This window comes from Anastrepha obliqua, chromosome 5, assembly GCF_027943255.1.
Source record: "Anastrepha obliqua isolate idAnaObli1 chromosome 5, idAnaObli1_1.0, whole genome shotgun sequence".
Taxonomy (NCBI): domain Eukaryota; kingdom Metazoa; phylum Arthropoda; class Insecta; order Diptera; family Tephritidae; genus Anastrepha; species Anastrepha obliqua.
In genome coordinates this window covers 13,554,735-13,698,913 of record NC_072896.1, presented here as the reverse complement: position 1 = coordinate 13,698,913, position 144,179 = coordinate 13,554,735, and the positions used below count along the sequence as shown (strand labels likewise).

Sequence of the window (144,179 nt, the reverse complement as noted above, 5' to 3'; positions counted from 1 at the left end):
TCCCCGCTTGCCTTCTTTGTACTGGTTATTGAAATAAACTTTTAGCATCAGTAAATATTTTTAATTTAGCTCTTAAGGCCCTCGCCCCATTTGAAATGTTGTTTTTTGGTGTTTCTTTTAAAGCGTGTAAAACGGAAACGAAAAAAGGTTTTTTATTTTGATTTTCAGTATTTTATTTCTCGATCCATTGTTAAAAAGTAAAATTTGGCCATACGAGTTTGGTTCAAATAGTTGAGAGCCTTCAAAAAATATAATTATATAAAAATATCCCCAAATATTGGTTAAATAAAATTTGAATGAAGTAGAATTGATGTCGTTATCGGGTAAACTACAACCATTCGGGGGGAAAAATTTAGTATTTTTTTCGGACCATTAAAGTCAAAAAAGGGTAAAAACCTCGTATGGCAAAAAAAAGTTTTAGTTTTTAACAATGGATCAAAAAATAAAATACTGAAAACAAAAATAAAAAATCTTTTTTGTTTCTATTTAAGGGGACAGATACCTGTAAAATTTCGAAAAAAAAATTTTCCTACAATGTTAATATAATCCTTCAAGAATATGTCGAACATTTTTTAGAACGTAAATTCAAGTATTTCTTATATTATAGATTGTCAACAGTGACGACTCTATTCTTTGCGTTTGAGCGCTGGGAGAGGTATACAGGGTTTGATTGAAAAGTAATGAGCCTTATTTTTTTAAAGCAGTTTTATTAAACCTTTTGGCTTATACAACTAATATTCTTCAAAATAGGACCCTTGAGCGTCAATACACCGCTGGTAACGGTCCTTCCACTGCAGGAAACATTTTTTAAACTTTATCCGCCAGAATCGTGTTCAATTCGGCTGTCACAGTTTTTTGGATCGCCTCGATGGAGTCGAAACGTCTGCCCTATAGCTTTCTTTTCAGGCGCGGGAACAAGAAGAAGTCCGGAGGGTACAGGTCCAATTGTTGACGTGGTCGGGCCGAACCCGGGCGAAGCGGTTTTTCAGCTGAAGGAGCACTTCTTTGTAAAATGTCGCGTTTACAGTGCTTCCTGGAGGTACAAAATCCTTGTGGATGATGCCTCGAGAGTCGAAAAAGAGAGTCGCTGTTCGTCCTCGACGTCCTCCCGGCCTTCTTCTTTGAACGACTTGTGCCACCGTTTTACCTGGGCACTCGACAGAGATTGGTCCCCGTAAGCCTCCTTGAGTAGCCCAATGGTTTTGGTACTCGTTTTGTGTAGCTTTACGCAAAATTTGATCGAGTAACGTTGCTCCAACGATCGCTGCATTTTCGCCACTGCAAAATCCTAACACACTTTTAAAACAGCTTTCACGCGCGGAGCGATATTGACTGAACCGCTGTTGCCAGCGAACTGGGACCGGTTACTAGTGGAAGGGGAAGGTCCAACGATCATTTCCCCAACCAGCCGATTGGGTTGATCGCTTGGCAGACGCTCCGCGCGGGAAGGCTTATTACTTTTCAGTCAAACCCTGTAGTTACGTTGCATTCAAACTTGAGACGCGTTTTTCTCAAAACTATATTTTTCGTATTAACGTACAGGATAACTCGAAAAGTTAATGACCGATCTCCCTAAAAAAAAAAAAATTTATATTATTTTAATGTATAAATAAAATGTATGCCAATTTTGAAAAAAATATATTGACTCCTTCATTTTAACCAATTTTAATGCAAATCAGGGAAATATGGCCGTTTACAGGTATCTGTCCCCTTAACACGCTTTTAAAATTAACACCCAAAAAACACCATTTCAAATGAGGTGAGACTCTCAATTCTTTTTGCTGCCACCTGACCCCCTGACAGTGATAGGATTTCCAGAACTCCATTTAATGTTTTTGATTTCGGCTACTTATCATGTAGCGCACCTTAATAGTCGACGCAACGTCCGTGGCGCAGGAACGGGCGTTTGTTCAAACTTCGTTACACACAAATTTTGCTTTAATATCACACACACACAAGCACCAGCTTCCCAAAAACTTAACGCCTTCCTTTCAAAACTGGAAATTAATTGTGGTTGTGTGTGTGTGTGCCTGTGCATGTCGTTGCTAAATTTAAATCCTTGCAGACAGGATATTGTGTGCTCTAGTGTACAATGGCACACACACACACACACACACACGTTAACAGCAAACAACGCCTATTACAAGTTTCAAATGAAAATAAACTGCGAGGCAAAGCAAAAAAAAAAACAACAAACATTACAAAATACGCCAACCATTTTATTTGCCTGCGACGCTACAACGAAAAATTTACAATTACAGCGAATGACATGAAAATGGAATTGTTGTGCGAGTATGAGAGTGGAATGGCATGGAAATTGCATTCAATTGCATAAGCGAACGGACAAGAAGCGCTTAGTGAAAGAAGCGCGCAAAGTGGAGTTGGCCGCATGTTCGTTTGTTCACGCTGGCGCTATTGCTATTGTTGTTATTGTTGCTATTGTTGTGACTGTTAGTAGCGCCATTATCCCTTTGCGGCAAATGTCAGCGCGGCATTGTTGTCTGTGTTTTTCGCGCTTGTGCTTTGTTTTTCGAAATTTTCATTTAATTTTGTTGTTTTTATGCCTAAGTTGGCATTGTTGTTATTTGTTGTTTTCACAGTTGAAGTGGTTACTTAAAATCTCATCAGTAAAAGCCAACAACTAAGCAAAAGAGCAAAAAAAGGACATTAAACAGAAATAAAATGAATAAAAAAACAAACAAAAAATGTTAGCGGGAAGAGCAATAAAAACATTCATTTCAAGTGCAAAAATAAATGTTAACAGCAAAGTTGCAAAGTGTACAACCGCGTTGCTGGTAGCACCACAAATACAACAAAAACAAGAATAAAAACGGAATATGAGGCGCTGTAATAGGTCCAGCAGCCATGTGTGTGCGTTCACTTCTAGGATTTAGCATACCCGCAGGCGCAATGGCTTAGAACGTAACGGCGCTAGGCATTAAATATGCCGCATTGAGCAGCAGCAGGAGAAAAGGACACAAATTGCCAGCCGCAGAGCAGAGATAAATAAAAAGCCTGCAAAACAATGAAATTGCAAACCAAAAATAAAAAACAAAAAAAAAAAAATAACAAAAAAACGTTAAACAATGAAGTTGAAATTGTTGTAGAAAATAGTTTCGGAAAAGGAGTTACTATTGCTTTGCTATTGTTGTAGTAGTATATATAAGCTTAGGCAGCGGGAATTATGCATGAAAACCTAACAGGAAGTTGAAAAGGTAATAGGGATGTGCGGTTAGTTGATTTTTGGAAAAGGATTACCTCCAGTCGCTCTTAATGGCGGACTGAAGTGAATATAGTTGTGAATAGTTGCATGCGGCAGCTTACCAAAGCTGCATGTGCTGAGCATGAAAAAATAATGGAGATCAGTGATTTAGAAGGAATGAGTTCGCTGGATAAAAGATAAACTGACAGCTATTCAAAAAGCTATTAAAAAATATATATATATACACACACAAATATATTTATGCCTTATGTATGTGTAAGTAAAGGAAGTTTAATCGGCCTAAATTCCTTTCAATTAATTGGTCAAATTGTTTCATGCAACTTATGTTGCATGGATGCAAGCTTCAGTGAGCTTAGGCTTTATTGATAAGCTCGGCTAGGTTAGGTTAGGTTAGATTAAGTCATGGCGGTTAACTACTGGACGCACTCAGCTTCGAAGTCTATTACAATGCCGCATGGGATACTTGCCCCGAACTCTTCTAAAATCGCTACGAACTTTTCAGAAATTTTAGAAGATCCGTGGCTTTCACAGTTGGTCACAATTGCCGGGTGATTCCGCAGATGGGCTCGCTACACCAGCTTTCGTTGGCTATTATTTAAAATTACGAATAATCAAAAATAATTAGCTTGCATGGTTACACCCATGACATTGTCTATGTATCATTATGAACTTTGGTGCTGGTTTTCGGTAGGGGCGTGCCAACGATGTGACTGCCCACGTCCAGTTAAGACTCTGGCAGGCATCGTAGTAAGTTTCATTACCCGTCGTCATTGCTTTGACGCTATTTGCGTAATTGAGATGACTACCGTCTTTGCATCCGGTCAGGCTCTGAAGGCATGTCTTATAAGGATATACGTCAACCATGCCTCATGCCCTCCCTGTCCCGGCCCAAATCATCTTGAAACTGTTAAGGGACGATTATACTCCACAGCCATTGGATTGCGTCTTTGAGTGGGGACCCAAAAATGATGTACTCAATAAATGAAACCAACCGGAAGTTCCTAAAATTTTCGGGTGAAAGCGGCAATTCGGAATCGAACACCACTATGACTTCTCTCAACACGGAAGTGGCGAAATCGCTTCTCACATAATTTCGGCCATGGGGAAAGCTTCGACAGTCGAAGTTTTCATTGGCGGTAAGGCATCGAGCTTGAGAAATTTTTGATTGAGAAATATTTTTGAGTAGGGTTGCTTCCCATTTAAAGAGTTAAAATTGAATGCAGTGAAGTATTGCAATGTGGCAGAAAAATAAATATTCCAGTCTGGAATGCCGGAATTTTTATTTAGAAATATTTTTGCGTAGGGTTGCCAACCATTTAAAAAGTTAAGATTAAAAAAATTTCATCAATTAAACTTTTACCATAAGGGTTAAAAATAAAGATTCTGATCTCAGATTCCGGAATTTTGACATGGAATCATTTTTGGATAGGGTTGCCACCCATATAAAAAGTTAAAATTTAAAAATACTTTAATCCAATGAAGCATTACAATATGGATAAAAAAAAAAGATTCCAGTCCTGGATGGCCGAATTTCGATTTAGAAATATTTTTGGAAAGGGTTGCCAACCACTTAAAAAGTTAACATTAAAAAAATTTTGTCAATTGAACTTTTACAATAAGGGTTAAAAATAAAGAGTCCGATCTCAGATTCCGCAATTTTGTTATAGAACTATTTTTGGATAGGGTTTCCACCCATTTAAAAGGTTAAAATGTAAAAATACTTTAATCCAATGAAGTATTAAAATATGGATAAAAAGTAAAGATTCCAGTCCTGGATGGCGGAATTTCGATTTCGAAATATTTTTGGATAGGGTTGCCAACTACTTAAAAGTTAACATTAAAAAAATTTAATCAATTGAACTTTTACCATAAGGGTTAAAAATAAAGATTCCGATCTCAGATTCCGGAATTTTGATATGGAATCATTTTTGGATAGGGTTGCCACCCATTTAAAAAGTTAAGATTGAAAAATACTTTAATCCAATGAAATATTACAATATGGGTAAACAATAAAGAATCCAGTCCGGGATCCCGAAATTATGATTTAGAAACAATTTTGGGTAGGGTTGCCATGCATTGAATATGTTAAGATTACAAGAAATGTAAATCAAATGAAATATTACAATATGGGCATAAAGAAAAATTTAATCCGGGAGTCCGGAATTTTGATTCAGTAATATTTTTGGATAGGGTTGCCACCCATTGAATAAGTTAAGATTGCAAGAAATGTAAATCGAATGAAATATTACAATATGGGCGCAAAAAAATTAATCCAGGTGCCCGGAATTTTGATTTAGTAATATTTAGGGTGGCCATCCATTGAAAAATTTAAGATTCAAAAAATGTAAATCAATTTAAATATTATAATATAATATGGGCACAAAACAAGACTCCATCCCGGGATCTCGAAATTCGTGAATCCCGAAATTCCGAAGTGTCGGGATCTAGTTATTTTTCAGGTCTCGGAAATCTTGGGTATGTTGTTTATGCACAACTTCCCTGTCCAATGAGTCATAGTTGACTCACGAGAGCGTTTTGAAATAAGTTCATGAGTCATATGTGACTAATTCCTCCATACATTAACCAAAATAATATAAATCTATATAAAATAATTTATGAAAATTAAATATTATGACATAAATGGATCTTATTTAGCACATGAGAAAAAAAAAATCAGTGGGCGTGGAGCATTCGCTAAATGCATTGTATGTGGACAGGGAAGTTTTTAGTATCGGGATCCCGAGATTACTTTAAGAATATCCCAAAAGGCAGCGATCTCGGTTTTTTCAGGTCTCAGAAATCGTGGGACTAGCTTGTAATAATCCTGGAATCCGGGATTTACTTTAAGAATATCCCGGAATAAAAATTTTCCATTAGTCTTGATATCCCCAGTACCAAGCAAAGTATTTGGGCAAGCTTTATCAGTGAAAATGTTTGAAAGGTTGCCATCCATTTTTAGAAGCACAAAAATAAAAAAGGATGCAGATGTAGAAAGAATTTTCAACATAGTCCTAAAACACTTTTATCCAGAAATTTTTCAGAATTTTTTTGTACTATAAAAGTTAGAAACACTTTTGGTTTTTAATCGAGTTTATGAAACAATTAAAAATTATGTGTTTGTTAATTGCAGTAAATTAATGAATTGTTATCTGATGAATTGTTAACTGTTAATTGGCCTTAGAAAGAATTTGCTTAACCCTGGTAGTTAGGTATTGTAGGACGGAATTGTTAGGACAGAAATCGTTGTGGACGTATGAGGAAGTTATGCTTTGATTCCGATTAATTTTTGCCACCATAATTTTTGTGCACGGAGCCTCACGCTATTTTCAGGAGCCTCATGCACTTTCATATCATGAAAATATTCATCATAATTTAAGAAATAACAAAAGTAAAAAATATGAAGTGAAAATTGTATCAAAAAGAAGAAGAAAAAAAAACTGCAAAAATGGCGGCATAAAGTTAACAAACTGCGTGCAAGGGAACTGCTAATAAATTAAACTCCTAAGCGTGCACGCACGTGTGCATATTTATTTAGTTTTCTAAAGTGATCCCCAGCGCCACTAACCAACAGGTCGTATGAGTAACACGCGCGCAGTCAGGGACCATAAAATAGTGCGCATGTGTTGAGTGCTGCGCATAGAGCGCACTGCTGCGTAAATAAATTCCGGCTTACACAATGGAAAGCTGTTTTAAGAAAATGCACCGCTTGGGGTATTCCGGAAAATATTTGCCTAACTAATGTACACCCGGTGCATCTAAACGCACAGAAGGACCAAATACAAAAGAGAAAAAAGTCATTTTGTAGATAATGGCAAATATTTACGTTGACTGACCCCGCACATGCACACACACACACACACGTACCCAAGCACACTCTTAGAATCACCCACGCACAGTGACATTCGTCACTAAGCCACTCCGCTCACTCCGCAACTTTCAGGCTTAGTGTGTAGAGCCCAGGGTAGTTCAGAGTAGCATTGCATTGACTTTGATTTCAGTTTAAATGTGAAATGTTGTGGCGCAACTGGGGAATAAATGTTTAATGGCAAAGTTAGTTGCTGAGCGAGTGTTGTACGAGAGGGGGTTGATGACTACGTTGCTGGCTTTGTTTGCCTACCAGTGAGCCAATATGCAAATCGTCAGCTCGTTGTTTCAGCATTTAAATCTCGATTTGCATGTGTGTGTGTGTAGAGTATTACAAGCACTTCACTTCTAAACGATAAGTCAATGCTTCTGCTCGCTTGCATGCCCAGTTAGTCACTCCATTTTACATCCTTCAGTTGCAGTGGCGCTGATGAATCCACTTTCTAAAACATTCGCTCGACCGCGCATTTCATTTAAAGTTAAAATTGCGGTGCCGGCTGTGTTGGAGTTGGTCGGCGCGCATTATTTTGTGCATTTAAGTGTAAAATGCGCCGCAACTTGCCGGCGATTGCCTTTTACCCATTCACCATTTGCAGTTAGTCGTTGCATAATGCAGCCCGCTTTTAGACGCACCACCACAGCGCAGGCACGAATCACAGTGGAAATTACTTAAAAATTCTCAATTTTGAGCTGAATTATCAGCGCGTACAGTTGGCTAAAAGTTAGACAGATGGATGTTTGGTGGCCTGTCATAGAAATGCGCTGCCAGAAGATAGCTTCAGCCGCTCGACATTGGGCGTCGTGCATATAGGAAAGGGCGAAGTCGTTTGTGGGTGCTGCGTTATTTGCAAACGTCAAACAGCTAAGTAGCAAGGCAAGCTGGAAGTAGTAAGTGGCAAGTGGCAAATGGTAAGTGGCAAGTGGTTATTAGTGACAGCTGTTTATCGAACTAAAGCGCAAGAGATTATGCCAACTTTGAGCTTAAGATTGAAAAGGTCGCTGCTTATGTTGCACGAAAAAGTGCTGGAACTTGCGTTGGCGATATTGAAAGTTTTAGCTGAATGATAGCCATTTGTATTAGTTAATAATAAATGAGATAATTTGAAGTGCTGGTATATTTTAAAGTATTTTTTCTTGACTTTGAGGATTAATTAAAAAAAAATATAGTGGAATTTCATTCATACTAAACATTTTTCCTGAAAACTACAGCTCTTTTTCATCTAGGAGGATGCGCATGAATTCCACCCCAATAGGTCATTAAACTTTTGAGGCCAAGAATCTTTCGATGCAATTTTCAATAACTTGAACTGACGTGAAACGTATTTCAGGTAAGACATTCTGCAGTGATCGAAACTACTGAGAGGCAGAAGGAGTAATGTCTGGGTTATGACAGGAGTGGTAAGACTTCTCTTCATAATTTTTTCAAATAGGTAAAAAGGGGCGGCCGTCCTAGCCGAATAGGTTGGTGTATGACTATCATTCGGAATCAAGAGAGAACGTACGTTCGAATTTCGGTGAAACACCAAAATGGAGACAAAGTTTTTTCTAATAGCGACCGCTCCTCGGCAGGCAATGGCAAATCTTCAAGTGTATTTCTGCCATGAAAAAGCTCCTCATAAAAATATCTGCCGTTCGGAGTCGGCTTGAAACTGTAGGTCCACCCATTTGTGGAACAACATCAAGACGCACACCACAAAAAAGACGGGGTGCTCAGCAAAACACTTAATAAAGGGGGTAAGTGCCAATTATATATAAATATATGGCACTTTTACTCCCAAAAAGCAAATTTTACATGGCCCACCCTATATATATAACAACGGCTCACCCAAAATGTGGACGAACATTGTCTTGATGGAAAGTTAATGCTTCGTGTTGTTTGATGAGCTGAGGCAGTCTCATGTGGCCGGTGGTATTCCTCATTAATGGCTTCGCTCAGCTTTGTCAGCTCATATTAGACCAAGCCCTGCTGACCATATCAAATGCACGGCATCTCCTCGAACCATTAATATGCAGCTTTAGAGTCGAAGCGCCGGGTTGGCTGGACTTCATATACAGGGGGCTCTATATAGAAAATTCTTTTTAAAAATGAAAAACAATTACAAAAATAAATTTATTTCGATATATTATAGTGACGATTTTGGACTGTATCTCACAAATGGCTTGCTTAACATTCGCTTTGAGGACCTGAATTGTTAACAGACTGTTCGTATAACAATAGGGTTGCCATTTATGTTCATTCTCGACGATCACGTGCGGGTTTTCGGATCTCCAGATATGGCTATTTAACTTCTTACTCTGGTCTACAATTTTCAAAAAATCGATTTCATTTTCCTTCGATAGTTCAAAAGTATAGTATCTTAAGAATATACTGTCAAATTTTTGCAAGGATATTCGGCGTACTTTCGATTCTACAGCCGTTTTGACAGGTAGAGTCAGATTCGTCACGTGGCGGCGTCAGTGGAAAATTTCCACTCTCAAAACTTTAAACTCAATTATTTCAAATCTACTTTTTTCGCCCTGGTGTTGTCAAAGACAAAAAAAAAATACTATTCAACCGAATCGTCTGGAATTTTAATTTGTTTTTCACAACACCAATGGCTATCACCCGTACTGGAATCATATTATTATTTTAATTACCTATTTCGTATTTTTTTGATTAAAAAACTAAAAAAAAAAAACATTTTTAGAGCGTCAAATTCGAAGCCGAGCCATTTTGTTTTTTTTTTGCTTTTTATTCTAGTACGGGACTTAGCTACAGTCATTTTTTGTTCTTGTTTACTCCTCTCGGGAGCATAGGGCCTCGACAAGTCTCAGTTTTGCGTTGGTTTCGTTAACCTATTTGGATTTCTGACAGGGTAGGTGGTTAGCTATGTCCTACCAGTCCTAAATAGTGGGAAAGCCCACCTGCCGTTGCTTAGGAACAACGCCTTCTTATTGCTTGGAGCGCTATCTGTGTTTCACATTTTTCTGCCAGAAGGATCGCACAGATGGTTGAGGACTTCGTTAAATTTTGTATGACTGCGCTATTACCGCGGCTGCCCGCTTCCTCTTTGCTGGCGAAACTTGATACAATGTGTAACTGTGTGCCTTTCTTTGTTTTTGGATTGAAAGGGTAAGCCTTTTCCTGCCTAGTGCAGGATATTTACAAAGAACGTGTTTGGCAGTGTGCGCTTTATAGAATCGGCAGGTGATGGTCTCAGAAAAACTAGTCTGGTTTAACTGATACCTCAGGCTACAGCGACCTGTAAAGTAACCAGCTTATCAACAACTGTTCTGCCCGGCGTGATGAATTGTTTCGCTTGTCGCTGACCGACAGAATTTCGTCAGTTTTCAATTAATTTCTTTTCCTAACACTTTTTGATATATTCGTTAATGTCACCTTTTATAAGTCCATGGAAAGGCAAAGAACCAATTAGAGGCATATTTGCCCCTTTTTTAGCTAGATGATCAGCCAGGAATCTTTCCTTCGTGTCCAGGAATCCAATTTAATAATATTTTGCTGAACTTTCCTAACTAGAACAGTTCACTTTTAATCCGCAAGCCAAGCATTAAGCATAGCCTTGGTGTCGTCCTAGTGATAAAGTGAATGTCTTGCTAAATGGCTCTAAGTTCTACGCAACAGTATTTGTAGAAGCTGCCGCAACGAGAAGTGGTCAGCAACTTTGAGTCATCAAATCTATACCATCCGGTAGGAGTAGAAATTCCTACGGCACGGACGTATCCGCTACAACAAGAAATTGAAAACCTTTTGGGGGATGTAATACGTTTTATTAAAGCACAGCGAATTAGATAAATTGACCACATCATAAGAATGCCCAACGAAAGAATCCAAAAAAGGGTGTTTAATTTGCGTCCAATTGGAGGAAGAAAGGCTGATCAAGAAAGAGATGGCATGATGATGTCGAAGCAGACTTAAAAGCGAGGAAAGTTCGTATTTGGAGAATTGAGGCAAGAGAGAGACTGAATTGGAGGAGGATTGTTAATGAAGCTATAGTCCACCACAGACTGTGAAGCTAAGAGGAAGAGAGAGAGAGAGAAAACGGGGTAGAAATTCAAATAGGGTAAGGTGATAAGGCAACTTACGGGTTTTTCGCTTAACGACATGTTTTAAAAGCGGCGAAAAAACTTGATAGCCTATGGTTGTGGGAATAACACATGGGCTAAAAAGTCCCAGGCCTAGCAAAGAAAACATGTTTTTTATTTTGGTTCAAAATTATATTTATTCATCAACGTAACGTGGATGTGGGAGCAATTCGAAGTTTAGTTTATGCAGTTTTGCCAGTTTTGATTGTCTTGTGAAACGGTGCGTTGTCTTGAGAGTGAGCAAACGCGGCTCCCTCTTTGAACAGAGCTTCCTCATAGTCAAATGCTCATGCAATATAAAGCCAACTCGTTCTTTGATACCATTACGATGTCAGCTAACTCATGCAACTTCACTTTTCGATCATTCAAAACGATTTTGTGGATTTTTGATGTTTTCTGGGGTTACCGCCTCATTTTGACGTCCACTGCGTGGTGCATCATAGGGGCCTCTATGACCACGTCACTACGTTGAAGTCAGCAAACCATCGTTTTATTATTGTTTCTGATGGAGCGGAGTCCCATAACACTTTTCAAGCCATTCCCTCGCTTGAACGGTATTTTTCCCATCAAGTAATGTAAAATAAAAATACAAACATTTTTTGATTCATTGTTTTGAAAATAACAAAAGTAGTGCCACTCTTAGTACAATAACTCACGATGTAATGAATAGAATATCAAGAAATTTCAACAGCTGACTTTTTAAGGTTAGAACTAACTGGGAAAGAGATGAATGCAATAAAATTAGTGTCATCTATGTGCTAGCCCATGTATTAATAAAAGCCCCTTTAATGTAACTTAACTTAAACCCCTTATTTTAAATCAGCACCAGCTCCTACAAGTATGCTAGAAAATTATCACTGCATTTCATACAAAACATAGATTTCCAACACAGCGATAGCGGTTACTACTACAAACCCGTTAACACAAAATGTTGTTGTATGACCCAAGTGATTCGTATCGCGGTTTGACCCTTTTTGTGTGTTGTTTACCAGCGATACCACACCATAGATTGCATGCATTGCGCATTTTTCGATGCGTCCATTCGTTGATTATAGAGCAGAGTATAAATGCATACATAAGCACACATACACACACGAGCACATACATATACATGAGAATGTACATATGTTAGTCACCACGCGCACACACAGTTAGCATAATTCACGTGTATGTGTTAGGGCTATTGTGAGTCCCTGATGCATTACCATCACACAATTCGTCCACGAAAAGTACGCTTACACATACATACATAAAACTTTTCGTTTTTTTTATTGGTTATGAGCGTAGCGATAGCAAAAATTATGTAAAATAAGCAGTGCAACTGCATTGCCGCAATCTGGGCGCTCACACGTGATGACAACCCAATTTACAGGAGATTTTCGCGCAACAAGCAACCGCACCGCGCCCTACACACATACGAGTAGAGTACATACATATAGATGAACAAATAAGTCACTCGTCGCCTGCCTACTTGTAATAAATGTGCACATAAACAAACAAAGTGCATATGTGTGCGTGTGTGCATATAAAAGCGCGTAGAAATCAATACAGCAACACACGCAGCACTCCATTGCCACTACTTATCGACGCATATACTCCACCGTATAGTACTTGTAAAGTGCTGTAAGTATTTCGACAGTGTGGTGTGCATTGTGGGCATTGCATGCTTTTAGGCTTATACCCTTGTTTCAATACAGAGACGCTTGTGACGGGATTATGACATAAATCGTTGCATATTTTATGGTAATCAATTTTATGGGTGAGAAAATTTCAATACACCAACAAGCACTCACACGCTGGCATGCATTTACACATACTCACACACATATCAGTATTCATGCCGCTACTAAAAAGTGGATTGCATTCATCACTACTACGATTTCATTACTGCTGGAAAATTGGTTACTCAGTTGTGGCGGGTGAAAAAATGATTTCACCAAAAAACGGGGGAAAAAGCTGCGCTCAGCACCAAAGTGTGGAAAAAGTAGCAGCAGCAGTACTACAAATTAAAGTGGTGTACTTTTTGCGCCATATTTTAAGCGGGTTAAGTGAAATTGTATAAGACCCATCACACGCTGGAGATGCATAAAATGTGTGATTTTTTTTTTTTTTGAATATGTGCTCACATATCATATTTGCATTTGTATTTTAAGCCATTTGACGTGGTTATTGGGCCACTCTTTAAGCGTTATGAGATGAGCTCAAGAGTTAATAAGGAATGTGGTGTAGCTGCACTTGCTGGAGCTTATAGAGAAATTTTGGCATATTTGCTGGATAAATGTAAGCAAAGGGTCTTTCAAGTTTGCGTTTCAATTTTAGCAGCGCTTTATTTTATGGGGTTACATACGTCCGAGTTTTCAAAAAATCGATTTTTTTACAGATTATTAATCTTTATAGTTTTAGGCATATTTCTGTGGAAGTCGATTGTCAAAATTTCCCAAGAAACAAAGTTATGGTAGAAAATGTAAATGCCCGATGAGAGTTTGATGCGCACAGGTAGCTGTTCTTCGTTTGATGCACTTGAAAGTGTAAATTCGTTTTTCTCGAAACTACATTTTTTAGAATTATTTGATGCGGTTTTTTTTTAAGTATCCGAAAGTGTTTTCTCTATAGGTAGTATGTCGAGCCGGATTTTTGATATATATAAAAATTTATAAACATAATTAAAGTGTGTCAATATTTTTTTAAAATGCCGTAAATTGCAAAATTTTTCGAAATTCAAAAATTGGGCTCGCAGACTATAACTATAACTTTATTTTAAAAGAATTTTTATACTTTTTACAATTCCATCAACATTTCAAGGAGAAATGATGCAGACCGTTGAGCAACCTTTTTTTCATCGTACTTTGGGCCACGTGATTTTTTATATACTAATTTTTGTGAAGAAAAATTTAAATACATTTTTTTATAAAGTTTAAGTACTAATAAACAATACATACATTTTTATCATATTTATTTCTATTGTTATCCCTTATAAAAATAGTTTTTCTTTTAGCGCATTCTTGGCGCTGCTCGACGTATGTAACCCCTTAACAGCAGCCACATTTCGATGGTGTTCCTTTTGAAGTTGATTAAAACAGCAAAATGATAGAACCAGGTTTTTCTAATAGCGGTTGCCCCTCGGCAGGTAATGGCAAGCCTCCGAGTATATTTCCGTCATGAAAAAGCTCCGCATAGAAAACAATTTGCCGTCAAGAGTTGGCTCAAAACTATAGGTCCCTACGCTTGTGGAAAAGCATCAGGACACATGCCACAAATAGGAGGAGCAGCTCATCCAATTTCCTGACAGAAGTATACACGTCAATTATTTATTTAATTTTTTTCATTTATTGAGGTATGTTTAGTAGAAAATTTACAATTTATTAAAGGAATTGAGACAATGATGCCACTTATACCAGGAAATGGGTCCGTTGTGAGCTCGTCATGTGGTTAGGATATCCGGCTCTCACCCGGAAGGCCCGGGTTCGATTCCCGGTATGGGAACCAGAAGCGAGTAAAAATGATAAAACTTTATTACAAAAATAGGGAATCTGTGAAAAATTGTAATTTCGAAAAATTTTGGATGTTTTCGGTCAGTCAAAGGAAAAGTTGAGCCGACTGCTTTTTCTTTAAGACGTACAAAGATGAGAGTGTGGGCTCGTCCCGTCCCTTTAATTGAAGAAAGGTTTGATGGTACATTTCTATTATGTTCTTTCGGAAGTTTAAATGGAAATGCTCTTACTGTCAACAGATTGCGATACCGAGCTATGTAAGTAAGATTTTTGGTTTCAAAAAGACGGTGCGACATGACACACAGCCAATGGAAAACGTAATTATTGCAAACAAAATTCCCAGCAAGAATAATTTGTATATACTCTGCGGCAATTCAGCCACTAAGAAGCCTGATTCAGCAGCTTTAGACAAATTTCTCTCAAAAGAGAGGAATTGGCGAGATAGAATCCCGATCGTACCTAAATTTCATCCAAAATAGGGAGGTAGAATAATTTCATATGCCGATGATATTGTAATAGCAATCTCGTGCAAACACCTTCCAACACTGGGTGATCTTCAACAAATAGTTTTGAGCAGACTATCACTTCAGTGCAAAAGTCGAGGACAAGAAGTAAATCCAGTAAACGGAACTGATACTGTTCAGCAGAAAACATAAATCAACTGATCTTCAACCAATATTTTTAGGGGAAAAACCCCTTAAAGTAACAGGAAGCGCTAAATATGTAGGACGCGTATTGAATAGGAAGCTAAATTGGGCGCTCACAGTCGCAGATAGAGGACGCAAAGCTACGACGACGTTATACTCCTGCGGAAGGCTCATTGGGAAAAATGGGGTTTGAAACCCAGAATGATGCACTGGTTGTACACACCAGTAATTAGACCAATTCTCTACTATGGTATCGCAATGTGGTGGAATGCCCTTGAGAAGGGCGTGAACAGTCAAAGATTTGACAAGGTCCGAAGCCTTGCATCTGTTCTTATAACCGATGCAATGTCAACCACACCATCGAAAGCACTGTATGCGATATTAAACTTCCTTCCGGTAGACCTGCAGGCAAAGTACATTGCGCGCAGTGCGGCAATAAGGTTGATCACTTTAAATAAGTGGTTAAACACAGACTATGGCCACGATAAAATCATGGATGGCATGTTGGGGTTTCTCGGATAGGTGGACTATACAGTCTCGCCTATAGATGTCATTACAACGTTCCCGACCCTCCTACCATTGAGAGAAGAGTGGGAACGGGACGATGTAAGACAGGGCGAGTCCATCCATGTATACACAGATGGCTCAAAGCTCGAGGGCAGGGCATCAGTTTTCGGCTTCCCAACTACTGTGGTATCTTTCAGGCTAAACTCATGGCAATAATGAAAGCTAGGGATCAGGGCTAGTTCCCCACGTGGCATCACAATGGACCATGAGCCTGAGTGTGTCCCACAGTGGACAATAGCATTAACCTAACCTAACCTACTTATAGGTACATTTATGTTTAAGAGTATTTCTCATATATGTATATACAGGGTTTGATTGAAGAGTAATGAGCCTTCCCGCGCGGAGCGTCTGCCAAGCGATCAACCGAATCGGCTGGTGGGGGAAAATTATCGTTGGACCTTCCCCTTCTACTAGAAACCGGTCCCAGTTCGCTGGCAACAGCGGTGCAATCAACATCGCTCCGCGCGTGAAATCTGTTTTAAAAGTGTGTTAGGATTTTGCAGTGGCGAAAATGCATTCATCGTTGGAGCAACGTTACTAGATCAAATTTTGCGTAAAGCTAAACAAAACGGGTTTGTACCTCCAGGAAGCACTGTAAACGAGGCATTTTACAAAGAAGTGCTCTTTCTGCTGAAAAATCGCGTCGTCCGGGTTCGGCCCGACCTCGTCAACAATTTGACCCTTCATCACGACAATGCGCCGGCGCACACCGCCTTCCTCTGCACCTCTGCATTGGCCAAGATCTGGGTTCCGGTGCTTCCCCACCCTCCCTACAGCCCAGACCTGCCCCTTCCTGAAGGGGAGGCGTTTTGACTCCATCGAGGCGATCCAAAAAACTGTGACAGCCGAATTGAACACGATTCCGGCGGATGAGTTTAAAAATGTTTCCTGCAGTGGAAAGACCGCTACCAGCGGTATATTGATGCTCAAGGGTCCTATTTTTAAGAATATTAGTTGTACATATAAGACAAAAGGTTTAATAAAACTGCTTAAAAAACCTTTGCAATCAAACCCTGTATACACGAAATGTTAAGAATTATAAAACCCTGTAAGTTTGAAATTTGACTTTGTTGAATTAATGTGGTCCAATGTTTCCGAAGGGGATTTTTGTGCTGCACACGAACACAGAGCGTTAAGGGGGGATTCTACTGTAAAAATCAAATTTTCATGGATTTTGTTTTCATACTTGAATAAATTTAATTAGTAAAAAAAAGTTCAGGGTTACATAAACACAGGTCTTGAGTGTACAAAAAAATTTTTTAAATTTATTTTCATTTCAAAATGGCAGCTGTACAGCCGCTCCCCCGAAACGCCTTTTGAAATCTGCCCACACTGTCGCGCATTTAAAAAAAATCTGAAATGAAAAAAAAACAAATTTTTTTTATTATATATCATTATTTTTAGTTGTTAAGCCTATTACTTGCAAAAAAAAAATTTTTTTGTAAAATTTTTGAAGTTTTTTAAAAAATCGACATTTTTTTGTTGTCATTTTGTTATTAAAAAAGGGGTTATAAATAATAAATTTTTTCCCACCATAGCTTTAAAAACTAGTAAATATTGTTAAAAATATACTATCAAAGTTTGAGCTTGATATGTTAATTTTTCACGGAGCTGTGATGTGGGCAATTTTGAAAACGTGGTTTCGAGAAAAACACGCTTAAACAATTTTTCATACTTACAGCTTAATCAGCTATTCCTGCTGTTCTAGCTGTTCTAGCTCCCCTCTCTTAATGCTTTATTCTTTTATCCGAAATAATATCCAATGAGCATTTTCAAGGTCAAAAGAATCTATAGATATTCTGACATGGGTAACCAAGTAGAAGGTTGGAGTAGGGAACGTCTTATCTCTTGATCAAGCGCATATGACCGTAAACCGCTCGAGCGCTCAGTTTATACCTGCTTTGCTAAAACTTTTATAACTTGAAAACTATTCAAGATTTCTTTTTAAGATTTTCATGGAACATTCTGGAGTTGTTTCTGAGTATGTTTCAACAAAAAGTAAAAAATCGATTTTTTTTTTTACAGTAGGGCCCCCCTTAATGAGAGTTTTACAAAATCATTGCGCTCAAAAAGAATACATAAGGTATTAACAGAATTAAAATTTCAATTTTTATCAATAAAGTATCTGCAATTGTAGCGCCGTATTATATTATATTATTTGAAAAGCAAAACAAGAAAACCCAACGGTTCAATCGACTTAATTGTGTTGATTTTGGCAATCTCTCCTGTTGTATGGTAACTGTTAGCTCGCTCTATACTTGCAAAGTTGTGAAAATAGTTATAGGACCAACGGTTCAAACTGCCTCTCTACTCATGCTAATATATGGTTGTCAAAAAAGTCTTGCGGTATTTTTATTGAATTTTCAATTGTTCATAAAATTGGTTATAATAATGCGATTTAAGTCAAATATGCGCCGTTTTGTTCGATGACGAGTTCCCAACGAGATGCCAACTTCATAATGCCCCTCTTATAGAAGCTCGGTTCCCTATTGTCAAAAAACTCGGAGAGCCAATTTTCACAGGACTCTCTTGTGGACAACTTCCGACTACCAAGCTCGTTCGCCATGGACAGAAATAGGAGGTAATCACTTGGTGCGAGATCCGGACTATACGGTGGATGCCAAAGAACCTCCCATCCGAGCTCCCGGAGCTTCTGGCGCGTCACCAAAGATGTGTGTGGCCTGGCTTTGTCCTGATGGAAGACAATTCGGCCTCTGTTGATCAAAGATGGCCTCTTCTGCATGAGTACTGCATTCAAGCGGTCCAGTTGTTGGCAGTACAGGTCCGAATTGAACGTTTGGCCATAGGGGAGCAGCTCATAGTGGATGATTCCCTGCCAATCCCAGCAAACACACAGAAGAACCTTCCTGGCCGTCAATCCAGTCTTGGCCACCGTCTGGGCAGCTTCACCGCTTTTCGACCACGACTGTTTGCGCTTCACGTTGTCGTAAGTGACCCACTTTTCATCGCCAGTCACCATCCGCTTCAAAAACGGGTCGATTTTGTTGCGATTCAGAAGCGATTCGCATGCATCCATACGGGCAAAAATGTTTTTTTGCGTCAAGTCGTGTGGCACCCATACACCGAGCTTCTTTTTGAATCCAAGCTTCTTCAAATGGTTTATAACGGTTTGATGACTCATGCCCAGCTCTTGGCCGACGCCACGGCTTCTACTATGCCGGTCTCTTTCGATCAATTCAGCGATTTTATCGCAATTTTCGACGACAGGCCTTCCGGACCGTGACGCGTCTTCGATCACCTCTGCACCAGAACGAAAACGTTGAAACCATCGTTGTGCGGTGGAAATGGAAACTGTATCGGGTCCATAAACTGCACAAATTTTATTGGCAGCATGAGATGTATTTTTGCCTTTATCGTAGTAGTACTGTAAAATATGCCGTATTTTCTCTTTATTTTGCTCCATGTTTGCGACGCTATAACTCACGAACGACTAAAAGCAAACAACAATTAATCAAACACGTGTTAGCACGTGAAAAGAGCTTTCCAAAAAGCTCTAGCGTGAACCGATGCGACGAATACAACTAGAACTACGCGCTTGCAAAGACAAGCTTGCGGAAATACCGCAAGACTTTTTTGACAACCTTATATTTGTTGCTGAGTGAATAATCAAAATTTGTCTGCAAATTCAAATCAAAGCTAACATCGGCAAACGCACTGAATCACATTGCAGTGTAGCGAGATGCGCTCTCGCTCTTTGTTTACAAGCTCATTCGCTCAGTTAATGTTTTGCTGAGTTTGATGTGAGTGAGTAAGGCGCCAAATGTATGAAGTATTGCAGAAATCTAATTTTGGTTGATAACTTGAATGATTAACTTTCCCTCATCAAGAAAAAAAATATTCTATCATACTTGAGGTAAGGTTATTTTGAAAAAACACCTTTCGAGTGAGATGTGCCCAAAATTGAATAAAAAGGAAATGGAAGATCCAATTTGGAACAAAATTAGAAAAAAGAAGAAAATTATCGATATTGCTTGAAATGGGGATTTGGGGTCGAATTGAAGTCAATTTAACAAAATTCAAAATGGCAGCCGTAATGCATTTTTTAAAGTTCATCGGATGAAGTGAAACTCGTTACTAAGGATTTATTTGGGAACGTCTCTCATATACAAGTAATATATAATTGGCACGTGCATTCTTTACTAGATATTTTGGCCGAAATTCTACTCAGCTTTCAGGTGCACATCTTGATGTAAATTCTACAAATGAAGGGATCTACCGTTTCATGCCACCTCCGAATGGTAGATGGTTTCTATGAGAATTTCTTCCATGGCAGAAATAAACTCAGAGATCCACCAACTTTTTTATATTTTAATCATCCATAATAGTCTCGCATAAACTTGCCGGTTACGGCGGCCGGAAATATCATCTATCATTCACATTCATTCTACCATTTACTCGTACATACAGATGTATTTTGTTTTAAAATTAAAGTGTATGCCTTTAGCTGCCCCTCATATGCAAGTGAGTTAACAGGTAATAATTTTCCCCTCGAAGTACGTGCGTAGTTTGAATATAAAACAGAAATTTGACCTTGCAAGACCCTACGTAATTCCATATTCATAACATAAGCGTAAAAGAGCGTTTAATGTTATTGTTATTTTTTTTTAAGTAGCGGTCTGCTTTTGCCAATTAAAATGATTTTACGCATAAAGTTGATTGGCAAGGCAAATGATGAAAATATTGCAAACGAAAATAAATGAGAAAGTAATGCACTTTTGCGTGTATCTCTCCAATTGCCAGGTCAAACTGAGTGAAAAAGGTTTTTGTTTTTATCACAATTTCTTGTTGATTTGCATTTGGTGACAAAAAGTAAATAATGGAGGCTTCGAAAAAATGTTTAAACATAGTTTTTTTCAACAAATATTGGTTACAAAAAAGCTTTCATTGCGTAAAAGTTTTACTCACGTACAGAGGCAAGTTTTTTGAATTTACTACGCAATCACCATCAGATATTATAATCACCATAATTACGCTGGAATTATTGTTTTAAAGGAACTAAATCAACAATTTTTTGGTTCGAAATTTAATAGGTAAGATAAATGGATATTTTTCCCTTAATCAAATAGGTGCTATAGAAATAAACATGCAAGTTGAATGTACAGGCTACATCTTTGCTACCCCAGAATCACTTTGGACTATAAAATAGTTTTGTTTAAACTCTCGCCACTTGCGCGCCATCCTGGGAACTGAAGGGTTATTTACTTACTATTGAATTCGCGCTGTAGAGATTATCATGCTTCTGCGTCTGATGATGTTACAGCGTAAATTTAAAAACTCAGTCATTAAATTACAACTCGGATTTTTCAAATCTTAATCAAATTTAACTGATTGTTAGTCTTTAAAATGGTGTTTTCTGCAGCCACATACAATTTTTCGTTACAAAACAAGACCTATGATATCTTCCTTGGAGACATGTTATGCTACTTGTATACACAAGGGGTATTGCAATAGGTATTCTTGGCTACTTTTTTCTGCTATATTTGATTTCTTTGCTAACTTTTGCATTTCAAGGTCTGAATGCTCATGAGCGGTTCCCGTGTCAAGTGATTCAAATATTTTGGACATTGCCGTGAATTTTTTCGGAAAATTGGTTTACAAGGGTGGTTCAATAAGTTCCCGTGTTTGATGACAGAAGGCGTTCCTGAGGGAAGTTGGTATTAGCATTGGAGGCTGACATCTATCAAACGAAGGCAAAACAAATTTCAAACTGATTGTAGGTTAGTTTGAATTTGGCAGTTATTCGAGTAAGACTGTAAGAGCAGTAACGTTCGGTAATTCGCTTTTTGTTTTTGGATGGGGAAAAATGTGAGGAGATAAAAGTAAAGTTCTATGCTGTCTCGTCCCCATAGACGACCACGGTGAGATCTGAGGAAATCATTCAAAAAGTCCACGACCTGATTCTCGCTGATCGGCGAACGAAAGTATGCGAAGTAACAGAGGCCATAGGTTTGTCGACCGGTATGGCAATGCTAGCTAGCGTTGAACGTAAACGGACGTGTTTTTCCGACCACCCGCGTTAACTAAGTTTATTGGTAATATACCTAATCGTTCGTGCGACAGTGACTCGATTTAACCTATCGTTTTACTTGGACACTTTTTTATCCACAATGCCATGCATATGCGGTCAAAAGGTTGACCGTGGGCAGCCAAACAAAAAAATTCAGTGTGTTAAGTGCAGTGAATTTTACCATCTTACTTGTGAAAATTTATTGCCTGCTGACATTGAGTACCTGCTGAAAATAAATAAGCAGTATTGTTGTAAACAATGCACAAAAGCGCGCCGTAATTCGATCCTACTGTCGCCTCGCTCAGTTTCTCCGCCAATAGATGCAGACAACAACAATCAACATCAAAATATTTCTGAGACCACCAATATTTCATCGCTTCCAGCTACTTCGGTACCCGTAAGACCGAATCCATCAGAGGAGTGCAGTAAGCAAGAAATCAACCTGCAAGCTGTTTTCGACGAAATTAAATCTCTTAGATATGCTCAGGAGAAAATGATAGCTGTAATTAGCTCTTTGCAAACCGACAAGAGAAATCTAGTTAAAAAGGTAGAAGAACTACAGTTTGAGGTAAAAGCCGTTCGTCACAAACTTTGCGATCTCGATGTCGCTGCTACTATTCCCGCTTTGGCTAATGATATAAAAGCCCTTCACAACAATTTACATGTACTACACAACAATAATTCTGCAACAACAAAAAACAAGGATCGAGTAGTTGTTTCTAACTCAACACCACCATCTTTCTCTTCTGCTCCATCTACCTCTTATGCTGCCGCTGCCGCAGCCGCTGCCAACTCTCCATGCAATACCGTACGAAATGCTAAGGTTTGCAATAAGCTCTTTCTCGCTGCTCCGCCTAATGCCAAACAATCTAAAGCAGTAGAATCACAACAACATGCTACGCACTCTCCTGCGCTGCTTACGTCGTTGCTATCACAAAGCAATCAAGCAGTGCCGTCGGATAACCCTTCTCTTGCTGATTCGCAGCAGCAGTCGGTTAATGATGAAATGTTTACAACTGTTTAGTGGAGTGCCCGGGGGTTTTGACCTCGGATCTCTGAGGGACTGAATGAATTGCCATGTAACCATCAGGATTTTCTTTTGTATGATCTAAATTGTAACTTCTACCAATATTATATTGTGCAATTAATTTTTTCATTGTTTAAACAAAAAAATATGAAAAATTAATATATTGGAGCATAATATAATATTTAGTTGGAAATAATTTTTTTTAGTTCTACGTTAAATTTAACTTAAATAGATAAAGAAAAACATCTTCCCAACGTTATATATTATTGGTTATATTATGGCCGGAAGTGGGATAAAAGAAGTTCTTTCTACCATTTATGCAGAAAATACGATTGATCACATAACGTCAGGACGTGCCTATGCTAGAGCAATACGTGCTCATACCTTATTGCAGCAGGCTTTATCACAATTAATTTTTGAAGATCTTAAGGAAAATAATGCGGATTTTTAAAATGTATTGAATGACGAATAAATATCGATGATTTTTGAAATGTTCAATTACAATGAAATTACAGAAAATCAAGGATTTCAAATGCTGAGTAGAATTTTTGAAAATAAGTTAGTTGAGCTTGAAAATAAAGATAAAACATCAAAACTATGGATTACGTATTTTCGAATGGTAACAATATTGAAAGACTTCATTGCTGCCGACCTTATGGGGGATTGAAATTTACATCTACATAGTACTGAGCTGATGATTCCACTATTCGACGCATCAGGACATTTTCCCTATGCGAAGGCTGCACAAATTTATCTGCAAGATATGAAGGAATTACAGTGTAAAATGGATCCAGCAGAGTTCGAAAAATATACAACAGGATATTTCACATCTAGGCGATCAGATATTTTTTTTCTGGTATTGCAAGTGATCAGACTTTAATGAAAGGAATAAGCGTCGAAGGGGGTCCTTTTGAACGAGGTGCCACTGAAAGTGTAGTTTATAAATGGATCAGAGGAGTTATTTATAGAAAAGATATTATTGAAAGCATAGAAAATTTTTGTGACATATCTTTCAATAAAAGTCATCAACGCAGTGATTCTACAGATGCTAGAATTGAAAGGGATGGTATCGATGTAAAAAGATTGGTAGACTTTTTCAAAGAACACAGTCCTTTTTCTGATACAGATGCAATTATGTCAATTGCCACTGGAATTACCGGTGATAAAAGTATAAATTGTTACAATGCTTTTGAAGAAGGCTTAAAAGTTATGAAGAAAATCGAAGGGAAAAATGTACGCGAATTGAAGTGATTAAGGAAAGATAAAATAAATAATCTATTGGCTAAAAATAATAAAATAAAAATTCATGACAATGTTATTCCCGTTGATCCATTGTTGCTGTTTCAACGTATTTGTGTGTTGAAAAAAACAGATTATGAACTAAAAACTTATATGAATTATGAACTGGCACCATATCCACTTGCTCTGTTTGAAGATGGCCAACTGCGAAAAACAAAAAAATCAACTTTCTACGAATTATTCCCAGAAATTCAGATTAATTTGAAAAGCTTAGAAAATGTTCATTATGTTATTGATGGAGGCATGTTGTTATATCGTTGCAAATGGCAATTACATGAAACATTCAAAATGATATGCGAACATTACGTAAGATATTTGAGGAATAATTATAATAACGTATACGTGGTATTTGATGGATATAAGAAGCACGGTATTAAATCTGCTGAAAGGAATCGTCGCGCACTAAAAAATATAAGTACAGATATTGAATTTGATGAAAATATGCCGTTAAAAATCGCTCAAGATAAATTTCTAACGAATAAAAAACATAAATCTCGCCTAATCGAAACGTTAAGTATAAAATTAGCTGATAACAATATTTTTACATGCCAAGCGGAAAGCGATGCAGATAAAATAAATGTTTATGCAGCAATTAGTTTAGAATCTCAAAATATTGTTGTAATTTCTGAAGACATTGACGTCTTGGTTGTGTTAACGTCATTGGCGCCTACTGATCGTGAAATATATTTTTTAAAACCATCCCGAGGCAAAGTTAACCAACAAATATTTTCATTGAAAAGTTTAGAAAAATCTCTACCAGCATCTAAAGAACATGTTCTATTTTTACATGCTTTCACGGGCTGTGATACTACTTCTGCGTTTTACAATAAAGTAAAAATTAAGTTTATCAAAAATTTTGAGAAGCGGAATGATCTACATGACTCAGCAGCAGTATTTAAAAATGTACATGAAGATGCAAATAATATATTTCAAGCTGGTATTACTACGGCCGCCGTAGCCGAATGGGTTGGTGCGTGATTACCATTCGGAATTCACAGAGAGGTCGTTGGTTCGAATCTCGGTGAAAGCAAAATTAATAAAAACATTTTTCTAATAGCGGTCGCCCCTCGGCAGGCAATGGCAAACCTCCGAGTGTATTTCTGCCTTGAAAAAGCTCCTCATAAAAATATCTGCCGTTCGGAGTCGGCTTGAAACTGTAGGTCCCTCCATTTGTGGAACAACATCAAGACGCACACCATAAATAGGAGGAGGAGCTCGGTCAAACACCTAACAGAAGTGTATGCGCCAATTATTTATTTTATTTTTTATTACATGTATTTTGGGACTGTATGGTGGTTCGGCAAAAATTACAGATTTGAATACATTCAGGTTCAATTCTTTCATCAAAGCAACTGCCAAAGACACAAGTGTTCTTTTATCTTCGTTACCTCCCACATCTGATGCAGCATTTGAACACTTTAAACGGGTGTACCTACAAATTCAGATGTGGTTAGGGAATGATTTAATCATCGAAAATTGGGGATGGAACTATTCCAATAATACCTATCATCCAATATTTACGAATCAATTACCTGCTCCGGAAAATTTATTAAAAATGTTATTTTGCAATTGCAAAAAAGGATGTGGAGCTGCATGCGGATGCCGAAAAAGTGGATTATACTGCAGTGTAGCATGCCTACAGTGCAACGACGACAGCTGTCTAAATGTAGCGCCTATGATTAACATCAGTGAAATTGAAGATGATATTTGAAAAAATGTAAATTTTTCAATAGACAAATTTTTTTGTTAATTCATTTTTTTCTTTTAAATAGTCATAATTTTTTTGTTTTTAATAATTAATTCGATTTTACTTTTATGCTAATATATAATAACAGAAAACAATTTTTTATTTTTTTTTTGTATGCTAATTATTTAAATAAACGAATAGTTTACATAATATTTTTTTTTTAACATTTATTTATCCATAATCTATTTATTTTTTCATTTGCTTCCACTTCTGTTACAAAAACAATAAATTCTACAACGTTATTTGCATTATAGCACATAAGTTATTGCAATCATAAATTTTTGCTATTTAAAAATCAAATGCACAACTTTTAAATAGGTAGAGATTATTATTTATGTTATTCACAACACATTTTCGCAAAGATAATTTAATTTCATCTAGTCCCTGAGACATCCTAGGTTTTAACGTTTTTAACGCTCCAGACACTCCACTATTGGTAAGAACAAAAATCCAAAACGTAAACCGAAAAATACTGTTGTTGGCTGCAATGCAAACCGTGAACTGGATGTAATTGTAGCTATGAAGTGGGTACATTTGTCATATTTCAACCCCACAGTGACCGCTGAAAGCATAATCGAATATGTACACAACCATGCAGCGATCGATAAGAGCGACCTTTCTTGTTATATGCTAGTAAAGAAAGACGTCGAACTTAAAGGACTAAAGAGAGTATCATTTAAGCTTGGTGTGTCTGAAAAAAATTATAAAAAGATTTTCGACGCTTCTCTTTGGCAAGAGAATATAAAAGTGCGTCCGTTTAAAAATTTTCAAAGAGAAGAGACGAAACCACCGCACACCTAACGTGTACCGACGTTAATAAGTTATCAAATACGGCAGACTTTCTACTGTATTATCAGAATGCTGGCGGCATAAGAACTAAAATGCTACCATTGTTGTTTTTCTCCTCTTCATCTGTCTATGATATCATAGTTTTAACAGAGACTTGGCTTTCTGAATGCCATTATACAGCAGAAATATTTGACTGTCAACTGTATAATGTATTTCGTAAAGACAGATGCTCCCGCACTACTGGTCTCTCTAAAGGTGGTGGCGTACTTGTTGCTGTAAGTTCGAGGCTACCCAGTACACAAATCACTTTGTCACCAAGTATGAGTTCCGACAACGGATATTTTGATGTTGATCAAATAATAATTAAAATTAATTTAGGAAAATCGAATGAATTATACATTAGTGTAAGTTATATACCGCCTTCAAGCCCAATTGAATTATATAAAAAGCATGTAATTAATTGTTGTACGATACTGGATAGTCTAACTGGCGGTCAACACATAATTATTTTGGGTGACTTCAACTTACCCAATGTTAATTGGTGTTTCGACGATGATGCTAAGAAATTAGTACCATATGGGGTATCAAGCGAGAGTGAATGTGAGGTGCTCGACACTTTTGCGGAATATAACCTCTGCCAGATTAACAGAGTACACAATGATATGAATCGCTTACTTGATTTAGTATTCATAAGCAATGATCTAAAGTCCGATGTCGAGTCCCTCTCTTCACCCCCTCTTCCTAACTCCATACACCATAAAGCGTTATGTGTACGTTTTAAACATATAAACTATATCAAATCAGTTATTAATAATTGCATAAATTATAACTTCTATAAAGCCAATTTCAACCAGATATCGCGGTCATTGGATTTGGTAGATTGGGAAACTGTCTTAAACAAACCCGTACTATCACAGATGTATGATGATTTCGTAGGAAGACTAGAAAGTGCAATTCATATGTTTGTTCCAATAGTGTCTGCAAAAAATCAGTCCAAACCGGCCTGGTACAATTCCAGGCTCATTAATCTTAACAATAAAAAAACCAAAGCATACAAATTATACCGCAAATCTAAAAATAACGCAAAACTTTATGAAGCGTACAACCGTTTGCAAAAAGAATTCGATGTTATGAACAAATTTTTATATCAGAACTACATTTCTAAAGTAGAGAGTGGTATCAAAAAAAATTGTAAATCTTTTTGGCAGTTCATTAATGGTAAAAAGAAAACCACTGGAATTCCAGAAAAAATGCATTATTTGGAGGAAACGTCGTCGGACATTCAAAAAATTAGTAATCTTTTTGCAGATTTTTTTCGATCTGTTTATGTTCGTCAATCCGACACCGGAATAGAAGATACCTCCTTTAACAGCTCACGAACAAATAAAGGTTTCCAGCTCTCATCTAATGATGTACTCAGGAGCCTATCGGCCTTGGCAAATGACCCAACTCCTGGAGAAGATGGCTTCCCTCCTATATTACTAAAAAACTGTGCTACATCGCTAGCAAAACCATTAACAATTATCTTTAATAAATCACTAGCTTCTGGTGAGTTTTTACATAATTGGAAAAAATCGTTTATCATACCGATACATAAGTCTGGAAGTAAGTCGGAAGTCCAAAATTATCGCCCTATCTGCAAAATCTCTTGCATACCTAAACTCTTTGAAAAGCTAGTTTATGATTTGATTTTTTTCCAAATTTCAAATATCATATCGCCTAATCAGCACGGCTTTGTTAAGAGTAGATCTACTGTTACGAATTTAGGGTTATTTACAAATTATGTCTTAAACCAATTTGAAACAGGCCAACAATGCGATGTCATATTCACTGATTTTTCGAAAGCGTTTGATCGAGTCAGCCATAGTATCCTACTTAAAAAGCTGGGTTCATTTGGTCTTCATCCTAGCTTACTCAAGTGGCTTGCATCTTATCTAACAGATAGAACTCAATTCGTTCGTATAAACAACATAAAATCTGATGCCATCAAAGTTACCTCAGGCGTACCTCAAGGTAGCCATCTTGGGCCACTATTGTTCTTAATGTTTGTTAATGACATTCCAGACGTGTTCGAGACATCACGTTGTCTGATGTATGCAGATGACCTGAAAGTTTACAGTCGGGTAGAGAACGTAACTGACTGCATAAGACTTCAGGAAGACTTAGCCAGATTGGAAGCTTGGTGTGACAATAACTCCTTACCTCTTAATGCTGGTAAATGCCAGCACATGCCATTCAGTAGACGAAAAGTTACGATTGATTTCGATTACAAGTTGGGCACTACCACCCTCACAAAAATTTACGAAAAGAAAGACTTGGGGGTCATATTTACATCGAAAATGTCATTTTCCAAACATATAGACCTTATGATTGCCAAGTCTAGATCTATGCTTGGATTTGTAATAAGGAATTCAAGGGAGTTCCAGGATATCTCTACGCTGAAAAATTTGTATTTTTCTCTTGTGAGATCAAACCTCGAATATTGCAGCATCATTTGGGATCCATTCTATATGGGTTCATCTTTAAGAATTGAGAAGGTTCAAAAACGTTTCACTCGATTTGCTATTCATTCTCTTCGTTGGCCTTGCAGTTTGCCTGCTTATAAAAGTAGATGTCTTTTGTTAGCATTGCCAACTTTAGAAATGCGGAGAAAAACTTCATCGGTAATGTTTATAAGAGACATAGTTACGAATCATATCAAATGTCACTTCTTGCTGGAGCTAATACTCTTTAATTGTCCCACTCGTAACCTAAGACTCAGCAATATGTTCCATTTACCTTATCACAAGACCAATTTTAGTCGAAATGAACCGCTCACTCGTTGTATAAGACAGTCTAACCAATTATGCAAACATTTGGATATATTCTCTAACTCACGAGAGACTTTCAAATCAAGACTTAATCTGAAGATACACTTTTTGAATTGTACCTAATGTATCTCACAGTATTGTTTACCATAAATTATATTTAAGCTTTAATATTAGTAATCTATTTAAGTTATACTTTAATTGATGAATAAATAAATAAATAAATAAATAAAAATATTTTACATGATAAGCTGGCGATGAAAAAATTGTCTGCCCGATGGATGCCGCGATTGCTCACAAGCAACAACAAGCGGATGCGGGGCAATTTAAGCGAGATTAGAAGGAAATTGTGCGTTGAGTCACCATTGATGAAATCTGGTTTCATCATTACACACTAGAAACTAAACAACAATCAAAACAATGGATTTCCCCCGTTGAATTAGCTCCAAAGAAGGCGAAGACAATCTCATCAGCCAGAAAGGTCATGGTTGCGTTTTTTTGGGATGCGAACGGGGTCACGATAACGCAACAGCACTTTAATCCGGAGTTGTCGCCAACAAACTGCATAAATTGCGTTATGAATATCTGTCGCACTCCTGTATTCACCCAATTTGACTCCTTGCGACCTTTTCTTGTTCCCTAAATGAAGAAATGGCTCGCGGGAAAAAAGAATGGCCGGAGCGTTGGGAGAAGTGGATCTTTCTAAAAGGATAGACCCTTTTAGTTGTAAAATATTTTTTTTGTTTTGAAAAAAAAAGTGTCTTCATTTCTAATACGGTTACTTATTATGCCCCCTCGTATTTGTAGTCTTGAGCACAGCAAGAATTGAAATCTAAAATTTTTGAAAAAAAAAAAATTTAAGTTTTTAATTTAATATTTATAGAACATTTTGGTACAGAGCTTTTTAAAATATCTTTGGTTTTAAACCGTTTTAGAATAGAATATAATTTTTAAACAAAAAATTGTGTATTGTTTTTATTTTATTATTTTATGTTTCTTTATTTTTTTTTATTCAAAAATGTTATATTTTTTCTCACGTTTTTTCTTGTTGTTCTTTCATTGATAACCTGACAATTCTGACTGACTCTTAATGTTAAATGTACAAAATCTCTGCTAAGCCTACATAAGCGTAGTGCTAGCACACTGATTTCCGTTATAACAGGGCACTGCCTAATACGCAAAAATCCTCAGAGGATAGGCATGCAGACATATAACTGCTGCAGAAGTTGTATAAATGGGGAAGAAAGAGAGATGATTTTTCACTTTCTGTTCCACTGTCTTGCTCTATCCAGCGTAGATTCATCATTTTAGGTAGACAATTTTTCAATGAGTTTAAAGACCTTAGCACAGTAGAAATCAGGAATCTTCTGAAATTTCTGAGCGCTTCACATAGATTTCAGGAGAGATAAGAATAAGGTCGAAACTTCGGGCAATATACACCAAATGATATTGTAGAAAATTTTGTTTCTAATAGTGAGCGCTCCTCTACTGACAATGGCAAAGCTCTTTGAATATTTCTGCCATGAAAAAGTTCTTCATAAAAACACCGTGTGCCGTTCGGATTCACGCACCACAAATAGTAGGAGGAGCTCAGCCCAATACCCAATAAAGGGTGTGAGCACCACTTATTTCACACTCATATAATTTTCCAAGCTTTATAATCCCCAAACTCCTCGCTCAGTTGATTAAAAAAGAGCTTAACACCTTTACGTTATTATCTGTACTTATGTTGACACTCAACGCACCGCGTGCATGTACTTGTATTTGTTCTATTAATAGAACGAAAGGAGGTGGAATCCCCTTATCAATTTATACTAACAAAATATGCTTCCAAAATTTAAGGTAACATTTTTCAGCACTTGATTCTAAACTTTCTTAGCATTGTACAATAGCATTTCACGTTTTTCCTCTTAGTCTAGTCATATAAAATTTACCTGCAGTTTATGTGCTATTTCGGTTAAACATTTATTCAGCTTTTCTGAAGTTTGCGACTTCTCAAATCCTCTCAACTCTCAACTGTCAGCTTTAAAACAAATTCACTGTCGAGTTGATACTCGCCGTAATCGGGTAAGGCAAGTAACGAGAGACACAAATACTTGTCTAGATGCAGCTATCAAGTGTTGATGTGTGTGAGCTGACGAGATATTTTAGATTTTCGAAGCAAGTCATGAGTACGGCTACTGCTGTGTGATAGAATCGCTTTGTACGAGTACTTTTGCATGTAACTGAACCAGAGCAAGCCTGAAATTTAGTGGATACTTCCCAGCAGCAAAGACTTGGCTCATAAAACCAGGAGATCTTTGATGCCGACATTTTCATGAGGTTTTAGCACATATTAAAGTTAAATATTCCATAAGTCTTTTGTTTTTCTCGTTCAAAATTTCGGGATTTATTCCGAAACATAAATTTCTAAATTTCCAAATTAAAATAATTATTTTTTGCTAGCCAGTTACTTTATTTTACAAAACTCAAAATATAGCGTTAATTCATCGTGTTTGTACTTGACTTTAGCAAAATTTCAACGAAAAAATTAATAATTGTAAAAGTTATCGCTGTTTGTGCGGAGTCCGTTTTCCAGAAGCCCCTTGCGGTGATCATCACAAGTCCTTGGAGATTCATCTCAAATCAATCGGACAGGAGAAATTAGTTTTATTAATACTGGGTTGCCCATATTCGACGGTCCCATTTGCTTTTTTTTAATCAAAGAAAAACACAATTTTTTTGATGTTGACGATAATAATCATTTTACTTGGTTCAAGTAGATTTGTTGACATCACTTTTTGAATATGATATCTCTCAAATTGAGCCTGTACGACGTATTGTGCCCGTTTTGCAGCATTTTTCATAGTTTTAGCTAACATGTCTTCTGGAATAGCGGCTATTTCTTCACGGATGTTGTTCTTGAGCTCTTCTATGGTCTTTGGCTTATTAATTTAAACCTTTGATTTTAAATATCCCCACAAGAAGAAGTCAGGTGGCGTTAAATCGGGCGAACGCGGTGGCCAGTCAAAATCGCCATTTTTCGACATCAAACGACGAGTAAGCAATTTCTTAAAAAAATCGATTGTGGTGCGAGCTGTGTGTGGTGGAGCGCCGTCTTGTTGAAACCAGAACTGCCTCATACGCTTTCGATGAATAATTGGCAACAGAAAAGTAGTTATCATATCGCGATGACGCTCCTGATTGACGGTAACAGCTTGACCATCTTCATTTTCGAAAAAAACGGCCCAATAATCGTTTGCGCACTAACGCCGCACCAAAAAGTGACTTTTTCGTCGTAAAGAGATACCTCTTGAATTTCGTGAGGATTTTCAGTGGCGTAAATACGGCAATTTTGCTTGTCATTCAATAAGAAATGAGCCTCATCGGACATGATGATTTTGTTCCAAAATTGCTCGTCATCTTCAGCCATTTCGCTGACTCTTTCGGCCCATTCCAATCGACGAGGCTTGTCCGCAGGCAACAATCTTTGCGTCAATTGAATCTTATACGGGAATAAATGCAAATCAATGCGGATAATTCGTTGTAAAGTGGTCCGAGCAATGCCCAACTGCTGAGAACGGCGATTTTGAGATGCCCTTGGCGACGTGTCAACACTGGCCTGTACAAGAGCAATATTCTCATCCGATCGCCTTGGCCGGTTTTGATTTGGCCTCTTTGGATTAGAAAGAGCATCACCAGTCGAAAATCTTTCGTAAAAGCGTTTAATGGTGTTCTTAGAAGGTGCACTTTTCACATTATTTAATTTTTTATACGCACGTTGAGTTTTCACAATTGACTTCTTTTATTGAATGTAAATTTCAACAATTTGGGAGCGCTCGCGTGGCGTGCACTGTTTCATGGTAAAAATCTGCTTGGACTGACGCTTCCAACGCGGTATGTCATTAAGCGATCTGACGTCTTTGTAGTATTTATTTTGCCCGATCGAACCTTTTTTTTCAAAATTAACAGTATGGCGACCTCAGGAAATATTTTTCAGATTTTCGAAAAAAAACCGACAATTAACTAGTTAAAAAAATCGAAATTTTTGCAAAAATATCCTTCGATTAGGCACGAGTTTTTTATGTTTTTCAAAAGCAGTATACATTTTATTGAAATCTACCAGGTGGTTTTTAAGTTACAGTGATCACCAGTTCAAAAAACTTAGTTTTGAGAAAAACGCATTTAAAGTTTTGCGAACGCTCCGGAGCGTCCGACCGCACTTTGTTAATTGTTAAATAACTCGAAAGGTATTTGTCGGATTCACTTCAAATTTTTACACAAAATTTTTGAGATATTATACTTTTTTTTTAAAATTCTGCCTACCCTTAACTTTTTAAATACAGTGAAATTTTCAAAAACCTTCTGTTTTTTTTGAAACTTTCAAAAATTAGAATTAATTTAACATGCAGCATTATGATAATAAATGAACTTTGCTGAAAACTTTAAATTTGAGTTTAAAATAAAAAGTTGATGAATGTTAATTATTAGTTATTATTATTTGTATTATTTTTTTCAATGTAATTTTATTCGCAATCTTTCCCACACTTTAACTTGCAAAAAAGTAATAAAGTACCCAGGTATCTATATCAACTAATCCCGAGCTTTCGAGATCCCGACGTTGCGGGATTGAGATTTCTAATTTAAATATACTTGTCACCGGGAACATTTTGTCATAATTCCAGGAAGTCATTTTGTGACCGAAAATTCGAATCACCGACTAAGCAAGCCAAATCAGAACGAAATTCCAGAAGCCTTACAGTTTGTGCAAAAGTATGTTGCTAGAATACTAAAAATTCCTGCACCATTAAAGTGACTAAAATGCGTGCTGTGCTTTAGGGAGTAACTAAAAGTGCAAGTGAGCCGAGCTGAGAAAGCATTGCATATTTCCAAACACACTGCAGAAATGCCATTCAAATTGTTTCCGTCTGTTCGACTCGCCCCGTTTGCTGCTTTTGTTGTTTTGTGTCTTATTTCCCTTCCCAATGTTTTCCATGATAAATGAACCACTGCTTTCGTAAGTTCCTGCTGTCATATCTGGTTACTATCGTTGTGATTTTTGTTGTTGCCATCATTTCTGACATTCGCTTTTGCCATTTCTTCAACACATTCTCACAAGCTCGGATGGCTACAAGCCAGAATATAACCTCTTCTGCCCATTTTTAGTTCAATTTTACTTCTATACCCCAAAGTTCTCGCACAGCTAAAAACCCTTTCTAATTTATTCAAAATGAATTTGTTTCACGCTCATTTTAGCGCAATCAAATGCAAATTTATGCACGTTTCCAATACTTTGGCCAACAGCAATGACAGCGGCAGCAGCATCACCACCGCCACTTCCAAGCGGCAAAGTCAAACGCAGTGCATCCTTGCCGAGTTGAGCAACGCTGAGCAGACCATCGAGATACATATGCCACCTTACAGTTACACTTGCTGCTGGTCCATCTATTTCCCTTGCTGCGTGGCTTCGTTCACTTGCGCACTTGTTCCGCTTGCATTTCAACCAGAATATTCAAATTAGCTGCTTCGGGTGATTTTCGTAAAAACCAAAAGTCACTAAAAATATGGCGCGTGAATAGGAAAATTACTTGTCACGTTGATGTTTTGTTCACTCCTTCGCTTGACGGGGCGTATGCGTGACATTTGTGTTGTGCCATTGTGGTCGTAAAACATTGTACGCCACAGGCAGTGTCTTGCTTATCATTTGTCATGCTCAAAGGCATGCAGACACATATACTCGCATACTATTGTTGTACATGGGTTAATAATTGCAAAGGTGAATTTGCTGGCAATTATGAGCAAGAAAAGTATGAAAAGTGTAAAGGCTAGAGCAGTTGAGTTTTTGTGTAGCAGGGCGTGAAATGTAAATTACTTTGTTTTATGGATTTGCAGACCTTGACAGCGGAGGAAAGTGAAATGCGATTGCTTGTAGTAGTGACAAATATGCTATTAAAAGGGTGTATAGGTACAGGTCGACTGCTGCGGTAATTTACCCGGTGATGCCGGTTGGCAATAAAGTATTTGCTTAGACATTTTGCAATCGGCTATTTGATGCTGTCACTTATACTCGTACCTCCATGAGTATGTTTGTACATATGCAAATAAAATAGAAGTGGTTTTGATTTTCGATTTAATATTAAATTTTAAGTAAAATTTTTGGTGCAAATAGGAGGTGATACCAACTGAGATTTTGTTATGAAAATAAATCTAAAAAAAAAAATAAATCTAAAAATTAATCAGAAAATAAATCTAAGAATATATCTCGGATCACAAAAAATCAAAAAATAGTTGCTTACGTTGCAAACCATTTAAAAAATAAATGAATAACTGCCGAGCACAGTTTGTTAGGTATTTGGCTATGCTTCTCCTCCAATTTGTGGCGTGCGTTTTGTTATTAGGTGTGCAGCTAAGTTCCCGTTGTTTGTCAATAGATGCCGCCAGCAGTGTGTCGATTCTAACATAACCCAAACATCATGAACCAAGCTTAGACATATGGTAAACAAACTGCTTGGACTCATTAGTGATTTTGTTTTGGTATCATATATAATACTTTTGGTTTTGTGAAAATGTCTGATTTTGGGCCGAATAATCGTCATTTGCGGGAAGTGTTGATTTTCTTCTTACATTCGAAAAAAAAAACGACGGATGAAGCGCATCGAGAGCTACAAAAAGTTTATGGAGATACTGCTTTAAGTGAAACAACGTACCGAGATTGGTTCCGTCGCTTCAAAGACGGTGATTTTAATGTTGACGACCGTCCGCGTGAAGGAAGGCCAAAAACCCTCGAAGACGCTGAATTGGAGGCATTGTTCAATGAGGATCCGTGTCTAACGCAAGAAAAGCTTGCTTCAGTATTAGGAGTTAACCGCCAATCCATTTCCAAGCGATTGCATGGGAATGATTCAGAAACAGGGGACTTGGGTTCCTTATAAGTTAAAACCAAGGGATGTTGAACGTCATGTCGTTTTTTCGCCTGTGAACAACTGCTCCAGCGGCTAAAAGGAAGAGTTTTCTTCATCGCATCGTGACGGGTGATGCGAAATGGATTCATTACAGCAATCCAAAGAAAAGAAAGTCATGGGGACTGCCCAGGTAATGCTTCTACGTCGTTGCCTCAGCCTTATATTCACGCTGCGAAGGTTATGCTATGTATTTGATGAGACCAAGTTCGAGTTATTTATTATGAACTGTTAGAATCAAGCGAAACCATCACTGGGGATCGGTATCGACTTAAATTGATGCGATTGGACCGAGCACTGTGCTAGAAGCGACCGCAATACGCGGAGAGGCTTGAAAAAGTGATTCTATAGCATGACAACGCTCGGCCTCACGTTGCCTAATCCGTTTAAACCTGTTTATCACCTGTTTATCACCTGATTATCACCTGTTCCGATCGATGGCACATAGTCTAGCTGACCAGCAGTTCCATTCATATGAAGGAACCAAATAATGGCAACCATTTTTTTCAGAATTAAGTACCAAAACAGCGAAAACTTAGTTGCCCATCTAATATTATTCCACAAATGGGGGTAACTACGGTTTTAAGCCGACTCCAAATGGATAATGGTTTCTTATGACGAGCTTTTTCGTGGTAGAAATACACTCGGAGGTTTGCCATTGACTGTCGTGGGGCGACATTTGGTGTTTCATGCACGGAGATTCGGACCTACGTGCTCTCTGAATTCCGAATTGTAGTCATGCACCAATGCATCCGGCTATGACGCCCTCTTTCAATATTCGTGAAAATTCTGTATATCTTTATACATATAACGGATGATCATTAAGAACTGTAGAAAAATAAATTTAAATAAAGCAACAGCAGTAATAAATTTCTCATGGCTTTAATATTCACCTGTGCTGAAAGTGTTTCAATTTGCCAGTTCAATTTTTGATAACGTGGTCCAATATGTGAAATGTTATTCTGGCAGTATCTTCAGGAATGTTGGCGTGGAGCTCGTCCAAAGTGTTTGGCTTTTTAGCCTAGACTAAAATCTTGACGTAGCTCCAGCAAAAATAATCGAGAGGTGTTAAGCTGTATGATCGATTCGTTAAAGTTTTCTTTCAAGCGTTGCGTCACTTGTATGTAATGCAGCGTCATATACCGATGTTGTCGAGCTCTGTGACAAGACAAAGTTGCTTAATATTCATCTTTGGAGGTATCGGAATCCAGTTTCTCGTTTCGAAAGAAATAAGGTCGAATGATGTCGCCATGCACTGTATTAAACAACCAATTTTGTGGGCGCTTTGATGCTTGGCAAACACTGGTGAATTGTGTTCGCTCCAATAATGGCGTTTTGTTTTGTTGACATGGTCGTAGAGCGAAAATTGGTGCTCGTCCAAAGAGGTAATTTTTTGGATACATGTCGGATCTTCGTACGAGAGTTGCTATCTATATGTATTTCCGGCCTTGCGCACTTTTAGTGAGGTCAGTTGTCTTCTAACGTTTCAATGGAAAAGTTCGACAAATCTTACCATAAGCTTTTTGATGTGTGAATCATATTAGTGTTGTTTACAGTCGCTTTAAAACGCGATGACCGTTTATTATTCATAATTTTCGACGTAGATTAACAAAAAAAAATTCATCCATGAACTAAAATCGTAAAAATACGGCAAGCAATTTCCATCTTTTAGTACCACAAAAACACTGGTACAATAGATTTTCTGGTGGTCGCTGTTCACTCTTCGATGAATTCAAGGAAAGTTATCCAAAATCAATTGTTGTGCTAGAAGATAACGATGCGCGCAAAAGGACTAAACCAGCTCGTGAAATTCAAATTGAAATATAAATTGAAGCATCCTTAGGCAATAGTATCACAAGCATCATGAAAAATGGTAAAATGCTTTGTGGTAAAATTTATTCTTTAAGACTGCATTCAAATTGGCGGTAGACACAAATTAATGGTTAAATCTTTGTTGCAGAGAAGCAGCCCCAAACATGAACCTTAACAGGATGCTTGACAGTGCGTTGAAATTGTCGATTATCAGCATTACACCAGGCCTGACGCATGCAACTATTCGCCCAAAATTAAGACTCATCCGCGATTATCCGTTCTGAATATGCCTGAGCCAATGCAAGTCTTTTTTCAAGGCGTGTTAATGGGATCAGAGGTTTTTTTCAATGTGTCCCGGAATTTGTGGTCTTCTGCATGTAAACATCTTGAGACGGGCTTTTGGGTCTCGTCCGTGGAGTCATCAGCGTTTTTAACTTCGGTATATCGTTGCACCCACTTAATTATGAATTTCTTCGAGTTCTTCAAATATTTTGCTGCAGGTGCTCGTGATATTTTTGGAAATTTAGGGTGCAGAAGCTGCTATAGTACAGAAAAGGAGTAAACTATAAGATACCTCCTTTGTGAGTGTGAAGGATGAACTAGAAGAAGACTTTACACGCTTGGCAGTGCATTTTAAAAAGTTATAGCGGATATAGCGCATCTTAATCTAACGAAGCTAACCTTATTTATAAAAGCCACAGGATGGTTTAAAAGGGATTCTATAGTGTAAAGAAGAAGTTTTAGTTATTCAAAACGGACCTACGACGTGTCTAAGTGTGTCCTATTGGCAGCCACCAGATCTACCTATCTACCTATTTAAATACAGTGAACCAGTGAAAAATACTCGTACAAGGTGGCGCAAAATTAATCACCCTATCAGAAGATTTATATTTTTTTGCGAATGGCTTGGTTTGTCGATCATATTTCACGTTTGTCAACTGTACAGCTACTGTATACAAGGAGACAAACAAAAGAGCGCGTAAAGGTCAAAATACAGGCACTCAAAATCTTTTTTTATTTAGTAAAAAAGTTATTCAAAATCAAAATGGCTGATTGGAAGACTGATTGTATTCAACTCACCTCACTTTACAATTTTTTTTTTTCATTTCATTCACCTCTCTCTCTTTCAAACCCGCTATGATGTTAACGATAAGTAAAGAAATTGTGAAAGTAACGAAAGTTGCTCTCACAAGTATGCTTCGGATGGTTAAACCCTGTAAGCTATTATCCTTGTCAAACACTAACCCCGTATTCAATTACTTTGCATCATGAAATTTGTTTCTTTTTTTCGGAAAAATACATTTACCCATGAGAGGAAAGCATTTTGTGGAATACTCGTAGAAGACAACCAAAGGGTTTTTAGCTGCAATTTAAAGATATTTCGGATGAAATCTACGCTATTGTTGTTGCTGTTGTAGCAGCATAAACATTCCCCGTGCATATACGAGGAATGCTGCTGGAGTGACAGTCCTTGGCCGGATATAAATCCGGGTCGTTCCGGTTACGTAGAAAGGTTACGGTTACGTAAGGTCTATTTTGAAACAAAAAAATTAAATGGATTTTGCTGAAAAAATTGATGTTGTTCTTACTGATTATATTTTATTTACTTCTATTAAATTTTTTTAAAAACACAGTACTAGGATTTTTCTTTCATATAAAAAATTCTAGTGTGCACTTTGTATGGAAGAAAAGGCGTGACACCTCAGCGAAAAAAATCGTCAAAAATCAACGAAATTTTGTAGTCACTTTAAACTTACACTTTGTTATACTAAAATTGAATATGCTATAAAACTGCATACCCAGAAAAATTGTAAAAATTATGGTTATAAAGTTGGAGGTGTAATGAAATTTTTACAAATATTAAAATTTTTGTACCAATATTGAGACTTTGGTTTTTGTGGTAGTATGAATTATATTAAAAAAAAAAAAAAATAGTGGTGCGTTTATAATTTGTAACGGGGTGTATATGAGAATAAATAGTATTGTACCAAATAGTGGCAACGATCTTTACGGGAAAAGTTTCAGGACCGTGTAATCTCTCGAAGAGGTGATCACAATTGGCCACCGAGATCTTGTGATTTAACAACTTGTGACTTTTTTCTTTCAGACCACGTGAAAGAGAAGGTCTAAGCCAACAGCCCAGGCTCGTTTCAAGACCTCAAAGAAGGAATTCGTGAGGCTATCGAGAACATAGGACAGCCACTTTGGAATTCGGTTATGGTAAATTTCATGAAAAGGATATTGTTCTGTGAGCGTGGTGGGGGTGGTCATTTGCTTGATGTTATTTTCTACTATTAACGGTATACCTTTCTTTTTATAAGGAAATAAACATCTGATCTTTCATATTAAAAAATAGCATTTTTTTTGAATATCAAAATTACACCTCTTATTGGAAAACTCTTTATTAAATAATTTTTTTTTAATTATTAAAACTTTAAAAAGAACTCAACCCGCTCGCTACGGTCTGAAGATCCTATTCCGTCTTATGGCTCGAGGCTAATGCCGATCAACTTAAGTGCCTTAGAAAAATTAAGAACAGTCATTTTATTATCAATTGCTTAAAATATAATTATCGGCGTCTTTGATAATTTTATTTAAGAGGATGAACTTTAATGTGTCACAAAGGAGTCTTTTCGAAACGTCTACATTTTTTTGGGGGAAGTTTCAAAACTAAATTTGCAAGCAACGCATCGATTTTTCGAGTACTTCGTTAATTTGTGGTATCGAACTTTGAAGGACACAACTTTGACAATATTTTTTACTACTATTATTATGAAGGGAAAGCCGAAAGATCTGTGCCTCTTTCTCAGATTCAGGGTACCATTTCTCCGACCCAACTTCCACAATAATTTTTAGTATTTGTCCTATTTTATTGAGTTTTATTTCTTCTTCTGGCAAAATAACACAAAACTGTTTATGATTTACGTTTTGATTTTCTTCCACGAATGCAGGGACCTACAGTTTCAAGCCGACTCCGAACGGCTTTTTCATGGCTAAAATACACTCGGAGGTTTGCCATTGCCTCGCGAAGGGCGACCGCTATTAGAAAACATTTTTCTTTTATTTGATATTCATGCATGGAGATTCGGGCCTACGAACTCCTCCCTTTACACATAAAACAAAAAATTGTATTAAACAAAAGATTATACAAATTTTTCAACTTCCATTTGAACCGATTAGCGCAAATTACACCGCCTCTTCTCTAAGCTACGAATTCATTTAAACGTCTTAATTAATACCAACCAACAGCTGCATGCCAGTAGCTGGCTGCTTCCGAATTGACCATATTTTTGATTGCATTGTTCAAGTTTTACCATACATATGCATTTCCAATTATTTCCCTCTTTATACCAGTCATTCGCTATCGGCAGCCATAAAACCAGCTGCTTCGTAGATCTTTTTTATTGCATATTTATACTTCTTGTTTCTATTTATTTTGTTATTGTTATTGTTTTTACTTTTTTCATTACTCTTTGGCATGGATTTTAATTCAGGTTTCTTGGTTTATTTATAAATGCTTAAAGCCGGTTTATCTGCGCACAAGCAACAGTTTTACAGACAAAGCCGAAGAAGAAGTAGAAAAGATGGTAAAAAATCATACATCGACCGTAATGAGAAGAAACAAAACCCGTTCAGACAAGTTGCTGACTACCGTTGAAGGCGAAGCAGTCTAAGTTTTCACAAACATATGTACAAGAATGTATCAGAGTATGGGTGTGTATATTAACCTGCACTTACACGAGTTTGCTTGTTTTGATAGCGGCGATTATAAGTTGTGGGCGCCTCTTGTTCGGCATTTGCGAGTATTTAGTGCGAGTACGCATAAGCAGCTTAAAAGAGTATGACCCAAAGAGGCTTTGCAGCAACTAATTTTTGCTTATATGTAAGTGTGCGAGTTGTGCTTGTTCAATTGGGCGAGTTAGCGGAGTTAAAGTGTAGGTGATTACTAGATGATGTTTAATGCTTGAGAGGATGTGAGTCTAAAAGAGAGAGGAAGGCGAAAGAATTTAAAGAAAATCGTACATTTAATAATTTCTAGAGAACTTGAGGGGAGCAAATTGTTTTAAAATAAGAAGAATGTGCAAGGGAAGCTGACCGGAAACGCCGACAGGTTTTAAGGAGTTAAATGCCTTTATAAAACTTGGGAAATGTTGAAGTTGAGCACTTCTCATTTGCCTACTGGAAAAGTCGCGCAACAAGGACAGTCATATTCCTATGTAGGATTGTTTATATGATTGCGAGTATTTTATTAATTTTATTTAACAGGCAAGAAATAACGACTTCGAACTTAGCTCGAAACTGAACACTGGAGAATTGGTAAGGAAAGTAGAAATTGCTCTATGTGCCTGCAAACGTATGACTGGAAGAAGATGTGGCCTTCAACCTTACTATACTTTATGGCTGTATAAGGCGGTTGTAGCGTAAGTGGCCTCGGTAGTGTAGCGTAAGTGCACTAGCCTGCCTTCCCAGAGGTTGTGGGTTCGAATGCCAGGTAAGGCACGGCCCTCACACTTTTCCAAATTTACCAATTTTCACTGTTTCTAAAAAAAAGAAACAAAAAAATTCCTCCAATTCCATTCCTTAACCCCAAAAAAGAAACTAGTTCTTTTGCATCCTTGCTCCCGCACAACAGTCTGCACATTATTTGCATTGCGGTTGCTAAAACAAGCAAAAACAGAGAATAATCACACATTTACACATTGCATCAGTGGCGCCAGCAAGAGGAAGCAGGCAGCCGCGGTAATAGCGCAGACTCACCAAATTTAGCGAAGTCTTCAACCATCTGTGCGATCCTTCTGCCAGAAAAATGTGAGACACAGATGGCGCTCCAAGCAGTAAGAAGACGCTGTTCTTAAGCAATGACAGGTGGGGGCATTCCCACAACTTAGGACTGGTAGCGGCAGGCTAACCTCCTACCCTGTCAGAAATCAAAAACAGATTAACGAAACCAACGCAAGACAAGAGTCTTGTGGAGACCCTATGCTCCCGAGAGGAGTAAACAAGGAAAAAGAGGCGGTTGTACGACCAATTTTACCGTACAGATCTTCAGCTTGGTGGAAAGCAGTTGGAAGAGATTACAATATCAAACTACTTAGCAGCATACAAAGATCAGCCTGTGCAATAAGGGTTGGTGCATTTAGAACATGTCCTAGGGAGGCTCTTAATGCACTGACACACGTTATTCCGATAGATCTCCATATCAAGAATATGGCTACCATGAGTTCATTTTGGTTAAATGAAGCTGGTTGCTGGAGGGAAAAAACTTACGGTAATGCTAGCCTATTATTGCGACAAGCTCAGTTCACTTCGGGGAGGTGACATTCAGTGACGGGAGACATTCAGTGGGAATTTTGCCACTCTCTCTTTCTCAGCTCGAGAGGAATAGAGTAAGGGACTTCTACTAAACAACTTCGACACTACAGTCTAAGCAGATGGTTCAATGGAAGGAGATGTTGGAACTGGACTTCTCATAGGCTTAAAATTGAAAAATCTGGGCGTCTTTCCAATACTTGCAGCGTTTTCCAGGTGGAAGTACTGTCAAAAGGGAAAGCTTATAGGCTACTAATCGCAGACTTTTCTTTTAAAGGCAATATCGCTATTCTTTCGGATTGAATTACAACAACTTCTAATTTGGTGGAACAAAGCAGAAATAGTCTGATCACTTTGAGTATAAGCCATAAAGTTAACTTAACTGGGCCTCCGGGACATCAGATCATTGAAGGAGGTGAAAAAGCGAACGAACTTGGAAAATGGGGACCTGCTATGAATAATATTCTTGCAAATTCGGTATTCATACCCCTGGGTGCAATAAAGAATGCAATTTCCTTAAAGTATCTACAAGTTGAATAATGCAGATGGAGAGACCAACACAAACAAACGCCAATACTGAAATGAAGGGATGCCTGCACACTCACAGCAGTGATAAATGGCTTCCTCATGGCATACATCACAACACATACTGTCCCAGTTGTAAACAACGAGAGAAAAAGGAAACAATAGAACGTCCTCTGTGAATTCTCTGCGCTCTGGAAGGAGAGAAAGTCAACCCTTGGCAAATCAAAGTTCGAGAGTCTCGGGCAACTGTCTGGATTTGACGTCAATAATCTAATAAGATTCTTAAACCGCACAAACTGGATATAGCCAGCCTACAAATACCATTAAATAAGTTGATAGCGAGGATGTGGCAGCAAAATGGCGCGAAGCGCTAGTTGAATTATGGATGAATCACCACCAGCCGAAGTAATAACTACCTATATTTCAGACTTGTTTGCTAAAAAGAGGCAGAAGGGCTATTTATTGAACCAACTCCATTTTTCGGCTTTAACAAAAATAATATAAAACAGGAAATCAAAAAATGAATCCAAACTAAAATCAGGGAACACTGGAACGGCACAAGCGGTCTTAATCACTACAAAAAGCTTTTGAACTTCAATGCCAACAGAGCAAAATCTGCTCTAACCCTAGATGAAAAGGGCCTCAGATTACACTGTGGAGCACTTAGAGGTAAGGCAAAGTGGCCTGTAATAAACACTTCTGCTGTGATAAAGAGGAGTCTATGGAACACTTAATCACCAAGGCCACAGGAGACACGGAAAATACTGGGCTCGTACCTACTAGAGGAGGAAGACCCACAATTGACTAAGGAGCTGGTACGATTCCTCGATACACTAAATAATTGTAATTAAGTAATTAGGGGCGCACAATAGATTAATCTGGTCTCAGTGCACAAAGGCCTTAGCTTAACTCGTACAAGCATTACCTTTACAATATTTCATCTAGATTTGTGATTTTGCTAAAGGTGCAGAAGATTTTTTTCTGTACAAGAAAATGATAACATGAGAACTGATTTCACACACACTTACCTCACATCACCTGAACCACTCCTAGATAGCCAAGTGCATGCATTAAAATATACTTTCGCTGGCGGATAAGTGTTATGAAATTTAATTTTTTTCCTTTCTCTAAATTCTTGTACTTTCTATATGCTTTCTAGCTCCATTTAATATTCAAATATTATTACGTTTTTATAATTGCTGCTTTTATTTTGTTTTTATCATTGCTGTTCTTTGGTGTTCTTTTTAAAATTTCTCTTTAAAATTCGTCTCGCAAATATTTACATACATCTATGACATATTTGCACTCTTAAGTTGCTCTTTAATTTACAAACTTTGATTTTATATTTCTCTTTTTCCTTAAATGTATTTACTCAAAAAAATTTAAAATCCATTGTATTCATTACAGGTTTTACAAGTCAGTTGCGCTGGTGGCAAATTGACTCACCTTTGCGCATGCGCAGTGGCAATTATTGCACTACACGAACTATCGGCTTGTATTAAAAATAAAAGAAAACAAAAAGTTAAATAAAATAATGCGCTACACTTGTGCAAATCGGTATGTTAACTTTCCTCAGTTAATATTTGGTGACAAAATTTTCTTGCCCTTCAGAGCCAAGAACCGGAATGCACTTTTTTGAAAGATATTTACTTCGATGTTCTTTACATTTTGTATTATATACGAATCGGATCTCAGAATGGCTCCTTACATTTTGATATACTTCTATGTAAAAGTGGCCAAATTTAAAATAAATTTTTTTGAAAGGACATGAAATAAATTTTTTTCTGAAAAATGCTTAACAAAAAAAATTTTTGGAAACATTTTTTTCTTTTTCCCATTTTAGCACTTTTAACGTAAATGTTGTTGAAAAACACGAAATTTTTTTTGTGAAAAATTCGTGGAAAAAAAATTATTAAAAACACAATTTTGTTTTGTTAAAAAAAATATTGTTTTTTCCATTACGAAAAAAAAAATCTTTTTCATTCTTTCCATTTCAGCTATAAACTTGCTAACAAAAAAACTACTAAGTGCAATTTTTGAAAACATTTCTTTTGTTTTTACCCATTTTAGCACATTTAAAATAAATTTTTTTGAAAGAACATGAAATTTTTTCGTTAAAAATTTTTGGCGAAACAAATTTTTGGTCAATTGTAAATTAGAAAAATTTAGGAATACATCTGCAATTTCTCTAAATTGACAAAATAAAAAATTATTTTCTCAAAAATTTTTAACAGAAAACTAATTTTGTTCTAAATAATTGTTTTTTCAAGAAATTCTTTTTCTATTTTCCTAATTTTAGCAATTTTAAATAATTATTTTTGATAGAACATGAAAGTTTTCCTTTTAATTATAAATGAAAAAAAGTTTAAGAAAATATCTAACAACTTTTTTTCACAAAAATTTTCAACAAAAAAATTTTTCTTTTCCAAAAATGAGAAAATAAATTGTTTTCTCAAATATTTTTACCCATTTTAGCACTTTTAAAGGGAAAGAATTTTTTTGTCAATTATAAATAAAAAAACTTTAGGAAAATATCTATAATTTTTCAAAATTGACAAAATAATATTTTTTTTTTCTCAAAAATGTTTAACAAAAAACTAATTTTTTTAATAGATTCTTTTTCTATTTTCCCTATTTTAGCAATTTTAAATAACTATTTTTGATAGAGCATGAAATTTTTCCTTTTGATTGTAGATGAAAAAAGCTTAGAAAAATGTTTAAAATTTTCCAAAAATGACAAAATAAATTTTTTTCCCCCAAAAACTTTTAAAATAAATATTAGTGAAAGAACATGAAATTTTTTTGTTAAAAATTGTTTTTCCCAGTTATAAATGAAAAAAAAAATTAGGAAAATATCTGAAATTTTTCCAAAAATTGTTTTCCATTTTTCCAATTTTAGCACTTTCAAAATAAATGTTTTTGAAAAACCTGTTATACTTTTGTTAAAAATTCGTGGCGGGAAAAATTAAAAAAAAAAAATTTGTTTTATTAAAAAATATTTGGTTTTTTCCATATTTTTCAAAACAAAGTTGTTTCGTTCTTTCCATTTTAGGAGCCAAATGTATTTCACTTTTAAGAACTCTAAGCCACAATTTTCAACATTGAATTAATCTGGAAAGAATTCAATTTTTTCAACATTTTAGTTAACATAGCCTACAATAAATTTATTTTCAGGAAAAATTACGACAATGTCATTTGACATGCAGTCGCTCAAATGCGTCTTTACAAGCTCTTTATACCAGACGTCTTTTCTTTCTTCGTTCGCGTCTGACAAAGAGGGGATCTGCAGTATTATTCTGTTTGCGAAACCCTGTTGGGTTTTTATGCCAAGTTTATTCCTGGCAAATATACTTTCAAAACTTTGCCATTGATTACACTGGTTTACAGCCAAAATGCACCAGAGACGCCGTTATGAAATTCCTATGTAAAATCACCGTCTGATTCCGAAAATCAAGGTTATTTTTTATTCTATGGTAACGTTTTTGAGATATTTACGAATTACCGTTATTTCAAAAAAACAAAAAATTGGGCCCACTTAATCATATATATCTCGAAAACGAATTGAGCGATTCCAAAATCGTTTAAAGCTTTTAAAAGGTAATAAAATTTCCTATAAACTGTGTGTAAAACACTTTTTGCTAGGCCCTGCTGATTCAAAGATAACGAACTATCATAACGGATTTTTTAAATTTTTTTAGTAAAAATATAAAAAAATTTTTACTTTGAGAGAAAGGATCTCGGAAACTTTTTACTTTTTCGTGTATTTTTTGTTTTCACTCTAAGCTCTGTTTTATTATAAAAAAAATAAACTTTGATTAAACAAAATCGATGAACTAATACAAAAGTTACAAGCATTCAAGTAAATATATCCATATAGTAAAACTTAAGTATCCTACAAATAATAGCATATGTACTATATGTATTCTGTCTTAACTCTATGATCTTATTTTATAATTGAAAATGTTATGTGTCTCGTTTTGACGCTTATTTATATAAGGATCGGTTTCTCTTATGAGAAACCAACAGTAGTCACCCATCATAGCGACATCCCAGAATCCTTGATACCGACTTTCAATCATTTTCATTTGCTGGTGAAACCTTTCGCCATGCTCGTCACTTTCGTTGCCAAGATTTTGCGGGAAAAAATTTAAATGGGAGTGCAGAAAATGAATTTTTAAAGACATATTTACTCCTGAAAGAAAATTAAAAAAGGAATTAGATAAATACATAAGTGACACATTAGTATATAGTATATAATTCAGAACAAATTTTGGTCGTTCTTGTTTGTTCGGAGCAGGGCAATAAATTCAGATTAAGGGCTATATATTCTCATGTAAATTTAAAAATTTGCTTTCAAATGTTTTGTTTAGTTTTAAAGTTAACTGAGAAAACGGTCTTATATATATATATATATATAACGGTCTTATATGTGTTTTTTATTTACCCATTTCCGCATTGTTTTTGATTAAATCGTTCTCTATCAGCTCGAAGGACTTTTGTGTTTGCCTAAAAAAGAAGTAACGACCTTTTCAAAAGAGTCCCACGCCGCTGCCTCCACTGGTGACAATAGTTCTTTGAAATGGGTATTGGCCATTATTTTCCTTATTTGCGGCCCAACAAAAATCCCTTCCTTTATTTTTGCTTCTGAAATCTGTGGAAAGATTGTTTTCAAATAATGAAAAGCTTCGCCTTCTTTGTCCAAAGCCTTGACAAAGTTTTTGATAAGGCCGAGCTTGATGTGGAGCGGAGTATGAGTATTTTATGTTATCCACCCCAACTTGAAACTCGATTCGTTCTAGCCAATCCTTTATGATGTAGTGGTCTTGACGTGCTCGGCTATCCCATTTGCATAGAAAGCAACAGTGTGTATCCAGATTGTAGACCACATAGCTTTCCAACGACTTTTAGATCGGCACATATTTTCCAATCATGTTCTTCGTATTTAATTAATTTAAGCAATTTTTGCATTGTCTCATATGCTTCCTTCGTATTTACTGCATGCGCGATCGGGATAGATGGCTTTTGGTTGCCAATATGCAACAATACGGCCTTTAAACTTAATTAATTGCCATCTATAACCAATCCCCACTCTTTTGAATCATATGGTTTACCAAACTGTTTAAATAGACCAGCAATGTTTTTGCAATAACAAACACTGTCCTTCTTCGTATAGTACTGGGAGAATTGTTCGTGACGAGTCCTATAATATGTTACCTTAACATCGGATGAAACAAATTTAAATTGTTGCATACGAGAGGCGCGTAGTTCGGCCTTTTCTTTTGACAATTCCAAATCCCTTATCCAATCATTGAGTTGTGCTTGTGACAAAGGGGTTCTTTCGTTTTCCGTTTGCAATTCAGTACAACATGATGCCGCGTAATCAGATACTGCTGTTGACAATGAAACTGGAGCCGAAACTAAAGTTAAATTTGATTCTGGCAATGTAGCTTCCGTTGAATTTAGTTCTGGTAATGACACTGTAGATACGCTCGCATAGGTTACTTTTCTTGACTTTCCAACCCCAAATACTTTTGTAGTACAAATATAGCAGTCCGTTGAATGGCAAGTTGGTTCCCTCCACTTCATTGGTGTAATAAATTTCATATGTCGCCTAAATAGATAGTTTAAGAATCATATGTACATATGACAGAATCATGACATAATCATATGTACATATGCTACTATTTGTAGGGTACTTAAGTTTTACTATATGGATATATTTACTTGAATGCTTGTAACTTTTGTATTAGTTCATCGATTTTGTTTAATCAAAGTTTATTTTTTTTGTAATAAAACAGAGCTTAGAGTGAAAACAAAAAATACACGAAAAAGTAAAAAGTTTCCGAGATCCTTTCTCTCAAAGTAAAAATTTTTTTATATTTTTACTAAAAAAATTTAAAAAATCCGTTATGATAGTTCGTTATCTTTGAATCAGCAGGACCTAGCAAAAAGTGTTTTACACACAGTTTATAGAAAATTTTATTACCTTTTAAAAGCTTTAAACGATTTTGGAATCGCTCAATTCGTTTTCGAGATATATATGATTAAGTGGGCCCAATTTTTTGTTTTTTTGAAATAACGGTAATTCGTAAATATCTCAAAAACGTTACCATAGAATAAAAAATAACCTTGATTTTCGGAATCAGACGGTGATTTTACATAAGAATTTCATAACGGCGTCTCTGGTGCAGAAAAAAAGTTGAAATTTGTGATCCAGTGTTATTGGAAGATAACCGCTATAATAGAACTTTAACTTTAACCTTAACTTCATTTTTAATGTTAGCATTAATTTTATTTGTATTATACGAACCCATCTCGTCGCTGCTATGGACGAATTTGGAATCCCACACAATCTTATTCGACCAACAAAATTAACACTAACACTGGAAAATGTTAGACACATCATCGAAATTGGAAATACGCTGTCATAGGAATTCATATCAAGAAATAGTCTCAGACAAGGCGATGATCTTTGCCTGCAGCTTAATCTCGCCCTTGAAAAAAGTAATAAGGGATGCTAGCGTAACCACAGACGGAACTATTTGATCATTTGGACATTATAGCGACATTCATTGATGACCTTAAAGAAGCTTTCATAAATATTCATACAGCGGCAAGAAGAATGAGATTATCACTTAATTCAGACAAGACGAAGGCAATGGTGTCGTCACCACAAAGACTAGCAGTGCAGAACAAAAGTCTTATCATTTTCGAAAATTTTCAGGAATTCAAATGCGTGTCAAAATTTATAATAAAAGCAACATAGGGATTGAAATTGTAACTCTTGTCGTACGCTAGGGAACTTAAATACTAAGCAAGGCCGATAAGCAAAAACTCAACGTTTTTAAGCGTAAAATCCTTCCAAAAATATTTGGTGCTATTTGGAGAACACGATTCAATCACGAACTGTATTACCACCCGGATATTGTCAACACAATAGAGCTTAACCATCTACGATGGGCTGGTCACATTATAAGGGCAGGCGAAGCATACCCACCGATGAAAATCCATTAACTTCATCTTTAACTCAAATTTAAAATATTTGCACTCATGGATAGCAGAATTTGGAACTAACGACATGTGATTGAGGTCACGGTACTCTTTCATGAATGCACAATATTTTGTCTTGAGCTCAGTATTACGTACGAATTTTCTTTCAAGGTTTTGAAATCGGCGACGAGCTTTTGAGTATGACTCACTTAGCGAATCCAAACTTAGCTTTGTTGGCAGGCGAACCGAATATGTGCTTGAGGGTAAACGAGTGAAATTAACATGACAACAACATGATCGATCTCCTAAAACTGCCAGATTTAATCATCTAGCCGATCAATACTGTGGCTGAGCTACGACTTGCTACGAATGTTGAAAGTTTGGGAGCCTTTTGCTCATTGCCAGATAGAACCTAGCCAAGACGAGTTTTTTGAAGTAATGGTATTTCAGGTGCTAATTGAATCTGTCCTACGCAAAGTAGCTCATAGAAAAGTCCTACTCCCATGAGCAGATCAATACGCTGGGGCACGTTAAAATCGGGATCAGCTAGTTGGATGTTTGAGGGTATGTTCCAATTAACGATGTTTGTTGAAGCGACTGGTTGACTCTCGGTAATTGTTTTCACTACAACAGCAGTGATATTTGTATATTTGTACAAAAATCTGAAGCCCGTGACTTCAGAACTATATCAACGGAGCACCCATCAGAATCGACTTTAACGTCAAGTTTTACTTCAGTTTTAGTTTTAACTTTAACATGAATTTTAAATTTATCTCTAACTGTTACTTGGAGCTTAATATTAACTCTAATTTTAACTCTAAATTTAACTTTGCAACTTAAATATTTAATGTTAGTCGTGTTAATTTTAATATCTTAGGGCCGTTTCGATTTCACTGACAAGGCCTTCCTCTTTAGAAACAGGGGATTTCGCAGCTTGGCTCCCTCACTGTTATTTTGTACCAGTAATAATGAAAATTAGCATACTTAAATATCTATTAAATAAACCATTCTCATATTTTTCCATTCTCCCAAAATAAAGCGTCAAAATTTTTGGTGTTGTCCCTCAAAAGAGATCTTTCTTATATCAATTATCAAATTAAGGTATTTCTTTCTGTAATATAATTTTTCACAAGGGAAATAGCGAACTTTATTAGTTAATTTTTTAAACTACTGGCTATACAGCAACAATATACAATAAAATATACAGTCGACTCTCGTTAATTCAAACATGCGATATTTCGCACCTCTTATTAATCAAAGTTAGTACGAGTCCTCTACAATATCTCTTTATATATAGAATTATCCCCATACATTTTTATGCACTCGGTAGTTCGAACTCATGTGGTTAAACACTCGACAATTAAAATTTGCAAAGTTTCTTGGTGTGTTATATTAGTAAGAACTTTGAATTTTGGGACTCCCCTGAAAATGCCTTTACTCTGCATGGTTGCGTGTTACGCATAAAACATAGGCACATTGTGACGCACGCTTCCACGAATCGCTTCGTTGGTATACATATTAAAAGTTTGTATTAATGGGACCTTAAAAGTATAAATGTTTGACGACTGCTGAGAAGAAATTATATTAATTGAAAAATTAGAAGGAGGGGAGAAGAAAAGCGATGTTGCAAAATAATTTAAGATTCCTCTCAGCACTCTCTCAACCATGGTAAAGAACAAGGGGAAAGTTACTGCTGCTTCCGAAAACGAAGATCAGGACAATTCGCAAATAAATATGGATGATGAAGAACCATGAATGGTGCCAGTAGTTGACATCAGCGGTGTGAGTTTTTCTGTCTATGTTTAAGTGGATGAAGATGTTGCTGTCTCAGGATCACTAACCGATGGTGAAATTTTATTTGCGACAGATACGAACGAAAAGAGCAACGATGAAGACGATACATCAGAACCTTTGGCAGAGCTGTCAGCTAAGGGGTTATATACTTTGTGGTCCGGTGAAATTAGCGAAAGTTGGGTTTTTTTTAAAGATATGTAGCAATAATTTTATTGTATAAAAGTTTTTATTATTGGATATTACAATGTTTAAAGAAAAAAAACGGCTTTGTTTGTGTAAAAATATTTAAAAATGGCGGAGTTATGGCGTTTTCCCCCAATACCCTTTTTTTGGAAGAGGCTTGCGGTGGACGCGATTCAAGTCCACCAAGTCAACTGAAATCAAAAAATCGAAAAGATTTCATTAGTATAGGGTTATATCTTCCTAGTGAACGATCAATATATTAAATATTTTGATTTTTGTGAAAATAGGAACATGTTTTTAAAAAACTCCACTTCTACAGTCCTAAAATTGGCATTAAAAAATTCATATCTGCAAAATAAAAATTTATACATAAAAAGTTGATCGTTCACTAAGAGGCGACATCAATTACGAACAATTTAAAAAAAAAATTATAAAAATCGGTTGAATACTTTTTTTGCAATCGCGTCCACCGCAAAAACATTTTTGGAAAAACACGTTTTTGAGATAATCGCGTTTAAAGTTTCAAGTTTAGTTACGTTACGTTGTGACGACGCACAATTTAAAACGCTGTAACTTTCGATCTATTGCTCAGATCTCTATGAAATTTTTGGAAAATGTTCTCAAGGGATTGTACTTTACGATAAAGAAATAAAATTTATTTTGATTTTTTTGAAAAACACAAGGTATATAACCCCTTAAGGTAGCAAGATTTTAAGAGTCCCTCGAATTTCGAATTAACGAGAGTCGACTGTTCTTCTAAAGAGTATTTACCCGGTCTAAGGTTGGTGATGATGATTACATACATCATTTGTTGGGTGTTTGGACGAGCTCTTCCTCCTATTTCTGATGTGCGACTTCTGTTTTTCGATAAATCGAGGGCCTACAGCTTTATGCCGCCCCCGAGAGGTAAATGGACTTTATTTTCTGGGAAAATTTTTCATTTCAGAAATATTTAGGTTTGTCATTGCCAACAAGGAGTGACTGCTATTAGAAAAACCTCTTTCTTTTCATTGGTGTTTCATGCTCGGAGTTTCGAGCACGAGTACTATTGAATGATAGACGCGCACCAATTCATTCGGCTACGGTAGCCGCTAAAGACATACATACAAACAAATAATAAGCGAACTAAGTTATACAAGAGTACTTAGCACAGCTGTACTACGCTGGGTATAAAAATTAGAATAAATTGCCATTTATATTCCGCTATTCACCTTAGCTGAAAATGTAAACGCTTGCAAAGTAATTGCATTCCTCCGGTAGTAGGGCACCAACAAATGTAAGAGGAGGTAATTCCAAAGAAATTAGAAAACAATTCGCCACAACAGATTGAATGTAAAGCCTCAACTTGGTTTTCTTGAAGCATTCAACAGTTCCTCCGCATGAGAATTCGTACTTACTCTTGCCCCAGTGTTAGTGTTACTATGTACTTTAATATGTATGTATATGCCTGTGTTTGTGTATGAATGCAAATATCTGTAAATATACCCCATAAGTGTGTGAGCGTGAGTGTATTGATGCATACATACATTCGTACGAGAAACCGCTTCCAAACAACTGTGAGGCCAACACTGAAAACATGTATTTAATGTGGTGAGAAGTTGGTGACGGCTCCTAGTCGTGGCTGGTCTGCGATCGCTGAGTGTGGATTAGGGCTTTAAAAAAGTGAACAAGTTGTAAAAGATATTCATATAAAAAAGCGAGTAACAGGTATGGCAAAAAAGCCACGTTGAAATGTTAACAGAAACAGAAAGTTTTGTTGAATTCCAGAAAAAAAGTAAAAAAAAATTAAATAAATAACAAAAATAGAATTTGAGATAAAAAAGGCAGTGAAAAGTTAACATTTACAAAAAAAATTTGTTTTGTGTTGATGAAAAGGTGCAAAAAATATGCCACGCATGCAAAACGACAATTCAAAAAAAAAAAAGAAGAAAATGATTAATTAAAACTTGCAACTTCACATAAATATTTGCCGCAGCTACATTAGTCTTGTAGTTAAATTTATGTGAAAAACTGAGTGCCAATTAAAACAGAAATGTGTTCAAATCTAAAATTTATTGCTTTTAAACTAATAAATTGCCGTTTATCGCGTTTCGATTAAAAACAAAATATGAACTTTAAAAAAAAAATTAAATTTAATTTGTGCTGTTTTTTTAATTAACTATTTTTTTGTTCAAGTGAAACTAAAAACAATAATATTTAACTACAAATTCAAGCAAACTTAAATCTGATTCATTTTCTATTTTTTTGTTTTATTTTAATGTTTAATGAAAATTATATTGTTTCTACAGTTCCAGTGTTGCAGTAGATTTTAAAATGGCGTTTTTGAAAATTTGCATATTCGCCATTGTTGTTGGTAAGTACTTGTTTTGTACATACATAACCCACTCACTTGATTTCACACACACACACACACACATCTACATACACTCCCACTCTATGAACAGTCTTTAATTGCAATTTGAATTATTTAACATTGACAATTAACTAAATTTAGCCTGTGTGTATGTATGTGAAATGAGTGTGTGTATGCAAGCATATGAAATAGAGGAGTTAATGAGTGGGTGAGTGAGGGAGTGAGTGGCTGTTTAAATGAGTAATGAGGAATTTTATGCTAATGAGCCTGTTGCATGCGTGTTAGTCGGTCAAAATGCAGGATAAGCGATTTGAGAGCGATTGAAGAAGATATTAAAAAAATCTAAAAAAAGTGAGTGAAAAGTGAATTAAATGCATAACTATTTAGTCTTTTCATTCTATTAATTTTTGCTTATAGTAATAATATTTAATAGCTCTATTATTGGTGGCCTCTTCTTTAAATTAAGGAAGATTTCTCATGCACACATTTCGAATTTCGGCATTTGTATTCCTTCACAGGTTATGAACTCACTGACTTTTGAGTTTTAGAGCCACTGACGCTGAAAAGTGCACATATTTTTGGTCGAAGATTTCTTTTGTCACTATGGGTCACTAAAAGTGCTCGTTCAGCTATACTCTCCAGTTAAATTAAGACTAAATCCCCAAGTTTACTGGCTTAAACTCAGCATAGAAAGACTTCAATAATGAGCAGTATGAACTTTACGGCGCCATAGACATAGCGCAGCGAATAGAGATTCAGCGGTTTCGTTGGCTGGGTCATATCGTCCGAATGGATGTAGACGTTTCGGCTCTGAAAGTATTCGATGCGGTAACAGCTGGTGGTAGCAGAGGAAGAAGAAAGATCTCCTCTGCGTAGAAAAGATGAAGTGGAGAAGGCCTTGGATTCACTTGGTGTGTCCAACTGCCACCGATAAACATGCGAAAGAAACGACTTTCGCGCTTCGTTAAACTTCGCCAAGATCGCGTAAGCCGTTATCGCACCAATCAATAAGAAGAAGAGAAGACTGCAATAAAGGCTCTCATTCGAAATAAGTTCAAAAACATCGAATGCCCTTACAATGTCTTCGACCTCACAATACCAATTCGTACTGAGTTCCGCGGTAATGTTGTTACGGGAGATGAGGGAGCAAACAATCGTGCGAGGAAGGCACCTGAGATAACACTTGAATAATCGACTCTAACCATTCAGAGACTTGATCAGGGCTTCGTTTTTTTTAGCAAAAGGCTTCGTCAGCTGTTAATAGCAGGTAAATTAATTAGGGAAGGGAGCTTCCTGAGGATCTCAAAGCATTGAGTCGCCCATTGTAGGACTTGCCTTTTGTCCCACTGTTCCCCAGTTGTCCTTTTGTGGAACTACCGTTAAGTATTGGAAGGGGAGCCTTTCTATGAACATTTGCGAAGATGTTCCGAGAAACGCAGCTTTGTGCTGATTTTATTTGCTACATTAAATAATGTCTAACAGGTTGTTAATCTTAATTGGTTTCCCTATCTAATTTCGCAAGTCAACCCATGTGGTTTCAATAGCGTCATTTTCACAGAAGGCGCAATATGGCTCGTCTTCAGTCCGAATTTATGTAAATACAATTTTAAGCAACCGTGCCCAGTCAATATTTGGGTAAGGCCGAAATTCACATCCCCATGTCGTCTGTCTAACCAACTTCGCACAGACTTTGTACCGACTCTGCCATTTATGCCAACAACTCTCCTTCACTGCTTGACGACTTACCTCACTTTTTGAGCTCTCATATGCCCATATGGGAAGCTTACATATGTGCTTTAACGCTCCTGACGGGGCACAAGATCATTAGAAAGAGGTAACAGCCGTTCTGCATTTCTTTTGAGACCACTTATTTGCTAATCTGGAAAGTTTAAGCACAGTTTGTCGAAAGGACTGACAAAATTCGCTCGAAAGTTCGGTGCGGTTTAAAGATACGAGGTGTGCTCAAAAAGTATCGCGAATTTTGTGTTTTTTCAAAAATTATTTATTTATTCATTAATATCTATTTTGCCCCATTCAAAGTAATCCCCATGAGATATTATGCACTTGTGCCAACGTTTTTTCCAATCTTCGAAGCACTTCAAAAAATCATTTTTTTTCATCTTGTTCAGCTCCGTCAATCGTAGCGTAGAGTCGTCCTTTCATGGGCCTCTTCAGTTTCGGGAACAAGAAAAAGTCACAGGGGGCCAGATCTGGGGAATACGGTGGCTGTGGCATCATTAGTGAGTTGTTTTTTGCGCAAAAAGTCGCACACAAGCAACGATGTGTGAGCAGGGGGGTTATCGAGATGCATGAACCAATTTTTGTTTTATTATCTTCCACAAATCCGGGCGTTTCGGGCGGATTGCTTTGCGCAAATTGCACATAACTCGCAGGTAATATTCCTTAATGACCGTTTTACCCTATGGTAAGAACTCATGATGCACAACGCCCATGCAATCGAAGAAAACGGTAAGCAAAACTTTTACACTCGACCGAACGTGGCGCACTTTTTTCGGTCTTGGTTCGTGCGGCAGCTTTCATTGAGATGATTGAGCTTTGGTTTCCACGCCATAACCATAAACCCACGATTTGTCACCAATTATGACCCTCTGGAGCAAATTTGGGTCGTCGCGGACAAAGTCCAACATCTCATTAGCGATGTTCATGCGATGCTGCTCTTGGTCGAAATTGAGCAATTTTGTTACAAATTTTGCGGCGATCCGTCTAATGCCCAAATCATTGAAAAAAATCGAATGGCACGAGCCAATCGATATGTCTAGGTCCTCAACAACTTCTCTAAACGTGATTCATTTTCTTCACTTCATCAATTTTTTCGTCTGTTGTTGAAGTGCTCGGGCGTCCGGCACGCTTTTCGTCGTTCACATCTTCTCGTCCTTCTGAGAGGATTTTGTACCACCGATAATCATTGCTTTGGTCCAAAGTAGCTTCTCCATATGACACAGTCAACATTCGGAATGCCTCCGAGCACTTAATTTCGTTTTTCACACAAAATTTGATACAGCTTCTTTGATCTATCTTTTTGAATAGATAAAAATCGAAGACGAGCCGAAACACGTGCAAGCAAAGCAGCTGTCAACAGTTAACTGAATATTCAAAATGTCCGAACTCGTCGGTATAAGTGAGAGACATGAGTACCAACATATCGCCACAAAAAAAATCGAAATTCGAAAATACTTAGCCTGCGAGTATTCAAAATTCGCGATACTTTTTGAACACACCTCGTATGTTGCAATAGGGCAAGGAAATATTTCTTGGACATAACAATGATCGCCCACACAGGAATGCATTTTCTCATTGCATCCCATTGTCCTAACCAAACTTTCTGTCCACCACTCTATGAGTCGCTTTGACGGCCGTCCTCATTGTCGATGGTGCTGAGCACCAGATTAGCAATGGCTATGGATAAAGGCTTAAAAGGGTAATTTTGTAAATTTTTGTAAATTTTTGTGAATGTGGTTTTTTTGATAGAGGATTTTGCCTACTCCTTTTGAAATACAGAAAAAGGTTTTTGTTGCAGCCATAGTCCGCTCTTAGAAACGCCATTTAATGGTAGGCTTTGGAAAATTGTTTCGACTTAAAAAATGGTGCTAAATGAGTTGGTTTAAATCATATGAACTGACTTCCGAAAACATCACCAATGGCGTGGGAGCTTCTAGGTTTTAATTAACTCTCAAGGTGATGTTGGTAAATCAGCGGATTTGTTTGTTTTCTTTCGCTGTGTTCATGTGGCTGTCAGCACAGAATAAAACAAGGCGAATTAATTGTTTGTTTTCTACTTTCCCAATACTTTGCCGTGACAATCAAACGTACAGAAAATTTTTGTTGGTCTATTGCCACCACCTTTAATAAATGCGCCTTGGCCAAAGCCATTAGCAAAAAAGTTCCAAACTTTGAACGAAATTCAGAGAAATCCCATCAACATTTCCTACTTTTTAAGCAGAATTTTTATTATAGAAAACTTTTCAGTACCTAATTTTATAGCCCATTTAATTTCAGTAAAATAAAAAATGAAGATTTGAAGTGCCCCAGGAAATGCATTGATGCTTAACAATTTTTTGGTATTGGTGGTATTGTGCATTTTCTTTTACATAAAACACATTTTTTGATATGGAGAAAATGCACAAAATTGTCAAGTAATAAATTCGTTATTATTTAATATAATAGGAAAGCGGCTTCACTTCCAACCAGAAATGCTTATCAGAATATCAAATTGCAGCTTTTGATTCGTGATTCCAACGTTTGCTCTAGAATTCGTCCTCTTATTTTAAATTCTTTTCACAATATCTAGCCCAGACAAGCTTCTAAGAATACCCGTTCGAAATTGTCTTTCAAGAAATGCCCACATTTTAACCTAACCTAATCTAACATTGCTGTCTTGCGGTCTGGCGATATCTTTTGCGCAACCACTCTACCTGCCAATCTTTAAATATTTTTTGTAATATAGCCGCTTACACATTTCCAGTTCTGTCTGTTGCATAAAAGGCCGCGGCCGTAAAGTTTGTCAATCAATCTGTGCATAAATTTTCATACATTAGTGATGATCGACGTCAATATCTACACATTAATTTGGTATCAAATTAGGCACATAAGCAAATAAAAAGCAACAAATTAATACCCAATAACGTCTTCATAATTAATTGGATGTATGTAAGTATGTAATACATACAAAAATATGTAAGCAGGTGAGTGATGATGTGCCGACACTTGGTTGCCACCACAACACAGTTCGTGAAAACCACAAAATAAACAATCTGAGTTGACATAATAGTCATAGGCTGCTTGTCTCTTCAAAAGTGTTGCTAAAGTAGTGATCATATAATTACATACATACATGCACATATTAGCTGTATATGACTATTATTAAGCTCATCATTTGTTATTGTTATAACATTTTCTTGTAAAGTAGGCCGTGGCTTTAGTGGCGACGAAAACACTTCAGCGGTGGTTGGCCATTCATTTTTATTTATCTCGCCACATTGTCAACTTAACTGCCATGTACTTGTACATATGTACGAGTCTGTGAGTAGTGAGGGCAGCTGTCTGAAAAGACAGATTCAGTCATTCTCCTCGCAACAGCGCAAGCTTCAATGCTTAAGCTATCAAAGTCTCATACAAATCATGTCTCTCATTCATATCCAGTCTTACCACTTTTGCGCTCCTTCGCTGCTCTATTGCACCTGTATGTGTTTGTGCGAACGCGTATTGATATCTTTATTTATCGTCAACTGACTGTCAACGCGCTATGTGTCGTCGCTTGCATCTGCTCCAACGTATGAGTAGCTCAAACCTGTATTTATGGCATCGTTTGGTTTGTTATGAAACCTGATGCTATCGGCCATCGTCACCAAGGGGAAACATACATCGCGTCTTGGGTGTCGTGGAGCAAGGAATGACCTTAAAAGTGAAAGTGATTTTTGTTTTGTTGTATGCTCGCATTGCCTTAGCGGTTGTCAAAGCAAAATGTTGTTGGTTGCTATTTATTTCAAGTTTGTTTTATTTTATTTGTGGTTATTGCGGTTTGTTTTTCTTTGGAGTTCATTCGTTAGCTCGCTATATATCCTCACACACACACACACGCAAACTTGTTTCGTATCAATATTATTTTATGTTCATTGGTGACTGCGCGTAAATAATGAGAAATTCATTCGTACATATTGGATCTATTGCCGCATTGGTTTGTTTGCTTAATTATGCAACTAACTAAAGAGATAATTAGTCAAATTTGCATAAATGTGTTATATAATTTGATATAGAAAGATAGATTAGGATAAGTGATTGCCAAAGTGAGCGCCTACTTGTAAAAAGAATCAAATTCGTCTATTGCGTTGCTAGACAGAGGAAAAGCAGAGGTAGCGAAAAATCGAACAGGGAAGAAAAGGTAGAAGAGGCTTTGGATTGGAAGAAGATGACCAAATGGTGGCTAATTACATTGCGCTAACCGCTTCAAGCTGCTGATAAAATTCACCATGTGTGTAATGTTGAAGGTGTTAATTGAATTTTTTTAATGCTCTGATGCAAAGACATCCAAAATTGATAGGGTCAGATCAATTTATCAATAAAAAAAGTGGATAAAAATCTTGATGCAAATATTTTATTTTTATGAAAGTTTAATGCTTTTAAGAAAATAAACCTTCGGTACTCGCAACTCAGTTTTTACACCGTAGATGCGTTCCTTAGAAAACCATGCAAGAAAAAGAAAAAATCGTGTACAAAAATACATGCGACATAAGCCAAAGGAATATGCAGAAAAAATTATCGGCAACTAGCAATGCGCCTTCAGGGCAGATCGATCAACAATTGATCAATGTTTTTTGCTGTTCCAGATATTTGAAAAATGTCACGAATACAAAATTATGCTATGCCGTCTTTTTTTAGACTTCAAACAAGCGTTTGACAAATTTCATCGAAAATATATTGAACACCATTTAAAGATATTAGGCATAGCTTGTAAACTAGTACGCCTGAGTGGCATAACTTTAGCAAACACTTGGGCGGAATTGAGAATATAAGGTAATGTCACCGACCGTTTTGAAGTGATCTCAGGTGTAAAACAAAGAAGGGGCGCTTTCAGCCTTGTTTTTCGACCTGGTACTATTAGTATACGCTGTTATAGCTCATATAGATCCCGGGGGCGCAATATTTTGCAAATCTACACAAATTTCGGCCTATACGGCTGACACAGTATTTATAGCCAGACACAAACAGGCTCTGCAAGAAATATGTGTGCTTCTAGAATCATCTGCTAGGATGGTAGGACTTATCATCAACGAAGAAAAACCAAATATATGCTAGGCTCAGTGCGCAACGCAACACATAACTTACAGATCGGCAGCTATAGTTTTGAAATAGTCAATGAATTTAGGTACCTTCGAATTGTGCTGAACGCTCAGAAAGATAAATCAATTGCCATACAAGACAGGGTACAGGCTGTGAATAAATCTTACTTCACGCATACAAAGTTGAGGAAGTCGAGATTACTTCCTAGAAACCCGAAACTTCGAATTTACAAAACTGTCATACTCACATACGGGTGTGAAGTCTGGGTGCTGAAATCCAATGAAACCGATTAGTTAAATTCTTTTGAAAGAATGATTCTAAGAAAAATATGCTCACCTGTACGAATTGGAGACGGTATTACCGGATTCGGTACAAGGACGAGTTAGACACACATGCACAATCTGGTACATCTTTTTTTTGTTCTTTTTTTTACATCTATGCGCAAAGGACTCGTTGCTACAGTCACATTCTACGAATGAGTAACGACAGAGCTATAAAAAGGATCTTCGAAACAAATCCACAAGGAGACAAAAGAAGAAGAAGGTCACGAAAACGACGGAGAGATGACATAAATGATATCAAACGAAAAGCTGCTGAACCAGTTACGAGGAGGCGAATTGTAACGAGAATGAACTTCATTTTAATATAAACAACAAATAAATTGTCAACATTTGTCAATAAGTTTCTGTGCTATAGTTCTTGAACGCGGTAGTTAAAACTTTAAAATGATGAGCGGAATCAATGTATAGACTTAACTGAGAATAGAGATAGGGAAATGTAATTTGGTACATTGCTGTCCTTGGTATAAGATAGTTTGGCATCAAAAATGCCTTTACATTCTACGATGTCTGTAAGCCCCCGTCTTTTTCTAGATCAAAATTTAAACAAATAAGTAAATAAATGGAAAATTTTCTCCAGGAGAAACGGAACCCTCTTGAGTATTTCATTGCACTGAAATATAATTCGATGTATTCTTGCTTATGGCATAGAAGACTTAAGCAGCTACGGCTATTGTTATTCATCTCAAACTAGCCTTTAATAGATATTTATCTCTCGAGTTTTATGCACGATTGGAAAATCAGAACTTTTACCCCAAATTTTAAAAGGGACAAAAAAAAAAAGAAATGATGTGTGCGCGAAGATTTTTACTATATCCAAACTTTTCGAAGGAGTTATACAAGAAAAAATGTACTTTGCGACTAAAAGTTTAATTGCACTCAATCAGCATGAATTTGTCACGGATAGGTCTACAGTTTCCAACTCAGCTGCCTTTTATGAATATTCTTTTTCAACTTTTGCTGAAGGTTTTCAAGTCGATTGTATTTACACGGACTTCTCAAAAGCATTTGATAAAGTTCCTCACGCATTTCTTTTATGAAAATTAGTCACTCTCGGTTTTCATTCTCTTCTCTTTCAATGGTTGAAATTTAATTTATCCGATAGACGATGTGAGGTAATGATTGAGAGTAAATGCTCGGAACCTTTTATTGCACCTTCAGGTGTGCCATAAGGCTGTGTTTTAAGGTCTCTGCTCTTAGTTCTATTTATTAATGAAATTAGTACTTCCATTTTGTTCGCCAATTATCTTATATATGTTGATGATTTCAAAATAATTTTTGCGATTAGATAAACTGATGATGTTTCTGTGTTGCATTCGGAAATTAAGGTGCTCATTCGCTGGTGCAGTAACGCTGGCATCTCTTTAAATAACCAGGAATGGCTTCATGTTACTTGTGCCAAAACTCGAAAATGTTTTTCCATCATCTAATATTTTCCTTTAATCTGTTCATGAACTCAACGTTTTAGGTATAAGCTTTGACTCCCATTCTTCATTCAATAGTCACATAAACTTTCTTGTATCCACTTTTTACTCTATTTTATGTTGTATACGGCTCAATAGCCAGAAATTCCCGGACTCTTACACTCTCAAATAACTCTTCACTTCCTTTGTTCGTTCTCGATTGGAATATGGAATATTGGTGTGGATGCATTGTCACCAATTTATAATTGGGAGAATTGATCATGCGCAGAAAGTGTTCTTTAAATATGCTCTCAGCTCAAAATCTTATCTTAATTTCTCAAATCATATAACTTCCTATAATTACCGTTTGATTTTAATAAACTTAAAGTCTCAAGAGAGTAGAAGATCTATACTCTCACTGCCTTTTGTTTTTAGTGTAATCAAAGGAGAAATTGAGTGATCATCTCTATTACGCCGCATTCACTTCCATACCTCTACTAGATTTCTACGCAACACTCATCCATTTCCGCGGCCGCCGTAGCCGAATGGGTTGGTGCGTGATTACCATTCGGAATTCGAATCTCGGTGAAAGCAAAATTAATAAAAACATTTTTCTAATAGCGGTCGCCCCTCGGCAGGCAATGGCAAACCTCCGAGTGTATTTCTGCCATGAAAAAGCTCCTCATAAAAATATCTGCCGTTCGGAGTCGGCTTAAAACTGTAGGTCCCTCCATTTGTTTAACAACATCAAGACGCACACCACAAATAGGAGGAGGAGCTCGGCCAAACACCTAACAGAAGTGTACGCGCCAATTATTTATTTATTTTATTTTACTCATCCATTTCATCTTAAATTACTGCTCATTATGCACGTAATGCTCCTATTGGCCGCGCAATAAGAGAATGCAATGACATGTCAAGTTCTATTTCGTTTGAGTTTTTGGTGTCAAACAATGAATTTTATGAATTTCTAAACTTTTTTTTAATATATTTATTCGACTATCTGTAGTAATTTAAGCTCATATCAGCTCTTCATAGTCTGTAAACACTATATTTATGCTTTAGGCTTGAAATAAACGAAGTACTTTTCTTATACTTCCCTTCGCTCCGCTGTCTGTATATACTTCACTTAAGCAGACGGAGATGCGGTGCATATTACATACTAAGAATGATACACGTAAGAAATTCCTTCTTTTCATATCTCCGTCAATTACGATTTTCCATTGACCCATTTTGCAAATTACGCAGCTAGTAAAATCAAGGCAAACGACCTCGAATGCCAAGTCGAGTTGAATCAATATTTTTCACTTTTTCGGCAGCTACTTGCAAATGTATTTTTAAATGCACCAGCAGACCAACTGAGGAAAAAACTCATAATACGAATAAGACACAACATGTGGACGCATGGACACACATACATATATGCATGGTGTGCTAGACACGTACATATTCATTAGTCTGTAGATTGGCCACAACCTGCCGATGCGTGCATGGAATTTTGAATGTGAAAGCAGGGCAGACATTTGCGTGCTCCAAAACAGTATTTTGTGTGGTTTTATGAATGTTTGTACAACTACAGAATTTCAATGCACTTACTTACTTTCATACATATATACATACATACGTATATAGTAAATAACCGGCTGTCTAATTAAATTGACCAGCAGCAGTTACCGTTTCTTGCATTTCGACGAAGACAGCGACGGAAAGTTAATTGCTTATGATTTTTTTTTTATTGATTTTTGAAACTAGTTACAGTTATTCTTCAATAGGTAAATTGAAATTTTGAGCAGGTTGCCACATGCCAAGAGCTGGGAAAGAGTAAATTGCTAAAGCAAAAAAATTGAATGGGAGAGTAAGCAGGAATTTACCAGTCTGCTGATTAAATTAGATTTCATCAGTTTTATGAGCACCGGCTGGTGGTACTATTTGTGCAGTATACGAGAGCGGTTAAATAAGTACCCCTGTATGATGATAGAGGGCGTTCCTGAGGGAAGTTGGTATTAGCATCGTGGCTTGTCATATATCAAACGACGGCAAAACAAATTTCAGACTGATTGATATGTTAGTTTCGATTTGGCAGCTGCGAGGAGATAAAAGCAAAGTTGGATGCTATCTATGGGAACGCTGCGCCATCCATGACCACAGTCAGATATTGGTGCAAGGAACTTAAACGAGGGCAAACATGCGTTTTTAATGAGGAGCGAAATCATTCACTGCGGAAATCATTCAAAAAGTCCACAACATGATTCGATCGACGAAAGAAAATGCGTGAAGTAACCGAGTCGGAACGGCAATTAATATTTTACAAGTTAAGTTGGCGATGAAAAAATTGTCAGCCCAATGGGTGCCGTGATTGCTCAGAAGCAACAACAAGCGGGTAACTTCGAAGCAGTGTTTGGAGCAATTTAATCGGGATCCGAAGGAATTTTTGCATCGACTTGTCACCATTGATGAAATCTGGATTCATCATTACAGAGAAGAAACAATCAAAACAATGGATTTCTCCCGGTGAATCTACTCCAAAGAAGGTGCAGACAGTTCCATTGGCCGGGAAGGTGAGGGCGACGATTTTTTGGAATGCGAACGGCGTCATCCTCATGGATATTTTAGAAAAAGGAAGAACGATGACTGGACAATACTACTGTGGGTTATTGGACCACTTTCACAAATCCGTATACAGCCGATCTGGCTCCCTGAGACTTTTTCTTGATGAAAGATATTTAGGATTACATCCAAGACCAATGTGGTCTTTTGAAACTATCAGCTAAACTTAACTTAAGCTGACCTAATCTGACTTAATCTTATCTAATTGTAGTAGTCGTTAGCATTGCGAGACCTCTTAAGGGTGCTATCTTACCCACTTACACCTAAAGTAGTTTTCCCAAATGTCGCAGAAGGCTAAAGCTACTTAGTTTATTTAGCAGGTGAAAAGGTTTTTAAGAGAGCAAAAATTCACAGAAAATGCCAGCGAATACAAAAAAGGAATAAGAAAAGTGAAGTCGCAGACTTCCTCTAAGCTTCTAGACTTCGCTAAGCTTGAGGGCAGCTCAAATCAACTTTGATAAACCCCCGACTGGAATGACGCCTTTCGAATAGCCTAGTACTATTCAAAGGCAGAAAGAACTCTCACAGAGTGTGAGTCTCGAAATATTAGAACACATAATTTCTTCTTCTTGATTGGCGTAATAACCGCTTGCTCGATTGTGGCCGAGTTTCACAAAGCGCGCCAGTCGTTTCTTTCTCATACTAACCGACTCCAGCGGGAAACACCAAGTGAAGCCAAGTTCTTCTCTACCTGCTCTTTCCAACGCAAAGAAGGTCTTCCTCTTTCTTTGCTAACACCAGCTGGTAATATATCGAATACTTTCAGTGCCGGAATTTTTCTATCTACTCGGTCGACATGACCCAGCCAACGAAGCAATTGGATCTTATACTATAACTATGTCGTCGTAAAGGTCATACAGCTCATCATTCCATCGTTGCCAACGTGCAAAGGTCCAAAAATCTTGGACAGAATCTTTCTATCAAACACCTCAAGCGTCGTTTCATCAGATGTTGTCATCGTCCACGCTTCTGCGCGATACGTTACGACGGGCATGATGAGAGTTTTGTAGAATGTTAGTTTTGTTCGTCGAGAGAGGACTTTACTGCTCAGTTGCCTACTTAGTCCAAAATACCACTTGTTGGCAAGACAAATTCTACATTGGATTTTCAGGCTTTATCGGCCTTAATGCTGGTTCCTAAATATACGAAGCCTGCTACAACCTCGAAATCATAACTGTCAACAGTGATGTGGAAGCCGATACGCGAGAGCGCCGACTGTTTGTTTGAAGACAGGAGGTACTTCGTTTTGTCCTCGTTCACCGCCAGATCCATTCGGTTTGTTTTTTTATCGAGCTGGGAACTCCTAATTTGGTTTTTGGAAATATCTCAAAAAGAAGTCTTTAAAAAAATTTAATTTGATTTTCGGAATCAGCGAACTATTCTACAAAGGAATTCCGGCATTTATTTCTGCTGAATTTGTGAGTGTAATTTTTAAGCTAAGGAAATCAAGAGTTGTAATGAACTTTTCACAGTTTTATGACTTTTAAAACGTTTTTGCATTTCTGTGGCAAAAATGATGCCATTTATTGTGATTTTTTTCAATAGGATGTAAGGCAGTTAGGTGTAGTTCTACTACGGTTTTCATAAAATTGAGTGAAAAGTATACTATGGATGATAAAAATGCATTATGAGAAAATTTTACTGCTCTACGTTAACTCCTTCTATTTTTGGCCGAGACTTATATGAACTTGCGCCACTGTGTAACTTACGTCTATTTACGTCTATAATAGTTGCTATCGCAGACTTTGTGCCAATGACAGCTTGTCTTTCAGTCTTACAGTCTTTCTTTTGCTCGAGTTACTCGATATTTCATATTTTTACACTTGCTCCCCTCTTACCTTTGTTTGTTGTTGTTGTTTTTAATATATTTCTAATTGTGCTTGCCACTGCAATTTTGCCGGATTTTCTGCTTTTTGTATTTGACGCATTGGAAAAAGGCTTGGCTCGAGTTACCTCAGCCGGTTCGTTGATATCAAACGCTGCTGACATTGCTTATTATTAATTACAGCAACGAGTATTTTCTAATATTGTGATAGACAGCATTTGTTATTGGCATTATATGAGAGCGTGCCTGTGCGTGTGTATGTGCACTTGAGTCATGGCGCACTAATTATTGGCACTACTTGGCACGTCATTGAAATAGTTCAATGAAAATGTAAACTTTAAAAGCGGCAAGAGTGCAAGGGCACCTCCTGGCAAAAGCTTTTTATAGCAAGAACTATAACAACAACAACAAGTTAGCGCTTGATTACTTCAACTGCCAACAAACTGTTTAAGGCGCATTCATGATTTCGCACACGATATTGACACCAATACCCTTATCCATAAGTAGTTGATTCAATAGCCAGCTAAATGCGTACACATCTCTTTAGTGCATTGCTGTCGTGAGCGACGACAAGCTCTGTCTGACGCCAGTTCACCTTGAGCACCACCATACGTTGCTTGGAGTTTTGCGCTTGGCGTTGTTGTGTGACAGCCTTTGACCTTCAGTTGTGTGCAATTTCGCGGAAGCTGGCTGGTGTGTATTTCATATCTTTCTTGGAAGTGAATTGTGTGAATGCTTTGTAATTAGTCGAAAGACAAGTGTACCCAGATAGCGCAAGTTGTTGGTATTGAATTGTATTGTGGTTGCCACTCTCCATATGGGTGTAGAGGCGGTTCACCTAGATCTGGCGACACATTGGGATATTATTGATTTGGGCTCAAATTCCCTCTCTAATTCACAATGTGGTGAAATCAATTCGTCTCTCGAATAAACGATAAAATATAGTGGATAAAATATGGTTCTAGACTTCAAGTCTGCTAAACATGCAAAGAAGTAAGTTTTTAGACAGCAATATCGGGCTCGGGCAAAAGCAGCACTGTGGCAGAGAAAGTGTTCAACACTCTCAACATCCTCCTCGTTCATGGAGCTGTGACAAGAGTCATTAGAGGGATACCCTGCACGCTTCACTTGTGCTCCCATTAGGCAGTGTCCATTGATACCAATGGATGGCCGGCTTAGATTGATGTGGTGCCTACAGTCTGTGTTAGAAAAAAGGAACCGCGATTATTCAAGAAGTGTAAAAGATATACATTTAAAATTTTTCTTACATGAAAGCACGAGTCGCAATTACTCAATAAGCCGTGTAGTCTCCATCGTTGTCGAGTATAGCCTGGCATCTTCTTCATGCTTTGCACCAGCTTTTCTGCGTAGCTCGTCGACAAACAGGACTAAATTTTGCGACCTTGACACACGAGTTGCTTTAAATCATGGACTGGCCTTCGGGCAAGATGCGTTTTCATAGTTCCTCACACATTTTTAATGGGGTTGGCGTCTGGGGACTGGGAAGGCCAGTTGATTGTCAATGTGTTTTTCTGAGAGCAGTGGTTTTGATGATGTGGGACGGTAAGATATGTTCACCTCCTTCAGTCGAGGTTCGATGGTGTTGATACTCACATCTATTCTCTTAAAGAGTTAGACTATCCTACTTTTTTGTCATCACTCGCTTCAAGCCGCGCTCGGAAAAGTCGTCAACATTTTTATACATCTTATACTACTGATTCCACATCCCAAAAATTTTTTTTAATTTTTTAATTACTTTTGCAGCTGCGGCGTAAGATAATTTCATGAATGCGTGCATAAAAATACCGCCTCGAAACGCTTCGCGTATTTCTCACTCATTTTTATTTGGTTGAGCTTACGGGAAAGTTTCGAACGACACTAACCTGAGTAAGCACTGGCGTTGAAGACCTTGAGTGGGATTATTATGCAGTAAAAGGCAGAACGAAATATATCATGAAGTTACAAAAAAAACCTCTTCTTTTCTTCTGACACAGACTGTAGTTCAGATCTTGAGTGAAACTTGGTGTTAGCCGATGACTTGTAGCAATATTTTTTCCATAACCATGAATGATACTCCTTGGATTGAACTATTTTGATACCCATACCCACTTGTTCGCAAGAGTTCAGAATGCGAAGAATGACAGAGAAGTCGATTTAGCCATGTCTTGCCCACTATAACTCGAACAAAAATTGGTAAATTTTAATTAACTTGGTAGACATTCCATAATACTCTTTACTTAATGCAGGTTGGTGGTGAAAAGTGCCGAAATTGGCCAATAACCTTCCCATAAAGGGTAATTTTCAAAAAATCATGGTTATTTTCATCTAGCACTACGAACTGCAAGATCTATTGTGCTTTCTTCATGGATTCCGAGTATTTCTTTGAGTACAACTTCTTCAATAAATTTTAGTACAATATTTGTACTAATTTATCGAGTTTTATTTCCTTTTCTGGTAACTTCTCACTTTCGCAGATTGCAGCGAAGCGTCTACATTGGCTTTTCTTTCAGTCAGCTTCGTCAGTTATCCTTCATAAAACTGATGCAAAAGACTTTTTCCACATTTCACTAGCATGTCATCTTCATTCCTTCTGTTCGGTTCTCGGATACATTTTTCACTTGTTGCCGGGTCATTGTTTTGTCGACGCCTTTGTATTCCTCTTCGATGCAGCCTCGCCAAGAGCCCCTAGGTCTGCCTCTTCTGCGCTGTCCTTGGGGGTTGCAGTCCAGGGCTTGTCTGCTGAGTTCAGTGTCACCTTTCCGTAGGGTATGGCCATCTCCATTTACGTTATCTTATTTCAGTTGCGATTGGTTTTTGATGGTATCGTCAATGCAATTCGTCGTTAGCTATCCAGTTGTCTGGCCACCAGATATGTAGAATGCGTCTCAAGCAGCGGTTCACGAACTCTTGAAGCTTCCGCAGACAGATACCATGTTTCACAGGCGTAGAGCAGAACTGATTTAACATTGGAGTTGAAAATCCGTATTTTTGTTGTAATGTGCATTTGCTTGGACTGCCACACCTGAAGAAGATTTGCAAATGCACCACTTGCTTTTTGCAATCTTGTGGATACATTCTTTTTGCATCCGCTTTCCGCAGTGAATTGGCTTCCAAAAACATTTACATTTTCAAAATTTTCCTTTCCGATATTGTAAAATGCATCGTTCGTGTGTACTGCCAAATGTTTTGTTTCCTTGCATTGATTTTAAGTCCAGCGGCACTAAAATGTTTAACGAGATCATTCAACTTGCTTTGCATTCACTAGCATAGCAGCTTTATTAATACCAGAAGCGTCCTCGGTTCTGCGTTGCCGGAACGACTCGGATTTACTACATATCCGGCCAAGGGCTACCACTGCAAACATTCAGTTGGTGCTTATACACTTTGTGGGTGTTTGGCCGACATCTTCCTTCAACTTGTGGTGTCTCTAGATGTTTTCCACTAAATCGAGGAACGTACAGTTTTACGCGGCCTCCAAATGGAAGATGGTTTCTTATGAGAAGCTTTTTCATGGCAAAAATACACTCGGACTTTAGACAATGACTGTCAAGGACCGAGCGCATTAGAAAAAAACTTTCCTAATCAAATTGGTGTTTCATGCCCGAGGCTTCACTAACCCATTCGGCTATGTCAGCCGCGCATACAGTTTACATTCCCAAAATATTTATGGGAAATATTTGCGCTGTTACAACAGACCTATACGCAATCCATCAAGAGTCAGACGGACTCTATAACTCTGCAAATCAAAGTTCACGCCCAGCACTCGCTGAACTGATTCGACGTGCAGTGGTGCTGATCCGATGTTTATGAATGAAAATGTTTCCTTTTAGGTTTTAATCGAAAATGATGCTAGTCAATAGACATATCCGATGTGTGAAACAAATTAACAGCTGCTATCATTCAGGTCTCACTTGGGAAAAAATGTTGGCATTCATCGTTAAGAACTTTTTTCACTATGAATTTTGTGCACTTTCTGGTATTACGGCACAAATAAAATATGCAATCTCTCTTCGCAATAATGTGTCCCCCACTTTTGTACTCAAAAGTCAACAACTTCGTTGTTATGGCAGTGCTTATTAAATTGTATCATACTATATGCTTAGTTTTTTTGTTTTTTTTTTAATTCGTCAGTTATTGCCTGCTAAGTAGACCTCCGGTAATTGCAGTAATTTACTTATTTGCCTTAATACTTTAAATTCAGAAAAAGTGTTATATATTGCAGGAATACATAATCACAACACAGTGTATTCCACATTTAATTAAATGAATTTACAAACACATAATTTTAGTGCACATTTCCCATCACATAAATACAAACTAATTCGTGGTCTCATTTGGAGCAAAAATTTAAAATGCGGCACTATATTTATGTACATATTTACGAATATACATACCTTTACCATACCATAGATTAATACCTGGATATTATAAAAATATATATATATGTACTTGTACACTAAAATATTTGCACATGAGCCCTGTTGGAAAATTTCCCATACAGGCAGTGCACGAGAAACGTTGGCCTGCTATAGCACTGAATTCGATTCGATTGCCTGCTTGCTTGCTTATGTATTTATTTATTTATTAATTTTTTTTTGTATTTTAATTCTTAAAACAACCATCTTCTACATTATTTTATAGTACTTGCTAGTACTTGCTATATTTAGGTGACTTTCATAGAAAATAAAGGGGTTTTCAACGCGTCTAGAAGTTGCATTGAAATAAGGCACGTAAAAGTTTAGATTCTTTCAGGTTTCACTTTTTTTTATTCAAAATTCAGGTCATAGCAATTATATGTGAAAAATTACATAATTTAAATGCCGACCATTAGCAAGTCCACAGGTAAAATCCGTCAAACAGTTGGTTCATAAATGCCTAATTGTTGAGCATGTCTCGATATCGATGTTGAAGGTTGTTCAGCAAAACTTTGTACTACAGCAGCAATATTCTCAACAGAACTTAAATATTTTGGTCTGCCAGTCTTTTCTCTAACCCCAATAGAACCAGTTTCTTGAAAATTTTTCACCAAACTTGAAATTATTGGCTCATTCGGACGATTATTTCCACCAAAAACATCTCGAATTTTGCGATATGTTGTTCTTAAAAATCGACCATTTCCATAATTAGTTTCAATAGTTTCAACGCTTTGTCCTATCAAATAAAATTGTACATCTCTCTCTATTTGGCAAATCTGAAAGATGACATAAAATAAGGTACCATCTACTAATTATTCCTACTCACATGCTTCTATGGATCACTTTTGAAAGGCTCTTTATTCTATTCGGTGACATTGTGAGACAATACTTGCCCAGATATAGCTGGAAAATTTACAATTTTGACTAGTTTGCTATTAGAACAGAAAACTTTGCTTCTTATACTTGTACGAAATAAAAGATGAAATGAGAAACTAAGGTTAGTTCAGGTTAGAAAGAGAGCAAGGTTATAATAGTTACATACGCTAACTCTGTTTTGAAAAGCAAAGCATTTTTTGAGACTCCCAATCCAATAGTATGATTTTATTTGCGCCTACTAAAGAGTGAGCTATTTAGAGGTATCAGATTCTAGACTGTTTAGAACCATTCATGACCTTTATTTTTTAAAGATAATCTCATTCGGCCATCCATAAACACCAATTTTGACTGACTCGCTGGAGGACTTCAGTCGGTATCTCGTGAATAACTTTAGCAATGTTGGTTTCCAATAACTCAGTCGAAGCTGGTTTATCTACAAAGCATTTAGACTTTACATACAACCCCAAATAATAATCCAAAGATGTGATATCACACGATCTTGGTGGCCAATCCACTGGTCCGAGACGAGAGATAAGTTGCTCACCGAAGCGACGACGCAGTAAATCTATTGTATCGCCGGCTGTGTGGTAAGTAGCGTCGTCTTGTTGGAGCCAAATATTGTATCAGATTCTAGACTGTTTAGAACCATTCATGACCTTTATTTTTTAAAGATAATCTCATTCGGCCATCCATAAACACCAATTTTGACTGACTCGCTGGAGGACTTCAGTCGGTATCTCGTGAATAACTTTAGCAATGTTGGTTTCCAATAACTCAGTCGAAGCTGGTTTATCTACAAAGCATTTAGACTTTACATACAACCCCAAATAATAATCCAAAGATGTGATATCACACGATCTTGGTGGCCAATCCACTGGTCCGAGACGAGAGATAAGTTGCTCACCGAAGCGACGACGCAGTAAATCTATTGTATCGCCGGCTGTGTGGTAAGTAGCGTCGTCTTGTTGGAGCCAAATATTGTGAACCACGGGCTTCAATTTCCGGCATCAAAAAAATGGTGCGATAGCGTTCGCCATTCACTATTACATTGGGGCCAGCCTTGTCTTTGAAGAAATACTCGTATGTAAACGTAGTTGAGGCGTAAATCTTTCCAGAAAACCCCTTTTGGGAAAATAACGTGCAATTTGGTGATGCCTTAGCAATTGGTTAAATCTTTTTTGAAAAACAAAGCATGTTTTAAGAGTCCCAATCGAATAGTGCGCTGTTATTTGCGCCTTCTAAAGGGCCGATGTTGAATGTGAACCACACCTAAACGTCAACGATACCGTTGGACTTCTTTCTTTGGGGTTATTTGAAAGAAAAGATGTACGTCGATAAGCCAGCAACAATTCAAGAGCTAAAGGATGAGATAATTCGGCACATTAACGGCATAGAACCTCAATTATGCCTCAGCGTCATCGAAAATCGGACCATCGGATGGAGGTGTGTCGCCGATGCCGCGGCAGCTATTGGCCAATATTTTGTTTCTTGTTATTTATTCAAAATCAACACCGGCCCTTGAAACTTAACCACCCTTTATTTGGCTCACACTACGTGTGACAAGCTGTAATTCGATATATTTATTTAGAAAAAGTGCTTTACACTACCTCATTCGAATGCTACGATTTACCATCGTTGCGTTTCGGTCTGTCTTCATCCATCCGATAGGATCACTTTGTCAAGGATACTTGAAATTGAAGTGAAGACAAGGGTCAACTTCGTTATATTATTCGTATGGAAATGTGTTTAAATTCTCGATTGGGCTTTTGATGCCAACAAAAACTCACAATTGGGTTAATACATATCTACATACTAACTATTAATAGTTAGGTATTATTTGAATACGCCGAAAAGCAATCATCACCTCAACGAGCTATCGAAATGTAATTCCATTTAATAGTCGGCTTACTTGTTGCGCTGAAGGATGCTAACATACATAGAATTTAGGTTTGCATAAAATCTGATATTTGCATTCATATGCACGCGCATGTTCATATTCGTAGTTATATTTATTTGTGCTGCAAGTTTGCGTTAACGCTTAGCCAACGTTAGCACAAAGTACATCTGCATAGACGAGTATGCATGGCTTTTACCGGATGCTGAGCTGCGCTCTTTCTCACCACAATCCAAATGTGAATTTCAACCGGTTTCACTTAGTTACTGGTAACAATTTTCAATAGCTCTGCGTTTTAATTACAATTATATCGCCGGCAATTTTAATCATTACTAAACTAAATTAGTTATCTATGTATGTATGTATGGGTGGGCTGCCATGCGCATGCATTTCTGCTAAAACACGCACTAAATTGAATAGCACCGCAATGGTTGGAGGACAATTATGGTTTTTGGAAGAGCGAGTTTTTATTGTGGAATTCAAATAAATTGAGAAGATAATAAATAAAGACATGAGACAAGTGGAAACTCAGGAATATTTACTTGAACATCAAATAATACTGCGTAGGATAAATATAGTGTTAATAACAACAAAAATTTTTTTTGAGGTTGGGTTAAAAATGCTTACCACTTCTTATCGTCGATTTTTGCCTCACCCCCGGGACTGCTCCGTCTTGCTTCGAGGAAGAGGTGCCAGACGGCGTCCTAAAAAAGAGACATTCACTTACTCACCCTGCGTCCAGGGTCGCCTGTCGATAGCTCGGGCTGCGTTGCTCTTAAATTTATGTGATGATTTTTGTTATATAGGCTTTGTTGAATAAATAAATATCAACATCTTGTTTTTTTCTTTCTTTAACGTACTGTGAGCTCGCTGGTATAGGTACTTAAGAAATGTGAGACAGATTTTCAGAGTTGTACAGGTGGGGTGTTGGGTATTAGGGTATGGCCTAAACACTCATTAATCCAAATTTAAAATAATTTCATAAAAGTATGCGGTCTGTCTTGTTTTGAGAATAAATCATTGTTTTTAAATTAGTATGATTAGATGGAAAGAGGAATGCTTTTATACATTTTACAAATTTACTGATTCTCCTATTAGTTCTCTTAGTACTTCTCAATATAGAAAATAATTTTTTCAATTCTAGAGAGCATTTTTAAACTAAATTCTTCAATTAACGCGACAATTTAATTTTAATTGTTCCTTGGCACTCGAAACGATTTCCTAGAGTTATTTTTTTAAGTGGTAGCGGCAGGCTAATCTTTTACCCTGCCAGAAAGCAAATAGATTAAGAAACCAACCCAATACTGAGTCTTGTCGAGGCCTTATTCACCCGAGTGGAGTGAACAAGGAAAACATTTTTTTTTAAATACTGATACAGAGCGAAATCAGGTGAATGCGATGACTACGAATGGCCGTCGATCCACTCGATTCACTGTTGAACAAAAGTATTGAGTTTGTGGTAGTCTGATCGCCCTTCTTTTTTCTCTGTGTCGGGCCACCCTACTTATCGATGTTGCATTTCACCACAGTTGTGAGCACTGCCGTTCCTCCATAGTTAAACGGTACGATAGTTAGCAAAATACTTATACTTATACTTATACTTATACTTATACTTATACTTATACTTATACTTATACTTATACTTATACTTATACTTATACTTATACTTATACTTATACTTATACTTATACTTATACTTATACTTATACTTATACTTATACTTATACTTATACTTATACTTATACTTATACTTATACTTATACTTATACTTATACTTATACTTATACTTATACTTATACTTATACTTATACTTATACTTATACTTATACTTATACTTATACTTATACTTATACTTATACTTATACTTATACTTATACTTATACTTATACTTATACTTATACTTATACTTATACTTATACTTATACTTATACTTATACTTATACTTATACTTATACTTATACTTATACTTATACTTATACTTATACTTATACTTATACTTATACTTATACTTATACTTATACTTATACTTATACTTATACTTATACTTATACTTATACTTATACTTATACTTATACTTATACTTATACTTATACTTATACTTATACTTATACTTATACTTATACTTATACTTATACTTATACTTATACTTATACTTATACTTATACTTATACTTATACTTATACTTATACTTATACTTATACTTATACTTATACTTATACTTATACTTATACTTATACTTATACTTATACTTATACTTATACTTATACTTATACTTATACTTATACTTATACTTATACTTATACTTATACTTATACTTATACTTATACTTATACTTATACTTATACTTATACTTATACTTATACTTATACTTATACTTATACTTATACTTATACTTATACTTATACTTATACTTATACTTATACTTATACTTATACTTATACTTATACTTATACTTATACTTATACTTATACTTATACTTATACTTATACTTATACTTATACTTATACTTATAAGAATTGGAATTAGAGTTATAAACTCATATTTATACTTACAATTGAAACAAGAAATTCTGTTAACTAATGCAACCGCCTTGCAAACTACCCTGATGCGTTTAAATATTTATACCAGCTCATCTTCTATCCACACTAACCCGGTACTTTCTCTTCATATGAAAAGTTGAACCGTGCATGCCCTTATCAATAACGGCATAGCCCAAAATATCACCGCACGAAGCACTAACCCAAAAATTCCAGCCAAAATTCGCGAGCAAGTGTGAAAAGTTGTGTGGCAATGAGCTGGTGACTCTTGCTGATGATGTTATCCTGGAAGTTGGGTGCTAAAGTAGCGTATTATTGTCAAACACCAAATTTTCTACGTACAAAGTGTGGGAAATGAAGTAAACCGTTAAGTTAGTAACATCATTAACATTCGCGTGTAGTTGCGATAAATTGCAACCCTGCATTACTAAACTAGCGCTGCACCGTAAGCGTGCTGAAAATTAGTTAATACCGTAGAAAGTGAGTAGAAAGGTAGACTGCGGAGGCGTGTCACTTACATGCGCTTAATGTAGAATTAAACACTCACAAAGGTACAACGGAGGGCGACGCGACGCGATGCGGCGCGACATGACGCAAAAGATAAAATTAGCGTTTTGGGATTAATTAAGTGCCACTTGAAAATGTCAAACGCCAACGTATGCTTGCATTCGTCGCCCTCGACTTGAGTTTGAGGTTATGTAAACGGAGAATGCAAAAGTAGCTGCCGGATGCAGCAGATAGTGCCGGCAAAGGCAATATAAGTGTGTGTGTGTGGGTGCATGTGTATGTGTGTAATTGTGTCACAAGAGCAATATGAAAGGTTGCGTATGTTTGTGTTACATATCATTCTCACACACATGCTTACTTACCCACATACATATGCACATTTTGAAGTACTATGCCATTGATATCCCCATTGGGGATTCTAATATAAGAGTAATGGAATTACACTAGCAAATAACTTACAATTCCCATATCGTTAATTTTGTAATCTGTTAAGTGCAATCTGTGTCATTTGCGTCGCGCCGCACAACGCCTGGGTAGGCATACGAGCCTGTGTATGAATGTATTATATGTATGTATGTGTGTTAGTATGCGTGTGTCACTTATAATGGCCGCGAAAATTTGTAATTAATGTTTGCTCGTTTGGGTGAAATTGGGCAAAGTGAGTGGCTTAACATCTACATGTGCATTTACATGTACGCACATGGCAAACAAGACTCGGGTAAAAGTGACTTGAATACTCGCATTTACTTATTCCCGCTTATTTTCAATGCATTCGTGTTATATCCAGTAATCTTCAGTTGATGTTGGAAGTCGTAATATGCGCTGCCAATCTAAACTCCAGCGGAACTGAATAATATCTGCAAACTTTGCAGAACTTCTTTTAGAAAATGTGTTAGTATTTGTTGAAGGATTAAAGCAAACACAGCTTGAAAAATTCGTGACTAAAAAATATTTAAACCAAAGCGAATCTGCTCAAGGTGGTGGCACTACACCATTTTCAGTCACATTTTGGAATAGTTAATTGGATTTTAGAAAGGATTAACTAAAGTTTTTTTGGCCAGATTTTACTACCGCTACCCTATACTTTAGATTAGTTTAAGGTAAAATTCCTCACGCGAAAGGAATGGGTGTTGAATTCAGTAGTCAAAGAGAATACAACTGCATTCTACAATGTCGAATCTAAGATGGACTTCGGCGTCGGCGGTATATTCGAAGGACCTCAAAACTTGCAAGTCTGTTCGCCTGGTGAATTCGAATAGTATTTTTCAAGCACAAGTTCTCGCGATAAGGGAAGCTTGCCTTATAATTAGAAACCATCTACAACAACTATCGAAAGTGTAAATAAAGGGTCCGCCATATAACTTTACGGAATTAAAAATGCTATAAAAAAGAAACTACTCAATATTTTTCCAAACTGTGTTTTTTATTTTGAAGTACAATCCTTCCGGTTCATGATGGAACACAACTTTATTCATATGGCTGCCTCGGCTAGCCATGCACCATCCCATACGATCGGTCCAATTTTTCAACACATTTTCGATTGTATGCGGCTGTATTTCAGCTATGACATCGCGTATGTTGGTCTTCAGTGCATGAATTGTTGCTGGTTTGTTGGCATAACACTGGTCTTTGACGGCACCCCAAAGATAATAATCCATCAAAAAGATAATAATAAGCAACCCAGTTTCTCTTACTTTTTTCGCAAAGTAACGCACATACGCTTCATTCGGTGCTTTTCTTCTTCCCATTGCCGTACGTAATTTTCGTACACATTCTGCAACATTACCATGATTTTCAAAGTAATGTTGCAATATTTCCCAGCGTTCTTTGAGCGTATACACAACCATTTTCGTTCAGCGGAAGAATAAAACTAATTTTCTGTCAAATCAGATGACATTCTTCAAATAATACCTAGTTCAAATCCGTAACGATAAGTGGCGGGCCCTGTATTTTCAGATAGTCAAGCAGTCATATTAGATTTAAAGTCACCTATAACCAATTCAAAAATCGTTAGACAATGCAAAGAAGAACTTAATGCCTTAGTGGGCACGATAGACATCACTCTCATCTGGGTAGCTGGCCATAGGAACATAAAAGGAAATGAGAAAGCTGTTGAACTGGCAAGATACGAGGCAACCTATAATGAATCCGAAATCAGTAGAAATATACTGCCCCCATGGTGGACGCGCTAAAGGGAGATCTTCCCGCTATTCCAGGAGCAGGCAGTAGACAGATGGGCAAACATGGACAACTGCAAAATAACTAAACAAGCGTGGCCCAATTTCAACAAATCCAGCACTGAAAAGTTGTTAAGAAAGCCACGAGCAGACATATTCAGAATTACGTCAACAATAAGGGACTACTGGCCTTTGGGAGACCATGCCAGCAAGATGGGGTGGCCGCACAAGGATAGACGTAGAAGCTGCAATCAAGAAGAACCTAAGGAAACAGTATTTCACTATCTCTGTGAGTGCCCAAGTCTAGGTGCTCTACGGCATAGAATGCTGGGGTAATTCTCGATAGTTGACTTAAAAGAAATTGCCGAAGGGAAAATTGACGACATAGATATATTCATAGCCAAATCAAGATGGCTCGAATAATAAAAAGCAGTGGTTCTACAAGTGCCAATAAACGCTTTCTAAAATCCATTTTATTAGTCTAAAATCCCATTGATGTTTCTTAAAATGCAATTGACTGTTCGAAAATCCTATTTACTCGATTCGAATCGAATTGACTTTTTATGAAATCTAAGGGGAAAAGGCTTAAGTCAATACAATTCAATATTTCTCTCCCGGAGTTCAACTCTTTTTAGAATAAGACTGACAATACTTACTTCTGAAGCTTTGGTATGGATCATTTTTACAGCTCAATCTGAAGAGCACAGAGTTTCCTCTATTCCCAATATGCAACAATGTTTTATATAACCGATTTTTTTATTCATGCGGTTCTGAGTGATTTATCTGTTTTCCACAATTTATGAAAACAAAGAAATGTCCGTAAGAATAAAAATAAATACGCGTACGCTATACTCGTCTAAACGTAGACGCTTCAAGGCAAACTATTTCAAGTATTTGCAATGAAAATACTTTGTGGCAAACAGCAGATATGCAGTGTTGCAAGTAATTGCGTAAATAAAAGTAAGACGTGAAGTGGCAACTGGAAAGTGGAGAATGGCAGCTGCACGTAAATGCACTTAAGACATGCGAATTGACAGACAGATGCACATACACACACACGTAAATAAAAATATAAGTATATATAAATACATAGAAATGATAAGAAGAGTATTAGTGATTGGCCACTGCTGGTTGGCATCTTTGCGTATAAAAATAGAAATAAAACTAAAAAAGAGGTGAACATAAAACTTAGTAACATGCAACAAGTTTCAAGTGTTTGGGGATTGGAAAAAATTATGATAGTGAAATGCAAAGACATTTTTATTTTATTTTTGAAAATGGAAACTGTCTGAGAGGTGCACTGTGCTAGTACGTTTGAGTTGTGGCAGAGAGTTTGTAAAGCAAGTGTTGCATGCAACATTGACAATGGCATTGGCATCGAGTGAACTAAGTAGTTGAGAAACCGCATGGTGCTTTGTGACAAGTGGAAGGAAATATGAAATAAAATAAGATAAAATGAAATGAATGTAAATTAAACGACAAATACAAAGAAAGTAAATGAAAAATTAAAAATACATTATATAATATTAAATAAAATGGTGTAAATTAATATAAAAATTAAAAAAATAGCTATAAATTAAAAATAATAAAACAATATTTAAATAAATGAATAAATAAATAAAATAGAACAAAATCAAATGTAATAAAATAAAAAAATTAGTAAAAAATATAAATAAATAAAAGACAACAAAAAAAAATAAAATAAAACTAATAAAAACAAAAAAAATAATAAAATAAAATCAATAAAAAACTGAAAATAAATAAAAAAAAAACAAAATAAAATAAAATAGATAAAGTTGAAAATAAAATGAAAAAACAAATAATAAAAAATTTAAATAAAATAATATACAATAAAATAAAATAGAATAAAATAATATAAAATTAAATTAAATTATAAAATTAATGATAAAAGTAAGATAAAATAAAGAAAATTTGAATAAATTATCATAAAAAAATAAACCAAATTGTAACAAAATGAAAAAAAAAGAAATACAATAAAGTAAAATATAATAAAATTTAATCAAATTAAATAACACAAAGTAAAATAAAGTAAAATAAAATAAAATAAAATAAAGTAATAGGACTATGGTTAAGTTCGTGCGGTTTTTTTTCGAAATTTGAAACTTTATTGACGTAAAATGGTTACAAATTTAGTAGTAGGGTAGGACATCCCATTTGAGCGTTTCTAAGTATGTTTTGACAACAACATGTGGCCGAGCATTGTCATGTTGCAAAATAACTTTGTCGTGTCTATCGGCGTATTGCGGCCGTTTTTCTCGCAGTGCTCGGCTCAAACGCATCAATTGTCGTCGGTAGACATCCCCCGTAATCGTTTCATTCGGTTTCAGTAGCTCATAATACACAACACCCAGCTGGTCCTACCAGATACACAGCATAACCTTCAGGCCATGAATATTCTGCGCCGACGTCGATGTTGAAGCCTCAGGGTATCCATACGTTGCCCGACGTTTTGGATTGTCGTAATGGACCCACTTTTCATCGCCAGTCACAATTCGATGCAAAAAACCCTTTCTTTTGTGCCGTTGAAGCAGTTGTTCGCATGCCATAAAACGGCGTTCAACGTCTCTTGGCTTCAATTCATACGGCACCCAATGGCCTACCTTTCGGATCATTCCCATGGCTTTTAAACGTTTGGAAATGGTTGATTGATCAACTCCCAAAGTTTTTGCAACCTCTTCTTGCGTTTGAACCGGATCTTGATCGAGCAATTCCTCCAATTCGGTATCCATGAACTTTGGCGGGGCACCCTCGCGTTCTTCGTCTTCCAAGCCAAAATCACCACTTTTAAAGCGTGCAAACCACTTCTGGCACGTTCGCTCAGCTAGAGCATGCTCACCATAAACTTCCACCAAGATACGATGACTTTCGGCTGCTTTTTTCTTCATATTAAAAAATTCCCCGCAAAAACACATTATTTGGCACGAAATTCGACATTTTCAAGTGTGGTAAAAATATTGTTGTTTACGCTTCAAATAAAAAACTTATACTGACGTTTGTGCCTTACGACAGTAGCTCTCCAATGAATGTTTGGAAATGTGGATCGATGGAATAATAATCAAGTTACGCCATCTGTTGTAAAACCGCAAGGAACTTATTCATAGTCCATTAAAATAAAAATTAAATTAAATTGATCTAAATTCAATTATGAAATTAAAGATAAAAGTAAGATCAAACAATAAAATTAAATAACATAAAAAAAATTAAAATTAATAAAATTATATAATATAAAATCAAATGGAATAAATTAAAATCAATCAATAAAAAATAAAAATTAATAAAATAAACCAAAATGTAACAAAATGAAAAAAAAATAATTGCAATAAAGTAAAATAAAATTTAATTAAATGAAATGACACAAAATTAAAAAAAGAAATAGAAAACTAAATGAAAAAAACAAAGAAAAAGACTTTCAATAAAATAGAAATATTATAAAAATAAAATGAAATGGAAACTGGTAAAATAATAAAATAAGATACAAAAAAACAAATAAATTAAATAAAATAATAACAATAAAAGAATTTAAAAAAAATTTTCAAATAAAATATAATCAAATAAAAAAGAAAGCAATATGAAATAAAACATAAGAAATAGTTAAAAAAAAAATCAAATAAAATAAAATAATGGACAAAATAGAAAAAAATTCGATGAAATAAAATAAAACAGGATGTTATAGAACAAAAAAATTAATAAATAAATTAAAAAATATATAAATAAATAAATATAAAATAAAAACTATAAATAAAAATATAAATAAACTAAAAGCAATTGAAAAAATTTTAAACTAAAGTCAAATAATATGAAAAATAAGATAAAATAAAAAAAACTAAAATAAGTCAAATAAAATAAAATAAATTTGAGTAAACAAAAAAATTGTATAAAAAAGTTAAATAAAATAAAATAAATGAAATAAAATAAATCAAACAAAAAAGTTATTGAAAAAAAATTTAACTAAAGCGAAACAATAGAAAAAATTGGAAAAAATTAAATCGTATATAATAAAACAAAAAAAGTACAAATGGATTAAAAAATATAAATTAACTTAAAAAAGTTTTGAAAAATTTATATATTGAAGTCAAATAATATGAAAAAATAAGATAAGTAAACTAAACAAATTAATTAATGTAAATGAAGTAAAATAAAATAATTTATAGCAAACAAAAGTTGTGTAAAAAAGTTAAGTTAAGAAATAAAATAAATGAAGAAACATGAAATAAAGCAAGCAAAAAAGTTATCAATAAGACAAAAAATCAAATAAAATAAATTTAAGTAAAGTAAAACTATAGGTAAGAAATTGAAAGATATAAATAAACTAAAAAATATTAATTATTAAAAATAAAAATATAAATAATAAATATTATTAAATTAAAATAATATAATATAAAAAAATGAGATAAAATAAAAAATTTATTAATCCATAATTGAGCAAACAAGAGAATAAAAGAGCAAAATTAAGCAAAATAAAATAGAATAAAATTTAAAAAATACCAATACAAGAAAAGTAAAATAATTGAAATATTTAAATAAAATAATAATAATAAATTAAATAAGATATTTTAAACTAATTTAACATAGTAAATAAAATTAAACTACGGCGGCCGCCGTAGCCGAATGGGTTGGTGCGCGACTACCATTCGGAATTCACAGTTCTCTCTGTGTCGGTTCGAATCTCGGTGAAAACACCAAAATAAAGGAAAACATTTTTCTAATAGCGGTCGCCCCTCGGCAGGCAATGGCAAACCTCCGAGTGTAATTCTGCCATGAAAAAGCTCCTCATAAAAATATCTGCCCTTCGGAGTCGGCTTGAAACTGTAGGTCCCTCCATTTGTGGAACAACATCAAGACGCACACCACAAATACGAGGAGGAGCTAGGCCAAACATTCAAAAAGGGTGTACGCGCCAATTATATATACATACAATATATAAATGTTAAAACGGAAAATTAAAAACTTAAAAAAATTAGCAAAATTTCCACTGAACGCAAAATCTAATTCAAAATATCTTTCTCATTTAATTTTTACAATTAATGTTTTAAATTTATTTTCAGGTACGGCCTTAGCTCAACGCAATAATTTCCGTACTGGCCCCGGACATCCAACATCACAGCGACATTTACCAAAGCGACCCACCGATCCGCCACCGTCAGAAGGCTACGAGCCTACAGATGAATGTCCAGAAGCGAATGGCTTCTTCCCCGATGTGGAGCAGTGTGACAAATACTACTCTTGCTTGTAAGTTAACAATTGCATAGTGCTTTTTATAGAAAAACGCCCTCCTCTTTGTTTTAGAATCTCACACATTCAATATTCTGAGCAAGTTTAGGGTGAGCTTGTCTTCCAATTTGTGAAACAGGACTCAGTGTTTCCTAAGTTATAATAGCTTTACAGTAGCTATTTAAAAAATCATCAATTCACCCTAGCATATCAATACACCCAAAACCCCGTCCGATGGGGTCCAATAGTGAATAAAATCGCATTATAAATCGTCTCTTACCTGGACGAAAGAAATTATACAATGCCCACTCTCCTTTAGCACTATCTCTACTAATTAGACAGAGGTCTTAAGCGCGCAGTCGACTTTTCCGAGGAGCTTGATGATCTCAGGTCCGTAGAAATTAGGATTATGGTCAAAGATATAATAATAACAATAATAATAATAGGCGCTTACAGCCTTTGTGGGTGGTTGGACGAGTTCTTTCTCCTATCTGTTGTGTCGTCTCGATGGTCAAAGTAATACATAATCTTATAATCAATTGATTTTAGAAAGTAAACATTTTGCAAACCACCTGCGGCATCAAAAGTTAGTGAGCTCAGGTGTGCCCTGTTCTGCACTGGCGTCTAAGCGAACCTATAATCAGAATCTGGTAACTTCGGGTATACCCATACTTCGGGGTATTCTATAGTTTTGTAGTTGACCAAAATAATCTTGTGTCCTAGGTAAGTAAATATTGAGGTTCTGAACCGCCGCATAGATAGTTTTGCGGTATTAAATGTAAAGCATTAAAACCCCATACTACGTGAGACACACTCTGGGATCAGTTGTAGATTGTAGATGTATACAATATATTTCAGATGGTATCTGGAAAGTTTTCGTGACACTTTATTGCCTTGTTTCTAACATTATTGAAAGATATTTCCTGGGAACTCCGAACGGCAGATGGTTTTTTATGAGTAGCTTTTTCATGGCAGAAATACACTCGGAGGTTTGGCATTGTCTGCCTTACTTTTTTGTTAAAATTAGATTATAGTTATTTGAACGTTTGAAAGATCGTTCATGGTTCTTGAGCTAGTTCCATGTCGTATTCTTTTTCTACGTTGTAGAGACTCTACCCTGTATGACTTTTCTTGCCTTGCCCAATGATTTTTCGTATCTTTCAAATCATAACCACTTGCTTCCCACTTTATGAATATCTATTCAAAATTCATAGTATTCAGGGCAGATCACAGACAGCCTAGAAGCGCATGAAATGTGTGATGCGTGCAAATGTCACCACAGCTTTCTTTATTTGGCTTTTGATATCATCACTGGAAACTCCAGAGACCGATCTAAAGGTGCCTAAATAGCTGAAAGATTATACATCTTCGAGATAGATAAAATCAATTGAGAAATTTTGCGTACTTCCTTTGCTTATACGCATAACTTTGGTTTTCTGGATATTGCTCTTCAGGCCGGGTTCCTCAGCTGCTGCACCCACCTTTATAGGGTGCCCGAATCACTCAGTCAAGAATCAACTCTATCCCAGCTTCAGTGATTTTACTTTCTTGGTGTGCCTCTTTAGTTGAAATCTATGCACCTTCCGTTAACCTTTCCAAAACTATCAAGTCTGCCCAATAAGCAGCTCACAGCCAGCTTAGATATTCACACCTGTTCCCACGGTGAAAATTTATTTTTACAACTCTAATTAATTATTTCCTTCCTCATTTTTTAATAACTCAAATAATTGTGTTTCTGCCTCATTTTTCTGCCGCCCAAAAGGTTTTACGAAACCACACAGTAATAAAATTTGCTTTAAGTAACTTAATCTCCAGACGCATTATGTACGGCTCATTTAATGTCACTAGAAACCATAAACAACAATAAATATCAAAGCAATCACCCAACCCTCCACACCGGCCAAGGTAAACACGTTAAATGGCAAGACTTACCCGCACCAAAAGCTTCCACCAGTTTTTGAGAGCTTTTACCTTTGCATCGACAGCAATATTTTTAATCAATATTTCATACCAGAAATAATAATAAAGCGACAGCAAATACCTACACTGCCGCATATCATCGGCAATAAAAGAAAAGAATTTCTTACAACAATAATTCGTCTGCTTTCACTGATTTTCTTCCTACACAAGCGTGTACATACTTTTAGAATATTTATAAAATTTATTTATGTATTAATTAATTGCAGTGAGGGCCAACCGACTGAGCGTCTCTGTGCCGATGGTATGGTCTTCAACGACTACAGCCCTCTGGAGGAGAAATGCGATCTGCCGTATAACATCGATTGCAGCAAGCGTTCGAAATTACGTGAGTAGATTACCTTTATAGGCATATAATAAATACACATATACATACTTATATATACACACATTCATACACACAAGGGTATGTATGGAAAGAATTTATGTGAGCAAGCAATTTATGTAGGCATCAAATAACTGCGGGATTTGGGGTCGCATTAGGTGCAAAAAAACGTGAGAGCTGAAATTTGTAAATATTGCAAAGGCAAATAAAATAAAATAAAACAATTGAATTATATAAGGATTTCCATTTCGTTTTATGCTGCGAGCATTTTTGGTAATTGCCTGATTAGCCTTCGCAGATATTGAATACGGAAACTAATACGTTTGAAACTAAGTGCGATGAATTTGGAGGGAAACGGATTCTTCTATTCAGTAAAACACAATTTTCATTTGTCTATGAAATTTTCATTTGTTGCCGGAAAAATATTTCTTACAGTCAATTCGCTCCTTTCAACATTCTGAGATTACATTCAAACATAACATTTGCACGGGCATACCCGATTTATATCGAAAAGGCATACCCGAGAAACTCTGTAATTTGATAAAAGCGCAATATTCCTACTTCAAATGTAAAGTAGTGCATGAAGCAATGCTCGTACACCCAATCAAAGTATGCAGTTGCGCTCAGTAGTCAGTTGCGTATTCTGATGCATCCTTTTTCATTTACAGTTCCTAATTGTAATTGACGAAATTTTACACAATGCAATTGGCAAAAATCCCCGAAGAGGTATTGTATGGAATCCCCTATCCGTTGAGCATCTAAACGATTTGGTTTATGCTGACGCAATCGCTCTTTTCTCAAGTAAAGAGTCTCATCTGCAGCCCAAACTGAATGGTTTGCGCGACCAATCTTTAAGGTGAGGTCTCAAAATAAATACCAAGAAAGCGAAATCAATTAGCATAAATGCTAAACAGCCTTATAACATTGCCATTGCTGGCCAACAGATTGAAGAAGTTGGAGAGTTCCCGTACCTTGGCAGCCAAATTACTGCAAACGGTGGCGCTTTTGCTGAAATAACTGCAAGATTAAGCAAAGCAAAAGCAGCTCTTGCGAAGCTCAAAAGAGTGTGGTACTCCAAGCGGCTTACGGAGAAAACGCAAATACGTAGTTTTAGTTCTAACATCAAATCGGTCCAGTTGTATGGTTGCGAACCCTGGTCAACATCAGCGGAGATGGTATTTAAACTGCAAATGTTTGTAAATCCATGGTTTGATCTGGTGTCAAAGAAGTTGTTAAGCCAGTTTTTAAGGACCTCTTTGTTATCGAAGGTAACGCCCTTCATATGGCTTGACAGGGAAAGGAAAAAATGGTAATCGGTCGGTGCAAGGTTCTGAGGATACGGCGGATGCTGACGGACCTCCTATTCGAGCTCTTGGAGTACCGCTTTGACGACTTGTGCAACATGGGGTCTAGCGTGGTCATGAAGGAGTATGGTTTAATCATATCGTTCAGATCTTTTCAGTCGAATAGCCTCATAAACGAGGTGTAGCTGAGCACTGTAGAGCTTCTTGTTGACCGTGGCATTCTTTTCGAGCACTTCCCAGTGCATCGTGGCCTTCCAGTCCCACCAAACACATTTCATTATATTCTTTGGATGAAGATCCGGCTTGACTCTTGGCTTTGGCGTATCTACTAGAGCCACCCACTTCTTTCTTTACTTCATATTGATGTATAGACACCATTTCTCATCTCCCGTGACGATTCGGTACTAAAAGCGCTGTTTATGACTGCGTGTTGCTCGATGGTGGGCGAGCTGCTGAGAAGCAATTTCAAGGCGACTTTCTTTGTTTTTTTCGTCGAGCTCGTGAGGCACCGCGGCTCTCTTTTTTTAAGTAAATCGCATTGAATGAAGGTGATTGAAAATCGCTTTATGATCGCAGTTCATTTTTTCTGCTAATTCACGACTGGTTTGGCGACCGTTCTCCTTCAAAGGTTAGGTGAGACTCGCCTATGACAACTTCTGCGTACACGTCGCAAGTGTCCTGGGCTGCTTCGTCAGGTTTTTGACCTCGATAAAAAGCAAACAAGGGCAGGTGTCGAAAATGTTGATTTTTGCCTCTTGGCAAACTCAAAAATACAATTAAAATATTAGGTTGGCAACTAAGTAATTGAGGATTTCACCCATAGAAGGCTTCAGTTGAATTTTTAGGTTTGCAGACGTAGTACAAATGTAAAACACATTTTGTTATTTGATAGTTGGCAATTCAGCTGTCAATCAGTAAAAACAGTTTTTTGATCGGTTGCATAGTTTTCGTTTGGCGTTCGTTGAGAAATGGAAAATCAAAAGGAACATTTTCGTCATATTTTGCGTTTTTATTTCCGCAAAGGGCTGTTTATGCTGACGAAACCTTAAAAGAACGGCAGTCAAAATTGGTTTGCCAAATTTCGTTCTGGTGATTTTTCACTCAAAGATGAAAAACGATCTGGTCGTCCAGTTGAAGTTGATGACACCCTAATCAAGGCAATAATCGATTTGGATGGTCACAGTACAACAAGTGAGATTGCAGAGAAGCTTCATGTATCACATACATGCACTGAAAGTCACTTAAAACAACTTGGCTATGTTCAAAACGCAACGCATTAACAGCTGCGATTTGCTAAAGAAACGCAATGAAAATGATCCATTTTTAAAACGACTGATAACTGGCGATAAAAAATGCGTTGTTTACAACAAAACCAAGTGGAAAAGATCATGGAGCAAGCCACGTGACCAAAGACAAACAACATCAAAAGCTTATATTCATCAAAAGAAGGTGTTGTTATCAGTTTGGTGGGATTACAAAGGAGTTGTCTACTTTGAACTCTTACCACCAAACCGAACGATCAATTCCGATGTCTACATTAAACAACTAATGAAATTAAACAAATCAGTTGAAGAAAAGCGGCTCGAATTGACAAATCAAAAAGGCATTGTATTCCATAATGACAATGCAAGGCCACACACATCCTTGTCTACTCGGCAAAAATTATTGGAGCTTGGTTGGAATGTTTTGGCACACCAACCATATAGTACTGACCTTGCATCATCTGATTGCTGTTTGTTTCGATCTTTACAAAACTCCTTGAATGGTAAAAATTTCAATAAGGATGATGATGTCAAATCGTACCTGATTGAGTTTTTTTCTAACAAAAACCAGAAGTTTTATGAGCGAGGGATTATTATGCTGCCTGAAAGATGGCAAAAGGTCAGTGATTAAAAAGCGCAATACATTACAGAATAAAGTCATTGAGTTCCATGAAAAATTTGATTTTGAATTTCTAAAAAAATCCGCAATTACTTAGTTGCCAACCTAATAGTTTTGTAGAGCAGAAAGAGTTCTATCGAATGCCAAGCATCAAACAAATCGATGTAAAGTAAAAGAAAATATAAAAACGCTATGAACTCAACATGAAATATGACTCAAACAAACTATGGTACTAAATGATGATGGTTATACAGTCTGACAAAAAATATTTTTTTAGCCTGTTATAGGCTTAGTCAAGTAGAAAAAAATGCATACTCCAAATTTTGAATTAAGCCTCAAATTTGACCCTGTGTAACAAATAATTTTTTTTAATATACTGTTTTTTACGTACTTTTCGAATAAGAAACACAGAAATTGCCTAAAAAGCTGTTCATTAGATCTAACATTCAATCGACAGGTAAAATAGAAAGGAATAGACTATTTGTCAGCAGATATACGTGCATACTGAGTCAAGAGATATACATACATGTGCGTTTATATGCATTTCATATTCGAACATATAACTTTAGACGTATACGTAGCTCTACCTTTCTATTTCGGTATCATACCAGGCAAGCGAAATACGTGAGCAAATTCGTTAATGAATTCAAAGTGCGTGCATGGAGGAGTGCCAATATACTGTAATCGTACGTCGACTCGCATGATAGGTGAGAATGGTAGTGATGTGGTTTGGAAAGTATTGCAGGCTGTGGGAATATATTGCTCGTATCACCTTATGATCGTAAGCTTAAGCATAGAAGAGTAGAATAAGTTGAGTTTGCTCTCCTTTGCAAATTAAGATTATATACTCGTACAGGTATATACACAAGTATGTAAAGGTGTGTAAGTGTGCTTCTGGTTTTACTTATTTGTATATTATATAATTAGCCAATTTACCACCCAGGCTCTAGTGTTCATTGCAATTTACCTTTCTATGGGTTACTTGCCCAGTGGTCTTATTTGATGGGTTGCTTTTTAGCTGGATTTTCGTCCAAAAAATCAAATGAAATTTCTCAAGAAAGATCACTAGTAAGTAGTTATACAAGTAGATGCCATTTTTTGGGACAACATTACGATGCACACTAAAAACTGGTAAAGGATTTTTGCCTGAATTCCTTTCAGAGAAGTCTGTTGAATATTAAAGGCAAAATATTTTTGAAAAGCGCGAATTATCTACACTTCATCTTACAGATTATGCTGCAGAAATCTGCAGAATATTCTTCCGGAAGCACTGTGAGAAAATCTAGATCTTTTGGAGGGATTGGTAGGGATAGATGAATTGGCATTTGAATTGACATTCATCGCTATGTGTAACTGGACGATGACCCAGAGAGAGGAGAGCTCTTGCCCACCAAGACCGCCCCTAAGAGGAAAAACCACCTTGGTGGACAACTGAACTCTCTTAAACTAAGGCTTCATGTAGACGACTGTATAATAGAGCAAGAACGATTAAATCTTCGTCCACATGGGAACAGTATAAAGTAGGATTAGGAATCTACAAGTCCGAAATTAGGAAAGCGAAACGAGTCTAATGAAAAGTATTCTGCGAAAGCGTGAAAGGCTGTCCAAGGATGAGCCTTCATTGGACTCAGTTGGGCCCTTTCAACCACTCTTACCCTAGCGCTTCACGTAAATGTGGTACCTTCAGATATCGCAGGGAATACTGCAAGTGCAGCAATCAGTATTCAGAGGTATTCGCTAGACTTAAGCTACGTACACTATAGTATTCTTAGAAGTATTGAGTTCATCCTCATAGTGCTTGAACAATGTACATCCTCCCTGAGCCCGAGTGATACCAGTTCCGTTGATAATTCCTCAAGGGAAAGAAGTGGGCTTGCTGCAACATTTTGAGACAAGGCATGGCAAATATTTTACGAATGGCTCGAACTTGGACGGAAGGGTTAATGGGGGAGTATTCGACAAGGAGCTCCCCATCAAGCTCAAATTTAAGTTACTGGATCTCTGTAGTGTTTTCCTAGTGGAGGTAGGCGCAATCAAAGCAGCATTAGATTAGTTGCTTACTTCTTTAACTACTGTTAGGGAGGCAAGCATTTACTCCCACACCCAAGCGACAATTAGAGCCTTGGGCTCGTTGTTGGTGTGCTCGAAATTAGAACACAAGAATGCCTGATTTTTTTCTTGTTTACATCCGAATGCTTCGGTATTAAATTCATTCGGGAACTCGGTCATAGTAGCATAGCGGGAAACTGCTGGACGGATAAGTTAGCCAGACAGTGGACCTCAAAATGAGAGGATTGAGGATTGGGGTTCTTTTAGAACCTGCAGTCTGCTCCTAAAAAAAAGATGGGCCTCGCTTGAACTCAGCTAGTGCTGGGTTAGTGCGCAAACTTGCATATTCGCGAAATCCTTCTGGTTACAGGTAGATTGGTGGCGCTCGACGGAACTTTTAAGGTCAAGTCAAGTAAAAGGCCGCAGGTCTCGAATTTGGTGGATATCCTTACCGGACATTGTCCGTTAGGTATCCAGGCGTGAAGCCTTCGGATTGCTTCAAGTCGTTTCTGAAAAAGTTGTGTGGAGAATTAGGTGGAATCATCTCAGCTACCATCTCAGCTAAGAAGCCACTTATCCAACCTTCGTAGCCATACTCAATAAATTTTTAATTACATTGAGTTTGGGCGCTTGCGCTCACGTTTCAACCCCTTGGTAAGAGTTTCAGAAAAGCCTTGATAGAACAATATTCGATTTGTGTTTGGAGTTATTGTCTTGATAGAATCAAAGTCTATACCGAAAACCTGATTTTACAGAACTGCAATAAATTAGTTTTCAATAAATTTAAAGAAGTAATTTTATCCATTTTATGAAAGCAAATTTTTCGACCTCTGCTGATGTCATCACAACTCCAAACCATAATATGAGCGTGTTTTACAGAGCCTCGCAGGCTCTTCGACTACAGCTTTGAATTGTTTGGCGCCAGATAAACGTCTTTCTGTCAGAACCAAAGAGATCCAATTTGCGTTCGTCAGCAAAAAAACAAAAAAACGTCAGCAAAAAAAAAACAAAAAAACACAACAAAAGGTTTCGCCCTTATTAAAAAGATTTTTGGCGAACTACTTTTTGGTCGTTATAAATTGGGCACTAAAAAATGAATTGTTTTCCATGAAAATCGCCATTACAGAGAATTATTCTATTAGTTTCTGGATTATAAGACCTTCTGAGTATCAGCTGAACTTCTCTTATCAATGTTGATGCCCTCATGGTTGGGTATTTCCGGATTGCCTTCAATATCCATCTTTCGTTAGCCTCTGTAAACATTTTATTTAGGGTTCTGCCACTTTACGGCTCTGCCAATCTGCCGCTTTACCAACCACTTTATTTTCACGGACAAATCATTTTATGCTATACTGAACTATGGAGCTAAAAATGGCAGCAAACTTTTTCTGTGAATTACCATTGTAAGTTGAAGAAGCTGGCGGCCGCCGTGGCCGAATGAGTTGGTGCGTGACTACCATTCGGAATTTAGAGAGAGAACGTCGGTTCGAATCTCGGTGAAAGATATAAATTAAGAAAAAACCTTTTTCTAATAACGGTCGCCCCTCGCCATGAAAAAGCTCCTCGTAAAAAATATCTGCCGTTCGGAGTCAGCTTGAAACTGTAGGTCCCTTCATTTGTGGAACAACATCAAGACGCACACCACAAATAGGAGGAGGAGCTCGGCCAAATACCTAGAAAGGGTGTACGCGCCAATTATATATATACAAGGAGTTGAATTAATAATTCGCAAGTTACTATAAACGTGCGGCGACCCATCCGCTTGTATTCGCGTGCGATCTTTCGTAATCACCCTAAGAAATAGTTCAGAGTAGCATTCAATAAAATGTGCATAGTTTGCAAGCTGCAATTTTGGCGCCAATAACGGTAAAGGTTCTCACACAAAACAAGCCGTGTGGTCATTTTGTGCTGTATTTTGTTTTTGTTGTAAATATTCTTCTTAAATTAAGGTAGGTAGGGTAGGTAGGGTAGGTAGGGTGGTTGTCGCAAGACACACTTAGACCTTCAGCAGGTCCATTGTGATACCACTGGAGCTTATCCTTACTCTACGTGTTCCTTTTCAAACCATCCGGTTGCTTTAATAAACGAGCAGAGCTTCGTTATTTTTAGATGGGCTATGTCCGCTACATCGGTTAGAAATGCTGTATCGAGAGTGCGCAGCCTTCTCATAGCTAGGCTTTCACACTCACATAAAAGGTGTCTGACTGTTTCCTCTTCTTCTGTATTAAGACAGCTTCTACAGAAATCGAAGTAAGGGAGTCCTAACCTTCTAGCGTGGCTGCCTATTAAGCAATGACCAGTTAAAACACCTATCATTTTTCTTATAGATTCTCTGTTGAGTCGTAGCAAGATCTTCGATCGACCGCTGTTCCAGTTCGGCCATGTCTGTCTGCTTAGTTCGCATGTTGTGAGGTTTTGCCAGATTGTATTTACCTTTTTGATGGTTTCCCTGTCTATAAGTAATTTACAAGTGGCTATGGGCATGGGTATCAGCGCCTTATCCGGTTCGAGACCGAGCGTTGTACCGGTTCTTGCGAGTTCATCCGCCTTACAATTTCCTGCAATGTTTCTGTGGCCTGGTACCCAGATAAGGTGCACCTTGTAGCACTTAGATAATTCATCTAGTAGTTTAAAACATTCTAGAACTGTTTTTGACGAGTGTGTTTCTGATTCCAGCGCTTTTATTGCTGCTTGACTGTCCGAGTAAATGAAGACTTCATTTGCGGATAATACTCTCGTTTTTGTCTCTTTAAGCCCTTCTTTTATGGCAGTGACTTCCGCCTGAAATACACTGCAGTGATCAGGCAAGCGAAATGATTGGCATACTCCGAGTTTGTCGGAGTAGACCCCTCCGCCTACTTGGTTGTCTAGTTTTGAGCCATCTGTGTAGATGTTTAAGTTATTTATCTTGACAATGAGCCCGTTATCCCATTCCTCTTTGGAAGGAAATACTGTGACAAAGGATTTATCGAAATTGATGTCCTTGGTCTTACAGAAATCCGTTGTGCTGGGAATGCAGGGGAATTGTTCCAAAATTGAGGAGTGCCCTCTTTGGTACGTTCTGAGTAGGCCGATTTCTCTTAGTCTGAGAGTTGCTTTGGCAGCTGTTTGCTTACCGTACTGCTCTATTGGTAAAATGCTAAGAATAATATCACTGGTTTACAGCCAAAATGCACCAGAGACGCCGTTATGAAATTCCTATGTAAAATCACCGTCTGATTCCGAAAATCAAGGTTATTTTTTATTCTATGGTAACGTTTTTGAGATATTTACGAATTACCGTTATTTCAATAAAACAAAAAATTGGGCCCACTTAATCATATATATCTCGAAAACGAATTGAGCGATTTCAAAACCGTTTAAAGCTTTTAAAAGGTAATAAAATTTCCTATATACTGTGTATAAAACACTTTTTGCTAGGTCCTGCAGATTCAAAGATAACGAACTATCATAACGGATTTTTTAAATTTTTTTTGTAAAAATATAAAAAAATTTGTACTTTGAGAGAAAGGATCTCGAAAACTGTTTACTTTTTCGTGTATTTTTTGTTTTCACTCTAAGCTCTGTTTTATTACAAAAAAAATAAACTTTGGTTAAACAAAATCGATGAACTAATACAAAAGTTACAAGCATTCAAGTAAATATATCCATATAGTAAAACTTAAGTACCCTACAAATAATAGCATATGTACATATGACTCTGTCTTAACTCTATGATCTTATTTTATAATTGAAAAAGTTATGTGTCTTGTTTTGACGCAAATTTATATAAGGATCGGTTTCTCTTATGAGAAACCAACAGTAGTCACCCATCATAGCGACATCCCAGAATCCTTGATACCGACTTTCAATCATTTTCATTTGCTGGTGAAACCTTTCGCCGTGCTCGTCGCTAAGATTTTGCGGGAAAAAATTTAAATGGGAGTGGAGGAAATGAATTTTTAAAGACATATTTACTCCTGAAAGAAAATTAAAAAGGGAATTAGATAAATACATAAGTGACACATTAGCATATAATTTTCTTAGGCTGGGTTAATCTTCCAATTCAGAACAAATTTTGGTCGTTCTTGTTTGTTCGGAGCAGGGCAATAAATTCAGATTAAGGGCTATATATTCTCATGTAAATTTAAAAATTTGCTTTCAAATTTTTTGTTTAGTTTTAAAGTTAACTGAGAAAACGGTCTTATATGTGTTTTTTATTTACTCATTTCTGCATAGTTTTTGATTAAATCGTTCACTATCATCTCGAAGTTAGGACTTTTGTATTTGCCTAAAAAAGAAGTAACGACCTTTTCAAAAGAGTCCCACGCCGCTGCCTCCACTGGTGACAATAGTTCTTTGAAATGGGTATTGGCCATTATTTTCCTTATTTGCGGCCCCACAAAAATCCCTTCCTATATTTTTGCTTCTGAAATCTGTGGAAAGATTGTTTTCAAATAATGAAAAGCTTCGCCTTCTTTGTCCAAAGCCTTGACAAAGTTTTTGATAAGGCTGAGATTGATGTGGAGCGGAGGTAGAATTATTTTTTCCTTTTTTATAAGTGGTGAGTATTTTATGTTATCCACCCCAACTTGAAACTCGATTCGTTCTGACCAATCCTTTATGATGTAGTGTTCTTGACGTGCTCGGCTATCCCATTTGCATAGAAAGCAACAGTATTTTGTGTATCCAGATTGTAGACCACATAGCTTTCCAGCGACTTCTAGATCGGCACATATTTTCCAATCATGTTCTTCGTATTTAATGAATTTAAGCAATTTTTGCATTGTCTCATATGTTTCCTTCGTATTTACTGCATGCGCGATCGGGATAGATGGCTTTTGGTTGCCAATATGCAATAATACGGCCTTAATTGCCGTCTATGAACAATCGCCACTCTTTTGAATCATATGATTCACCAAACTGTTTAAATAGACCAGCAATGTTTTTGCAATAACAAACACTGTCCTTCTTCGTATAGTGCTGGGAGAATTGTTCGTGACGAGTCCTATAATATGTTACCTTAACATCGGATGAAACAAATTTAAATTGTTGCATACGAGGGGCGTGTAGTTCGGCATTTTCTTTTGACAATTCCAAATCCCTTATCCAATCAGTGAGTTGTGCTTGTGACAAAGGGTTTCTTTCGTTTTCCGTTTGCAATTCAGTACAACATGATGCTGCGTAATCAGATACTGCTGTTGACAATGAAACTGGAGCCGAAACTAAAGTTAAATTTGATTCTGGCAATGTAGCTTCCGTTGAATTTAGTTCTGGTAATGACACTGTAGATATGCTCGCATAGGTTACTTTTCTAGACTTTCCAACCTCAAATATAAATATAGCAGTCCGTTGAATGGCAAGTTGGTTCCCTCCACTTCATTGGTGTAAATGTCGCCTAAATAGATAGTTTAAGAATCATATGTACATATGCTATTATTTGTAGGGTACTTAAGTTTTACTATATGGATATATTTACTTGAATGCTTGTAACTTTTGTATTAGTTCATCGATTTTGTTTAACCAAAGTTTATTTTTTTTGTAATAAAACAGAGCTTAGAGTGAAAACAAAAAATACACGAAAAAGTAAACAGTTTTCGAGATCCTTTCTCTCAAAGTACAAATTTTTTTATATTTTTACAAAAAAAATTTAAAAAATCCGTTATGATAGTTCGTTATCTTTGAATCTGCAGGACCTAGCAAAAAGTGTTTTACACACAGTATATAGGAAATTTTATTACCTTTTAAAAGCTTTAAACGGTTTTGAAATCGCTCAATTCGTTTTCGAGATATATATGATTAAGTGGGCCCAATTTTTTGTTTTATTGAAATAACGGTAATTCGTAAATATCTCAAAAACGTTACCATAGAATAAAAAATAACCTTGATTTTCGGAATCAGACGTTGATTTTACATAGGAATTTCATATCGGCGTCTCTGGTGCAGAAAAAAAGTTGAAATTTGTGATCCAGTGTATTTAGTGCATCTGTGGGTGTGGTTCTGAGGGCCCCGCAGATGCAAAGACTGGCCATTCTTTGTACGTGTGCCATGGTTCTTTTGACGTACAATTTATCTAAAGCTGGCCACCATACTAATATGCCGTATGTTAGGATTGGTCTGACAATTGCCGTGTAAAGCCAGTATACGATAGATGGGGAGAGACCCCAACTTAGTCCTATTAGCTGTTTACAAGAGTATAGTGCTATTGTCGCCCTTTTTACTCTATCTTCGACATTTGCCTTCCATGTTAGCTTTCGGTCTAGTATTAGACCTAGGTAGCGGGCCTCATCACTGAATGACAGTGCCGTTCCACCTAGAGTCGGAGGAATTATATTTGGAATTTTGTGTTTCCTGGTAAATAGGATGAGTTCAGTTTTATTGGGGTTGACGCTTAGCCCGTTTGCTTTTGACCAGTTTTCAACCATGTTTAGTAAATTCTGCATGACTTCTATGAGTGTATTGGGGAATTTCCCCCTTACTACCAATGCAACATCGTCCGCATAGGCTACAACGTGTTGTCCTCTCTCCTCTAGGCTCTTTAGCAATGAGTTTAGTGCCAGCACCCATAGGAGAGGGGACAGCACACCGCCTTGAGGTGTTCCTCTGCTAACTTTTTTCTTGATCTCTGAGTCCCCTAGGGTTGCGATCACAAATCTGCTCAAGAGCATGTTTTTGATGAACTCAACCAGAGCGCCAGAGATCCCGAAGTCCGTCAGTGCCTTTATTATGGTATCCGGTAGGATGTTGTTGAATGCGCCCTCGATATCTAGGAAAGCTACCAGTGTGAATTCTTTATTATACAATGACTTCTCGATTTCTGTAACAAGTGAGTTAAGTGCTGTTTCGGTTGATTTCCCTTTACAGTACGCATGTTGTGAGATGCTGAGCTTATAAGGGCTGATGTTAGCCCTAATATGCTCTTCTAAAATTCTTTCTAATGTTTTTAGCAGAAAGGAGGATAGGCTTATTGGCCTGAAATCCTTAGGTGTCGTGTGTGAACTTTTTCCCGCTTTAGGGATAAAGACCACTTTTACCTCTTTCCATGTTGATGGGACACTTTTCAGTTTCAGAGCGGCCTTAAATATGACCGTCAACCACTCCATGATGTGGTTTAGTGAATGTTGTATTTGGGCCGGGAATAATCCATCTGGGCCCGGTGATTTAAATGGTTTGAACGTGTTCACTGCCCAGGTTATCCTAGTTTCAGTGATTATTTCTTCAATGTCAGAGTTTGGTCTTTCTGTACCATTGTTGATTAACACGTTAGATGATTCGTTGCTGGGAAAGTGTGTGTCCACTAGCAACTTCAGTGTTTCGTCACTCGAAGTAGTCCAACTCCTGTCCGGTTTTTGGAGGTATCCGGTGGTATAGTGTTTTTTTGAAAGGATTTTACGCAGTCTGGAGGCCTCTGTGGTTCCTTCGATTTCTCCACAGAACGTTCTCCAACCAGACCTTTTCGCTTTCCTAACTTCTTTTTTGTAAATTTTTAGCTTAGTGTAGTAGCAGTCCCAGTCTTTACTCTCTCGTGTCGCTTTCGCTCTATTAAACTGTCTTCTGCTGTCGTTTCTTAGTGTAGACAGGTCTTCTGACCACCAGGGCGGCTTTTTCTTCCCCTTATACTTAATTAAGGGGCACGCCTTGTTTAGCGCAGTTCTACAGACCTCCGTAAGGATTTGTACGTGTTCGTTCAATGATTCTCTGTCTTCAATAGTAATATTTTGGGAATTTGGAAGTCTTTCCTTAAGTTCCCATTTATATATATGCCAGTTGGTCTTTTTCAAGTTCCTGCTGGCGGGCGGGGCCCGTGAGTTTTTTCCCCCAAATTTTATTTCTATGTAACGATGATCGGAGTAAGAGTGTTCATTCAGAACCCTCCACTGCGTCATCTTTTCGTAGAGGGTTTGACAAACTAGCGTAATATCAAGAACTTCTTGTCTATTGCGCGTAATAAATGTAGGTTCGTTGCCTTTGTTACACACTAAAAGCTTACTACATATAATATAATTAAAGAGAGACTCACCTCGTTCGTTTATATCCGAGCTCCCCCATACGGTATGGTGGGCATTGGCATCACCTCCTAGGGCTAGTTTGCGGTTGTGTGCTTTGCAGTCTTCCACAAGGCTTCTTATTAGCGGCGACGGCAGTGGACCTGTGTCGTCTCCGGCAAAGTAGAACGAGGTTAGCCAGATGTTGCTTCCGCTCACTTCCCAGCTAACCGTCGTAGTATCTGCGTTACTGAAATTTTGAATCATAAATATATTAAGATGTGCTTTTGCCATTATGCATGCTCTTTTAGTACCTTCACCATTGGTCTTGTATACTTTATACCCTGATGTCCTCAGACCGCAGATTTCGCCATTCCGTACCCAGGGTTCCTGGATGAGGACTACGTCCGGCTGATCTTCTGCCAGACGCTCCAGGAGGGCAAGGCAGGCTTCTTTACAGTGATGAAGGTTTATCTGTAGAAGATGCATCAGCTGTTAGCGTAATGTCTGGGTCTTCTTTGCTTTCGCATAAAAGTTCCCTTTCGGAATACTTACGCTGTTGTGTATGGTACTTACCCTCCCGTTCGAAGTACAGCCTCCCTAAGCCCATTTCTGAGCCTGAAGAGGCGTATTCTTCTTCGGTGGGCCGGTCGTCTTCGCTCATTGACTCGGTTTCGCTCATGGGTTCTGGTTCGCCCATGTGCTTTTCACCTTCCTTAGTGGCGAGGAACTCAATTGCATCTGTGTCTGTTTTGTAAATGTGAAGCTTCACCTTTACAAAGCCGTATCTCAGATGCCCATCGCATTTCGCTAATGGTTCGATTGAATTCTCTGTGAGGAGCAGGAGAGCCTGCATGGTGGCGCGCTTCTGCTCTTTCGATTCTTCCGCGCTATTTTTGCTGGTGAGAGTTTTGACATACCTCCATTCCTGCGTTGGGATGTCCGGATTGCAGACCCGAATGAGCTTCATAATCTCATCCGGGTCTTCGACGGTTGAAGGTAACCAAACCCTTGCTCGCGGCCTGGACGGAATATCCTTCCTATCCACGACCACTAGCTTGGCATTTGGGTACACTTCGCCGACTTTGGAGATGGCCTCTTTATACAGTTGAACCGATCTCTCATCGTCGCAAGCTATAATTTTTATCTGGCCTTGGTGCCAGCCTAAGTCTTCGCACGCAGGCGGGGGACCGGGGTTCTCCAGAATAACTTTCAGTGCCACTTTCGTTAGCTCGGCCTCGATCCATTTCCACTGGGCCCTGGGGATCATACCTTCTGGGTGGTTCTCGTCCAGGACTCCTATGATCAGGCGGTCTTTTGCAACCTCCGCAAATGATCTTCTGGGCGTCACGCCCATTGATTTGTGCCTTTTTGCGTTTGGCTTATTTTCCTCCGAGGACCGCTGTCGTTTCGGAGCCGATTGTGTTGGCTTGAAGTCAGGGTTGAAATCAGGGATGATCGCTTTCGCTCTATCAATCGCCTCTTTCAACTCCTGTGTCATTTCACTTTCCTTTGGGTGAGTTTCGTGCACCCTCCTTAGGAGCCTAGCCGCGTTTCTGCGATCCTGGTAGCTCGCTTTCGCTGGGTCTACCACCCTCACAAGCGGCCATCCTTCGGTACCGGAGCTAGCAGTAGCATTGCTTCCGGTCGGGACCGTTTTTGGGGGCTGAATCGCAGTTGACTGCCGGGCCAGTGCCCCCCTACTTGTACTTGGACCTGTGTCCAGTCCTGAGTACGTGTCAGCTGTCCTCGCTTTCGCTGAGGCTGTCGTTGCGTGTTTGGATCGACTTATTAAGCCGATGGATGGCGTTTTCTTTGAGCTCGGTGCAACCGTTGCTCTTGTTGCGGAACTGTTAGTTCCTGTCGGTCTATTAGAAGGAGGACCGATCTCCTTTTTTTTATTTATTTTTTTAAAGTCTGCTTGCATTTTGGACCCACGAGTGTCGGAGAAAGGATGTCCGCCCGTGCATAGCTCCGAACTACACGGGTAAGGCTAATTATTACGGAGGGCGCCAGTTATCCGTAAGCTCCGTTCGAGACTTGGTTATTTTATAGAAGGGCCCCAAGCCTGACAGATTCTCGGCACGGGTCGCATCACACCTTAATCCAGCCCTTCACCCCCGACCACGTTAAAGGTACTTTGAGTAGTGCTGTACTATTGAGGAGTATCGAACCCTACCCATAGTACCCTTAACTTAGCTAAGTACCTCCTGAAAATAGGAAAACTGTGGTACTTATTACCAGCTGGCACCCTCGGGGAGGGTTCAGTGGAGGATTTACGCCAGCCTTCTTAAATTAAAGTCACTTGGAATTTATTTTTTGGTGTCCACAATTCAGTTTCTTTGAAAATTTTGCTTATAAATAAACTAAAATATCACAAATTTTCTTTTGAATAAATAATCGCACGAAATAAGCTGTGAGCCACTGTAGGTTTTGACACGAAATTGTGATTTTTTTGTTGCTTCTTAAATAGCCTCAAAGAGTCTTAAAAATTGTATGTTCCCGCAGCATGAATGCTAGAAGGAGTTTCAAATACTCAGTGGATGGACTTCTTTAGAAAATAGCATTAAACAATAAAATCTAACTGACAAATTCGGGCACGTCAAATATGCATTTGCCTACGTGTATCGATGAACAGACCAACTACAACAATAATAATAATATACAAAAACAGTATTAGTGAATAAATAAATCCGTTTGACAGTAACAGCGATTTCAGTGATTCCAGATAACACCAAAACTGACTTTGTATGTGTCAGAGAGATAAGAACGGCAGAACGGCACAGATAGCTTTTCAATCGAAAACCATTTACGTAGTCTGTTCATGTTGTTTTCGTTTTTTTGTTTTTCGTTTTTTTTTTGTACTATTTTTTCATGCTTTTCTTCCCGTTTTCCTGCTTGCTTGATGTCATTAAAATGCAAGGAGCGTAAAATGCGTAAATTGTAGCGTAAAATAGGGAACACTCAAATGAATGTTTTGACACAACCCCGCAGCATTTTTGTTGCTTGCTTTCAATGTTTGTGCCTTCCTACCCAATTTAGTAATACAAGACTGATTTTATTTGGTTTTGAATGTGCCTGCAATTTCTTCTATCTTCCATAGTTGCGGGCTATTTATTAGCTATGTAAATTGTAAGTGAATTAGATAAGTGAAGTGAAGTTTTTGTATTTGAAATTACAATATTTTTAAAATTCTTATCATGAGAAATTTATTTCACAGCAAATATATCTCTATAGCCCTGCAATACTCAGATGTAGGTTTAGAAAATATTTTTTTTTTTTGTTTTTTTGTGTAGTACAGGAAAATATTGCGAAGTATTTTGGAATTGATGGAGTGATTAATTTTGTAGAATAATCAAGCTGTCGTTAAAGTACGTGGACTTCTAGAAAAAGCTAACAATCTCTACGATAGCACTTTGCAAGTTACGCACTTAGTGCAGTTACGGGAAATGTAGCAGCAGATGACTGCGCAAGGAAATGAATTGGGAAGAGCTCGGCGAATCGCTCTGAGCACTTTTATATTACCACGAGTAGAGGAGAAGACCAAACCTTAAACACGAAGGTAAACATTTTTGAACGCCTACAGGATATCCCGCTTAGTTTGATCACCACTCATTGAACTAAAATTGTGGAACTTAGTCAGACTCTCAGAAACGAATATACGGATTCTGGTGAGAGTAAAAGCAAGGCACTGATCTAATTGCCATACAGCATTAAGTTCGTAGCCTTGTATAATGATTTCTTTCGGAGCTGTACACATGAAAAGGTGGTAGGGTCTATTTAGCACTTTCTGTGCGAATGCCCCACAGCTTTTTTAACCATTATCCATTTATATTTTTCAAAAAAAAAAAAACGAAAAAAAATTTTTTTTCCACGAACACATAATTTCATTCGGATTTCACATTAAATTCTCAAATTTCGTAAGAAATTATTCACTGTTCCAAAATCCACTCCAAAAAAATTCACAAACAATTTTTACATGTTGCACTTACGTTTTTTCCTTATGGCATCCAAATCAGAAAGAAATATTGACACATTGTAACTCACACTGTCAATTTGACAGTTCAGTTCCGCCCCAAGCGTTAAAAAAGTAAGCGACATTATGGCTGGTTCAAAAGAACTCTGTACCCGTTGCCAGTGCTCCGAATTACAACCAAACTTTACGAAACCCATTTTCAATACTTACTTAACAATGTGCGTAAGTTTGGTTTAATTCGGTGCAAAGACACGGCGGGTCCAGGTTTTGGCATATATTTCGAGACCCTAGTCATCAATAGGTATGAAAATTACCCCGTATTAAAGCACTTATCAACAGCTTTCATTTGATACCCATATTGTACATACACAACCAAAGGTTACCCGGGTCCACGTTTTGACCTATATCTCGAGACCCCAGTCACGGAGCGGCATGAAAAATACTCTGTACTAAAGCATTCACCAACTGCTTCAATTTGATATCCATATTGTACAAACACATTCTAGGGTCCACGTTTTGGTATCTATCTCGAGACCCTAGTCACGGAGCGGCATGAAAAATACTCTGAACTAAAGCATTCACCAACAGCTTCCATTTGATACCCATATTGTACATACACATTTGAAGGTTACCCGGGTCCGCGTTTTGACCTATATCTCGAGCCCTATTTCCAAAATAAAATATAATCCATGTTACTCGTGGATGATGTAGCTTTCGAATGGTGAAAGAATTTTTAAAATCGGTCCAGTAGTTTTTGAGCCTATTCATTACAACCAAACAAACAAAGTTTTCCTCTTTATAATATTAGTAAAGATGTAATTGGTGCTGCACCCTTTTTGGATGTTTGTGACATGGAGGAAATAACAGTTTAACGCCGCCTCCGAGCCATCAGATGGTTTTTTATGAGGACCTTTTTCATGGCAGAAATACATTCGGAGGTTTGCCAATGTCTGTCCTCGGCGACCGCTGGTAGAAAAAAACTGATCTTCTATCGTTTGATGTTTCTTGCCAGAAGACTCGAACCCTTCAAATGGTAATCACGCACCAAACCATTCGGCTACGGTGGCCGATGTGGCTGAGATTTCTGACACTTCCTTCTTTAAATTGTTTAAGAAAATAGCTTTTAGCTAGTGTTGATTTTTTTTCCTTATTCACTCCACTCGGGAGCAGAGGGTCTCGACAAGACTCAGTCTTGCGTTGGTTTCGTTAATCTATTTGATGTCTGACAGGGTGGATGACTAGCCTGCTGCTGTTGATCAGACTCGCCAAAAGCTTGATATGATTTAAAGGGGTATGTTGGGATAAGACTGGGAAATTTTTTGCTCGGAGCCACAATAGGCCTATGTGGCCAATGAATACTTGCAGTGTGACTAATCTAACTTCATCTAACCTAACCTTGCTAGATTGATGTTTTTACTTGATTCTTTTTAACACTTTACTTATTAATGAACGTAGTGGCGCTTCGATCAATATGTAAACGGTCATAATATACCAGCACGTAAGCTAAAGCTCCGCTGGAACTGTATTTTGCATTGATTTTGCACTGGTTTGCTGTTCGGATTCGAAGATAACCAGACAGGTTATGGGAATCCAGCCGTGCGCCTTTCACGAACTACACACTGCACATAGTCTCCGCTATTAATGAAAAAAAAGTAAGAAATCAAAAATGGCAAAAGACAATTTTTTTCCTAAAATTTTGAGCACAAAAAATTAGATTTTGAAAAAAATTAAATTTCGAAAAAAAAAATTTTGAAAAAAAAAAAATTTGAAAAATATTAAATTAAAACAAAAAATGTGAGAAAGATTTTGAAAAAAAAAACTGAACAAAATAAAATTTTGAAAAAAAGAAATTGAAAAAAATAAGACTTTTTCCAAAAATGTTTTTTAAAGTAGATTTTGTCTTAAAAATTAAGATAAAAAAAATGCATAAAAATTTTAAAAATCGTTGAAGATATTTCATTTTAAAAGACGCTGTACCAAAATTGTTAACGTTGAATGAATCTCAAAACTATGAGATTTATAAATTTATAAAATTAAAAAAATAACCTAAGATATTTCACTTTAAAAATTTTACCAAACTTTTCAACACGGAATAAGTCTTATTATAAGTAAGCCTACTAAAAACCAAATTTGAGAAAATTTACGTCTGTATCTAAATTACTTAGACCACTTGACATGGAATCGCTCATATCTTATTGTTTTCTTTCCATTGTCCGACCGCTAGGCATCTTCTCATATGCATTTACTCTGTGAATTCCTCCTATTCTGAAAATTCGGCCTGAATTTTCAATTCCGATCCTTCCTCTATAATGATATCAGACTTAGAATTCGTCTATTTCCCGACTCCTGTCTTTGTTTATATACTCTGACCCGTTTTACCTTTTCTTTGTTCTTCGATCTTTGTTCTTCGTTCGTTGTTCTTTGTTTTCTGTTCTTTGATCTTTGTTCTAAGTTCCTTGTTCTTTCTTCTTGGTTTTTCGTTCTTCGTTCTTCGTTATTTCTTCTTTGTTGTTTGTTGTAAGATCTTTGTTCTCTGTTCTTCGTTCTTCGTTCTTTGACCTTCGTTATTTCTTCTTTGTTATTTGTTGTTTATTTTCTGTTCTTCGTTCTTTGCTCTTCGTTCATCGTTTTTATTCTTTGTCCCATCTTCTTTATTCTTCAATTTTTGTTTTCTGTTCTTCGTTCTTTGTTCTTTTTTCTTTGCTTTTCGTTTTTCTTTTTTAGATATTTCTTCTTTGTTATTTGTTGTTAGTTCTTTGCTCTCTGTTTTTCGTTCTTTGATCTTCGTTCTTTATTTTTCGTTCTTCGTTATTTCTTCTTTGTTCTTCGCTTTTTTTGTTCGTTCTTTATTCTTCATTCATCGTTCTTTATTTTTTGTTCCTTGTTCTTCGTTCTTTGTTCTTAGATCTTCGTTTTTTCTTCTTTGTTGCTCGTTCTTTATTCTTCGTTCTTTGTTCTTTATTCTTCGTTCTTTGGGTCTTTCTCTTTCGTTCTTCATTCTTTGTTCTCTACTCTGTCTCTGTTTTTGACCGGCTTGAACCTTGTTCTGCGTCTGTTTTCCTGTTTCTTTCTACTCCTGTTTCTGCCGCTGCCTTTGTTTTCACCACTTTCTCTAATTTCGACTCGGTTTTTATTTTATTTCGATCTCAGAATTCGATAACTTTAACTCGTACTCTGAATGCGCTTCCTCCCGGCTATTGCGCTTTCTCTCTTTCCTAAGTCTGTCTCAATTCGCGGTTTCTATCTCTGTCTGCGTCCCTGTCTTGGTCCAATCCTCTACTTTATTATAAACTCGATTAAATACCTCCATTTTTCCCTGTGTTTCTAATCCATCGAGCACAAAACACCTTAAGGAGCTAAATACCTAAGTGATAACCACCCTCTTTTCCATTGATATTAATTTTGCCCAACTCCGCTTCCAAACTAAATCGAGCTCATTCGAAAGCATCGCCCAAAAACTCATAATTTGTTGGCCATGGATGTAATATTTTTTAACTTATTCAGTCATTTCAATAACTCTGCTTTCTTCAAGTCAAATACAAAAACACATTTAAAGGATTTCAGCTGATGTGTCCTCTTTCACGATTTGCTGGTTACTCGCCTTTCAATCATCTCCAACTGTTCCCATACAGCATCCAATTATTTCTTACAACATTCCAATCAGTCTATTTCTTTTTCGTAGTCGTAAGCAGCAACGCTACTGAACTTAATTTACTATTTTATTTGACCACATGTTGCCGTTTTGGGTATAAAATACACACACACACATGCATATATGTACATGCACAAGTGAGAACAAGTTGCGCTATGGGATATTTTCGCGGTCATTTAATCGAATTATATTCAATTACAACCCACAATAGTATGGATTTGGTGCACACAGCTATTAGTGGCAAATAGGGAGCGAGCAGTTTTCTCTTACATTTAAATATAAGTATATAAGAGTATATGTACATATGTATATGGATTTGTATGTGCATATGAGTTTAGCAAGCCCATTTTAGCAGTGCTGAAATTGCAGCATCAGCAGAGTAATAGTGAAAGAATAATGCAATGAAATCGTGCTTAAGTGTAGCTAACCAAAATTATGATTGGCATAAGTTTGCAAGTTTTTCTACTCGCTTTGTTAACTCGTTTGGTTAGCTGTTTGTTGGTTGGTTCGTCGATTGAAAGTGCAGCAAAGTGCAAAGGTTACACTTTTATGTGTGTCTGTAAAGTTGCGCTGCAACACTAACGTTCTCTGCGTTAGCCAATTTCAAACAGCTTTAAAATCACTTATCACATTTGCTTTACCATATCTGTAGTACCTCTTGTGCTTAACCTTTATTGAAGATGATCTTTTAAAGCGCTTTATGTTAACTGCTGCTACAGCAAAATAATGTAGAAGAGACTGTGTAATGCGTACATGTAAACGCACAGTAGAGGTAGGTACAGTAAGCAATATTGTTCAAACTCATATACGCAAGTGGAGTAGTGGTAGTGGTCAGAGATAAGTGTCTGCTTCACTTTGAATGGTTTTAATCTTCTCATTCAAGTGGTATCATGTTCTTGAACCGTTAACATAGTTAAATGGCTTTCATTTACTCACCTTTGTTTGGGCAAATTTTATGGTGAAAAATTATAACGGCTCTACATTTAGCTATGGAACATGGCGTTATTCGAATTAAACAGCAATACGTATAATATTCAATGCAAGCTGTGTTCTTTTCAAGTCTATCTGAAGACAAATACTCTTAGTCAAGTTGCTATGAGCGATGAGATACGAACAGGACTTAATTAATTGCCTTACAAAATAAAAAAAACGCTATAATTGTGAATGGTCCCCTAGAAAATACTTAGGAAATTTCTGCTCAACGTAAAATTGAGGTTGAATTAGTTTTAAAGGTGACACACAGATGGCGCTATTTATCACTTTATCGCGTTGGCAATACTGAATATATATTCATGAAAAAGCCTCATCCCTAGGCTTTGTTTATCAGTATCTGTCATTTCGCTGAAGTATAAACAACGCAGTGTTTTCGTGCTCCGAGTATGTCAACTTTCGTGCCGTCGAAACGCAATTTGCGGGAAGCTTTGCTTTTCTGCTTCAATTTGAAAAAAAATACAGCCCAAGCCCGTGAATTGCTGCAGGAGGCCTACCCAGACCATACTCCGTCGATTTCAACATGTGAGTACTGGTTTCGACGATTCAAAAGTGGTGATTTTCACACCGAAGACAAGGAGCGTCTTGGCCAGCCCAAAAAGTTCGAGGACGCGGAATTGGTGGAATTGGTAAACGAGGACTCGTGCCAAACCCAAGAAGAGCTTGCTGAATCATTGGCCGTTGATAAATCAACCGTTTGCAAGCGTCTAAAAGCGATGGGAATGATCCAAAAGCAAGGACTTTGGGTCCCGTACGAGTTGAAGCTGCGCGACGTCGAACGGCGATTTTTTACGTGCGAATTGCTGATCGACTGGCGACGAAAAATGGATCCACTACGATAACCCAAAACGCAAAAAATCATGGGGTTTGCCCGGCCACGCATCAACGTCGACGGCCAAGCAGAATATTCACGGCAAGAAAATCATGCTCTGCATTTGGTGGGATCAGGTCGGCGTCGTATATTTTGAGCTGCTCCAACCGGGCGAAACAATCACGGGGGATCGTTACCGACTGCAATTGATGCGTTTAAGCCGGGCATTGAAAGAAAAACAGCCGGAGTCTCGATTTGGCGGACCAGCGGTTCTCCTCGTACGAGGCTATCAAAATGTGGGTTGAGTCATGGATAGCCAAGCAGCGGCCAGAATTTTGGAGAAACGGCATCCGGAAATTGCCCGAAAGATGGGCGAAAGTTGTAGCTAGCGATGGCCAATACTTCGAATAAAATATTTTGTACCGTTTTTTCACAATAAAGCCCCAAATCTTCGAAAAAAACCTTTAAAACTAATTCAACCTCCATTATATTTTTTAATAAAAATATCAAATAAAATATAATTCATATTTCGAAGTATAATAAAAACAGAGTGGGTCAAATAAGGCCTACTAATGACTAAGCACTACTGCCTAGCAGTATGCGCAGTTGCTCCATCTTGTAGAAACAACAAATTAGGCCGAAAAAAGTTTTCAATCAATGGTCTGTAAGAAGCTCCTGAAATCGATTCCGACGTTTCATCCTCATTTTCGAAGAAATATGGACCGATAACTCTAGCGGTAAAACACCGCACCAAACACCGATAATTTTTGACGCGTTGTGTTGTACTGTAGGGTTCCATAATAAATTTCCAACAATTCAATTATAACCTACAAAAAGAGAAAAATAAATATGTCAAAAAATAAAAAAGTTATTTGTGCTTAACATTAGTAGGTCTTATTAGGCCCACCTTGTACATTTACCAAAGATTTTATTAACAACTTGTAAGTTCGGTCACACTGTCTCTTAATCAATTTTGGATGAAATATTTCTCTTCATGTATTACCTTCATATATCTTTCGAATTTGAGTAGAAACGGGCGGCATATATGACTATTAGAGATATATCGACCCCAGCGACATCTAGCGAGTCCTTTTTGGAAAAAATGATTTCCCTTGAAATTAAGCCAAATCGGAACATAGGTTAAGCTAGGTGTACCTGGCTGGCTAAAAGCCATCACATAGGTCCTTTAGTGGCACCAGATGGAGCTAGGATCTTTACGTTTCTCTATAATATACATCTTGTAATAAGCCTGTGCCTTTTGCGAATCTAAGTAAACTGTGAAGCTCTAACCACGAGACACAGTCCAACTTCTCATGTTGCAAAGCACCTAAGCATTTCATTCGTGTTCCAGCAAATGCAGGGCAAGCACAGAGAAGGTGTTCTAATGTTTCCCTATCTTCCAATTCATTGCAAAACCAGCAGTTATCATTGTTTGTAATTCCCATCTTGTATGCGTGCGCCGCTAGCAAATTGTGGCCTGTCAGCATACCTACGATAGTTCTGCTTTCTTTTCTGGACAGGGCTAGCTCGAATCTGGCGTGTTTATCTGCATTCTGTGTATATATGATTTTCGAGGGCTTGCAAAGGGCTAGATTGTTCCAACTTCTGTCTATCCGTCCTTTCTTGTCCGCAACGATTACATTATATATCGTCTTTAAGGAATTTGGCATGTTGTTTTGTTGTTCAACTTGCATGTAAGCTGCCCTCTCGACAATCTCATCTTCAATTTCGTTTTCTACAATGCCCTTATGTCCATTAGATCCCTGCCCTCTTTTTCACCCCTCTTCTTCCTCTATTGTTCGGAATTTCCTCACCCAATTGCATTTCGGAGTCAAAGATAAAAAGAAAAATTTTACTTGTGAGTTTGAACTTAACCAGCTTTCAGCTTTTTCAGTTAACCGGCCAGAAAAAAAGGCAAACTTTTATAGGGCCTCGGCAAGACACTTCCATTGTACACGGCTCTGGGCTGTTCATTTTACGTCGTCCCATGCGATGCTGGCATCTGCTAGTTCGCGCAACATCGACCTTCGCCAAGTGATCTTTGACCGCACGCGACCTCTGTTCCTTTGCGGGTTCCAGTCCAGTGCCATTCTCTTGATGCCATCTGGCGTGTGACCTATCCATTACCACTTTCTGCAATTGATTTGCTATAGAATGGGCTCCTCATTCGTTAATCTCCACAGCGTATCGTTGCTGTTGGTGTCCGGCCAGAATATTCTTCAGATTATGCAGAGGCATTTGTTAATGAAAGGTTGTAGCCTTTGTGTGATGGTGTTAGAGACCAGCCATGTTTCACTTCCATACAACAATACTGACCTCACACACTGAATATTCGCAGTTTAGAGCTCTGGGAGATTTGCGAACTTTCCCATACCATAGGTATTCGCACGAACTCCGCCTTTACTTTGTTTAGTCCGCAGTCGACATCTTCATCTGCGAGGTAGCAGAAGCTACGACAAATTCCACAGGACACCCGCCAACCATTATAGGTCTTGCTTTATTGACGCACATAGCCTTGACCTTGGCGATGTTGCCCTCCAGTCCGACAATGCTTGCCAGCGTGACTCATCTGTCCACCTTCGTTTGCATGTCAGTGAGTTTGTGAGAGAGGAGGTAGATGTTATCGACGATGTCCAGGTCCTCAAGATGTCTGGTGAAACTCCATACGATGCTTCTTTTGTGCAAGATCAATTGGCTCATAACGTCGTCTAGGACGATGGCGAAAAGAAGGGGCGACAGGGGATGATTAAATATACAAGTACATATTTACCAAAGGTCCTTGGGGATATTTATTTTCTTATTTGGTTTCCCGTTCACAAATTTCAGAATCAAGAGTAAAATATTCCACCGCAACGGGCATTATAAAAGAAAACCAAAGTGATGTCAATGCGGTTTTAGTCTTTGGGTGGACACCAGTAGCAAAAATATAGCTTCGTTGAATGTGCCCTACGCTCACTTTTTGCCTCACTGACCCGCTAGGTGGCATTTCGTCTAGCAAAAATGTTTCTCATCATGCAAATACATATGTATTATTTTAGCTTTTTAGCTTTTAAATAAATATCTTCACAGCGGATTGGCTTCTAGCCTATGTTGGGACCAGGTGCCTGAGGAGAAAGCCTAACAAATTCGAGAGTCTGAGGAGGAAGCTTAACAAATTCAATTGAAATACATTCAGCAGTTCTTGAGCTGTAACAGAACACATTTAATATATATGAGTTTTTACTCAATTTTATCAAAACGTGACGGGTACTTCAATCTCATCCGGTCTCCAATTTCACGTGAACCTAATCCCTTCAAGAGCACTCTGCATTGAGTATAAAAATAGAAAATTGGAAGAGACCAGGTCTTGTGGATATGGTGAGTGCAGTAAGACTTTCCACTTCACAATTTTGTTAATAGTTTTTCGCTGGTGTTGCTGGTGTCGCTGGTATTGTAACGTGAGGCTTGTCGTTGTTATTGATCGTTTTTCTACAACTGCCTCAAGTCAGATTCGCTGAGACTAAGTAGCTCGGTCAATATAAGTCACACTCATTTCTGGTGCCACCAACAATACAACGTCCCCTTTGAATCATGAATATTTGGTATAAACATTTGGAGACAACGCTGGCTGGGTTACCCCGCGTTTCATACATGGTTTTGAGCATTAAGGATTGCCATGTTGGGGCCATTTTTCATTTCCAGTTATTACTCGTTCTTCTAACCCTCAGAAAGCATTTCTCTGATGCAAAATCGTTCCCGGTTTGACAAGACTTCTTCAACGTCTTCGAAAAAATTTGCGTCAAAACATCGAGTGTTTCTAAGATACTGAGAACTTAAAATACAAAACAGAATTATTGTTGGAATGAATTATTTTTATTATAATTTGGTAGATAATTGCATTCCATCTATTTTGTAATATGACTACTTTTTCGAATAAATCTGGTCGTATCACGTATGGTATAGTGGATTGAATATTGCACTAAATCGATTTTTAAGTGCGCTATGTGGCCATCAAATGCGGTCGATGTTTGATTAATTTTTGGAAAAGAAAACTCGAATAGCATGGCTCGATAGTGTTCACCAGTCATCGTAACGGTTTCGAAAGAAATAAGGACCGATGATGCCCCCAGTGCTGTGAACTTCGCGAGCATTTTTTTAAGTAAATTTTTGCAATTTGGAAGCTTGAATGATTTGTGATGACCCGCCAAACCTTACTGAACAAAATGAAAAACACAGTTTGTCTGACTTGAGGCAGTTGTAGCCTGCCATTGTCAACTGTCAAACGAATGTTATCGATATCGATAATTCTCATGCAGCTATAAAAACACCCGACACTTGGATAATTTGGCATGGAATCGCTCTAATCCTTTCAAATGGTCGGAAATCGATTGGAATTGGGTCACTCTTTCAAGTGATTGGATTTGGCTCACTCTTATTGAATTTGCAAGCTCCTCTTGCGTTTGGCACAACTTTTCACTCAAAATGATTAAATCTTCCAAATCTTCGTCGTTGAAATTTTTCGCTGGGCTAGTCCATCTCTTGTCAATGACGCTAAAATAGCACTTTAATAGCATCGAAACTTGAATTCGCATGTGCGACTGCCTGTAATTTCCGATAGCCTTCGATGACCTTTACAGGCGAAAAGGGAAAGCTTCATGTCCAGCAAACACAATTTTTTTTGGCTCTTACATTAAAAGGCTTTAAGATAAAAAAAATTTAGAACTTCTCATTTCAGCGAAGGGTTACTTGATCTCAAGTAAATCCATATGATAAAGCAGTGCCATGAAAATATTTACCTTATGATTCTGAGCTGTTTAGGGCAACTCACATCACCTCTTATAAGCCCTTCTGATTTTGCAGTTACACATGAAATACTTCCTTTCGTTTTACAATTTCTCAAAATTTTATATTTTCAACTACTTTTTCACTAGAAAAAACCCCCTATTTATCCAATTATAAATGAATTTTGTTACAAAACTTCGGTCGTATGGCCATATGCACGTACTCCAGTGAGTAGTTGAAGCCGTGTGTAGTTCTATTATTCCATGTGATGCCCACGTGTTGTGGTATCTCCCACTGCGTAGGCTCATAAATGCCATTTAATTTGCTGTAAGGAGGAGAAACATAAAACACTTGAAATGTAAAAAAAAAACAAAAATTATCAATCACATCCAATTCACCTTCTAGCGCAACCCTCTTTCCACCAGCCACCATCCTTTTCCTTGCCTTTGCAATAACCTGTGCGATCTTTCGTTCTAAACTTATAGCCATTCAGAGGCGTTAGCTCATCTGCTGCATTGCCGCTAAATTGTCCCACCTTCAGTGCGTATTGCGCCTTCTCATCGCCCAGTGAGAAGTGATCGTAGTGCGCAATCTCCTCCACACTTTCGCTATTCAAACGCATAACGATGCGCAATTCATGCGGCGCATCGCTGGTCAGCCAATAAAGCGGTTCCATGCCAACGAAAAAACTATTGTACGGATCACCGAAACCCGCCTTGTAGTAGGCCCAATTGAGATTGAAAGCAGTATCTTTGTCCTGACGCCTATGCACAATGGTCCAAGGACAACCGCCTGCCGCATCAGCAAAGCAATAAACATTGATCGGCATATAACTCGAGATGTGCAAGCTATAGACGCCATCGCGATCGCGTACACCGGACGGCAGTATGTCGGCGCAGTTCTTAGGAAAGCGTTGCAGCAGACGTGTCGTAAAGGAGTCGCTTAGTGAGCGCACGCTGGAAGTGCATCAGGTGCAATAGATTTTTATATTAATTTAGATATTTTTTTTACTATATTTATTGGATTATCACTCACGTTCTACCCATCAAATCGCTTAACTGCTTCATCATTGCAGGCGAGAGCTGATCTGGGGCTAATTCATTGCTATGATTTTTTTTTGTTTTGAAAAATAAGATATTAATTTTTTGTTTTCAATTTGAAATTAAAAGAAATATATCAAGTTTTCCTCCCCACCTTCTGTAATCCTCTGTCGATACACTTCCGTTGCACTGCTTCAACAAATTGCGCATTGTCTCATCCACAATGATTGTCAAGAATTCCGCATCGCTTGCATTCGTATTGAGTCTATTTGTAGCGCCAATTGGATTTATTAATAAGCAGTAAGCGCTAATCAGCAGTACAGCTGCAAATTGCTTCCTGATTTGTAGCATCGCGTGGCTTAATGAATTGACTGACTGCACTTGAAAAGCGGCTGCTTAGTTTTTATACGTCAGCCCGTGCGCGGATAGAGTTGATAACTGTTGCTTATCAGCTTCCCATTGCACTCACCAAACATCTTGTAATACCTAATCTAAATTTTATATTAAATATATTAAATGTCGGAGTTGAAATATGAATTTGTCGCTGATCGGAAGATAACATAAAAATTGAGTTCAGGCTTAACGCTTAGGTAGACACCAAGTACCATTTTGACACCTTTCACTTTGGAAGATTATTTTATAACAAACCTAGGCTCCTTTAAAACCAGTTTATTAAGCAAATTAAGTATTTTGGAGTAAGGATATTTCAAGCGTAATTCTATTTTTTTTTTTATTGGTGAAAGATTTGTAATTTTGGCAAATGACGTCAATCATACTATTGGACGAATTTGGTGAGGACCATCCAAATTGGCATTTGTGCTAGAAAGAATCGTTGTTGTGCGGTTGCTGATATTGACAGGTTGTCATGGGAATAATTATGAGACATTGAGACATGCTTGGATATTAGTTCGACATATAGCACCGTTGGAGATCACATAATTTAGCAGTAGCTCGAAAACAGGCTCATGTCGATTGGAGCAAAAAAATTCGGAAAAAATTGGATATCGGCGGGTAAAAAGATCCCATGGTAGGCGATCACAGATCTAAGCATTAGAACCGAAACTGAAAAGTGGCTTGCACGCGAATTACTTTGAAGCAAATGGGAGCCTGCATTTTTAGAGTCATTTTTGGACAAATAACAATTGGACATAGAGCAGTGATGGTAAATGATTTTTTAAAAAATCCCTACACAGCCCAAAAAAATTCCCTACTTTTCCCTACACTTACAAAAAATTTTCCCTACAAAATTCCTTACATTTTTTTTCTCCTGTGTCTACACTATAATGAGGCACTTGCAACGTCAAAATTGAATTATTTGCTTAAGTTTTGGACTTGGTGCTGTTTTGACACTTTATAATAAAAACAAATTTTATTTCAAATATATATAAATAGACATATTTATTATATTATAGACACATATATAAAGAAAAATTCAGCAAAAAGACTAAAAATTAGACTTTTTTATTACATTCAGTTCTATTTAAAACAAAGCAAACTTTGACATCCACACATACTATAGAAGTATGTGGCGATGTAACAGCACAAGTAATGTTAAGCTCAGACTTTTTAAAAAAATGTTCACCCAAGCCTAAAAATATTTTGATCGATTCTCGTTGGAATACCTGTATTAAAGGTGCTTTCAACTGAAAAAGTGCGTTTAGAGTACATACTTGAGGACAAATAAATAAATCTTATTGCACTGGTTGTTGAGCTCAAATAAAATCGCCTCTGTTGATTTCAATTTGTCCTGCGTGACAGCTTGGTTGAAAAATGCCAATAACACATCCCAGTTTTGTAATATACTTTCGACGCATTTGTGATGAGAGAGCCACCTGGTTGCATAAGTCCGAAGGATTTTCTTTTTATTCTCGTTATCATTTCCTGCAGAGCTCCTAATTGCGCGCATCTTTTGAAACTTCTCGAAACGTACGAACCGATTTGTCTCAAAAGATCCTCAGATCCTCTGGGTAGCATTAAACAAGTCTTACATATGCATTTTACAACTATAGCATTCAATAGGTCCCTAATTAATCTTCATGCAAAGGAACAATGCTGCCCACCCGATCATTACACTGGCACTATCGCTGCACATACCTTAAATGTTATAAAATAAATGTACTTTAATTACCAATTATGTTGTTGAATGAAATTCCAAGAGATAAAGTGGATTCTTTGAAAATTCTGTACAGAGCTTCTGCAGTGCAATCAGTTCTTATTGGAATTAGATCCAGCAGCTTAAACACAACCCGCTCGCTTTCCTCATCGAAAAACTCACCAGGAGACACATATGCTTATTGAGTCCGATGTCTATGCTTTCATAGACCATTATGGAAAATTTGTTTACTTTTAATTTTTGTACTAACTAAATTGTCTTTTTCCTCTTTTGCCAATACATTTTTTAGTATGCTGGTACACTTCTTTCTTCCGAGCTCAGAGTTTTTTATTATTTCAGAATCCGGCACGGTTTTTTTTAAGAGCGAGATTAAGTGGTCCACCACTTGCAGCACGACATTATGCACAGCGAAGAACATGCTAAGTCTTATTTCGAAATTTCTGGAACCATATGGTTTACTCAGCTTTTTCTTGAAAAAAAAACTGTTTATTTTAGGTGTCTTTTTTATTGCCTTCATATTTTTTGGTGCATTTTTGTTTCGGCGTGCAGACTTGCCGCAGTTCAAAACTTTGTCGCACGCTGCGCATTTGCATTTAAATGGATCGTTAGCCACAGCTTTCAACCATCCACTAAAATTGTCGCCATCAAGCCACTTGTTATTGAACTTTTGTTTCCGATACTTGCATTGTTTTCCTGGTGTTCCTCCGAAGAGTCAGTCGAAGAGGAGGAGCTCATTTCTGTAAAATATATGCATTTTAAACATAAAAAAAGCTGAAACTAAAATAATTGCAAACATACTACAAAAGTGAAAAGCACCAGAAAACGTAGGACAACTAACAATTTTCGCGCGAAGAAAAAATCGCGTTAGCGTTAACGAAGAAAAAATAGCAATGTTGCAGTATTAACGCTTTTGAAAGTATGCTGTCATGAAGAAAAAAAAGTCTGACATGAAATCTTACTGCAGATTTTTATTTTAAATGAACTTTTTTAATTTTTTCCGCTATTCTAAAATTTTTTCCGTCCTTATTGAAAATTCCCTACATTTACAGAATTTAATAAAATCTATCCTTCTTTTCCTTACACCCACATTTTTCGACGAAAATCCCTACATGTAGGGAATTTTCCCTATCACTGACATAGAGTAATGTGGAGTGGTCAATTCTGACCGCCACAGTTCGTTCGCCAAAAGTGTGTGGAACCATAAAAGAAACCAACCGCAGAACAGGCAATTGAAGGGTTTGAATCACTTGTTTTCCAGTTGCCTCAATCGATAAAAAGTGATCTGAAAATGGTTTCAAATGTATGAAAAAGAGTAGATATTGCTATTCATGACCAATATTTTGAGAAATAGCAAACTAATTTTCGGCTATAAATATTTTTTTACATATCTATCTTAAAGCTGAGGTAGCAATCCTTGTAAGGGGGAAAATATACTTAATGATGTTCAAGCATATCAAAGAATATACTCAGAGTGTTTAAATGTGACGCAAAGATTGCAGTAGTGAATAATTCCTAGACGGTATCGTTTTTGTGTCATCTTTAACATTTGGCAAGTGGACAGATGTACATTTTTACGTGATTCAACAACGTTTCAGAACTATTAGAACTCATTATGAAAATGGTGGATCTTTGAGAATAACATATATTATTACAAAATTTGTGATTTTTTTGGTGGAAATAATCGTCCCAATGAGTCCACAGTTCAAGAGTTGCTGAAAAAATTTGAAGAAAGGGGCTCTGTCAAGGATAGAAAAAGAACTGGAAGACCAAAAACTGGATGTTCTGTTGAGAATATTTCAGCTGCTGTGCAAAGTGCTGCTGAACAACCTTTAACATCGGTACCTCGACGTTCATGAGTGGACTGTTTGACGGATTTTACTTGGGGACTTTCTTATGATGAACAAATGATGCCATTTTTCACATATATGATAGCTGTTAAAAGCCGTATTTTAAATATAAGTAGTGAAACCTGAAAGAGGCCAAACTTTTAGATTTTTTATTTTAAAGCAGCATCAAGGCAAGGCTTTTGAAAGATCCTTTACATGTTGAGGTTCTTCTTCTTTCACAGTATTATAACACGAATTGTGTCAAAGCTTCCCTCAGAATGCTCCTCCAAAGCGCTCGATCGTAAGCTTTTGCTCCGTAGTTACGTATTTCCAAATCCTTGAGATCGGTTTCCACTGCGTCTACCATCGGTTCCTCTGTCTTTGCTTTTGCGCTTTACGCCCATTAGCTTTCCTGTTATGGCTTTTTTCACAACCAGTCAGCAGGCATGCGCCATCTAATGCGCTGCGCTGTAACAAAACGCATAACTGTTTCATTCTGAGTGATATCGTTTAGTTCGAAGTTGTACCGGATGCTATAGATACCATCATCAAATCTTATTGAGCCAAAAATCTTAAAAAATTGTTCTTTCCATGTCTTCTTTCCAATCAGCGCGCAGTTGGTAATCTTAAGAGTCAATGCCTCACATCCATTCAGTGAAATTGATCGGAAAAGGGTCTTGTACATAGTTAGCTTTGTAGTTCTAGACAAGAGCCGGGTCTTAAACACGTTTTTTTCCTTGTTCACTCCTCCACAATTCGTTGGCCAGAAGGGTGTGGAATAATAAAAGAAACCAACCGCGGCATAGGGCCTCGACGAGACTTGTCTTGCGTTGGTTTTCTTAAACAAGTTCAGGTGGGCATAATATGTTTTGTTGGCGGAGTGGATACAATCCCGGACTGCAGAAGTTGAATCACCGTTGGGGTTGCTGGATAGAAAAAGTTAAAATGAATTTAATTACCTCTGGCTGTTCCCACAAGAGATAAACTCACTTTATTATTTACTCTTCAGAAGTACTTCTTCACAAATTGAAATTAATCAATATTAAATTAACTTGCTGCTTTCTTTATTTGCAATGGGCCGTCTATTCAATAAAACCACAACAAAGAAAACAAGAACCGCAAGCAAAAGTTTGCCTGCATAAACTTTTTTTATTGTGTTTTTTGTACCATATTTATTTTTATATAAATAAACGCATGGCAACCCCAAGTCATATGGGGGCGAATATAAAGTTTCCTAGTAATTTGTAAAAATACTCAAATTCACTTGGTAATATATAAATTTCTAAAATTTAATTTGACTAAGAAATTCAATTGCTTTAATTCAGGCCGAAGAAAATGGTAAGAACACGTCCAAGTGGCGAATAACCGCAAAGTGCAAAGAAAAGTTGAAACAACAAAACTGCTGCTACTAACTATACAGATACCTACTCGTAAGTACTCAATTAAAATTGCATGCAACAGCAATGTGAGCAATGACAGGTTGTAAGTGGCCGAGTGCAACAACACACATGCAATACAAACAAACACACACGTACACACACAAATCAACATTTGCACTGGTTGACACGTGTGCGCCTTTGTTTGCACATAACTTTATTAACATGCATACATACACACATACACACAAACACTTGTACCTGTCGACCTGAGATCCATGTATGTTAATGTTTATGTGCTTAGCTGTGTGTGTGTGTGTTTGCATTGGGCCACTTCATTTCAATTTGCATGCAGTTGGCTACGTTCCATGGAAAATTGTGGTCAGTTGCAGTTTGTTTGGTATCACATACTTATTGACAGGCCCAGTAACAGGCAGGCAGCAAACAACTAAGCAACAACAGCAACAAATTTTGTTTGAAACTTTGTGCGGCCATGATGTGTGCAAAAGTTACCACTATGCCGCCTTTCTCAGGCGAAAGTTTGCCACACATACACACATAAGCAGCCGTACATATACATACAATTAGGATGGCAAAAAAAATTAATAAAACAAAATCTTTCTCTTGATGAGTCCCTATACAAAAAAGTGGAAATTATAGTTTTTTTATATAAAGCAGGGCATGAATACATCAATACTGAAACCTCCTCTACTAGCAATAAGGCAATATTTACACGAAGGCTGAAGGGGATTAAACCACTGGACTTAGTGGTAAACAATGTTTAAAAACTCATAATGTACTAAAAAAAGTATTACTACGTGTAATAATATGAAATGTAGTTATTATTTTAAACTTTTCATTAAAAATAAAATAAAAAAACATAAAAAAAGAAGAAATATTTGTGAAGGCAAATTAAAAGAGTAGATTAAAAAATGCTTGGCAAAGACGCAAATGAAATCTGTCGTCAAGCACTGGATTGGAGTCCACGTGCTCGCAAGGTTAGCCGTCCAAAAATATTTTGGCGGAGAACTGTCCAGTAGGAAGTTGAAACGTCAGGAAAAACTTGGAACGAGATCAAGCTTTTTGCAAAAAATAGAATCTGATGGAAGTGTTTTACTGAGGCCCTATGCTCCAGTGGGAGAAACAGGAACCGACGATGATGAAATTAAAAAATAACGATCTGTAAAAATTTTGTACTAAATTTACAAAAAGTGAATTTTTCCCAATACGATTCAATGGTAATAATTTAAAGCAGATAAATATTAAATAAAAACAAAAATAAAAAAAACATTCTTGATTCTTTTTCCAATGACCCAGATATTTTGGATATTGTTGTATTATAAATTTTTCTGAAAACCGATTTATTTGTTGGCTTGAGCATAATAAGTTGTGACCTGAAACATTTTTGGGAAACAATTATTTTTTACTAGGATCGCCCATACGTCGAAATTTCGACGTTATTCGACGTTATATAAATACGTAGAGCAAAATTTAGTCATACCTTTTTTTTTAGTATTTATAGTCATAGAAAAAAATTGAAACATAACTATATAAATGGATAGCTTATGTTGAATCTTTTTACATGATATATGTGAATAGATGTAGTAAAATTAAATGTGAAAAATATTCCATTTTACCTGTGTTAAGTGATCCTATATTTGTGTATTTCAAATAACATAATTTTTTTTTATTCATGAATTGGAATCATTTAATTTCTTGTATTAAGGAAAAAAAATTGATTTTGTTTGAAAAAGCATAATAAAAAACAATTATTAATTAATACATGACCATCACAATTTCTGAATCAAATTTATAATAGTATTGATTCACAATATATAAGATTCCATTTGTTTCATCACCTTTTATAACATGATACATATTATAGCGTGAAATATCATAATACAGGTAAAATAGTGTGATTAATTTTACCTGCACCTATTCACTTATGTATCTATTTTAATACATTGTGCGCACCGTCTCCACGTCTCATGGATAGCATACCATTGGCATATGTTTCAACTTTTTCTCTGACTATAAATACTAAAAAAAGGTACGATAAAATTTTGCTCTCCGTATTAATATATAGATTAGACTCATTCAATGTTGACAATTATGTAAACGTTTTTTAAAGTGAAATATTTTTATTTATAATTTTTTAAGATGAAATATACTTAAAAAAATATTGCTGTTTTGAAAAATATTTTACTAATATTTTTTAGATTTAAAAAAACAAAAATGTTGTTGAAATATTTATTAGAAAAAATTGAACTTTTTTGTTAAAAATTTTTCGTAAAACTTTTTTAATTTTTGAAAATATTTTCCGTAAGCTTTTTGTTATACTTCCATTAATAGCCGAAATTAGATATGCTCAGTTATACCTGAAATATATACCTGAGATGTAGTTTTGAAAAATATTTTTGAAAAAAAAATACTAATTTTTGAAAAATATTTTTTAGAAAAAGATACATTTTTTGTTAAGAATTTTTGGAGAAAAGACATTGGTTTTTTGTCATTTTTGGACACACTTCCGTTTAGACTTTGTTTTTATATTCCCATTAATATCTGAAACTATGCTCAGTTAAACTTGAAATATATTTTTGAAAACGAAAAAAAAAAAATCGGAAAATATTTTTAGAAAAAAATATTTTTTTTGTTAAGAATTTTTGGAGAAAATTTTGAAAAAAAAATTTAGAAAAATATTTTTAGAAAAAAATAAATTTTTTGTTAAGAATTTTTGGAGAAATAAATTTAGTTTTTGGTCATTTTTGACAGTATATATCTATATATTTCCATTAATAGTTAAGACTATGCTCAGTTATACCTGAAATATATAAGTATTTTTGAAAAAAGAAGTTTCTAGAAAAAAAATTTAAGAATATTATAAAAATTAATTTTTTATTAAGAATTTTTGGTAAATCTTTTTTTCTGAAAATATTTCGCTTTCATTTTTGAAAACACTTCTCTTCAGACTTTGTTTTTATATTTCAATCAATAGCTTAAGCCAAGTTATACCTAATATATACACATGGTAGAAAAAGTCTGCGTTCACCCACTGTTATAAAGTATTAAAATAATTTAACGTGTTTATCTTAAAACTCTCAGTTATTTCTTTTCACTTATTTCAAAGAAAATTATTCGTAGAGGGTATGAACACAATTTTTTGGAGTTTGAGCTGCATCGTGTTCAGATAACGGGATTGTAGTACAGTTACTTAAATAGGCTGAGCAGAAAAAGTGTGCGTTCATTTCGAATAGTGACGATTATTTGCATGGCAATTACGTTAAATTTAATTTTAAATCATTCATGTAGTTGACGCGGTTAAGAACAAATCTAAAGAGGGAAAAATTGATATTAGATGCTTTCCATTTCAATTCAACCGGGCTATTCGGGTCATGTTCTTCGATTTCGATGTAACTCAAATATGTTGCTCTCTGGTCAAAATAATGAGACACGTATTTTTTTGTTCGCCCGAAAAAAAATTTTTTCAAGAGTTATCGGCAATTTTGGTTTTCGGCTCAAACTCGATTTTTTTTAATAATATAAGAAACATTTTTTTTTAAATGCCCATAACTTAGTCAAAAATGAACCGATTTTAATAATTCTGGATTCAAAATGATCGTAATTACTTACACCAGTGACTTCATGTAGAAACAATTGCAAAAAAGTAGTTGAAAATTTTTTATTTAGCAAAAAAGAAAAAAAATTGAAATTTTTTCGAAATTGAATATTTCAAAAAGTGTATTTGTTTTTTTTTTATAACTTTTTTCAAATCAAGAGGATACTTCGAACTTCAATTGAGCTGAATGCCCAGTAGCTAAAATGCGTTGTTTTTGAGTAATGAATTTTTGAGTAAAAAACCTGTTTCGCACTTTTTGTTTTTTGCAAAATAAAAAATTTTCAACTACACTTTTGCAATTGTTTCTACATGAAATCGCTCGTGTAAGTAATGGCGATCATTTTGAACCCAAAATTATTAAAATCGGTTCATTTTTGACTAAGTTATGAGCATTTAAAAAAAAATATTTTCTTATATTATTAAAAAAAATCGATTTTGAGCCCAAAAACAAAATTGCCGATAAAGCTTGAAAAAAAATTTTTTCGGGCGAACAAAAAAATACGTGTCTCATTATTTTGACCAGAGAGCAACATATTTGAGTTACATTGAAATCGAAGAACATGACCCGAATAGCCCGGTTGAATTGAAATGGAAAGCATCATTAGAAATACATTTTTTGTTACTATGGACCAAAGGCGAAAAGAAATAGATATTGGTGAAAGGAAAATCATTGTAAGTTTGTGGCAAAATAGTAAGAGCTATCGGGAAATCGCGAAAATTTTTGGGAGGCAATACTCCTTCATATCGCGAGTAAATCTACTTAAGCGGATGGCTTTCGCCAAGGAATACGTAAACAAGCCACCTGAGTTTTGGAATAGTGTGATTTTTTCAGATGAGAGCAAGTTTTGCATTTTCGGAATAAAAGGTCGTAAAATTATTTGGAGGAAAAACGGAACGGCACTTGGAAAGCAAATTATATATTTTCGAAAAAAAAAAATAGTTGCACAAAAATTGTTTTTTTTTTTGTGGATTAATTGTAGAGAAAAAATTTGATCTAGTGAAGCGTCAGCCTACATACTACGCGTCATATAAGTCATATGAAGTCCGTTTGCGAATCGATCGCGGCGTCGCACAGTGCGGCCGATTCCCGAAAAGCTGGCCAAAACTCAAAAAATTAAGTAATTGATTCAAAATTTCTTACTCGGGGGTTGTCGGGGTCGCTGATTACGAATTTGATCTTAAAATTTTGAAAATAAAAATGCAAAAATTACAAAAAAAATTCTCAAAAAATTTCAACAAAAAAATTAATTTATTTGCAAAATTATTTTTTAAGTACATTATAGCTAAAATATTAATAGCATATGTTTAAATAATAAGAATACGGAAGAAGTTTTACTTTAAAAAACTGTGCCGAAATTGTTATCATTAAGTAAAACTCAAAATTATAATTTTTTTCTCAAAGTTTCTGCAGTTTACTTCTTATTATAATCAAGCTAATAGTGTAAAACATTTTTTTTTTAAATTAGTGAGAATGTCCAAAATATGTGCTTGTACCACTCGACATTCAATTTTTCAAGTGCCTTATATTTTCGGAAATAGAATAAGAATCGAATTATAAGAAATCTACCAATCGGTCTCCGACTTATTGATTGCCTGCGGTTGGTAGTTCTTGGAACACATTTTTTTAAAAACTCATTTCAGCAAAAATTTGCACTCTTCAATATTTTCTAAGCATAAGTTGAGCTCTTTCCAAATTCTGCCCGATTAACATAGATATTGTACCATTTTTTATTGCCACAACATAAACTCCTCTATTTTGCTCTACTCAGCTGCTTGCCACAAATAGGTTATTGCATTTAAATTTGCTTATTTTCATTTTTTACTGCAACTTTTTTTTATTAGCGCATTATTGTCATACTCCGCCAATGACGCTGCGACAATGGCTGACCAATTTTTCTATTGCAACAGCAACTGCAGTTGTTTTTGTTTTGTGTTATTAAACTGCACACTTTTTATACTCCGTTATTTGTTTGTTGTCTTCACCATCACAACACGCGGTTATTGTTATTTAGTTGCCAACTGCTGCTCTCCCTTTGGCCATAGAGTTGCTGATGTGTGGCCACTGGGTGTTGTTGCTTCTACTCTCTTTTGTGCTGATGCAGCGGCATGGTCGTTCACTCTTCGCATGTGAGTGCGTGCATGTGTATGTGTAAAATATGGAAATGTACATGAAGTGTGTTTATTCTGTGCAGTGCATAAATAGTTCGCTCATAGCATTGTGCGCCCATAAGCATGCTACACTTTGTTGGTCTGTGTCTTTTTTGCTAGAACTTTCGGGTTGCCTCATTGATGCGTAAAGTTCAAAAACTTTCAAACGATCCTTTTTTCGTTACATTATATATATATATATATATTAATTCTTTTTGTTGTTATTGTTCAACGGACTATTTTTATTGTATTTGATTTTAGCCCATTTTCTATTGAATCAACAGAAATGCAGCAACAACATTGGAGCCATTTGCGGCTTTCTGTCTGGGTTCTTTGCTTCGATGTTGTTGCCGTCATGCTTGCTTTTCTACGAGCAATCGTTTTGTGCGTAAAGATTGTTTCTGACAGTTTTTGCCGCAGCAATTGTTGGACGTTCTGCCACATTTCAAGTGCTTCTTATTTAGTTTTCATTAACTTTGTTTTACAAATTGGCAAATTACTACGCTTATAACACACGGACAAGCGCTCAGGCCTGAGCAGCGAAAAGTTTGTTAAACATCAATTACTCTTTAAGAGGCTTCACAATTTGTGTGGACGCCAGCACATAAAGGCATTTAACGGTACTTCGTAATCTTCGTTATGTTTGTTGTTAAATTATTGAATTTAGCTGGAACCGCAAATGCCAAGAAATATATTAGAAGTAAGATCCTTGTTGGGTTTCAAATAAGTACTAATTAATTATTCTACAGTTGCTCGCTTTGAAGTCAAAAATTTCTGCAAACACAAGTAAGTCTGTATTGTAAAAACAAAAAAGTTCAGTGAAAAATCTTTACTTCAATTCAAACTAATTTTGAATAGGGAAAATCACCGCATTTTTCACTACAATTAATTAACTAGGTTGGATTTGTTCGAAGTGGCAGTGGCATAGTGGCGACCACAGATGGAGACCTGTTGTAATGTTGTAAAGACATACTGTGTAACTTCTCTGCCTTGCATCAGCCAGTACCCAGTGAGCCTCATCAGTCGCTTTAAACCAATATCCGCCAACTATATATTTATAGTGGCTGAAAATGGAGTTCAATGGGCAACGAAACTGAATTCTTCACATTGCGACGCAATAACAGAAGCGATGAAAGATCGTTTCTTCCTCCTAACACCCTCCAAACTGTTTTCTATAGTGCGGAAAAACAACAAGACGCACACCAAAAATTGGAGAAGGAGCTCTGTCAAATACCCAATGAAGGATACATGCGTCTATTATACCATTCCATTGAAAAATTGTAGAACCACCTCAATTACAAATTTCGACTATGTATTCAGTTATTTTTTTATAAAATTACAAGGTGAAGTGCAAAATAAATAAGACTGAACTTAAATAGAAACGACAGGAACTGCGTTCTGATAACTTTCGAGTTTATTTATTCATAAATATAATTCAAAATAGACCTCTGGCCTTGATAAACTGTTTTGCGTGACCTAAAAGCTTAAAAAAAAAGAGTGTTTCAGGTCATTGAACGGAATGTCCTTCAGGATGTCGGTACAAACCTCTTGGATGACCTCTACGGACGCAAAACGTTAACCTAATAGTGGCCAAATGCAGTTTTCCCAATAGCTAGAAGTCACAGGGAGCCATATCAGGCAAATACGGTGAGCGATTGATGGTTAAAACGCGATTTCTAGTAAAAAAATCTGTAACAAGAGTGGATCGATGAGATGCAATTATCATGCAATAAGCGAATTCGACGTATGCGATGCAACAAATGCTTCAAAACGCCAAGATAGAAAATTGCATTGACGGTTTGGCCCAATTGGCACGAACTCCTTGTAGACAATTCTCTTGGAATCGTAAAAACAAATGAGCATCGACTTGATTTTTGACTTCTCCAAACGCGAATTTTTGGGGTGGTGGCTCGTCTGGGTCCTTCCATTCGGCACTTTGACGCTTAGTTTCAGGTTCATATTGGAAACATCCCGCTTCATCACCAGTTACAATGTTGTAAAGGAAGTTCTCGTTTTTTCTCGCCTCTTTAATTAGGTCTTTCGAATGTTGTGTTCTAAGCAATTTTTTGGTCCTCAGCTAACTTGTCCAGAATGAAACGTGAATAGACCTTTCGTAAGCCTAAATGATCACTAGGCCGCAGTGCAGCAAAATCACGAACGAATGATGCTTTGAAGTGCTAATCAAACTAAGTGAATAATGCGACTGTCACAGTTCCTCCTGTCACTAAGCAGAGAGGCTGGTTGGACTGATGACGGGAAACTTTCTATGGGCAAAGCATATGGAAAAGGTGGGCATCTCAGACAGTGTACTCTGCTCAGTATGTGGGGAGGAGGAAGAGACCGCGTACCACTTGCTGTGCGTTTGCCCAGCCTTCGCTCGAATCAAGCTGGAGGTCATTGGCACTGACCACCTTGGCTCCTTCTCCGCACAAGATCTACTCAGATTTCATCGGAGGTCGAGTAGATTTAAAAAAAATTAAAAGGAAATCCGAGAGAAGCTCAATGGACTTAATTGTGTCTAAGTGCTGCATTTGCTAGTCTGTCCCGACAAAAAAAAAAAAAAAAAAATTTGCAAAGCCGCGCGTTCCTTATTCTCCGCATTATGTCTATGTTGTCTTAAGGCGCATGCAGCGCTTCGCTTCATCATTTGCGGTGTTCGTCGTCAAGGCTCAAATGCTCACAAATTTATCAGAGAATTTTTCTCTGAACACTCGAATGGTCGCTTCGATATTGTCGTTTATATTTCTGTTCTATACAACAGAATGGTCGATCCCAAGTACAGGGAGTCTCCTACTACATCAAAATAATAATTTTCAATAGACGTAAATGCGGTGAGCCTTTGATTGTTGGCATACCATTTAGCAGGAAGGAGCAATTAAAGTTTTGGGTGTCAAATTTTAAAAATTGTACTAGGCAACTCGGATATTCTAGGGCTTGCTTAAATGTGTTTATTTATAAAAATATATGTTATTTATAAAAATATATGTCTGCTATTATACACCTTCCTAATCTCCATCTAATACAGCTAAAATCACAATTTAACATTTTTTCTTTTCTTTTTCACAGAGCCTCCTCAATCCTCCCAGCATTGCCCGCGCAAGAATGGCTACTTCGGTCACGAGGCAAAGGGTATTTGCGACAAATTCTACTACTGCGTCGATGGACAGTTCAATATGATTACTTGCCCAGAGGGCTTAGTATTCAATCCTAAGACCGGCATTTGCACGTGGCCCGATGAGGTGGGCGTTAAGGGTTGCAACTCGCAGGATATTTTTGAATTCGAATGTCCCAAAGTGAATGAGACAGTGGCCGTTACACATCCGCGCTATGCCGATCCCGATGACTGCCAATTTTACTATGTGTGTGTGAATGGTGAGATACCGCGTCGTCATGGCTGCAAGCTGGGACAAGTGTTTGACGATGACAAGAAGCTCTGCGATTGGTCGCACAATGTACCCGAATGGTAGGTAGTCAGTTTGAGAAGTGAATAGAGTAAATGAAGAAACATTTTTGAGATTTTATATTTCATTAAAATGCATACTTACAACATTCCCCTCCCACAGCGCCGATTGGTACAAGGGTCGCTTAACCGATGCTGAGCTGGACGAGCTGGAAAATCCTAAGCCGAAAACTAAGAAACCTGCACGTACGCGTGGACCATCGCGCCGAAAGCCTACCAAGGCGCCCGTTCAAGAGGAAGAGGATGAGGAGTAGTAAGGCGGACGAGCAGCTACGCGTTTAGCTTTAAGTCTGTTTTTTTTTTTTGTTTGTTCGGTTTTGTTTTGCAGATGTTCGAAATTCTCAAATAAAAGCACGACAAAATGTTTCTATAAAATGAAATTAATTGCGAGTTGGTTGATTGCGTATTTGGGTGAAATGTAAAACATTCACTTGCTAGCGCCTATATGTATGCAGTGTTTATAGAGCGTGGTTTTGTTGGTACTCACATGCATATGTAGATATGTATTGGCACACGCACCCAAGTTTTTATGATTCATTTATTCTGTTGTCAAGTTATTTTATATGGCTTGCGGAGAATAACGGTGTGAACTTATGGCGATTTTATAGGCAATCGTAAACTTCGCGCTGTTAAATATTATTGACGTTTTGTTTTTGCAGAATGCGGCTTTGGGAATTTGTTAGTGCTGTTTTGCATATGATAATTTAAATTTGTTTTTTACGAATTTACTAAATGATTTTTTTTTTACAATAAATTTTTAAAACCATTCGGTTAGCTGATTTAAGAGCGCGCAGCAAAATTTTTAAATTTAAATTATCATATATTTTTAGATATGATTTATAAGGTCTTTATTGCCGGAATTTTACTCTTTACGTACTTTGTATACAGGGTTTCGGGGAAAGTTGTTTGCTTATTTTTTGTACGGTTACGGAAATCAGATGTTTTTACTGTTATTTTATAAAGAATGCATGTAGGAATAACAAAATGCAATTTTAGGTATTTTCTATAAAGATAAACTAACAAAAATTAATTCTTTATGTTTTGACTTAAAAGTATATAGGATTTAAGCGGATTCCTGCTGAATACATTGTCCTTAATACTTATTATCTAGACTCAAATTTAATCGAGAATTTTTATTAATTGACTAAAATTTAACTAAAACAAAAAAAAACATCGGTCTCTAGCAATAAAAAAGTGGATGTGGAATAAACAAAAAAAAAATATTCTATTTAATACGTTCGCTATCAAACGTTTCATATATGTGTCAGTTAAGTTTTCACGTGGGACCGCCGATACCAGGCGCTGGTTTAATTTAATTCAATTATAACACCATTCGTCGCTGTCTGCGAGAGCGAGTCGTTCGATGCAGAATTGTTTATAGGGAGGTTTGGCACACATTTGTATAATTTTTTACACCAAATGGAAAAAAATCCATTTACAATTCCGTGAAGATGTTGTCCTGGACTATCTATATATTGCTGTTCAACCGTCTATGAGCTCGCGAGCATCAAAAGCGAATACTCATATTCCGAAGAAATTATCTAAAAGAGTACAGGGCATCTCAACCTCAAAACACGAAAATATCAAGCAATTAATGTATGTATTCATCAATATTTTAGTGATAATCACAACCAAAACAAGCCATAAGACCCATATAATATAGTAAATCCAGAAATCCAACATTTCTTACAGTATACATAGAACCAACAATGTTTGTAAGAATTATAAAGGGTTTTCCAATAAAAGGTGTTATATTGATATTCAAAGAAAAATGCTACTTTTTAATATAAATGATCGGACATTTATTTCATTATAAAGAGGAAGGTATGCCATTAATAGTGAAAAATAACATCAGGCAAATGGCCACCACCACCACGCTTACAGGAAAAATCCTTCTCATGCAATTTTCCATAACCGAATTGCAAAGTGGCTGCTCTATGTCTTCGATAGCCTCACGAATTCCATCTTTAAGGTCTTGAATTGACCCTGGGCTGTTGGCGTAGAACTTCTATCTCCCGTTGCCCCAAAGAAAAAAGTCACAAGGTATCTCGGTGGCCAATTGTGATCTCCTCTTCGAGAGATAACACGGTCCGGAAACTTTTCCCGTAAAAGATCAATGGTTTCGTTGTTTGTATGACACGTAGCGCCGTCTTGTTGAAAATAAATGTTGTCCAGATCAATACCATCCAATTCCGGCCATAAAAAATCGTTAATCATCTCTCGATAGCGCAATCCATTCACCTGTAGCACCTGTTATTGGAAAAGCCTTTAGAAAGCGAAAGCATGTGCGTTATGTAAAGAATAGCAAATAACCGAGAACTAATTTTTTTATATGGAAATGTGATGAGACAAGTTGAACAGTTGAAAAAAGCAAAATTTTATAAGTGGAAAATGAGTTGAAATGAAAAAGTCAGATAGTTGTTAGTGAAATTTAGCAGTGAAGAGTCGATCCCAAAGTTAAAGACAAAAGTTGAACAATAAAAATGTTGAAATCAGAAAAAAAGAAAAAAAGAGGCAGAACAAGACCAATATATTGAAGTTGATGAAATTGAATTCCCGGAAAGGGCAGCACCTTCCGCGAAGAAAAAATTCAAACAAATGTAGGCGGCGACGCGTTGAACTACTCATCGATTGAACTCCGTGAATTGCTAAAATACATAGATTCCAATAAGAGTGTTTCAATTGAATGCTTCGCCAAAATAGTGCCAGAGTTTAATGGTATTTCAATTCCTATCAGAAACTAGCTAAAAAATTTTAACGTAAGATACGACATCGAAAAAGCAGCTGACTTTCAAGATCCACAGGTTCCACCCACCAGCGTAGATAATAAAAAATTCTGCGCTAAATTTGAAGACGATGAAGATGAATCATCTGAGTCAGATGATAATCAGGAGGACCGAAAGCGAAGGGTGCTAACCCTACCTGTAAGGCTGTCGCGGCGAACGAGGATAGAGAAGAGTGGAGAAGTCAGTCGCGAGTGGTAAAGAGAAGAACTGTCTTCCTTCTTACATTTATTATAGAATGAAATATATTTTTATAAAAAATAGCTTAAATTAAAAGAATAAATAGTCAAAGAAGCACCGACTTCCTTCTTACATAAACGTCAAAAAATAGTTAACGTGTTAAATAATTTAAAAATCGAATGCCTCGAAAACGTTTAAGTTTCGTACTTAATTGGATTTTTTTTTATTCGATTTTTAATTGACCAATTACATATCTCATGTCCTCAACACAAGTGAAGCCAAGTCCTTCTCCACTTGATCTTTCCAATGCAGAGGAGGCCTTCCTCTTCCTCTACTACCACCTGCTGTTACCGCATCGAATACTTTCACAGGCGAAGAGTTTCTATCCATTCGGACGACATGACCCAGACGGCGAAGCCGCTCTATCTTTATTCGCTGCCCTCTGACTATGCCGTCGTAAAGCTCATACAGCTAATCGTTCCATCGTCTGCGATACTCGCCGTCACCAACGTGCCAAGGTCCAACAATCTTCCGCAGAAGTTTGGAACTCTGCAAAATGAAGACAACAGATTTGGTAGAAACCAAAGCCAGACTTATTTAGATTTGCAGCTACTCTACACATCGGCATATTGCAAAAATAAAGATTTCCTATAACAGCAGCTGTCGCAACCGCCACTTGGACGATAGTGTAGAAATTGTGCTATTTTCTTCTTGGAAAAAAAGACGGTGCCCGGGCATGCAGTAGAGCAAATAACAGATTTATCGGTGTTTAAGTGAGTTGCTCCTGAAGTATGGAGCAAGGCTCCGCTTTTTATCCATCATTTTATTTTCCTATCACATCTCTGCATTCCTCAAATGGCATATGGAATGGTAAATTGAAAGTGAGTACTGCGTCCATACAAAAACTATGCTTTGGATCACTTTTTTCGCAGCAGAACTAGACGCTTTACGAGAGTGTCTCAGTCGCAAGGTTCATTGAGTTTGAAAAAAAATATAGTTTCTCGCACCACATTTCCCCCTTACACATTTCTCCTTTTCTCCACTAACCCACTCTCTCTAAGTTAAACAGTTGCCTTGAGTGAACTCATGAGAGAGCCAAAATTGTTCCACTAGTTGAGAATCGCGGTACTAAACGTGAGAACTGCAACAAAATAGAGCATCCACGTTCTAACTGAGTAGTCACAAGAGAAGCACTGCAGCTAACTAACCAACTTTAAAATAGTACCTAATACCTGACGTGTGTGTGTGTACTCTATTTCCCAACACTCGCACTAAGCAATATTTTTATTTCACCACACTACCTGTGTAGAGTTTTATTACAACAAATTATGAGGTTCTACAAATGAAATAATTTGACACAATTAATAATAATTTTTTGTTGAAGCATGTCGATATCGTTTTTGTCTATAAAAAAAATTTAAAAGTGAAAATTTTATGTGAAAATCTTAAAAAAGATTAAAAATGTTTGATCAGGGTATGGGCGATAGTTACAATCAAAATTATTCTTGTGAACCTTCTGCGTTTGGTCAATGGTGGAATAGCGGTTACTGGGAGCCTTGGTATACTCCATATCCATATTGTCACTGGCATTATGGTTTCAATAATTATGGTGAAGAGCGCTACGCACGTGATCATCATCATATTGCACATTTCGCAAATATGGCCGCTTCAAATGGCGCGAGCATGGAATATAAACAGCATTTAAGGGCACACAATTCAAAACACGAAAATGGAAGAACAACTAATTCTGCATGGAATTCAGTAAAAATTGATTCTTTTGCTACACAAACGCAATCTGAATCATTTAAGAGTAACTCTAAGTGTTCTCTGAGAAAATCGACTATTCGGCGTAAAAGTAGAAAAAGCAAACTTGGCGCAACGTCGCAAAGCAAAACATCATTAGAAAATTTATTGGGTAAACTTGGTACGAAAATTTGTGCGAGTGGGTGCACTTTAGCCTGCATTCTAATACAGCCGGAGAAAAACAAAAATACTGATGAAAATTGCAGTGATAGTACCGATGCGCTACAGTTTGAAGTGAAAAATCAGTTCTTAGACGAATTAAATCGTCAGCTAAATGACGCTGAACTTCTTGATACTTCGGTGCCAGCGAATAAAAAATCTATAAGAAACTTAAAAAAATTGTGTACCGACATGGGCGAATGTTTAAAGTACGGAGTGAAGCCAACCAAGGTGCATAGCTCAACGGAAAAACTTGGGCAAAAATCGGCGCGTTCTTGTAAAATATCCGAACCAAAAGCAAAAACAACAAAATGCGATAAAAACTTACTGAAAAGGAAGAAGACTTTTCGCAGAGAAGAACCAACGATTGGAGAAATTGCGCCAAGCAAAAAAAAGCAACAAAGTAGAGAACAAGAAACAAGAAAAACAAGTAAGTTGAGTAAGTTGAGTAAGTCACAACAAAGGAGTTATCTGGAGAAATCGTGGCGAGAAAAGTTACCAATTAAAAAACGTAGGCTGTGGAAGGAAAATCAATCGAGTAATATAACAACAACCATTGCACCACTGCAGAAGAGAGTGAAAGCTGAAATGCTGCCTTATAAATTTGAACCGAAACGAGTCTCTGCCAAAAGGAAGCCTAGACGTCATAAGAGCTGCATATTAACGACGGGAAGTACCAGCGGCTGTGGTGAATACCACATCACTTGGCGTGTTTGACTTTCTTTGAAAACTCTGAAAAATGTTAGTATGTAATTCGAAATTTGGTCATATGCGCCTAAGCTTGGCGAAGATCTCAAAGTGATTGTTGAATCAGATACGCAGTTCACAGAGCTGTTAAATTCAGCAGCCACTTTGAGATCCCAAAATCAATTTAGGTTAATTGAAATTTGCTTGTGAAAATTTGTGTAGTTTTTCTTTGTTAGTGTTAAATTTGAGTATGAAGAAATATCTAGAAAAAATAATTAATTGTTTTTATTAACCACTTGATGCTCGGGTTATTTTTCTAAAAAATGTAACCAAAAACGTCAGATTTTTTTATTTTGTAAATATTTGAAAAGTTTCTTCTTTTTCTTAATTGGCGCGATAACCGCTTACGCGAATTTGGCCGAGTTAAACAAAGCGCGCCAGTCGTTTCTTTCCAATTGGACACACCAAGTAAAGTCAAGTCCTTCTCCACTTGATCTTCCCAACGCAGAGGAGGCCTTCCTCTTCCTCTGTTACCACCAGCTGGTATCGCATCGAGCACTTTCAGAGCCGGAGCGTTTGTATCCATTCGGACTAGATGACCCAGCCAACGTAGCCGCTGGATCTTTATTCGCTGCGCTATGTCTATGTCGTCGCAAAGCTCATACAGCTCATCGTTCCATCGCCTGCGATATTCGCCGTTGCCAACGTGCAAAGGCCCAAAAATCTTGTGTAGAATCTTTCTCTCGAACACTCCAAGCGTTGCTTCATCGGATGTTGTCATCGTCCACGCTTCTGCGTCATACGTTAGGACGGGCATGATGAGAGTCTTGTAGAGTGTTAGTTTTGTTCGTCGAAAGAGGACTTTACTACTCAATTGCCTACTTAGTCCAAAGTAGCACTTGTTGTCAAGAGAGATTCTACGTTGGAAAATATCTGTTTTTTGGATATAAGTTTTATTTTTAAATGGCTGCCAACATCGGCGCAATATTTGTGCATATCATGCAGCATATCCTTGGTTCATTGTACACTAGACCGAGTCGGTCCTCATACGATGAAAAAAAAATTTGCGATTACCCATTCACGAATTTTTGAAGAGACACTGCAAGTCACAGAAATACCTCTATCGCGCCCTCACACTAGCGCTTCCCAGAGGATATCTGACCGCAGTTGAAAGGTCAGAGCAGTTTCCACCGTATGGCAAAGAATCTTCTGCTGCTGTCGCTATGTGAATGGCAGAACCATCCTTCGAAGACTCATGGAATAGTCGTTACATAGTCCCACTCAGACGTGCAATCAGATTTTTTCTAGGACTTCAAAACCGCGTCTGTTTTACGCACATGACCCTACTAAAAATAACTTTTTTTCCTAGTCAAAGCCAAAAATTTCAGCCGGTTTAACCAATCGCGCTAGTCTATCGATCAAAAGAAAGCTTACGCTAACTACGCAAGACAAATTCTACTCCTTTTGGGCTTCTATTACAGAATAGGCCTCCTTTTTTCCTCTGTCGCTCTCAGATGAAGAGAACGCACAGATGATCATTCCATTTTCGAGGGATCCGCCGTAGTTAACGTCTAAGCATACTGTCGAAGCAAAATGCTCGCCATCGATTTTTTGTCATAGATATCAGATTTGAGTCCTTACTCATAACTTCATCACAAATGTATTTAAACTGGCTGAGCTCGCGCAATTAACATCCTTTCAAGATACAGGACACAGCAGCGTATTTTAAGTCGAGAATTAAGCTGCAAGTGAAACAGCTGAGGTCGAAGAAGAGTCCTTTTATACTCGGTAGCTGGGCACGAAGGAATATTAATGAATAATGGGAAAGATGCGCGGGCGAAGACCTTTTAGGGTCTAGGAATATATTGCAGAACGGATAAAATTGATCTTCGTTTATGAAACTCGAAATCCGAAAACTATGCATTTTGTAATACTTCCAAGGTAGGTGTACCAGTCTTAAGTATTTACTAATAAGACACACCAACTCGTATGCGGCTTGGAGTAGTAAAATGTGAAATATGCAGGTTAGGTTGAAATGGTTGCTCATAGAAAGGGCACATTTGGACGGAAATCAAAAATTCGTCCTTTACGTCACCGTTGTAAAGGTGATAAGAAGACTGGGAAGAAAGGAAGGAGGAAAGGGTGAAGAAGGGTTGAATGTGTATTTATTGATGACGACCGAACGATGACTGAGTTACGGTAGTTTTAGCCAATTCGTACTGCTGATGAAGTTGAAGCTCATCAGGTTTTTAATATTAAGTCCTGCTATCTAATATTTGTTTTATACGTATTTCTGCCACAGAATTAAGCCTGAAATTGACCTCTTTGTAAAGGGCTCTTGATCTCATATTCTACATTGTTCGGTGGTCGCCGTTCCCAAATCGTTTAAATAATCATTACTTTTCGCCGCATTCTTTACCTCAAACACAACTATGACCAGTTTTTTTCAATTCACAACTTCCCTGAAAAAATTTTCATTTTTTTAAATTTCTTTCAAAGAATTTTAACACCTCTTTTTGGCCAAATGTGCGTAAGAAATATTTCCTTATCGCAAATCATTTTTGCACTGCTTGAATAAATGACGCTCATATTGAGCAATCACGGCTTAAAACAAATATAATTGGAAATTCAAGCAAACTATAATTCGACAAGTTTGCCACCCTCTTCATGCGCATACTTAAATTTCTTAGACTTCTGCTTGCTATTCCTTGCATAGATATAAACCCATACACACACACAGATGTATACTCGTACTTTCACGTGCGCTCAATTAATGATGAGTTGGCAACTTCTGCCAATTTTCAACTAAATTTCACTTAAGTAAAAATACAATGTCAAAAGTAAGAACTAACGCTGAGATTGGTTACGTAATGTGGCACTCCGTGCAGAAAAGCGGAAAACATAAAGGTGGATGTGGAGGATGAATTAAATATAGAAATTTTCATTGTCAACTCAACAGCTTGGCAAATTGATCGGCAATTCATGAGCTTCAAGTGCGTATTTGTGTTTTATGTGTTGGAGGAGCACTTGAATGGATACACTCTGACGTACGAGGGCAGGCTGTTAAGTGCTATCAATGATCAAAACGTTTGCGTATGAAAGGCAAAGCACCAAAAGAATGATAAATCACGAGATTGTCCTCCTTTCGATGGACCGGCATGAGGGGTCAGTTCAAATGGCGTATGATCCACTTTTGTTTTAACGGTGGGCAAAGAATGGCAGCTGTTTATTAAGCGTTCAGCTACGGAATAATTTTATTAGTTCAATAAAAAGTTAGAGAATACGTTCGTCTTTCATTTATCGAGGGATAATAGAATATTTTTCTTGATAGTAAAAAGCAAGGCCTATATCACAAGCGTGGGAATGAGTGTGAAAATCTTGGTATGAGAATTGAAGTGTTTCATTGTGGCCGTAATTCGTTTTAAATAATTTCAGAAGAAGAGGCTTAAGTTGTTCTGATACTAGAGATTAAACATTAAGGTCAACTTCCGCGAGGAGAAATGAGCCAAAAATGTATCGTGTGAGCAGTTTGATTTTGAATTTCATTTCCAGTATTATTCTACGACTAGCAAAAGTGGGAAAATTGATTTTGCGCAAGATAGCTGACATGTCAGAAATCTTAGGTGAATGTGTAGAGCTGGCACTGCAGCAAAAATTGGATATAAATAGTAGGATGTGCGCCTCATTTACCCATAGTGCAACAAAATCGCGAACGAATGATGCTTTGAAGTATTAATCAAACTAAGTGAATAATGCGACTGTCGCAGTTCCTCCTGTCACTAAGCAAAGGGAACTGCAGGCAGCTGGTTCTACTGATGATGGGCCACCTTCTATGGACAAAGCACATGGAAAAGGTGGGAATTTCAGACAGTGCACTCTGCCCAGGATGTGGAGAGGACTATGAGACGGCGGACCCCTTCCTGTGCGTTTGCCCAGTCTTTGCTCGAATCAATCTTAAAACCTTTGGCACTGATGTGTTAAGAAGTGACCACCTTGGCTCCTTGGCACCACAAGATCTACTCAGATTTCTTCGGAAGTCAGGTAGATTTAAAGAAAATTAAAATTAAATTTAAAAAATTAGAATCCGAGAGCAGAACAATGGACTTAAATATGTCTGAGTGCTGTACTTGCTAGTCTGTCTCGACAAAAAACAAAAAGTGAATAAGGCAGTAAATTAGATATCCATCCAATGCTTTCCCTAGATCTGATCGCCTGTCATTGTTATCTTATTAATATATGGTTTGGTGGTGAAGCGTTTTAATCAAAGAAAGACGTTGAATGAGAAACTCAGGCAAAATTTGGAGAGTTCAAAAAATAATATTTTTCGGAAAGTTTAAAAAATTCGCTAAAAAAGTGCATTTGCAAAAAGTGTCTACTTCGGCAAAAATAATAATTTCAGGTGTACAAGGTTTGATTGAAAAGTAATGAGCCTTATTTTTTTAAAGCAGTTTTATTAAACCTTTTGGCTTATAAGTACAACTAATATTCTTCAAAATATGACGTCTCACCTTCAGCTTTCTTTGCAGGCGCGGGAACAAGAAGAAGTCCGGAGGGGACAGGTCTGGGCTGTAGGGAGGATGGGGAAGCACCGGAACCCCCATCTTGGTCAATTCAGAGGTGCAGAGGAAGGCGGTGTGCGCCGGCGCATTGTCGTGGTGAAGGGTCCAATTGTTGACGAGGTTGGGCCGAACCCGGGCGACGCGGTTTTTCAGCCGAAGGAGCACTTTTTGTAAAATGCCGCGTTTACAGTGCTTCCTGAAGGTACAAACTGTTTAGCTTTACGCAAAATTTGATCGAGTAACGTTGCTCCAACGATCGCTGCATTTTCGCCACTGCAAAATCCTACCACACTTTTAAAACAGATGTTGACTGCACCATTGTTGCCAGCGAACTGAGACCGGTTTCTAGTGGAAGGGGAAGGTCCAACGATCATTTTCCCCCACCAGCCGATTCGGATGATCGGTTGGCAGACGTTCCGCGCGAGAAAGCTCGTTACTTTCCAATCAAACCCTATAGAAACTTTAACTTAAATGAAATAATCAGATTACACGTAAATACATATACTTGTACATTTACAGTCAGCGTAAAAAGTGTACACCACATATTGATAAGGTTTGACTATTTATTTATTTATTTTATAATTTCAGTTATTTTTTTATCAAAACATAGTTCATACCACAACAAAAGTCTTATAAAGCAAAGATTCGAACTTTGTAAATTTTTTTTAAAATTTCGGCAAATTTTCATTAAAGCATCACACTTTTTCTTTGGAATTTTTAGAAAAATTTCGGGTATGCAATTTTATAGTTTATTGAATTTTAATATACAAAAGTGCAAGTTTCAAGAAGTTTAAAAATCATACTGATTTTTGTATGTATTTTACGCCCATTCCACACTTTTTTATAATGGAAGAAAACACCCTACACCGTCAGAAGAGATCGAACAAAACCCCTACCGAGAAATAATAATAATTTTTACAAATATATTTTGTATTAGTATTTTTGTATTAATTGAATAAATAAAAAATAAAATACAGAAAAAGAAGAAGACTAACATTCTTGGAGGAGCGGGTTCGAAACCTATTGTAGTCAAGAAACATCAAATGATAGAGATAGTTTTTTCTAATAGCGATCGCCCCTCGGCAGACAATGACAAACAACCGACAGTATATCCTCCATGAAAAAACTCCAATGAGACAACATAATTTTAAACTAAAATTTATTTTACTAGGTTGGTAATGGTAATGGTTGTACGAGTTAGGCTAAGGCCTTTATGTACTGCGAACAGATTGATCTATTGTGCGCCCTTAATTACTTAATTATATTATTTAGTATACCAAGGAATCGAACCAGCTGGTTAGGAGGGATCAATTGTAGGTCTTCCTCCTCTATTAGGTACGAGCGCAGGATTCCATGTCTCCTGTGGTCTAATACCTTACAGTTGGTGATTAAGTGTTCCATAGACTCCTCTTCATCACAGCAGAATCTGCATGATCTTGTACTAGATAATCCTATTGTGTTAAAGTGCTTATTATAGACATAGTGACTTGTACGTGCTCCACAGAGTAATCTGAGGCCCTAGAGCATATTTTGCTTTGCTGACATTGAAGTTCAAACACTTTTTGTAGTGATTTTAGTTTGGATACATTTTTTTGGTTTCCTGTTTTATATATTATTTTTGTTAAAGCCGAAAAATGGGGTTGGTCCAAGAAATAGCCCTTATGGCTCTTTTTTGGCATAAAAGTCTGCCTTCTCGTTTCCTTCGTGTCCCTGATGTCCTCTAACACAAAGCAGTGAGACCTGATTATGAGTGGCCAGTTTGTTGAGTGCATTGTTACACTCTATTAGGGCTTTTGACCTGAACTGTTGGCTGTCCGAAAGTATTTTAATTTTTACTTTCTCGAACCCTCTTTTGGATATGATTTCCACTGTTTCCATTATGACGATGTTTCCACAGAGAGCTCTTCTCTCTCTACTTTACTAGGTTAATTTAGGCTGTAGCGATAGTCCACTATGGGACACTTTCAGGCTCATAGATTATTGAGGTGCCTACTTTACTAGGAAGTCAATTTTATGCCATTAATATAAAATTATGTGTATGTGCATATATTTTAATGCTCTTTATAAACCTTTTACGATTCAAAATTTACGACATTTACTTAAACGCTCAGGAAATTCAATAATATTTTTGGAGCGAAAAAAAGTTTTTGAATGTAATTTTTTCGCTCTGAAATAATGATCAAGTAATGATTTGTTTTTTTGTTTTTTTTTTTGTTATGATAAATATAAATTTTTTGTTTTAGTCGGTTTTTAAATATTTCATTACAATGGATAATTGTGAGTTGTATTTTTTGCCGATAATAAAACCCATTTCTTCATCATCATTTTTGCCCCTTAAAATAAAAACTAGCTATTGAGTTTTATTATTATTAAATATTAGTTTTATTTTTTGGCATATCGAAAAGCTTAAAACGCCAGGCTTCACTTAAACTCACTTAAACTCACTGCAACCCATCTCAGTTAATTTCTCCTGATGTCAGCTCAACTCTCCTTAAATCACCTCACCTCAACTAGCCCCTCCACAGCTCTCCTTATACATACACACCAAGGATGATAGATTTACAAGATTTGGCCATTAGCTATGGTGAAAAACCAAATTGTGCGCACGACTACGGCTGCCACGTCAAAGGTCCGTCGGCTTAAATTTGCACAG

At 36.9% G+C, this 144,179-nt stretch overlaps 2 protein-coding genes across 2 annotated transcripts; one reads left to right on the top strand and one right to left on the bottom strand.

Moving 5' to 3' along the window:
• The first annotated feature begins 54,736 nt into the window (after positions 1 to 54,736).
• Positions 54,737 to 131,739, top strand: LOC129248000 (protein obstructor-E). The gene is made up of 6 exons (XM_054887393.1): positions 54,737 to 54,831; positions 55,413 to 55,477; positions 85,921 to 86,104; positions 88,273 to 88,391; positions 130,962 to 131,358; positions 131,459 to 131,739. Exons 2-6 carry the CDS (start codon positions 55,438 to 55,440, stop codon positions 131,607 to 131,609), a joined length of 891 nt encoding a protein of 296 aa, XP_054743368.1. The 5' UTR covers positions 54,737 to 54,831; positions 55,413 to 55,437; the 3' UTR covers positions 131,610 to 131,739.
• LOC129247999 (angiopoietin-4-like) lies at positions 115,874 to 117,223 on the bottom strand. Its single transcript, XM_054887392.1, has 4 exons — positions 116,971 to 117,223; positions 116,812 to 116,880; positions 116,175 to 116,732; positions 115,874 to 116,101 (listed from the first exon to the last, which is right to left on the bottom strand). The coding sequence occupies exons 1-4, from the start codon at positions 117,165 to 117,167 to the stop codon at positions 115,948 to 115,950; spliced, it is 978 nt and encodes a 325-aa protein (XP_054743367.1). The 5' UTR covers positions 117,168 to 117,223; the 3' UTR covers positions 115,874 to 115,947.
• Positions 131,740 to 144,179: the final 12,440 nt, after the last annotated feature.

What these genes read in the sequence shown, in the direction of transcription:
- LOC129247999 (XM_054887392.1), bottom strand. Translation starts at nt 117,167, where the DNA reads ATGCTACAAATCAGGAAGCAATTTGCAGCTGTACTGCTGATTAGCGCT. An exon ending in TCGACAGAGGATTACAGAAG is followed by an intron (nt 116,881 to 116,970) that starts GTGGGGAGGAAA and finishes AAAAAATCATAG; the next exon opens with CAATGAATTAGCCCCAGATC. An exon ending in AGCGATTTGATGGGTAGAAC is followed by an intron (nt 116,733 to 116,811) that starts GTGAGTGATAAT and finishes ATGCACTTCCAG; the next exon opens with CGTGCGCTCACTAAGCGACT.
- LOC129248000 (XM_054887393.1), top strand. Translation starts at nt 55,438, where the DNA reads ATGGCGTTTTTGAAAATTTGCATATTCGCCATTGTTGTTG. An exon ending in GACAAATACTACTCTTGCTT is followed by an intron (nt 86,105 to 88,272) that starts GTAAGTTAACAA and finishes AATTAATTGCAG; the next exon opens with TGAGGGCCAACCGACTGAGC. An exon ending in CAGCAAGCGTTCGAAATTAC is followed by an intron (nt 88,392 to 130,961) that starts GTGAGTAGATTA and finishes TCTTTTTCACAG; the next exon opens with AGCCTCCTCAATCCTCCCAG.